The sequence below is a fragment of the Crinia signifera genome, chromosome 5, assembly GCF_055691185.1.
Source record: "Crinia signifera chromosome 5, ASM5569118v1, whole genome shotgun sequence".
Classification (NCBI taxonomy): Eukaryota; Metazoa; Chordata; class Amphibia; order Anura; family Myobatrachidae; genus Crinia; species Crinia signifera.
Window position 1 is genome coordinate 298,619,489 of NC_139221.1, and position 144,179 is coordinate 298,763,667.

Below are 144,179 nucleotides of genomic sequence, written 5' to 3' on the forward strand. Positions count from 1 at the left end.
GGCATTTCACCCATGAGGGTGGGTATACAATGAAAATTGGGGTCTGGGGGCATTTTACATTGGGGCCAATGTAAAATCGGGTCTCAGGGACCATTTTACATTGGTTCCAATGTAAAAAATTGCGTTGATCGCATCGCATGCGATTTGGTTGCATGCGATGCGATCGACACAATTTTTTGGGTCCCGATGGATGCAATTAAAATCGCTGGTGCCGTGCTAGGAAACAAGTACCGAAAAAAATATATATTCAAATGGAAATATTTAACCATATATATCAATTTATTTAAAATAGAAATTCATAAAACATCATTTGAAGTGCACTTCATATTTTTACATATATAAATTTATATATTGCAGCAAGTACAGCAGTTTGGCGGCACACACAACTCCAGTTACCTCTTCATCAGCTGTCAGGAGCTCAACTCTGGTATCAAGGGGAACTGCATACCTGGACACTTATTCCTGAAAGGAAAACAGGACTATAAATAGCCAATGAAGGGAATACCTTGTGCGGGACTGGTAACTATAAGAATCAGCCTTTAACAAATTCTTGCCTACAAATCCGAGCCATTTCTAGCCTCATACTATCAACCATTTATGCCGGAGTTATTATGCTTGATATATGTTATTTGTTGTCGGTCTTGTTTGTCTAAATTTATATATGTAAAAATATGAAGTGAAATTCAAATTATGTTTTATGAATTTCTATTTCAAATAAATTGATATATATATATGGTTAAGTATTGCCATTTGTATACACTGCTCAAAAAAATAAAGGGAACACTAACATAACACATCCTAGATAATTAAATATTCTTATTACTTTGTTTGTTACATAGTTGAATGTGCTGACAACAAAATCGCACACAAATTATCAATGGAAATAAAATTTATTACCCATGGAGGTCTGGATTTGGAGTCCCCCTCAAAATTAAAGTGGAAAAATACACTACAGGCTGATCCAACCTTGATGTAATGTCCTTTAAACAAGTCAAAATGAGGCTCAGTAGTGAGTGTGGCCTCCATGTGCCTGTATGACCTCCCTACAATGCCTGGGCATGCTCCTGATGAGGTGCCGGATGGTCTCCTGAGAGATCTCCTCCCAGACCTGGACTAAAGCATCCACCAACTACTGGACAGTCTGTGGTGCAACGTGGCGTTGGTGGATGGAGCAAGACATGATGTCCCAGATGTGCTCAATTGGATTCTCAAAGACCTTTGAGAAAGTTGCCAGAGCGCAACGAAACGCGTCAGGTTAACCCTTGTCTGCATTTGTGATCACAACTTTGGATACCTACCAACTACCCCTTGAACCAGCTACCATTTTTTGCCCTCCCACGGACTCAGCCACTTCCAACTTGGATGTACAAATTGGGACTCAACACCTGCTAACTTCTGGAGCCCTATCCGAGCAGTGAGGTATATACAATCTTGCCCACCAGTGGAAACCAACATCAAGGCCTCCAGCAGGACTAACAGATCCCCACCAGTACAAGCTGTTTCCGGACCCCCTCTCCACTTTGCCCTTCCCCGTCCCATCCCACCTGGGGACTACAAAATTCTATTAAGAAAGTAGCAGTGATTGGAACAAGCGGGACTCACTTAAGTATCCTATATTCATTATACTACTATTTTTTTTGACAAGTGGTTTACTGTATGCCTATCTCTCATAAGTGCAATAATTAAGTTTTTATTTATGTGTATTTATATTGAATATGTTTTTAATCGATGTGATAATTAAATGTATTTTTTTGTGATACCCAATTGATCAAACCTTTTTATTTAAATTTATTTAAATTTAATAACTTATCTTTTTGGCGCTCCACATCTTTTTGCTCTGTTGCCCTCCTACGGCCTCCTCCACGTCTCCTGATGTACTGGCCTATCTCCATGCTCTAGACACTATGCTGACAGACACAGCAAACCTTCTTGCCACAGCTCGCATTGATGTGCCATGCACTACCCTGAGTCACTTGTGTGGGTTGTAGACTCCGTCTCATGCTACCACTAGAGTGAAAGCACCGCCAGCTTTCAAAAGTAACCAAAACATCAGCCAGAAAGCATAGGAGCTGAGAAGTGGTCTGTGTTCACCACCTGCAGAACAACTCCTTTATTGGGGTGTCTTGCTAATTGCCTATAATTTCCACCTGTTGTCTATTCAATTTGCACAACAGCATGCAAAATTGATTGTCAATCAGTGTTGCTTCCTAAGTGGACAGTTTGATTTCACAGAAGAGTGATTGACTTGGAGTTACATTGTGTTATTTAAGTGTTCCCCTTATTTTTTTGAGCAGTGTATATTTTTTCACTGAGCACAGCTGCGCCTCTAATCAGTGAGTGTGAGCTGACGCCAGATACACTATCCATACCCTACTAAAGTCCTCTGTCTTCTTTCCTTTCTTGGATCAATATATACTTTGGCTTAGCACCATTGAGCTTAAATGGGCATCTCATGGGTCCTGTTGACAGTATCTGGTCTTTAGCACATTAGAAATGCCCCAGTTGCATCTCCAAACACTGTCCACTAGGGGGCAGATGTAGTTTTTACAAAGCTATTAACTACTACCTAAGGATATCATAGGATATAGTAATTAATGCTAAACCACATTGATTTCCAATTGTACTGTGAGATTCATTACACAGAGTCGCAGATCAATGGTGCTATTGTTAATCCACCCCTAAAGGTTGCCATACACACGCAGATTTATCTGCTGATCTGTCTGGTTGGAACAAAAACCTGGTTATGGATGAGAGCAAATGACAGTTGACCATTTGCTTGGAAATGCTGGAAAACTGACAAACTGTCACTCATCCATTACCGTCTTTTTGTTCCAACCAGCCAGATCTGAAGATAAATCTTACTAGTGTATGGGCACCTTAAGTGTGCACCAGACAAAGCTGAAGCATGGTACAAAACGACAATAACCAACTGGGTCTTGGTCTAGATTTACTACCATTGATCACAATTGCCGATCAACGGTGACCTTTAAGACCCCGACAGTTAATAAATGTACATCACATGGGCAGCCCTCCCGCCATTGCAGCTAAGCGTCCACAGATGTGCTATGTATTTGGATGCAGCGGTGGATCAGAGAACAGGGCAGGAGCCACCTATTTGCCCAAAATGCGGCCTCCTGCCACATTACCATATTGTGGCATAGCAGCTGCGTCAGAAGACACATCTGCCGTGTGTCCCGCGTCTATCTCTGGATAAGGCTCTTTGAGAGAATCTGTTGGAAGAGAACACAGCACTCAGTGTTTGGCATTAGCTGATGCTGGCCAGTCTGAGAGCCAGGATCTCCTTGTCGTCAGTAATTAGCACAGAGAGTACACGATGTAACCAGTGATTTCATTTAGTTTTTCTTTTCCCTAATGCATAACTTTACATGTTGCTTAAAAGAGGGCATCTGCCAGACAGCCGCTCAGACACCTAATTTGTGTAAATCCCTTTGCACAAATTAGACATTAAGCACTGAGTTAATGGACTTACATAACCACTGTCATCTGCAGACACCGGAACACCCGTATAAATCACACACACACACGGCCTTATTCTAGTTCACTCTTTCTGACAAAATCCTTCTTAGATGGACAAAACCATGTGCACTGCAGGTGGGGCAGATGTAACCTGTGCAGATAGAATTAGATTTGGGTGGGGTTTTACTTAAAAGTGAGATCTATATTGCAGTGTAAAAATATAGCAGTCCGTATTTTCCCTGCACAGAAACAAAATAACTCACCCAAATCTAATTCTATCTGCACATGTTACATCTGCCCCCCTGCAGTGCACATGGTTTTGTCCATCTAAGAAGGATTTTGTAAGATTTTGTCAGCGGCGTGGCTTAGCGCCGTCTGGCCGTTTCCGGCTGTGCGGCAGCATGGCGGAAGAATAAAATAGTGTTCTGAGCGCAGCGAGCCATGCGAGGGGACACACTACACTTTGACGCTGTCCATGTCGACCTTCGGGACAAAAATGCGTGAAAAACTCATGTTGAAATTTTGACTGTCGACCTTGCCATTGTTGACCTAATACTTGTTGACCTCCCAACCCTGTCGACCTATTGCAGGTGTCGAGCTAAGCCCTGTCGACCTTCAGTGGTTGACCCAATGCATGTCGACTTACATAGAGTCGACCCAATGACCCATGCCCTTAAATTAGTTTCACATGATCGGATCTGATAACCTCACGCTGAAATGTGACAGTTAGTAATGACTGCACCTGTGCACCAGCTGGGGAATTGGGAAATGTGGCAGTTAGTACTGACTGCACCTGTGTACCAGCTAGGTGATCTGGGGAATGTGACAGTTAGTAACGACTGCACCTGTGCACCAGCTAGGTGATCTGGGGAATGTGACAGTTAGTAATGACCGCACCTGTGTACCAGCTAGGTGATCTGGGGAATGTGACAGTTAGTAACGACTGCACCTGTGCACCAGCTAGGTGATCTGGGGAATGTGACAGTTAGTAATGACTGCACCTGTGCGCCAGCTAGGTGATCTGGGGAATGTGACAGTTAGTAATGACTGCACCTGTGTACCAGCTAGGTGATCTGGGGAATGTGACAGTTAGTAATGACTGCACCTGTGCACCAGCTAGGTGATCTGGGGAATGTGACAGTTAGTAATGACTGCACCTGTGCACCAGCTAGGTGATCTGGGGAATGTGACAGTTAGTAATGACTGCACCTGTGCACCAGCTAGGTGATCTGGGGAATGTGACAGTTAGTAATGACTGCACCTGTGCACCAGCTGGAGAATAGGGAAATGTGAGTTAGTAATGACTGCACCTGTGCACCAGCTAGGGGAATTGGGAAACGTGGACCGTGGGTAGATATCAAGGACCGGTTTGGCCACCCCTGTTCTAGGACCTAGGTCCTTGTGTCAGGTGCAATTGCTGCTAACCTTGTTGCCATTATTTTTCCTAAAACACAGCACTAAGGAAATGAGCACTCTTTCACTGTGACAGTTGTCTGCCGAACTCCGGAAACATCAGTGAATTCTCAAACTACTAATTAGTATTATGCAAATCAGTGCTAACAGAGACAGTCGAGATCCTCTCATTCACATACAGATTGACCCGATTCTTCTCAACAACTGCAATAGCATTTATTGGCACACATGCGACACGGATATCCATGTATCAAAGTGAAAAGTACACGCACATAATACACACAGTATATGTCCTCAATAACAATGTGTATGCTCTTGATCTAGGTTTTAAATAATTTTTCTTTTAAAAATGAAATATACAAATCTCGATAAAAAAATAAAAACCCATTATTACTAGAAAGCCGATGTACTGATGGATTACTGCAAATACAAAACACAGTACACGCTGCTACGGAAATCCCTGTAACACCACAGAAGAGGTCTCACACTGCACAAACACATGGAGAAGTGCCACAATCAGGCTTCCGAATGAAAGGAATGTTCGTTAGAAGGTTATTGCCAAACGAGGGTGCAGTCTCAGCCGATGAGCAGTCCCATCAGCCTGCGTTACTACATCGCTGATGTCCGAATTTCCCCAATGGCGATAGCTTTACAGAAGCAGACTGATATAGAAATACTGTATCCGTGCTGCCACAATGCAGCTGTTAGGCCATTACTCACTGACATCTCCTTCCCGGCTTCTAAGTCAACATAACATTTATCTATTCTGTCCTTTATAAAGTTCTTGATTTGTGCATATAATAAGTGTCCTCGTGGCTGCCGAATCTTCATCTAAACTTTGCTGTGATGTAAGATATAAGGTGCACCGTCTGCCTTACCGCAGCAGGGGCGGCCGTAGTGTGGGCTGACCCAGTATGTGCGAATATATATATATATATATATATATATAGTTTCATGTGGAGATCGCACTCGCACTAGAGTGGAGATATCGCGGGGTGCCAGATAAAGGAGATGCGCGTGAAACGAATATCCAATTATAATCCGGGGTGTGTCCACACCTGTATAGGTGTAGAATATCCGGCACTCTCCTAATTACAAGTCCCAAACAAATTTGGTTAAATCCAAAGATTTGGTTTTTATTTAGTTTTCACACGAAGTCAAGTTGGATAAATTCACAGGTGTATATAGAACATGCCCCGACGTTTCGATCCCACACAGAGGGATCTTTCTCAAGAGGCTATAATTCCTGTGGTACAACAAAATCAACGGAGGAGCAAAGGGAATGCCCTGGGTGACCGGAGCAGCTGCTGAGGACTTGTAATTAGGAGAGTGCCGGATATTCTACACCTATACAGGTGTGGACACACCCCGGATTATAAATATATATATATATATATATATATATATATATATATATATATATACGTACATGTATAAATATAATGTATACAGCCTCTCCATTAATTAGGGAATAGTGATGTCACTGAACAATCATTTTTTAAGACAAAACTGAGCAATTGTGTGCTCATATTTCATTTTAACTGTATTTCATGAAAGTACAGATATCATTTATGGATTATACCAGCACATGCTGCCCATGTACTTCACTTCTGGTTGTATATGTATGTACTACGCTACATGTATGTTCTTATTTGTGTGAATCAGACATCACTTTACCAGGAATTGGTGACATCATTGATCCCGCCCCTTTGATGTCACTAGCTACTAGTGAATCGATACGCTGCATTCTCATAAATATGGGTTCGGCAAAAAGAAGGGTTGTCTGTAGGTCATACCCACACTTTTAAAATGATTTATATGGAAAAAGGCTAAAAAACAACCCCCCAAAAATTGTTGATGTTTCCAGTTCATTTGCGGCCATGAGCTCTCGGCGCCTCCTTCTGGCAGGAGCGCTAAGTTACATACAGTACTGACAAGACTCCAGGAATGACAACGCTCTCTCTACATCACTGTGACTCTCTCGGGAGAGACGTGTGCCGCCGTGCTGCCTGTGTTCTCGTTGAAATGGCTTTTCTCCCAACCCCTTTTGATCCGTCGTAGTTTTTTGCTGACACACGGGCAGAGCAGCACAATCTTTCCCAGGATGACTGTGGTGGGCAGGACCAGCGCTAAGACAAAGTTTGGCGGAGTGTAAAACCGGTAATACTCTTCTTCGAAGGCTCTCTTCCAGCCGTATATGAGAACATGGAAGGTGCTGATCAGCAACGCGACGTAACCAAGAGTAGACTTGAGGGGAGAAAAACAAGATAATCGTTAAAAAAATAATAATATGACAGTCTACACATTAGCTTTTTACAGCTGGTTGCTTGTCAAATGTCTAAGGGGGGGTATTCAATCTGGGGTCACGGCTGTCGAGCTAGCCCAACAGCCGTGAACCTGTCCCGTTCTCGGTCTGCTCGACCGAGAACAAGCAGGCTGGATTCAATGTCCCGTTTGCAGTGGGAGGAGAAGGGGGTGTGGCCACGAGCTATGGCCGGGAAGAGACGAACTGCAACCGGGAGCTCGTCACCTCCCGGCCGTTCTCGGCAGAACAAGCCCGACTGCTTGTGATGTCTGGCTCGTTCTGCCGAGATACCTTGTTCAATGCTGTCGGGGAAGACAGAATTGAATAGGGCCCCGCAGCCATCTCCCCCGTTGAATACCCCCCTTAAGCTCAACACGTCCAAAACCCCTTTCCTCTTCCCAATATAGTCACCACCTACAAACCTCCCACACCACCAATAACCCCACAATTTCCTCATTCTCCTAGGACAAGCCAACAGAATGTGAGTTTCTTCTTCAATGGAATATGGGTGTGGTATAGCTCACAGACAATGGGCCCAATTCCGATGCATCAGACGCAGAAATCAGGTTAAAAAGTGGCAAATCGTTTGTGTTTCGTCTCCAATTTTGATGCGTGGTCCTGTGTGCATTGAATCGGATAAACCTGATATCGCAAGGGCTGCATTCAAGATTGATCATATCCGGCAGCCTTGGCTGGGATCGTATACGATACATCTTATGTATAAGCACTATATACAGTGTATTGTATGGGATCCTGCCTTCTGGGAAGCTGTCGGGCGTTTAAGTGTATGGGGGCCTTAAGACATGTTTCCAGCTAAGGGGGTATTCAATTGGTTCCAAATTTTTCACCCAAGTAAAAAACGTCACTTTTCAATGTTGTTAGGTTGGAATACAACTTATTCAGTTAAAGTTTCGACTTTTCTACTAGGTGAAAAATTTGTCCGAGTTGAAAAGCCCGTGTATCAGCAAAATTAGTCGGTGATCCACGTGTTTTCAGCAAAATTGTGGGTATTTTCAGCGGATGTTTAGTCAGTTTTCACAGAAGTTTTAACCCAATAAAAAAGTGAAACTGCATCAGCAAGAAAAGACTTAAAAATGGGTGAAAATCTCAGCAATTGAATACCCACAGTATTGATTTCCCTTTCTCTCATTGCTTGTACCCCTTTTACACCAAAATCCTGGATCCGACCTGGTATTTGGAACACGGTTCCAATCCAGGTCAGATCCAGGATTTTTCCAGTTTACTGCTGACTCGCAGTGTAAACGGGGGTGGTGCTTGGAGATGACATCATCCACAAGCACCGGGATCGCCAGGACCGCCGTGCTGGGGCAAGCCCAGCACCAAGGTAAGCTGTTGGGTTGCCCCTAGCCTCCGTGCTCCACTAGCCCCCCCGTCCGCGGGGTGACTGGATGCCTCACACAAGTATCCATTCACCTCCTCCCTGCCTCCATCCGCTGTCTGCACAGTACAGCAGCGAAGGCTGTGTGCGCTGCCTGCCCAACCTCCATACTGACCGAAGGAAGCTGCGGTCCGGGGGTTGGGCTCCCCCATTGCTGTAAATGGGAGCCGGGTCTGATTACCCGGCATACCCGTTTACACTGCCCCTCACCCGGCGCCCCCCTTGTTCCACCCTGGTCAGGACCAGGTTAGGATTCGCAGGGAAATGGACTCGTGTTTTTTTCCGCTACCCCTTTTACAACGATCCTGAGCTGGGTCCACGAGGCAAAAACCTCAGTTTTTGCCTCGGTGTAAAAGGGGTATTAGTCTCCCAATGGCCTCTATCCCTAGATCAGCTGTTTTAAAACTTAGGGGTGTATTCAGACCTTATCCAACAGCTCCAAATTAGGGGGATTATCAATAGACTGTGCATGTGTATGGCTCGTTGTACGATAAAATCCTGCATATTTTTTCATCACTGGCCGTACACAAGTTGATTGGCAGGAAACCGGCGTCTGTGGATGGTAACTGACCTTTTTCTGGGAGTGTCAGGGAAAACGCAGGCGTGGCCTAAGCATTTAAGGGGAAGGCGTGTGATGTCTGGGCCCAATCCGGCTGCTTCAAGTGCAGCTGCCGTGTATGTCCCATACACACGACTGCACACACACACTGGAAAAATCATTTGATGGTGATCGGGTTGTGAATAGATTTGCAGTGAATTGCTGATCCAGCTAATTTTCACAGTCCACGCTAAGCGATGCAGGCTTGTATGGCGCGGGATTTCACTCTGGCGGGATGGCGTACACCTGATTGCAGGGCTCTGCAATTTAGCAGATCAGCAATCAGGTATGATTAAACCCCTTGCTAAATGCACCCAAACAGTTCATGTTTTAAAGATATCCATGATTAAATTAGTACCTCAAACATTTAAAAATACCTATCTGTGCCCAAACATGAACTATTAAGGTACCCTATCTCCTTAATATAAACTGAAAATCTAAGACCAATCATCATTCATCAATCGTCGCAAACGCACTGAAAGATATTTTGACCAATTTCGTTCAGAATGCCCAAAATGAACGAAATTGGTCAAAAAAGTTGGTCAAAAAAATTGTACAGTATGTATGCACCTAGGTAGTTCTTTGTACAGAGTGCAGCTTTACAAAACAAAATGAATATTGAACAAATTTGACTGGTATACTGTAATATTGATAATCCTATTACAACATAATTGTCTTTTCAATTTTTTTTCAGGTTCCGATCCCTAATTCCATCACTGTCATTTCTTGCTTAACAATCTGGACGGGGAATATGATTGCGGACGGAACATTCCAGATTACACTTTTCTAGAAATAGGCCTTTCTGGGCATCTAATGTGCTGGCGCATGGAACAGATCCATCTCATGGGGTTATCACTGCCTGCTTCTATCCTGGTTTGGGGCGTGCTTACAGAGATGGGACACCTATTGCAGACAGATATCACACATGCAGCATGGAGTAAGGGTGGGGGGTGTCACGAGGTTACAAGCTCTTTGTTGTTATGGTTACTTGGTCATTTTCCAGCAATTCTTGCTGAGCAATGTCCCGGCAGACGTAGCAGGTCAGCAATAAAGCCGTCCTGTCCAGCACTGCCCTATGGCTAATCTCATTATGGCTTGTTGGAATCTCCTGCAATACTGCGTGCGTACCGCTGTGTAGTAGATATAACTAACATTCAGCAGAGAAGAACATGAGTGACAACATGTCAGTAGCTGCTGAGGCCGCTTTAGTGTCTGCATGGAACATTGAAGAAACACGTGGAAGGCTGAAAAGGCAGAATTGTAACTGCAATAAGGACGGAGACGTAACGTGCCAACGTAAAAAGAAAACCAAACACAAGCCAACATAAAGTGTTGACCCAGAATTCAGACAGCCAAATAACTTGGTTATTCTGGCCGTACTAACTAAATACATGGAATAAGAGAGTAATAAATGAAATCAGTCAGGGCCCGGTGAAATCATTTAGGTAAATTGGGGTAGATGTAAGCCGGTAGCATTATGTGTGCTAATACCGCTTCTTCCACATGTAAGACAGCAGTGTTGGGGCTGGTGCGCTGTAAACTCTGACAGGGATCGACGGAGGGGAGAGATTTTGCTCCCTCACACCGTTAGCCAAGAAGTTCTTACATCTCATTTCTGTGCTTACTGATTCACCTCAGTAAAGAGGGGAAGCAGGAAGAGTTAACCTGGCACCGGGCTAGATGTACTAAGCTTCAAAAGTGTTCAAATGGAGATTGATAAAAAGCCAGCCAATCAGCTCCTGCCTGACATTTTTTAAACAGTCTGTGACATGGCAAGTAGGAGCTGATTGGCTGGCTGTTTATCAATCTCCATTTTAACACTTTATAAGCTTAGTGCATCTGGCCCACAATCTGTGCGGGTCTAATACATCCACCCCATAGTCGTCTATTATTGTAATTGTTCTTAAAGCAAGTGATATCATCCTGTTTATACTGGAGTGGGAAATAAGTCTGACAGAGGTGCTGCATGATTCCAGCTATGTTGTAAAAGGCTACCCCAGGAGATAACGCAATTATCGCCATTAATGCCTGAGACCGCTAGGCGGGTAAAGGCCCCTTTCTTTTATAACAGTGTTTTTCAACCACTGTGCCGTGGCACACTAGTGTCCCTTGAGCTGTTCTCAAGTGTGCCCCCAGATCTAGAGATGCCCACACAAGTTTATAGGCACCACCAGTTCAACTGTTATTTACCAGCCTCTTCTTTTCATGTAAAGGGCCAAGGTATTCTATTTTTGTTACCTGTGTGGGGACCAGTGTGATTGTTTTTATATGGGGCCATTAGGTTTTTTTTTTCCGGTGGGCGCCAATGTGTTTTGCCCTGTGGGGATCTCTTGGGTGTGCCTTGGCAATTTTTAAATCTTGTTTAGTGTGCCACAAGGTAAAAAGGTTGAAAATCACTGTTTTATAACCAGGTGTCAGACAAGGCCAGGACACAAAAAGCAGTTTTGGGGACAGAATCTACTTTACAGCATGTATTAAGTGAATTTCATCTTTAAAAGAAAATCACAATAAAAATATTTCTTATTGCTCACATATAAATGACCTATCTGCGCTATGTTTAAAGTTACCGCTACCTTTGGGAGCTGCAACGTCGAGGATAATGTAACTCAACCTTTCGTGAATCATTCTCTGCCACTGCTGATCATATTACATCAATCATTGGCCTGATTTCATGCAATGTAATATATACGCGTAGTGGCGATGAGAAGGAGCAGCTTGTCCTGTTCTTTCAGTTATAGGATCCTAGAATTCCGCACTTGTATGTCAGTACCTGGATGAAGCTGAACTCCCTCCAGTTTAAGGCGTTATTGACAGACGGGATTGAAGTCACTGCCAGCAAGGAGAGCAGCCCGAGGCTCATAATACCAAAGGATATATACATCTCTACCCTCCATACTTCCTCCTCATTCCAGGAGTTATCAACGCTCCCATGAACCTAGAAAACAGGATAAGCAGATACAGGCTGAGTACACATGTTATTGTCACACACTGTAACTACATACACCAGCTAACTAAAGCAAAAGTAGGTAAACAGTAACTGGGCCAGATGCACTAAGCTTCAAAAGTGCTAAAATGGAGAGTGATAAACAACCAGCCAATCAGCTCTTGCCTGACATTTTTGAAACACACATACAGAAAGTGGTAGATGCTCAAATTAGTTCAGAAATATCACTCAGGTGCATGCAAGGGAGGGGTTAATACTGGTTAAGTAAACAAGACATTGGTTCCCCCAGCACACTGAGTGGTATTAGTAACCAATCTTGAACACTACATGATAATAGAATTCAGAGATATTGGTTACATATACCGGCGCAGGTGTATGCTATGCCCCCAAGCCGCGTCAAGCCTGTGACATGGCAGGTAGGAGCTGATTGGCTGGCTGTTTATGACTCTCCATTTTATCACTTTTGAAGCTTAGTACATCTGGCCCACAATCACTTTGAGAAACTGTCAGTGATGCGCTCTGATGCCAACATATGAAATAATAATAACAGCATCATATAACTGTCAGTAGCTACTTTGTACAAAATGATCACTAACGGCCGTCCTTCATAGACATATGTGCGTCAGCAAAAATAAATATTTAATCAGTTTGTTTGTTTTTTTTACATGAAAATACTATTTATCTGGAGCCGACTTAATGAAGTGTTTGTCACAAATTTTAAAATATATAAACATAGAAATGCCCATCGCTCTATAAAGTCATTTTCCCTGACACAAGAGTCTGCATGAGCGTGCTACATGGGCGTGCTTCCAAACACACAGAGAGTTCCAGTACTGCAAGAGGAAGTCTTGTTCTTGCCAAAATCAGGATTATGACAGTGGTTACCGTAGCTTCACTTGTTATTACTCTCGAACATATGACAATGATGCTGAAATCAGCAAACGTCTTCTGTCTGATGCTAGTCCAATGCTTACACGTGGTAGGGTTAATGTGTAAGGCCAATTAACCTATTAGTAAGTATGTTTTTGGGGATTATGGAAGGAGACCGGAGAAAACAGGAATTAGATGCTGAAATACAAACCTCTACTGAAAACCTGCAGCTAATACGCTGATCACCAGTAAGCAGCCCTCCGGATTTATCTCTCTGCTAACTGCATGTGAAATCCGCTCTCTTAGGCTATGGCCGGGGATAAAGGCTGGCTCCGATGTGCAAGCCAAATCTCAGCAGAACATGTGCTGCATCTAGATGCGAGATGTCACCTGTAACTTCTGCTGTCCCTCAAACCTCCTCTGAATGTCACTTATGTCTCTGATTCATGTCACTTGCTGCTACAGGGCCTGATTCGGAGCGAAGAAAAAACACAATTATCTTTACACCTAGGCAAGACCATGTTGCCCTGCAGGTGGGGCAGATGTAAGGGGACTGATTCTGAATCAGGTGCATCTACTGTAGCAAGTTTTATCAAGCAGAGCAATGAGTATAAGCTGATCTCCATCAGACGGATCTTTACCAGTTCTGCCTTTTAGTGAGTTGGGCTTGTCGGTGACAGGGTGGCAAGAATGCCATCACACAGAGCGGTTCTGGAAGCTTGAGGTTCATGCGGTTCTTAGTCGTGCGCACAGGTTAACAGAAGCCTGTTTCAAACAGATCTCTTATAGCTAGCATGGGACTTGTACAAGTGCAGGTGCTGTGCCTGAGGAGGGCGGCTTTCTGCTTGGGGCCACATGGATACTCACATCATCAGCAGCATAAGGCAGTAAGTCAGGCCTCCGCTGTATCACATTAACACGGTCACTTTGCGGCAGACTCCGATTCAGTCGCAAAATGTGCAAAGAGAGTAACATGTGATAGGGGCGTGTCCACATGCAATCTTCTGGGGGCTACATGCAGGAGCAGAATGTTTTTTCCCTGCATACAAAATTTGCAGCATGGTTTGCCCAGGTACAAAGTGCCTCCCAGTGTGGTTTCCTCCCACAATCCAAACATATACTGGTAGGCTTATTGGCTACCACCAAAATTAACCCTAGAATGTCTGTGTGTGCGTGTACATGTGGTTTGGAATATAGATTGTAACTCCACTGGGGCAGGGACTGATGTGATTCAGTAAGGCTCACTAAGCAGCCATTTGCTCCCGGCGTCTGCGTAGATCCCCGCCCCCCCACCATCGGAACGGTGTTAAATCAACCCCTCAGTGTAAAGCTAAAGCAAGAACAACAGCAATAGAAAAGGTTCTTTGAAGGCTACAGATTGATGAGTTGACAGCTACAGGAGATGTACTATCACAGCAAGCTAACTGACATGCTCTGCTTTACAGTTTGACGTTTTTGTTCCACAGGATATGGATTCAAGGACAGCAAGAATTACACATTTTTATTGTCGGATTTTCCTTTTAAAAAGAATGGTAAGAGATGGAGAGTTTACAAAAGAACACTGGGCAGTGATCAAATGATATGTGCATAAATGGCACTCACCTGTTGATAAGCAGAATTCAGAAATGAGTAGCGCTCTGACCGTCTCATGGGCAGGCACATGCTGTACACAACATGGACAGCTGCGAAGAAGAAGCTCAGCAGCCCCAGCTGTTTCCGAACCTGCAGCCAGTTCTCCAGCCACAGGGGAAAACGCTTGTACTTTGTGCCGTAATACAGCTGGTGAGCGGCTGCCAGCAGTCCGGCTAAGTAAACCAAAGACAAAAGAGTGATAGCGACAATAGGCAAAGTCTTATTGACGATCTCAATGGGAATCTTGTAGAAGTCACTCTGCTGGTTTTTGAAATATGGGTGAATAATGTCCCTTATAAAAGAGTATATGAAAAAGAATGTGGCGAGGCTGATGGCTATCACCACGGGGCCCTTCCATGGCGTGAAGAGACGCAGAGGCAAGTTCTCTATCTCTCTGGATGACGATAATGTCCCCATGTCAATCGGCATGAAGTTCATCTGGCGGGCGAGTTCAATCACTTGGTGACGAGCTTTAACGTTATTGCTGCAAATATATACCTGCAAGTACCGCAACACACAATCAATCCATGTATTATAAGACAATGCCATAGCGCAGCCTTCATTCATTGTTCTATAATCAGATAATGCCAGAGATGATCATTAACCACTGCTGTATGAAACATATGTGACCATTCCATGTAAAGCCCTGATGTGCTGACTAGTGGTTCCGTGGCACTGACACCGGGATGGACGGGTCCCGCAGTCCATGTCTGCCATATCCTTAACCCATCCTGCCTACTGCCTGTAGCATATATAGGGATTAGATGTATGAAGCAGGGAGAAGGGAGGAGAAGTGATACGTGCCTGGCACTTTATCACCGGCCAATCAGCTCTTGACTGTTAAGTTACAGGCTGGGTTTAAAAAGGGACAGTCAGGAGCTGATTGGCTGGTGATAAAGTACCAGGCACTTTATCACTTCTCCTGCCTTATCACTGCTTCATACATCTACCCCATAGTTTGGATCACTGCTGTACTTAATGGTAGAGTTCCAGGAGGAGGGGACTTTGTACTTCTGCCAGTTGCAGGTTAGAGCAAATTGTACATACTGTATGGTCCGTTTATAGATAAATATGGGCAGCACATAAGGTGGGATGTAACAAGCAGCGGCGGTACATATGTGCTGACATATGCGATGAACAATGCAAAGGGCAGCTCTCCCAATAAGAGCTCTCCTTTGCCATCTCTGCCGCTGCCTGGACTGCCGCTGCCCGTTTATTACGAGAATCCGGTGGCCATGGGCATGCATGCTGGGAGGGATCCTTGCCGGATCCCTCACACAGAAGCGCCGTGGAGAGAAGCCCATAGGACGGGTTACACCAGCTAGAGCTGGCATAACCCCGGCAGCGAAGCCCCCGGGAGGGGCTTTAGTGCATTTGAAAATGTGGTAAAAACCCAGAAAACCCAGAGTGCGATTCTGCTGGTCAGTTAGGCTGTTTCAGACCTCAGCACGTATGGATCCATGAACACAGAGGTGGTCATCCGGTGTCTTGAAGGACAGACGGTGGGGACTATTTACTAAAGGTGCCCATACATGCACCGATGCGATAAGATTCTGATTGGTTGCTACGGGCAACATCCCACTTTCAACAGAACTCCCATCTCAGTAAATAAACCCCAGAGAATTAAGATATTTGATGACCACATCTGACTCTGTATGTGGTTACTGTCTGGCCGCACTAATGGTCATCTGTCACCTTTAATAGAGGCTTATGGCTATACACTGACTGAGGTCACCTGGCGTCTGGGCTTGTTGCTAGCATCGGAGTGTTTTACAGTGAAGCTCCTTTAGCGACGAGGAGCAGCATCAAAGAGGAAGCCGGTTACGGAACCTCTATTACTGCTGCGTTCCTGCTGGGAGACAACATATGTGCACTAAGGACTGAAGAGGACAGGACTGAGCAGTGAGGCTTGGAACTTTCCATGCCTGATCCCTAATGGTGAATCCCGCTACCACCTTATAAGAAGAGGGAATGTTATGTGGGGTACACACTTGGCCGGCAAACCGGATGTCTGGCTGACAGATCTTACAGTTAGCAAGGTTTTGCACAAATTATCTTATGCATACATCTTATACAATCACCTGCCTTTGGCAAGCAGACACCACTTGAATATGTCTACCCACTTGTGACACTATGGCCCTTATTCAGATCTGATTTGTTCTCAAAATGGGCAAAACCATGTGCACTGCAGGTGGGACAGATGTAACAGGTGCAGAGAGATTTAGATTTGTTTGAGTTAGTTTGTTTCTGTGCAGGGTAAATACTGGCTGCATTATTTTTACACTGCAATTTAGATCTCCGTTTCAACACACCCCACCCAAATCTAAAGGCCCCCATACACTACGTGATTTGGCCCCGATGTCACCTGATTCTGGAGGATTGGGCCGAGAAATCGGGTGAAATTGCGTAGGGTATGACATCTGATCTGATCCGATGAGCGGTCCCGTGCGCATCGGATCAGATCCAGATGTCGGACGGTCTGCACATAAGATTAATCACGTGCAGCCGTCTGGGGGAGCATCAGGAGCAGGCTGGCAGTGGGTACCTGTCCGGGGAGCGGCAGGAGCAGGGACTGGTCCGGGGAGAGGCACAAGGTTTAGCGGCAGGCCGCGGATGGTTGTGGGTACCTGTCTCCCAGACTCCTGACTCCCAGAGTGGGTACCTGTCGGGGAGCGCCAGGAGCAGGGACTGGTCCGGGGAGAGGCACAAGGTGTAGCGGCAGGCAGGGAGCGGGGACCGCGGCGCAGATGCTGAGCAGAGACCGGGGGCGCGGCAGGAGAATAGAAGGAAATCCTATTCAAAAGACTGAGCGGCCGTTGATTGGCTGGGAACTCAGCCAATCAGCGGCCGCCCAGTCTTTTGAATAGGATGGTTTCTATTCTCCCGCTCGCCGTGGGGACCGCAGAGCGGTGGGAGAATAGAAACCATCCTATTCAAAAGACTGGGCGGCCGCTTAGTTCCCAGCCAATCAGCGGCCGCTCAGTCTTTTGAATAGGATTTCCTTCTATTCTCCGGATGGATTCTGCAGCTGATATTTCGTTAGGCTGGTCAGATGCCCATGCACACCAGCAGATGTAACGATATATCTGCAAGATATATCTGCCTCTGTCATGCTTCCCGGCGATACAATAAATATTTGAGAATGACGTGGTTAAATAGGATATTTAAAAGTCAGTTGGAAATAACATTTCCTCCCGATGTGAATTTAGGAACTTCTGACTTATAGCTTCTTAACTTTCTTGCCGTCTTAGTGCAATAACTCTTGTACAGTATTACATAGTGATGCATCAATGAGAAGTGCTTCATGTCCCCCAATCATTTATAATCAGCCGGCAAAAAGCTCCCATGTGGTAAATAAAGACATGCATGGCTCTAAAAAGAAAGACGGGTATTGGTCGACATGATCAAAAAGTCAACATAGTCAAAAAAGGTCAACATGTCTATGATCGACACGTGAAAAAGGTCGACATTGGTTTGTAGGGGATTTTTGGCGAGCCAAGCGTGACAATGCGGGAGGACCCCGTACACTCATTGTGGGTCCATGTGGTCAGGTGTTGACATTTACACCGAAGAAACGGGAAAAACTACTGTTGACCTTTTTAGGTGTCGACTTTTCAGTGTCGACATTTTGCATGTTGATCTAGACATTGTAAACCTTATATACCACACCTGAAAGGGAGGTGGCTACACACTTACTTGGCTGCTTGCATCTTTCGGACCTGACTGCAGGGCCCACGCCGAGATCACATTAAACCCCTTCACCACATAACAGTCTGGGAAGAGTGAAGACAAATACTCTGCATTGGATTCTGGGTACTGGTCTACTCTCATGTTATTGCTGACGTCCACCAGTATTTTTCCACTGAGCAAATGTTTCACGTCCCACAAGGAGGAATAGTGTTCTCTGTGTATTGCCACAAATATGATGTTTGACTTTATAATGGCATCCTCGTGGTGCGTGACATCCACCACATGGGGGAAAAAGTCGGCAACGCATTTGGGCTCCCGGCTTCCTATGACCACATGGTAACCGCATCTTATGAGCCGAATGGTCAAGGATTTGGCAAAGTCTCCGCTTCCAAGGATCCCTATGGTGGTTCTCTCCTCTTTGAAACCGTTGGCACCGTTTGGTAAGAAGGTTTCGTTCACGTTCTTCGGACTTCCCATCATAGTGATGGATTCCATTGCTCATAAGTCTCCACTGTTGTCTTCAGATCTGCAAATGCAAAAACCACATTATTATTATCACAGTAGTACAGTAGCTATATTAGTTCCACGGGGGGGGAACGCCCTTGAAAATGCAGAAAATAGGGGTCCCCTTTTTGGACCGGGCATGTCAGGTCCCGGTTTCGAGTGAGCAATAGTTGGAAGGTGTGATATTGTGTAAAGTCTCCATAATCATAATTGCATTTTGAACAAACATGATTTAGGCCTTAAGGGATATTGCCCATAACAACCAATCACCTTCTAGAGCAGTGGTGTCAAACTCAAATTCATCGGGGGCCGCATCAGCAGTTTGGTTACCCTCAAAGGGCCGGTTGTATCTGACTATGACTATGTGTCCACTCTTTATTATCATAAATTATTGTCACTGCATTCACTTATTGTATACTCAGCAGTAGCATTTCCCTCCTGCTATTGCTGTGAACTGCAGTGCATTAGGGCACACGCTGCCTGCACAGGGGGGCAGCACTCAGTCTTAGGGCATATGTCCTGCTTATTATCATGGGACACAGCAATTAATGATGGGCTGTAATGTGCCAGTGCACACACACACACATAGGCAGAGAGTTTGACACTTACCCGCTCTGATGCGTCCACTCCAGTCTGAGCTGCTCCACCACCAAGGACACAGCTGCGCTCTCACACAGGCGCATTTCCCCCTCCCTCCTGTGAGTAGCGCTCCTCGCACTATCTATCCAGGAGTGGGGGGCAGTGTGCTCCCGGTCACTGTGCAGTGCACACTCAGTAGTAAGTGACCTGGAGCGCACAGCAGCAGCAGCACCATTCACCACGACGGACCTGCTCTTTCCTCTCTCTGGCTCCTATACAGCAGGTGGGAGCGGAGGAGGGGTTGACGACCGGCGGCACTGCACTAGAGGGCAGATGTTCTCTGGCTTGTAGGCTGCCGCGCATGCGCTGAAGAGGCGGCTTTCTTGTTTAAAAAAAAAATTGAGAATAAAAGGTGAAGGCTGGCGGCGGCTACGCGGGCCACATGAAGAGGTCTGGCGGGCCGGATTTGGCCCGCGGGCCTTGTGTTTGACACCCCTGTTCTAGAGGATAAGAGCTAGAATCTGATTGGTTGCTATGGCAACACCTCTCACCTCTAAAAACTCACACTGTAGTAAATTTACACCTAAATCCTGCTGAAGTCATGTGCAACTGCAAGTTAGGAGACCTGCTAACATCAAAGAGTTAAAAGGATCCAATAGCTGCAGACAAAATAGCACCTTAAAATGTACAACACCCCGTAATACACTCCATATTGATGTATAAGCAATGCATACTAGGAAATACTTAATTTTAAGGAATATTATTGGTATTTTAAGTCTAGGTCAGACTAATAAATACCTAACTTGGGATGCATATACATTATCATCATTTAACACGATATTATCGTGTTTACACCGCTACATTATAACAGCGACAATATTTTTTTATCGCATTAACGTGCGGGGGGGGGGGGGGGGGGGGGAGTGGTGGTGATGAGTCCCTGTCAGCATTACAGAGACCATGCGCCCCTCTAAAAATGGGCACATCACAGAGTAGACAGACGCTAGAGGTCCTCCTACACCTCTAGCATCTATTGCCATGACAGAAGCTAGCAGTGCAGAAGGACCTCTAATGCCTGTCTTCTTTGTGCCGGCGGTCATTTTTGGAGAGGTGCAGGGTCTCTGTAAAGCTCCCACTCTGCATCTCTGTGGCGCCATATCTCCCCGCCTGCTTTTCCCGGCATTTGACCCGCCCGTGGGCAACAAGCATTTAACTCCCCCTGGGTAATGAGCATTTAACACCCCCTCCACCGACAACAAACATGTAATCTCCCTTGGCAACGAGCATGTAATCCCCCTTGGCAACAAGCATGTAACTCCTATGGCAACGAGCATGTAATCCCACATGACAATGAGAATATAATCCCACATGGCACTGAACATGTAATCCCACATGACAACAAGCATTTAGGTAAGTAGTATTTATGTGGACTAATGTGTAATTGGCATAATGTGTAATGGGCATTACGGTATGTGGCATAATGTGTAATGGACATTATAGTGTGTGGCTCGCGCTATGATTCAGGGGGACTGGGCAGACTCTTTCTCGGCCTGGGGACACCAAATCTGACACACAGCTGGGAACGTGAATTCAATATTGAATAACTGTACGGAGTTTGTATATTCTCCCCGTGCTTGCATGGGTTTCCTCCGGGTACTCCGGTTTCCTCCCACAATCCAAAAATATACTGGTAGGTTAATTGGCTCCCAACAAAATTAACCCTAGCACGAATATGTGTGAGTGTGCATGTGGTAGGCAATATAGAGGTTCTCAGCCTAATTTGTTCGCTCCCCCGCATGTTGGAGCAATGTTTGCGAGTGGGCGCGGCGAATTGATTATTGTGTCTAGTAATGCGATTATTCGCAAATAATCGCAGAAAATAATGCAATTAATCGCGATTAAATATGTTAATCTTTTGCTCAGCATTACTATAATTATAATTACAACGTAGGTGATTATAAGGGATTTGTAGGAATGGATTGTGGATTATATTACTAATAATTATTTATTTAGAAGATTAGCGCCTGCTTCCTGATAGCAAGGAAGTGGAGATTATAAGAATAACTGAGAGGCAGTCTACCTGCAGAGGAACTGTAGGTTAGAAGTGATTACGTTTTACAGGTCATATAACTCCAGTCCTCAAGTACACCCAACAGGCCATGTTTTCTGAATTTCTTTACTCATGCACAAGTGAGTTCATCTATTTTGCTTGGTCAGTGATTAGCATGCCTGTTTCAACAGACAGGAGATCTGAAAACATGACCTGTTGGGGGGTACTCGAAAATGTACCGATGTATCCTTATATATAGTGTTGCACACACTGCTTGCAGAATAGCAGAGTGGGTGTGTACACATCAAAGGTAGCTGGAGGGCCCATACAACTTAAATCGTACGGTAGCTGTCTGCGACGTGTACGCACGTATAATGCTGCAATGCGGATGCATCATGAGCCTGCTACAGCAAGCCGCTATACGCATCAAAGGTGTAACGGGGCACATATGTATTGTGTATGATTGTAATACCTCCCACCTCTTTTCACATGGCTATGCAGTTATCAATGATAACTATTCCGATGTAGAACATTTTTTGCACCTATGATAGCGCTGGTACAAGTGCACACTGATAATTCTATTGGGCTGGGACTTGGCTTCTCTTTGGCAGCAGAATCCCCATTCATTATCATTTCTTCTCTGATCTGTACACAAAGGTACACGGCTCCTCCGTCCAGAGCCGGCCCTAGCCTAAATGATGCCCTAGGCAAGATTTTGGCTGGTGCCCCCTAGCACCGCCACTAGTTCCGCCTCTGACACTGCTCCCCTTTCCCAGCACCATCAACCCTCATCATAGCAGTCATCATTTTGGTGCTCCTACCTGCAATATTTTAAATAGAAACAGTGCACACATTTGGTGCGCAGCCCAAATAGGGGTGCGTTCTTGCTGGGAAGGGGCATGGCCACACAATTTTACCCCAAATTCAAATTATGCCACACAGTAGTGCAACTTTATTCACATTATATCATGTGAGAGTGTCCCTTATTCATGTTACATCACATTGTAGTACCACTTTACCTTATATACATTACTCATCAAATTATACCCTTAGAAAAAAATCCTGAGAAAATATTGTATTTTAACCACCTCCATGGCCACACTGCAACCCAGCACAAAGCAGTGTGTGCTGGGCAGAGGAGAAGAGCTGCAGCTGCTGCTGTCACTTAAGGGGAGGGGGCCCAGGGCCCCCACTGGGCCCTCCCATCAGGCTTTGGCCTGGGTAATTTGTACCCCCTACCCCTTTCTCTCGGCACCCCTGATAATACCACACAGTAATGCCCCTTACACATGACACACATTATTTATGTCCTTATAACCGTAATGCCCCTTACACATTATGCCAACCTTTATTAATGCCCTTCATACACATGACACACATAATGCCCCTTACACATATGTTTCACATTATTAATGCCCTTATACACATGACACACAAAATGCCCATTACACATGTCGCACATTATTAATGCCCTTATACACATGACACACATAATGCTTGTTACACATATGTCGCACATTATTAATGCATTTATACATGACACACATAATGCCCCTTACACATATGCCGAACACTATTGCACAACCAACCCACCCGCAGACCGCACTCGCACAGCCGCTAATACTGTGGCCTCTGCTTGGATTCAGATGTTTCCTCATACATCTTGTCTCAATAGGCCATGCAGCTCCTGGCCCTTCTGCTAACGTTGGGTGCCTTTTTTGCTGAAAATTCGTCTTATTTGCACTGTTATGACCAGCACACACAAGGAGCTTCCGATGATTAAAATGATATGCGGCATGCCTATATTTTGTGTGCAACTATGGCTGTACCTGCATACGGAATGCTATGTTACAGTGATTTCCATGAATACACTATTTCATATGCAGATACAGCCTCACTCACACAGAATATAGGCATGCTGCATATCATTTTAATCAGCAGAAGCTGCTGATGCCCCTAGGAATTCCAAACGCCCTAGGCAATTGCCTAGTGTGCCTATGCCTAAGGCCGGCCCTGCCTCCGTCAATGCCGCCAGCTGCTCCGCAAACCTAAGCTTCCCAATTTGTGCTTACTTATTGGGGCTGATTCAGATTTTTTATGCAAACCTGATGGTTTACGTACAAAACCGATTGTTGGCAGTAGGTTCCATTTCTTAATCTGTCCTGGAAAAGCATTATGAGATAAATACCAGGTACTGACCTCTGTACTAATCATAGTCTTCTAATTACGATAACATAATAAGCATAATATTTACAAATTCTGAATTCCAAATAGCAAATCTTATTGGTAACGTGGGGGAAAAAAACAATCAGCAATTAGTTTTCATTAGTCTAGTTCAGTGGTAGCCAACCCTAGCCCTCGAGAGCTACCAACAGTGCACATTTTCCAGACAACCTAGCTGGTGCACAGGTGCAGTCATTACTCACTGGTGCATTTGAAAAGATCCACAGGTGGAGCTAATTACTTCACTTGCGATTCTGTGAGGAGATCTGCAAAACATGCACTGTTGGTAGCTCTCGAGGACTAGGGTCGGCTACCCCAGGTCTAGTGCAAGTTAAACTATGACAGTCAATGTCTCACTGGTTGCCACTGGTAACGGCACATGCACACCTGTAAATTATTCCCATTTAATCATGATCATCTGACAGAACCATTATTGCACATAATCATGTGAGTGATAAAGTACAAACCAATCAGCCCCTAACTGCCATTTCTAGCAGTGAGTTAGCCATCCTGTATCCATATCCCCATTATCATGTGTGCATATCCCCGTTATCCTGCATGCATATCCCCATTATCCTGTGTGCACACCCCATTATCCTGTGTGCATATCCCCATTATTCTGTGTGTGCATATACCCATTATCCTGCATGCATATACCCATTATCCTGTGTGCACACCCCATTATCCTGTGTGCATATCCCCATTATCCTGTGTGTGCATACCTTCATTATCCTGTGTGAATAGTCATACCCCCATTATCATGTGTGCATACCCCCATTATCCTGTGTGCACACCCCCATTATCCTGTGTGTGTGCATACCCCCATTATCCTGTGTGCATATACCCATTATCCTGTGTGTGCATACCCTCATTATGCTGTGTGCAGTCATACCCCCATTATCATGTGTGCATACCCCCATTATCCTGTGTGCATATATCCATTATCCTGTGTGTGCATACCCCCATTATCCTGTGTGCATATCCCCATTATCCTGTATGCATATCCCCATTATCATGTGTGCATATCCATTATTCTCTGTCCATATACCCATTATCCTGTGTGCATATATCCATTATCCTGTGTGTGCATACCCCCATTATCCTGTGTGCATATACCCATTATCCCGTGTGTGCATACCCCCATTATCCTGTGTGCATATACCCATTATCCTGTGTGTGTATATCCCCATTATCCTGTGTGCATATCCCCATTATCCTGTGTGCATATCTGCATTATCTTGTGTGCACACCCCCATTATCCTGTGTGTGCATACCCCCATTATCCTGTGTACATATACCCATTATCCTGTGTGCATATCCCCATTATCCTGTGTGCATATCCCCATTATCCTGTGTGCATATCTGCATTATCCTGTGTGCACACCCCCATTATCTTGTGTGCACACCCCCATTATCCTGTGTGTGCGTACCCCCATTATCCTGTGTACATATACCCATTATCCTGTGTGCATATACCCGTTATCATGTGTGCATACCCCCATTATCCTGTGTGTATATACCCATTATCCTGTGTGCATACCACCATTATCCTGTGTGCATATACCCATTATCATGTGTGCATACCCCCATTATCCTGTGTGCATATACCCATTATCATGTGTGCATACCCCCATTATCCTGTGTGCATATACCCATTATCCTGTGGGAATCAGTATGAAATCCCGATGCCGGAATCCCGATCGCCGCAATGCCGACAAGGAGGGGCAGTGGATCGCCCCCCCTTGCGGGCTCGCTGCACTCGCCACGCAGAGGGCCCGGTACCTCGCTATGCTTGGCACACTATTTTATTCTCTCTCTATGGGTGTTGTGGACACCCCTAGAGGGAGAACGGGCTGACATTGCGGCGGTCGAGATTCCTGCGTCGGTATTTCGACCATCGGGATTCCGACCGCCGGGATTTTGACCACATCCCATCCCATATACCGATTATCCTGTGTGCAAACCCCCATTATCTTGTGTGCATATCCCCATTATACTGTGTACATATCCATTATCCTGTGCGCATATCCATTATCATATGTGCATACCCCCATTATCCTGTGTGTGCATACCCCCATTATCCTGCGTGCATATACTCATTATCCTTTGTACACAACCCCATTATCCTATGTGCGCACACCCCCATTATCCTGTGTGTGCATACCCCCATTATCCTGTGTACATCTCCCCATTATCCGGTGTGCAACTCCCCATTATCCTGTGTGCACATCCCCATTATCCTGTGTGCATACCCCCATTATCCTGTGTGCACATCCCCATTATCCTGTGTGCATACCCCCATTATCCTGTGTGCACATCCCCATTCTCCTGTGTGCATACCCCCATTATACTGTGTGCATTCCCCCATTATCCTGTGTGCACATCCCCATTATCCTGTGTGCATACCCCCATTATCCTGTGTGCATTCCCCCATTATCCTGTGTGCACATCCCCATTATCCTGTGTGTATACCCCCATTATCTTGTGTGCATTCCCCCATTATCCTGTGTGCATCTCCCCACTATCCTGCGTGCATATCCCAATTATCCTGTGCGCATTCTGAGTCCATCACCTACTATCAGCTGCCTCATCCCTCTGTGTCAGCGGCATGGTAGAATGATGCACCGGGTATAATACTATATATAGATTCAGTGCACAGACAAACACACACGTAGGGAAATCTCAGTAATGCAACATAATCCATACAAATAAGCTAGGACAGGTAATGCATGTGCTGATCTTACCCACTTCCCTGGCCACTTACCGCTCCACCAGCCTATGCAGCGGGTCAGTCAGTGCACCGGAGATTCAGCCCTGCCTACAGCACCTCACCCGGCCACACAGCAAGAGGGCTCAGCCAATCCCTGCTCAGCTCAGAGCGGCATCCAGGGCTACAGTGCATGAGAGAAGTTCTGTGATTGGCTTCCTCTGCAAGCCTTGTTGCTTTGCTGGCTGTAAATACCAGGGACCAATATTGTCTGTTATCCTAATGCAATGCAAATTGTGCAATCAGTGGAGGAGGAATTGTCTGCAGTGTTGATGATGAAATACTCTCCCACATCGATGCAAATGTCTGCAGGGGGAAGCTGGCTAGCATATATAAGGGGGGAGGTGGCTGCTCTGCAAACCTGGGACTGTAAACAGCAGATGATAATAAAGTGCACATGTTCCCTGACTAATATTAGGCTAGTCAGAGTACAGGTGCTGGGACTTGTAGTTCCACAGCTACTTATATGGTGCTGTGGAAACTGTCACCTCACAAATAAAAGTTAATAATAAGAATATAATATCTACTACAGAGACACATTGTTGTTTTGTTATGTCCCAAATTGTGGTGATAAGTAGGATTTTGCTCCCTTTTTTTATGACAAATCGCTCACTATTAAAAAATTATCTTAGATACACCCAGTGGCGGATCCATGGAGGGGAGAGGTGGGAATCACGATCAGGTGATTGTCCTTTATAGCACTCACCCCCTTGAGTATTGCAACCCAGTGATGAAGCAGCTTTCAATGGGGATCGTGGCACCACTCCAATGGGAAAAATTATAAGGGTTGATCGACCTCTACTGCTCCCCAGGATACGACAATGAGGAAAAGCAGTAAAGGAACCACTACTACCTCACAGTGCTTATATTGTAAGTTAATTAATACCCCATTCAGACAGAAAAATCCCAAAAACCCAGCTATTTCCCGGATACAAAAACCCGGGTACAACTAGGCAGCAAGGGGCTGACCCCCTTTTACACAGGAGCAAAAACCCGGGTATTTCCCGTGTCGACCCCTTTCACACAGAAGCCGGATTTTTCCTGCAAAACTCTGTGTGTCATAAGAATAGGACAGTTTTAAAGGCACACAGAGATGAGGTCATCAAAAGTGGGTGGTGACTGCTCACTGCATTGCATTAACCATGGCATGACACAAGGATATGTTGTAAACAAGTTTTATTGTTTTTATATACTGGAAGGTACATGTTACCTCACATGGCTGTCAGTATATTTGCAATGTTTGAGTACACTGTGGCATCTTTGACTGTCCCAGTCATCTGTTTGCCGATATCCTCCTCCCCTCTCACTGCCAGCAGCTTTCACTTCTTGCTTCTACCAGTGGGCCATGCTATCCTTTTTTCAGCTCCCTAATGACCTCAGAGGCCAGCTCCATTGCCATGCCCTCCCAGCCAATCAGAGAAGCCTATCCTCACAACCAATCAGCCAGCACCCCACCAGGAGAGCCAATCAGTGCCTAACAATGTGTAATAATCCCAAAAACCCGGGTCGTTTCCTTTCAGACAGCCGGCGACCCGGGTTTTTGGAATACAGACCCGGGAAAAACCCAGGTAAATACCTGGGTCGAAGTCCCGGAACTTTATACCCGTGTTGACCCTTTCAGACAGAAGAAAAACCCGGGTCGACACGGCAAGAGCAGGGAAATTCCCGGGTCTTTTTTTCTGTCTGAAAGGGGTATAACTGATCATAACAGTGTGGAGTTTGTATGTTCTCTCCATATTTGCAGGTCCATAACTAGAGGTGTGCTAACGTGTGTGTTATTATGATGCTCTGGTCAGCATAACAGCAGCTGACGACTCTGAAATTCAATCTGGGGGCTGGCCAGCACAGGGTGCATTTCAACAAGGAAATACAGATTGAAGACTCCACTGTATCAGGGACTGATGTGAATCACTGAAATAATAAGTAATATAGATTGTCATTTCTTCTGTGACTATTGTGCATTAAAAGAGATAACCGAAATATCGGACCTTAACGGATGCGATACGTCGCGGGTGCCGCTGACAGCTGCACATACAAGTTATCTCCTGTCACAGGACCTCACATCGGATCATATGTCATACACATGCGATTGTGGCAAAATCGCATAGTGTATGGAGACCTTAAGAAAGGGTCAGATTCTGGTGACATTAATTCCGGGGCTGCTATCAGAAATTGAGGGGCCCTGGACTGGCAAAATAAGCAGGGCCCCCCTTCCCTTTCTCGAACTCAAAGCATGCCTGATGAGACTTCAAGTATCTGCAGCACTGACCGCTGTACTCTACATCTACATTGCTTCATCGAAAAATGTGATATTGGTTTATGACAAATTATACATTATGGACTCCAGTCCTGGGCCACCTTCCTGTCTTGGCCCGGGACTGGAGTCCTTGCAGTCCCCTCTGATGGCTGCCCTGGATGTCTCTGAAGATTGAGAGATGGCCTTAATGTGGGGAGTGAAGGAAAGTGCTTTTTTATTGGATCTGATCCGATAGATTCTACGTGCGCGAGTGTGGGCTGCAGCGGGTCAGGCCGGTGGGGCAGACGGCAGCTGCTGAGCGGGCTGAAACAGGTCCGGGCGGTAGTTGCTGAACACGCGGCAGCGGGTCCGGGTGTACGGCAGCGGGTCCAGGTAGGAGAATTTTTTTTAAAACTGTCAAAAGTGCTCTCTCAGCCAATCAGCGGCCAGCCAGTCTTTCAACAGTTTTTTTTTTAAATGATTCTTCTGGCCCCTACAGCTACTGTAGCTCCCTGGAAGTCTTTACATGCGATAAATCGCATACTATTTATCGCGTGTAGAAAAATGGCAAATTATATGTGAGCCAACCAGAGGAACTGCCGGGGGGAGTTCAAGGGAAATTCGGTCCAACTTCTAATGTATGGGGGCCTTTAATTATAACACTGCGGGCGATAACACTGCTGGGAGGTATATTATCAAACTGATAGGTGCCATAAGGTTTTTTCCTCTTATTTACTTGGCAGGGTACAAAGGTGAAGCAACATAAAAAAAAAAAAAAAAAACATACAAAATTGTAGCCTTTTCTATGGGAAAGATGGCATAAATATCAATGGGACAGACACATTGCCGATGTCCTCCCATACAATGCACACATATTCTGCAGACACAGGGCCAGATGTATCAAGCTTCAAAAAGTGATAAAGTGGAGAGTGATAAACAGCCAGCCAATCAGCTCCTACCTGTTATTTTTCAAACACAGCCTGTGACATGACAGGTAGGAGCTGATTGGCTGGCTGAATATCACTCTCCATTTTATCACTTTTGAAGCTTGATACATCTGGCCCACAATCCCCCATTCCCATCCCAGATAATAAGCAGAACTGATTCACTTCCTGAGAGAAATATGGCGTTAAGCACTTTTCTTTCTTCCTGCTATATCCAAATGGGAAGCGGTCATCTATTAGAATGAACTTAGGTCTACAGTCATTAGGTCGACCCCACTAGGTCGACTGGCAGGAAGGTCGACCTGACTTAAGGTCGACATGGGCCAAAGTCGACATGACTTAAGGTCGAATTTGCATAAAGTTCGACATGAGGAAGGTCGACTGGTCATAAGGTCGACATGGGTTTTACTGTTTTTTTGAGCCGACATGTGCCGACAGGCGGTATTTCATGCCCTACCATCCACTAGGGCGGGGTGGGAGAATAAAATAGTGTGCCGAGCGCAGCGAGGCACCGTGCCCGAAGCATTGCGAGGGTCCGATTCTCATTGCTAACTGTGTCCATGTCGACTGTGTCGACTTTCGGATAAAAAAACAGTGAAAAACCCATGTCGACCTTATGACCAGTCGACCTTCCTCATGTCGACCTTTATGCAAATTCGACCTTAAGTCATGTCGACCTTGGCCCATGTCGACCTTAAGTCAGGTCGACCTTCCTGCCAGTCGACCTAGTGGGGTCGACCTAATGACTGTAGACCTAAGTTCATTCTGACAGATGTCCCGATTCCATCCAAATGTGATGACTGTAATCCTGCCAAGCTTGGACAAACGTGTCACATATAGGAAGTATCACATTCAACTCAACTTCCATTCCAAGTTTCTAGTTTAAAACGGATTATTTTTAGAATTTGAGATGGAACAAGTAGCAAACAGGGTTACTTTTTCTGACCTCCTAGACCACTCTACTGTGACAACCTATGCCCTGTTCTCAGGATTGGTTTGAAATCCCGACGGTCAGAATCCTGGCTGTCAAAATCCCGACGCTGGAATCCCGACCGCCGAAACAGAGGGACAGAATCCTGGCTGTCAAAATCCCGACGCTGGAATCCCGACCGCCGAAACAGAGGGACAAAGTGTTGGGATTTCGGCGGTCAGGATTCCGGCGTCTGGATTTCGACCGCCGGGATTCCGACCACCGGGTTTTCAACTGCATCCCCTGTTCTCACCCCTTCAGTTATATTGTGACAAGCTCCATTTCATCCCATGTGTACAAAATAAAGATGGTTAAATTAAAATAATACCCCTTTCAGATCACAAATGCCGGGTTGCACACGGGTCCATCTCGGGGGCAGCCCGGTATCTGCGCTAGGTGTGGCTGTAATCCGGAGTGGGGGGATGGGGGGGGGGGGGGGGGGCAGGGCGTAACGGCGGCATGTCATGCGGGGGGCAGGGGAGAAGGCAGCATTGAAGTGACGCATCGCTGCTACGTCCTCTATAGCACTGAATGGGAATCGGGTTGCTCGACTCAGTTAACCGTTTAGACTGCCCAGCAACCCATCTCTGACCCGGGTAAATCCGTTCTTTTAACCTGGGTCGGAATGCCAGGTTGCTGGACTTGGGCTTTTGAAAATGGTGCTTTCACACCACACCGCACAGAGACCCGGGTCGACCCGGCAAAACCCCGGGTCGGACCCGTTTTTTTGGGGTGTGAAAGGGGTCTAACTGTTGTACTAATTGCTTATCCTTAAAGCCTGGACAACCAATCAGCACCTTCCTGCCATGTCACAGGCTGTGCTTGAAAAATGACAGGTAGGAGCTGATTGTTTGGTGTTGGTGTCCTGAGGAGTCAGGACACCACAGGCTTCTCTCAGAGAAGTTCTCTGGTAGAAGCCTGTGGTGTCCTGACTCCTCAGTAGTGTTCTCCCCCTGTACATATGCTACCTGAGGCTGTATGAAGCTGATTTTGCCGCTGCCGCCGCTGGATGGACGCGCACGAGCTGGAAGCAGGAAGTAGGGTGCCGTATGATCGGCACAAGCAGGCTGCGCTGCTTCCTGTCTTCTCCTCTGCCCCCTTGTTCTGCCCACAGGGCCACCCTCTGTACTATCTGTAGCGGCCTCCTGCACTGTTTAGACAGGTCCTCAGTGCAGGAGGCCACCGGCCATATTCTTATTCGCCGCTCAAGGGAGGAGATGGTTAATACTCCTGCAGCGGCCAACGGGACTCAAATTTGGCCCACCTGCCCATCGTCCCTTCTGGCATTTGCCAGAATTGCCAGATGGCCAGTCCGGCCTGGTGGTCAGTGAAGTGAAGTGACCGCTATTGTGACAGGGAGGCAGTGGGTAATAGAGGAGATGAAAAGGGTGCCAACAGGATGGAAGAGGGAAGCAGTGGGTGTTTACTTAATGAGTTATACCCTGTCCCCCCCTTCCACAGACACATTAGCCTGATGATCAGCAACATAGAGTCGTGACCCCATGCTGAGGTGGTCGGGACCCACTTTGGGGTCAGGACCCACAGTTTGAGAACCGCTGATCTAGACTTATGTATGTCCATCGGTAACTGAAAGTGGTAATAAATTACCCAAGAGAGAACAAACAAGCCTGAGAATCTGTGCAGCTCAGCGTTGGGAATGGCTGACTGGTTTTGCTATGTACATAAGTTACTTCCTTATAACACAGATTTAAATGAGGTAAATGCATACAGTGGCACATTGTTTCTTCCTGGAAAATATATCAAGGAAGTATGTCGTGTATACAGTATGTTGTCACTGAGCAAGGGGAAGAAGGATAGGATGCCTGGGATAATAAGCTGTGTCTTACAGCGGCGTAACTATAGCACCGCAGCCCCCGCCACCGCGGGGGGGGGCGCTGTGCATGTGGGGGCGCCGGGGGCTGCGGTGCTATAGTTACACCCCCCCCCCCCCAATCCCCCGCAGACTTACCTATCTCGCTGGTCCCGGCGGCTCCGTTCTTCTGCTGAGGACCACCACAAAATGGCCGCCCCCATATAGCACACAGTTCTCTGAAACTGTCTGCTGTATGGGGGTGGCCATTTTGTGGTGGTCCTCAGCAGAAGAAGAACGGAGCCGCCGGGACCAGCGCGATAGGTAAGGCTGCAGGGGATTGGGGGGGTTTGCATGGGCGGCGGGGGATTGGGGGTGCTTGGCGGGGAGGCGCCCCCCCCCCTAACGGCGGGGGGGCGCCCAAAACTTAGTTACGCCACTGGTGTCTTATACCACTTTTACACCATAATTTGAACACGGGAAATTGGCATGGCATGCCCTGCCTCAGACCTCATTTATACCCCTTTTACACCAGAGCCGGGACCCAGGTTATTTCAGCTTCGGTGCGGGCCAGGGCTTGGTGTAGAAGGGGTAAAAAAAACAATAACCCAGGTCCTGTTCCCCGGTGTCCGACCCGGCAAATGTTCAGGATATGACACAGGGCTTCCCCGTAGTCAGGGGCCATGTAAATGGGTAACCCGGGTCATCCGACCCAGGGAGCCATTTCCACCAATCAGGGAGCCCCAACCTCCGGACTGCAGCATCCTGCGGTCAGTCCAGAGGTTGTGCGGGGCTGCGTACAGCCTCTGCTGCTGTCTGCGGTACTATGCAGACAGCAGCAGAGGTGAATGGATGCCTGTGTGTGGCATCCATTCACCTCATGGACAGAGGCTGGGGGCAGCCCAGCAGCTTATCTGGGTGCTAGGCTTGCCCCAGCATGTCGGTCATCCTTGCGCAAGTTGCGTTGGTCAGCGGGTTTCCCGGCACTTGGAGATGATGTCATCTCCAAGCGCCAGCTCATGGCCCAGCTTCACCGGCGTCGCAAACCCGGCTTAGTGATGGGGGGGCACCGGTGTAAAGGGGAACAAATGCCGGGCCGCATCCAGGTCCAAAAACCTGGGTGCGACCCAGACCCTGCAATTCAATCCGGGTTATTCCCTGGTAATGCCCTTTTACACTGAAAACGGATCAGCCCTGCCTTTCCTTGCTGTCATTAAAAATTGCCTTTTTGGGCTGTTTGAGATGAGGTCACAAGAAAAGGAACAGGGAGGGGGTGGGGTCTGCTTGGCTTCTGCTCCCAGAAGCCGATGAGAACAGTGATGACAGCTGGTGGCCCGGGTAGTCTGTACATCATGGCTATTGTCCGTCTGGCTGCAATGCGGTGCAATCGAATAGGAGAGGGCTACTGGGTTGCAGAGTGCCGTGTTCCCAAACGCACTATAGCACAGGTCGTAGTGCACCCAATCCGGCCTAGCAGCAGGTCATGCACTTTGCTGAACTGCTTCCGTAGAGATTTCATTTTATTCACAACCTGTTGTTGCATGCGATGGATTCCAGTACACCACCGCGTCCCTAACGGTGCCGGTCATCTAAAGCAAAATCTACTCATCTGCCCTGATTTGTAGGAGCTCACGTACCTCCTTATCTGACCAGTTGCTGGAAGCACACATGATGGTGCAGGTCAGGTTTGGCGCCTGCCAAACAGTCAGGCTGAGGGTAATGCTGTGGGACACACTGCATGACAGCCAGCGGGTGTTGCTGCAGATGTGGAGAGTTCTTACTGCACAGACTGTTGCTGTAGTGTAGGGTACAGGCTACAAACAGCCTGGTAACACTGCTTCTGTTGCGATGCTCCATGTGCGGCCATGTGGTCTGTGCGGGTCTCCAGCAGATGACATCATCTACCAGAGACACAGAAGCACCAATCAGCTCTTTGAAATGTTCTCCGGGTCAAATAACCCTGATAAGCACCATTTACACAGGCCCTAACCACGGATAAGTCCCCGACAATGAACATTTCCCGAGTCATATTGTCGGGGAACAGGACCCGCGTTATTGTTTTCAGCCCATTTACACCAAGCCCTGGCCCGGACTGGGCGGCAATAACCCGGGTTGAGGCTATATATAACGTGTGGCGCTGTGCATGTGGGGGTGCCGGGGGCTGCGGTGCTATAGTTACACCAGGGTTGCCGACCCTCCCGGAATTTCCGGGAGTCTCCCGAAAATCGGGTACCCCCTCCCGGCCCCCGGAAGGGTGGGAAACCCACCCGGATTCAGGGGGGACCCCCGCTGACCCCCGGATCGCGGCATTAAAATGCCGCAATCCTCGGGTCTCAGAGGAGGGGGCGGAGCTAAAACGGCACAATCGCGTCATTTTAGCCCCGCCCCCTCCATGGAGATCCCTGACGTCGCTGCTTTTACCAGTATGGGCGGGGCTTAGTGATGTCACTTGTAAGCCCCGCCCCCTGAGCGGCTGCTGAAACTCTCCTCTCCGGGCTTCTCCCGGAGAGGAGAATGTTAAAGTCGGCAACCCTGAGTTACACCCCCCCCAATCCCCCGCAGACTTACCTATCTCGCTGGTCCCGGCGGCTCCGTTCTTCTGCTGAGGACCACCACAAAATGGCACCATAACCCTGATAAGCACCATTTACACAAGCCCATGCATTTTAAGGGAGGGTCTGTGATGTCAGAATAGGCCCCAATCAGCCTGTCTTAGTCACAGGGTTGTGGAAGGGTCAGACATGCATTCATTTGATGATTGTGATTTGCTAGTGGATTGCCAATAGTGATCCATTCACAAGTAACTTTAAAATTTACACAGGCCGGGTTTATTTTCTGTCTGGGTGGCGGCTATCCACTCGCAGTCATCTGCAACTGTGCAGAGCAGCGATGAGGTCTGAATCAGGCTCAGAATGTGAACATGCTTGGATAGTGACCTACTGTAACAAGGGCCCCTTTTGTGCATGATGTCATAATGTATACATAAGGGGTTTAGCTGCTGGCACCCAGAACTGTACCAGTGCCCAGAAATGATTGAAGCCACTCCGGCCAGCTGTAAACAGTGCCTGTCTGTAGCGTCCAAAATCACTACCGCAGTGAAACTGCCGGCATTCTTGCGATTTTTTGGTACCGGAATGTGAGATTATTAAGTACAGTAAAAGTGCCATTCTTAGTGATGGAAATGTGCGATTTTTTTGGTAAAATGTAAAAAACGGCGTGGGACCCACCTATAACCAGCCCCAGACTCTTTGAGTCAGTCCTGGTTTTACAAATATGGGGGAAGAAATGATGGGGTTCCCCTGCACCGGGCTCTAGGACCGGTCCTGGTTCCAAATAACATATTTTGTAACCGGCACCGGGCTTCAACGGCCAGCAGGGTAATGCCACAGCCGGGGGAACTTTTTTGCAGGGTCCTCCGGCTGCCACATCCCCCAATGCCTGGTCAGCCCTGGAAGGGGTCCCTGGGGGAGTGGGGACCCAGGCTTCAACCATCCAGGGCTGAAGCCTGGGGCACCCTGGGCTGTGGGTGCCAGTTTCTTAAATACGGGGGATCTCCACCATTTTTTAAAATTACTTTTAAGGGGTGTAGACACGGTGGGTTAGCCAAAATCTCCAAGTTTTCCTCCTGATTAGATACCTATGCTAGGTCAGTATCTCCCAGTATAGATAGACTGTGCAGCAAGGCAATTTTGACTAGATCATATAGACCAGGGGTGGCCAACCATGCGGCTCCTCTCTTCCCTGTGTGCGGCTCCCTCCCTCCCTTGCCTCCTGCGTCTGGTAGCACAGTGTGACGGGCTGCGGCCGTGATGATGTGGCAAAGGCTCGCTAGGCGGCAGCGTCCCTCCGGGTCTGCGTTCCATATGTGTTACGCCCCCAAGGCCGGACTAGTGGGTTCTGCCACAACTCCACTGTCCTGCACAGTCCTGCCTGACCAGGAGGTGACCGGCATAGGCGAATCTAGGGGGTGGTCCGGGGGTGCACAGGACCACCCATTAGCCCATTTTGTAGCTGAGGGATAGAGCTTTCCAACGAGCCCAGCCGGGTGTCTCTAGCCCCCTGGGAACCGGAGATACGGCCAGGCAAAGCTGGAACATTTTCCCTATAGGATAACATGGGACCCGCTAATTCCGACTCCCACCCAGTTCAACGGCTGCCAGTTCCCCCTTCGGCATCACTGAAGCTCGAAGTTGATATCAGTCGAACCCAAATCGCTGGGCCTTCAATCTGATACCAGGCAGGATCCATATGGGTTAATTGGTTCCAGGGATATTGAGGTTAAACCGTTTTTTTTCATTTCTTAAATGTAATTTCATGACTGTTTATGTTCTTTGAGGGCAGATTTCTCTGGAACAAAACAGCCCAGTTTCACGGGACCAAAATCATTCGAAGCCAACTCAAAAGTTCTTCAATATGATACTCATGTAAATGGGTCAGTTGGTTCTGAAGATATAGCTGGTTGGTTAAAGGGAGAGGGGAGTGGTTGTCTCTCCCCCTCACACCAGAAAATGCAGGGACTAGGCTGGTGTATAAGGGGTCAGCCTGGGAATGTCCCTGCATGATCCTGGGACCATATTCCCGGGTAAATCCCTGCATTTTCTGTTGTGAAAGGGGTATTATTTCAAACAGCCGTGACCTTCAGTGCTCTGAATACAGCCGGGCAGCCCCCTGCTCTCTGCCCAGCTGTCAATGACTGTCACCCCTGCAGCTTCCGCTCCAATTCTTCTCCCCGCTTTCACCTCAGCCCGCCCCCCCCCCCCCTTAATCATGTGGTGCTGGCGCCCCGGCGTGCTCCCCGACGTCACGCACAACAACAGCACGCACAATATTTAAAATGTCCACTCGGCTACAGGGGGACACCAGGAGGGGAGTGGTAGCGTGCTCTGTGCTGCGCTCTGCTCCTCTCCCCATAGAAGCAGCTGCACCGCTCTCCATCTCTCCCTGCAGCAGCAGCGAAGGCTCATATAAAAATTTACAGTAAGTGGCACTTTTGGGGGCATTGCTTAAGGGACGCTACAAGTGGCAGTATGTGGGGGAATTACGCATAATGTGTGGCTTAATGTGTAATGGACATTATGTGTGCAGCATCATGTGTAATGGTACTATGGTGCGCAGCATCATGTGTAATGGGTACTATGGTGTGCAGCATCATGTGTAATGGGTACTATGGTGCGCGGCATCATGTGTAATGGGTACTATTGTGGGCGGCATCATGTGTAATGGGTACTATGGTGTGCGGCATCATGTGTAATGGGTACTATGGTGTGCGGCATCATGTGTAATAGGTACTATGGTGCCATCAAGCAAGAACACCCTAGCAATGAGCACGTAGGTAAGCAGCACTTATGTGGCAAATATGTAATGGGCATTACAGTTTGTTATATAGTATGTAATGGGCATCATGATGTGTGGCACAATGTGTAATGGGCATTATGGTGTGTGGCCTTATGTGTAATTAGCATTACGGCGTGTGGCTTTATGTGTAATGGGTATTACGGAGTTTGCTAAAATGTGTAATGGGCATTACTGTGTATGGTCTAAAGTGTAATTCCACACCCCTTTTTGTGATGCCACGCCTCCTTCCCTGAGGCCACGCCCTTTTTTGCTGCGCGGCTACGCCGCGCAAAGGTTCCCCTGCTATTGTGTCTAGATCTGGGACCACCCATTACCATAATTCTAGATTCGCCTATGGTGACCGGCAAATGACGCATCAGAGTGGGCGCGTCCATTAGAGATCTGAGACGCTCGGCTGAGTATGGTGAGTGCGCACCTGACTATATTGCTTGACAGGCGGGATTGGGCTGGACAGTGGAGTTGTGGCAGAACCCACTAGTGCTCACCCCAAAAGAGATGTTGCACTGACCCCAGAGAGGTCACCTTCCAGCGACTCCAGCAGATGCCCTTTCCCCCACAGCAGAGTGTTGGAGGCAGGGGGAAGATTGCCTCCAGCAGGTGACCGTCCCCCCGCAGCAGAGTGTCAGAGGCAGGGGGAAGATGGAAGCGCCATACAACAAGTAAAGCCGCAGTGCGTTCTGGTTGCTGAGAGGACTGACGTCTTGCCGCACCGCCGCTCACTCCATATGCATTATACATATGGAATGAGCAGCTGCCAGGAGAGCTCAGGAGGGAAGCCGCGCAGGGACCTGTCTTGCCGCCCCGCCGCTCATTACATATGCATTATGCATATGTAATGAGCGGCTGCCATAAGAGTGGAGGGAAGCCGTGCAGCATGGGTCCTCAAACTGCGGCCCTCCAGATGTTGTGAAACTACAAATCCCAGCATGCCTTGCCACAGTTTTGCTATAAGAGAGTGTTAAAACTGTGGCAAAGCATGCTGGGATTTGTAGTTTCACAACATCTGGAGGGCCTCAGTTTGAGGACCCATGCCGTGCAGGGGCAGTCGCGCTGTGTCTCAGCGGCGCGACCATCCCTGTGTGGCTTCCCTCCTTACACTACACCCACAAATTTCAGTTTTACCCCATTTGGGGTAATTTACACCTGTTCTCCGACCAGTGCCTTATTAGCTTAGCTGCCCTATGTTGAAACGTCACCAGTTCAATAATTTCTTTTTTTTTTTTTTGTAGTGATGGGCCCAGAACTGTACTCCAAACTCAGGATGAGGACTAACGAGTGCATTAAAAAGTTGCACTATAACAGTGTCGCTACCTTGATTCTATACCCCTATTTCTATCTGTGTCCTATTGGCCTTATTTGCTGCTATTTATTTTTGGTGATTTTTTTTGTCACGTTTAGGGTGCGATTTTGAGGTTTTCAATGATGGATGCGATTTTTGAAGTACGATTTTTTTAGTTGCTGCAAATCTTGTGACCACATTACAGGTATGTTCAGATTATGCTGTGTTACAAGCCCCCCTTACTATTATAACTTCCACTACACGCATCACTCACTGAAGATGAAGAAAAAAGGAGTGTCAGCGCTGGCTATACCAATGATTGAATCAGACGGTTCTCAAAATATAACAAATTTAATAAACATATAAAATACAATATAAATGAAAATCAATGTATTGGATAAAAGGTGTGAATCAATTGGCTGAATATCCAATTATAAATCTTTAAAAGTATATCACCGAGATATTTGGGCTTGGTGGCATTTAAAAACTGACAATCAATGTTACCATCCTGGGTGGTCTGGTGTCTAGATGTGTCCAGACTGGTGACTGGAAGTGTCCTGAGTTGTTCTATGTTTCAAGGACTCACGGTTACCATGGTTTGTGCATCCGGCTTCCTCACTTGCTCCTGAGGAAGCCGGATGCACAAACCTTCCAGGGAAACGCGTTGAGCTAATACAATCTTGGCATACTGACACCATCCTTGCTGAACCGGTGACCTGTCTGACCTACCCACAGATGTCCCTCGCCACTCAACTGGATCAATCGCTTTTGGGATAACCGCCTGATCCCTAATTATTCCAGCAAAAATAAGAGGAATTCTGCACAAGTGGGAACCATGAGTCCTTGAAAACATAGGACAACTCAGGACACTTCCAGTCACCAGTCTGGACACATCTAGACACCAGACCACCCAGGATGTGATTGTCAGTTTTTAAATGCCACCAAGCCCAAATATCCCGGTGATATACTTTTTAAGATTTATAATTGGACATTCAGCCAATTGATTCACACCTTTTATCCAATACATTGATTTTCATTTATATTGTATTTTATATGTTTATTAAATTTGTTATATTTTGAGAACCGTCTGATTCAATCATTGGTATAGCCAGCGCTGACACTCCTTTTTTCTTAATTTTTTAACCCATTGGGGTCTGACAACCCCGTGTCAGCTGCTGTTTGGTTGCGCACCACGCACACACATTCTTTTTACTCACTGAAGATGGAATGTCACTTTTTTTAGGCCAAGTAGTGGGTCAGACCCAATTGCTTAGCCAGCAATTCTAGGAACTTGGTAGACCATTTGGGGCATGTTCAGGCTTACACCAATATGAAATCCAAAATTACAATAAAATGGGAAAGCACAGATGTAGCCATCCTCATCTGTCCCTTTAATAGGATTAAGGGCCAGATGCACTAAGCTTCAAAAGTGATAAAATGGAGAGTGATAAACAGCCATCCAATCAGCTCCTGCCTGACATTTTTCAAACACAGTCTGTGTCACAGCAGGCAGGAGCTGATTGGCTGGCTGTTTATCACTCTCCATTTTATCACTTATGAAGCTTAGTGCATCTGGCCCAATGTGAGCCAGGGCTGTTGGACTTAATCCTCTACTAATCCCCTGATGTATTGTTCTATGTATTGTATTGCAGCTGAGAACAATATATGATAATAAGCCATGGCTCACCACAGAAAGCTAGTTGAGGAAGGCTCCATCTGTAGGTAAGCATGAGTGCCAGATATTGTAGTTTGCAATGTACAACACCTACAATGGTACATTGTAAAACGCTTTGTTGGACACAAATAAAACAAGCAGACACCAGATTCCGAATGTTATATTTGAAGTATTACAAGTGTGTGAGCATGCATTTTCTGGCCACGTGTGTGTCCGGCTCCCAGCCGCACCTGATTCTCTGGATTCTCTTGCTGAAGCACGGCAGGAGTAGTGTCACTTTGCAGAGCAGCACGATGAGGGGCAGGACTGATACCAACATGAATGTGGGTGGCGTGTACCATACAAACTGGTTGATATCCACCCATTTATTCCACGCAAATATGAGAGTGTGTACTGTGCTCAGGAACAGAGCTACATAGCCCATCTTGCTCTGTGAAGATAAATAAGAAAGGTGAGTTGGCATTGAACACAGAATGCCTATTAACGCGTAACGGTCACCTAGATAGAGTGGAGGCGGCCATCTTGGAGGTGAACCAATGTTCTGCAGTTACTAGGATGGAATGACATTTATCCCTCATTCCTTAGTAGGTGCCTGCACTATAAATAGCAATCACGTAAACAGTCATAACATTTCTGTTGATGACATGTAGTAAAAAGTACTCGTGATTTTGATCTTGGAAATTGACCAAATAACACTGCACCCTGTATACTGGCCATTAGATTCATATCTGAAGGAAGTTACCATATATACTCGAGTATAAGCCTACTTTTTCAGAACATATTTTATGCTGAAAAAAAGCCCCCCTCGGCTTATACTCGAGTGAGGGTCCCGCTTGAGTCAATAAGTTTTCCCAGATTTTTTGTTGTAAAATTAGGTGCCTCGGCTTATATTCGGGTTGACTTATACTCGAGTATATATGGTATGTGGATTTAAATACATCAGTCATGATAGTCATGTCGGTACTTGTGTATTATCACGGCTCCCACGATTTCCATCTTATGGGATCTTATACAATTTAAAATTGTATACCATTGTATATGGCATACAATGGCATACGATGAGATGAGATTTTAAATTGTATAAGCACACTAATGGGTGCTTTCAAGGTCAATTGGCCCCCTATAATATTTTTAATTGTATAAGCACCCTAATGGGTGCTTACAATGTTAAATGCACCCCCACTATCAACGCCAACTCGAAGCGTGGCGAGCGCAGCGAGCCCGCGAGGGGCGGCGGTACGCGTCGTCCGACCTTTTCATACCCCCACTATCCATGTCGGCGTGGAGTTGACTTTATATAGTGTGGCGAGCGCAGCGAGCCACCGAGCCCGAAGCGTGGCGAGCGGACGCGTAATACTTTACATGTATTACGCGTCCCCTCGCCACGCTTCGGGCTCGGTGGCTCGCCACACTATATAAATTCAACTCCACGCCGACATGGATAGTTGGGGTACGAAAAGGTCGGAGGTCGCGTACCGCTGCGCTCGCCACGCTTTGGGTTGGCGTTGATAGTGGGGGTGGCGTGGGGGTGCATTTAACATTGTAAGCACCCATTAGGGTGCTTATACAATTAAAAATCTTATAGGGGGGCCAATTGACCTTGAAAGCACCCATTAGTGTGCTTATACAATTTAAAATCTCATCTCATCTCATCGTATGCCATATACAATGGTATACAATTTTAAATTGTATAAGATCGGGTCCCATCGCAGCACATCTCATCTCATTGCATACCATCTTAAGCCTTATGGTATGCAATGAGATGGGATGAGATGGGAGCCGTGATAGTACACAAGTACCGTCATGTCTAATACCTATAAAATCTCTTTAACTAATAGGATTGTTGTTCATGTTATTCTTAATGGGTAGCAACTCTGTTTCTCAGTACACCAATGGAAGAAATAGGGTGGTGAAACAAGCACCTAATAGTGTAGTAGTTTTAGCACATTACGGTACACTTAACACAATAAGAGCGTTTATTAAGGCCCTTATTCTGGTTTACTCACAAAGGCAAATTCCTTCTTAAATGGACAAAACCGTGTGCACTGCAGGTGGGGCAGATGTAACATGTGCAGAGAGAATTAGATGGTGGTGTAGATCTCGCATACAATAAAATCTTTAGGGTCTGGTCTGCGGTCAGCTCACAGATGTTTTGTGTGTCTGGTCTACCCATCAGATGTTAAATACCTTGCCCCAAATTTGCAGGATGACTTGGATATGGGGTACAGGGGGTTAGGGTTATGCACCAGCAGTGAGGGTTACCAGGGCTGCCGCTAGGAATTTTGGGGCCTGGGACGGATTTTCAGTCTGCCCCCCCCCCCCCCCCCCCCAAATTGCTCACCCAGTAGCAACGGTGCGGCACCTCCTCAGTCAAGACTCGTGAGCGCACATTGCACAGTGCAGCCTGCAGAGCGCCGAGCCTGGGACACAGAGGGGAGTGCCCTGATGATGCTGATTGGCACTCCCGCTCTATGTCCTGGGCTCTGCGGGCTTCCCTGTGTGGTGTGCTAGCATGTCTGCCTAGGGACCCACCGGGTGGGAGGCAGTTTGCAGGTGGGGGAGGGAGCTGTGGGCAAAATGAGCTGCCCGGGCCCTTCCAGAGGCCCTGTCTGGATTTTCCTTATCGGAACTTCATGGTCGGTCTTTTGACCACCGGATTATCATATGTATCCCATTTGAAAACCAATGGTTCCATACAATATACAGCTACACTATACTATACACTGTGTGATAGATATAAAACAGGTTATGATGTGGAGATGTTTCAACCATTCCTTCCCTGATGAAAGTACAGCAGTCAGGCGTTCCCCGCTTACACACTTAGTCCAAATGCTTTAATGGCTTTGTCTGGGAAAAATCATTTTAAATCTTATGTAAGCTTGCCCAGGTTTTATCCTGTAGCCTAACAGGAAGAAGAAAGAGGGTGATTGCTGGATTTGGTGGGTAATAAATGCTGAACAAAAGACGTGAGTAGTATTGCTTTCAATCAAAGGATTTGTTGTCGTCTTTCTTCTTATTACAGGTACTTTCCGGTGTGACACCACAAATCCCAATCCAGTGCGAGGACATGCTGGCACCTGTACATCTACACGTGCAGTTCTAAATTGTGAGCATATTGAAGCATCTTACGGGGCTCGCGCACTGGGCGACTGTTCTGAGCGATGCTAGATTGCGCAGCACACAGTGATATGTGCTGAGTGATCGGTCAATAGTCACGCACATCGCTATTGCTATGGCCCCTACACACGGAGCATTGTAGGGTCAGATCGCTTAGAAAACGGGCTGATATCGCCTGGGTGTAAGCCCATTACTTCTAGGGCTTGCTGGGATCAGTAGTGCTTCTTGGAAAAATGCTACTAATAGTGATTACCAAAACACTCTGTTCACAGCGGTATTTAGGCAGCGGTCCTCCCCTCCCTTAATGACTCTCTCACCTCTGTCATTTCTGCAGCACTGCTCCCCCCATGGTGCTCCCTGCCTCACTGGATCACACTCTTCCCTACTGTAGCCCTCAATACTCCACCTGATCTGTCTACTTGCTATGTCCATGTGTCTCACTGCTCCTGCCCTCTCCACCTACCATTTCCCTTTGGATTGTAAGCTCTCACGAGTAGGGCTCTCACTATGGAATATGTAAGTGTGACCGGCAGAAGTCAAAAGAAGGACACCCGGGTCCAGATAATGAAAATTCCGACAGGGGCTGGCGAATATACTTACCTTCTCCTCCAACCATCCCTGCCTAATGCCTATCCCTATCCCTCTGCCCACATGAGTGCCTAACCCTCCCTCCCTGCAGCCTAACCTGATCACTCCTCCCGTAGGGCCAGATGCACTAAGCTTCAAAAGTGATAAATGGAGGGATAAACAGCCAGCCAATCAGCTCCTGCCTGACATTTTTCAAACACAGTCTGTGACATGACAGGTAGGAGCTGATTGGCTGGCTGTTTATACTGTAACTCTCCATTTTTATCACGTTTGAAGCTTAGTGCATCCGGCCCATAGAGCCTAACCCTACCCCCCCCCCCCCCCCCCCCTTTAGTGCCCATGTGACTACTTGCAAACACCCTTAAGCTAATGCTGTACCTACAATAAGGCCCGATCTGATGCACAGTACCTGGATGAAGTGATACTCTCGCCAGGACAGAGCGTTTCCGACAGACGGTACTGATGCGACAGCCAATATGGCTAAGATGGCGAGGGATATAATTCCCAGACACACGTAAATCTCCATCCGCCACACATCATGCTCAATCCAGCTGTTCTCTTTTTGTTGTTTCACCTAGAACAACAACAGCAACAATAATGATAAATACATTTCTAAGCCGCTATCAAACCGACTCGAACTTAGGACACTTTCATTCGTGAGCAATTCATATTTGATAAGGCAAATCTTTTATATAAAAGGGCAAAGTTCTGTAATTCTGTAATCAGTGCTGGAACTGAAATGACCCCACGTGACACTGTCCCCACTGTTTTGCTGCTTGGTGTGTTTGCCTCAGGCTATCTCTACAGATACTATGCAGTCAGCTAATCAGACAAAACAGAGAGTTCTATTAGCTCAGTACAGGGAGAAAACATTCAGACAACGCACTGATTCAGGCTTGCTCGGAAGGGGCCAAATTCAGCCCCATTCTGATAGTGGCATTCGTTCGCGTGAAGGCATTCACACGGGTAGGAGAGGGAGGGGTGCTGGATCAGGGAAACGCCCAGCGTTTTATGGACGGGCCCATTGCCTGCTTAGGGCTGACGACAGTATCCCCGCCCCTTTTTTGGCCAATAGCAGCTTTGTCAGTTCAGACTGACTTTTATTACTGAAGGCAGGAGAAATCATCTCCCCCCCCCCTCCGACGTCGTCTCTACTGCATGCACAATGTAGACTATATCATTGGCGATGCATGCAAGCAGTGGGGGTGGACGACACCACTAAGCGATATCATTCAGCGCTCTATCGTTTGCCCACGAGCTCCGACAATATTGTTAATGAGATCGCAGTGGGGGTGGGTGACATCACTAAGCGATATCATTCAGTGTTATATCGTTTGCCCAGGAGCTGTGACGATATTGTTAATGAGAGCGTAGTGGGGGAGGGTGACATCACTAAGCGATATCATTCAGTGCTATATCGTTTGCCCCGGAGCTGTGACGATATTGTTAATGAGATTGCAGTGAGGGTGGGTGACATCACTAAGCGATATCATTCAGTGTTATATCGTTTGCCCAGGAGCTGTGACGATGTTGTTAATGAGATCACAGTGGGGGTGGGTGACATCACTAAGCGATATCATTCAGCGCTATATCGTTTGACCAGGAGCTGTGACGATATTGTTAATGAGATCGCAGTGGGGGTGGGTGACATCACTAAGCGATATCATTCAGCGCTATATCGTTTGCCCAGGAGCTGTGACGATATTGTTAATGAGATCGCAGTGGGGGTGGGTGACATCACTAAGCGATATCATTCAGCGCTATATCGTTTGCCCCGGAGCTCTGACGATGTTGTTAATGAGATCACAGTGGGGGTGGGTGACATCACTAAGCGATATCATTCAGCGCTATATTGTTTGCCCAGGAGCTGTGACGATATTGTCAATGAGATCGCAGTGGGGGTGGGTAACATCACTAAGCGATATCATTCAGCGCTATATTGTTCTACCAGGAGCTGTGACGATATTGTTAATGAGATCACAGTGGGGGTGGGTGACATCACTAAGCGATATCATTCAGCGCTATATTGTTCTACCAGGAGCTGTGACGATATTGTTAATGAGATCGCAGTGGGGGTGGGTAACATCACTACGCGATATCATTCAGCGCTATATTGTTTGCCCAGGAGCTGTGACGATGTTGTTAATGAGATCACAGTGGGGGTGGGTGACATCACTAAGCGATATCATTCAGCGCTATATCGTTTGCCCAGGAGCTGTGACGATATTATTAATGAGATCGTAGTGGGGGTGGGTGACATCACTAAGCGATATCATTCAGCGCTATATTGTTCTACCAGGAGCTGTGACGATGTTGTTAATGAGATCACAGTGGGGGTGGGTGACATCACTAAGCGATATCATTCAGCGCTATATTGTTCTACCAGGAGCTGTGACGATATTGTTAATGAGATCGCAGTGGGGGTGGGTAACATCACTACGCGATATCATTCAGCGCTATATTGTTTGCCCAGGAGCTGTGACGATGTTGTTAATGAGATCACAGTGGGGGTGGGTGACATCACTAAGCGATATCATTCAGCGCTATATCGTTTGCCCAGGAGCTGTGACGATATTATTAATGAGATCGTAGTGGGGGTGGGTGACATCACTAAGCGATATCATTCAGCGCTATATTGTTCTACCAGGAGCTGTGACGATGCTGTTAATGAGATCACAGTGGGGGTGGGTGACATCACTAAGCGATATCATTCAGCGCTATATTGTTCTACCAGGAGCTGTGACGATGTTATTAATGAGATCGTAGTGGGGGTGGGTGACATCACTAAGCGATATCATTCAGTGCTAGATCGTAATGTATAACAGCTAAGCACCCATGAGGCTTATGCAGAGCAGAGCGCAGACCTGTTAGCGGAGCATATCCGGAGTGTTTCTGTACTGCACATACAGACCCGCTATGCATCCGCTATGTATTCCCCATCCCACTATCTGCTGCTCTGGCCCCTCCTCCATCCCGCACAAACCTTCGAATATTAGAGGCATCCCGGATGGTGTGGGGGGGGGGGGGGGGGGGGATGGACCCTAGGAGACTGAGGGATAAATATTGCAGGTCTTGTATTTAGCTTTATACAATTATGATGCTATACCTATGGAAAAGTCCAAACCCCAGCACCCAGCGGGGATGTTCCCCAGGGATCAGACTATGGATCCCGACATTGGTAGGTGTAGGGGAGGGTGGTGGTATTTTGATGCTCCCTGCATTGCTCTGGCCTCCAAAATGTTTGCATGAAGACAGATTTCCTTTCTGCCCCGTACCTGTATGTGCTTATGGCAGTTCGGGTTAATTATCCAGAGCAATGCCGATTGTCATCTTGTCCTATTGAGGTTTCTGAAGTTCCTCAGTATGGGCCTTATTCTAATTCACTCTTTCTGACAAAATCCTTCTTAGATGGACAAAACTATGTGCACTGCAGGTGGGGCAGATGTTACTTGTGCAGAGAGAATTAGACTTGGGGTTTACTTCAAAGTGAGATCTATATTGCAGTGTAAAAATAAAGCAGCAAGTATTTACCCTGCACAGAAACAAAATAACTCCCCCAAATCTAATTCTCTCTGCACATGTTACATCTGCCCCCCTGCAGTGCACATGGTTTTGTCCATCTAAGAAGGATTTTGTCAGAAAGAGTGAACTAGAATAAGGCCCAATGTCACCATCCAGTTAATTCATTATTTATATTGTTCATTTAGGTTGCACCTAATTATCTTTCATAGGATATCGTCCATGAACTCCCTGTAATCACTAGGCAAATACTTACCTAACGATAACCTAAGCTCCGCACACACAGTCCTGTTATGTTTCTTTGACTTTATGGTCTCAGTATTTAACTAACCTAAGTGGGAGATTTATTAAAGCTTGGTGAGAGATTAACAAATCAACCAATCAGATCATGTCATTTTGACATACACACTTGGTTGATCCCCACCGCTGCCGATATCAGCTGCTGCTGGGACCGGCAGGGTTCCGGCATTAAAGGTGCCCATACACTAGTAAGATGTATCTTCAGATCTGGCTGGTTGGAACAAAAACATGGTTATGGATAAGTGACAGTTTGTCAGTTCCCCAGCATTTCCAAGCAGATGGTCAACTGTCATTTGCTCTCATCCATAACCAGGTTTTTATTCCAACCAGCCAGATCTGAAGATAAATCTGCATGTGTATGGCCACCTTTACACTTGCGGATGTCAGCGGTGGACAAGCAACATCAAGTCTAACGAGATCAGAGGTGTTGCAATATGGATGAACCGTTAGTGAACACAACAAGATCGTAAGCGATATCGTTCATTGCAGCCATCGGGACCTCCGCCGAGCATGCAGTCCCTGATGATATTGTCAGATTGTCAGCATCTTGGGCGGCATTCCGCGATGCAGTGCAGCTGAAGCAGGCAGAGCTGTTCCTCTTCATGGGCTGGTTCATCTTTAGAACGTCAGCCACAATCTGAGCCACCATTTTTTAAAGTTAAAATATTTATTTTTCAGGTCTGTTTCCTCTAGTAGTAGAATTTAAGGCAAGCATGTCCAAACTATGGCCCTCCAGCTGTTGTGAAACTACAAGTCCCATCATGCCTTGCCACAGTTTTGCTATTAGGGAATGTTAAATTGTTGCAAGGCATGCTGGGGTGTGTAGTTTCATAACTGCTGGAGGGCCATAGTTTGGGCATGCCTGGTTTAAGGCGTGTACACATGGTAAGATTTGGCATCTGCTGGCACGGGGGATGATCTAGCATCGTTCAGAACATCTCCCCGTATGTATGCCCCTGTAGTGTTCGGTGCTGGCAAGTTTTAAAAAGCAACTGTGGGATTTTTTTCTGAAATAGGCTTCATCAGGAAGCGCTGATCTGAAAGAATAGCCCTCTAATTACATTATCCCCAGCAAATTCTAAATGATTCAATTAGGAATTGAAATAGCTGTAGCATTTCAGATAAATTAATTATTTCGATCTTGTTGCATGCGTCCCTGCCGCCTGTGAAGGTCCCGCGCGGCTCACGAGGTATCGGTTGGCCATACACTGCTGCAATACATTGCAGCAGTGTACGGCTACCTTTAGAAATAAACAAACACTTTCCTGGTGAAGCAGCAATAAAATGTCAGTATCTGTTATCATTGCCCTTCATAAAAACAGGAGAGTCCAAGTATAAAGAGTATTGTGTTGTTATTTATAGCAGTGCAGTACTTCTAGTTCTAGAAACTTTTATATTTGTACCAATATTGTTGGAAAGAGAGAGGAGAGAGGAGGGGACTGATTCAGAGGCACATGCAGTCCTGGTTGGTGATGTGCTTTCTGTAGCAGCGTCTCTCAGGGTATTTACACATACACCCACCGGCAGCTTCTACAATCTTCTCCCTACTACACTAGGCGCTGCATATTCCAGGTGATCTGCACAGTGGAGTCTACTCAGGGAATGCACCAGTGGTGTCCAGATGCCTGACAATGTCTATGTCGACAGTCAGTAGGATGACGTTGACTAAAGGTCAACACAAGCAACAGATCGACACAAGCAAAAAGTCTATTTTCCTCCGAGTACTCCGATTTCTTCCTACATTCCAAACATATACTGGCAGAGTAATTGGCACCCAACAAAATTACCCCTAGAATATGTAAAATTGTAAGATTACCCTTAGAATATAGATTGTAAGCTCCACTGGTGCAGGGACTGATGTGAATGTTCAAATATTCTCTATACAGCGCTGCCGAATATGTGTGCGCTTTATAAATAATTGTAGGAAAAAAAAAAAGGTGTCAGATCTGACTTTAAAAAAGTGAGATCTATTTTGTCGGAAACGGCCGTGGATTGTCGAAACTCACGGACGCTTTTTTGACAATCCGCGGCCATTTTCACCGATCCGCCGACAGTCGGAACATTGCATTCCGGCAGTCGAGTTACAGTGGGAAGAACCGAAAACGGCCCGGTATCCCAACTGTCAGGACATTCCGACAGTCGGAATCCCAGATTGAATATCCCCCATTGTCTGTAAGCAATACCACTCTCTGCACCAGCGGAAGAGGAAGCGGCAAAGTGGAAACAGTGCAGGGGCCCCCTTTTCTATTATCTGCACCTGTATATGGGATTTGTTCCAAAATCAGCTTAAACGCAGAGTGCTTGCCATATTAATATGTAATAAAGATAACGGTTATGTGAATATGAAGCACAGTATATACATCCACCTTGGCGGATCCGGGCATTAAGGCATAGCACACGGATTTATAGCACAGGGTGCCCATTAGCACATACAATACCTGCTCGTACGCCCAGTTCAGGAGCTTGTATCTGTAAGACCTCCTCATGGGGTAGGACAAACTGTAGAACGCATGCATCACCCCCAAGAAGAAACTGAGGAGCCCAAACTGCTTCCGCCTCAGCATCCACGTGTCCAGCCACTGGGGGAACCTGCTGTACTTTGTGCTCCGATAAAGCTGGATGACGGTGGCCAATATTCCAGGCAAATACACCATAGTCAGCAGGGTGATGGCCACTCCTGGCAATACTTTGTTAACCACCAGAATTGGGATTCTGTAGAATTCATTCTTCTTATGCATCAGAAACGGGTGCAAGACTTCTCGGCTAAACGTATAGAAGAAAATGGCCAGTGATAGAGAGAATGCCACTTTTACCGGCAGGTGCCACTTGGGAAATAGTTCCATTTTCTGGCGGGAAGCCCTGGCAGAGTCCCATCCAATCACATCGTAGTACGCCGCTCTCTCGTAGTTACCAGGATCCGGGCTGCCGCTGGCCAGCTGGAAATCCATATTCTAATAAAAGGCATAGAAACGCGCAATGACAATTCGGACAATCTCATTGAGATAAAGTGGATAGAGATAAAGGGGTTGGGATCGTTTGGTCTACAGCAAATTGGTCGACAACCATTAGGTCGACATGGGGAAAGGTCGACATGGGACAAGATTGACATGGGTTTAGGTTGACAGGTCGACACAGACATTAGGTCAACATGGCCTAGGTTGACAGTCAAAATGTTGACATGGGGTTTTTCACTGTTTTTTGACCCGAATGTTAATACAGTCAACAAGGACACAGTATCCAGTGCACCGCATCCCCTCGCTGGGCACACTATTTTATTCTCCCACCACGCCCTAGTGGATGGTAGGGCATGAAATACTGCCTGTCGGCACATGTCGGCTCAAAAAACTGCGAAAACCCCCATGTCGACCTTTTGAATGTCGACCTAGACACTGACGACCTAATGCTTGTGTCGACATGATGACCTAGACCCATATCGACCTAACGGTGTCGACACAATGCAATGACTTTTCTCAAATAAAGTATGAACCAATCAGCACCTGTCCAATTCACTGAGCAACAATTGAATGGCAAAATACAATAAGTTAAAAATCCTAGACTCACTGACCCGGATCATTTTTTGGTCATAATCAGAGAATCTAGATTGTCCAATATGTTTAATTTTGCGATCATCCAACCCAGTCATCAGCAGAATGGCTGATTGGCCCAATAATTGCTGATTTACCCTTAAAGTACAACCCCCAATGACACCACAAATTCGCCTATCATTAAGCCACACCCCTAGTGGTCTGGTACCACAAGGCTATGTAGCCAGTAACATCACACATTCTCTTAACACTAGGCCATGCTCCCAAGCTTTTATATTGAGAATCTATACACAATTACGAGCACCATTAAACAAAATGAGTAAAGCTATCTAACATTACATTTAATGGTCCCATACACTTGTGCGAGGTATCACAGGCTACCATCACATGCGATACCCCGGCAAGTGAACTTGCAGCTACTTGGCTGCTGGATTGCAGCAAGTGCTGCGGTTCTGACAAATCTGTAGTGCAGTACTTTCAATCCGACCCACGGAACGCGCATCAAATCGGATGTAAAACACACATGCAATTAGCCCGATTTCATCCGATTTATCGTTCCCGATGCGTCGATAGCAGGTGAAATTGTGCAAAATCGCACTAGTGTATGGGCATCTTCACATATTCATCCATTAACATTTACAATAGTCAAATGAAACTAAATAAATCAATTTAGGTGGCTTGGGGCATTGAGGCAGGTAGGTAATGCGGTGACAGTTGATCCTCACTTTGCTTGTGACGGCCAGAAGGTTATGGTGTGTACACACGGTGAGATGTGCCGTGCAATGCGATCCCCAATGCGATCGCATCGCACGGCATGCATGCGATGGCAATACATTTTGACTGTATAGTGCAAGGCAGCCAAGACTTTCTGCAGCGGGAAACGCGCATCCGGATCGCAAGGGTTAAAACCCTTGTGATCTACATGCGATCTGTGTGCGATACCGATGCGATTCTGACTATATAGTCAGAATTGCAGGGTGATTGTACCCGTGTGTACACACCATTAATGTCAGCCGTGGCTATTGGACACCAAAGGGTAGGTCTTGTATGATGTGTCCGTTGAAAGCAATGAATTGTTCTGTTTAAAATCAATATTTTCTATTTTGTGTAAAGATGCAGCAAGTCTCCTACTCGGTTGGGAGATGAGATCCCTCCGTAAAAGAGACATGATCCCATAGCATTCGTGTAGCTGTTTGAAATGGACACAAATAAGGCAATTTCGACTGAACGTTCTTCAGTATTTACTGTATTACCCAATCCTTACATACACAACTGAAAGTATTTTGCGTTTATGAAAACAAACAAATATTGTGCTACACGTCATTTGCTTCCTGAAAAACAGCCCGAAGCTGTACGCCAGTTTCCTCAGACTCACCAACGACAACCCGTAGTTGATAAGGCAAGCTGCCAAAGCATACGCGGGGAGCTCGCTTTCCTCCTCCGTCAAGAAAACATTGGAGACCATTCTGGATCGTCACGTAGAAGAATCTCAACAAACCTGTCTTGTATACACCTGAAACATGCAAATCTATTCCAGAATGTTCTAGAAATCAAGATCGGTTGAAGTGAAAATCTATATCTATATCGAGTTTCAATTTACAGTCCTTGTGATTCGTAGCCCGGCATGTTACCACTTGGCGATCCGGCCTTCGTGTTCACAGTTCACGCCAAACAGCGTGTGTGATCAAATCTCCCACAAGTGTACATTAATGCACTTCCGAAAGCAAATCCCTTATTCAATGTAGAAAACACAACTTACACGTACGAACACACTTCCAAAGAAACACAAATACACTAACACCAGTCACATCTATTTTACGTGAACATCTGTCGTCTCCAGATAACAAATTATAATGCCCGACAAAAAAGTTGGTAGGACAGCAAATCGACTATTGTACAAAATGTGTGTACAACTGACACTAGTCCGTCCAAATGGTGTTGAGATGCTTTTCTCTGTTCTTTCCCTTTCGTCATATCACAACATTCAATAATCACTTCCTCTAACACGAGATTGTGAGGAGGGATCGCGTCTCCCAGGGATCAATTGTCACCAATCTATGTCAGAGCTATAGGAGAATGAACATCTACATGTGGAAATCATGCTATAATGGACTGTTGTGAATTATTGCACTGCAAAATAACATCCTATGAAGAAAGTATTAGTTAGACGCGGGCACACTATTTCTTTGTCAAGTAGGAGTTATGTACTAAGTAACTGTTCAGTGCAATTAAGACGTGGTGGTTATTGGAGAGGCAGACAAATGAGGAGGCGTAGAACAGAAGCTGTGTCTTCTGCTTTTATACATCTATTCTTAGGAACACACGCAAAGCACAACAAAGGCAGGAACGTTTTCCTCTGAACCAGACAGGAGTGGGGACAGATGTATGCATTAGTAATGTTCCCATCTGAGCTGGTAGACCGTATTGCTTCATGTACTGTACAGGAGTTGCATTTTAAGAGGAAGTGGTTAAATAGGAGCAGATAAATCACTGTGAAACACAATGCAAACCTAATGTTATAATGTAACAATTGATGTAGGTAGAACTGATGCATGGCTGGATTACTGGTCACATGAGCCTGGGGCTGAAAAGATTAAAGGGCTTATACTGAGAAGGGGAGGAGCTGTGACCATAGCTGTGTGGGTGTGGCCAGAGCCACGTGGGCGTTTACACCTTTATTAAAATCTGCGAAGTCTCAATAAATATATAAATATTATACAACAATAAAAAGGGCAATATCCTATTTATGCTTAATGGGCATGACAGTATTATTAATCACTATAATGCATGGTTGCCGACTTTCTGGCTGCTCTCTCCGGAAGAGAGCAGCCAGCTCAGTATGGCAGGGGGGGGCGGGGCCAAAGCCGGGAGGAAAAAGGGGCTGAGCCACGGCTGTGATGAACAGTTTAGGGGCGTGGCTAGATCGAGGGCGTCATTTTAGCCACGCCCCCCATGCAATGCCGGTATTTTATGCATTGCACTGCGGGGAGCGGGGTTTAAGTGACGCGATCGCGTCATTTGACCCGCGGAACCCCCCACGGACCTCCGCTGGAGATTCAGGACAATGCGGGAGGGTTGCCGTCCTTTCCGGGGGGGGGGGGGGGGCTGGGAGGGAGACCCGATTTCTGGTTGACCCTGCTATAATGGGTCAACCAGAAAGTGCCTATTGTTATTGTTTTACGTAAAAAAAAAAAAACGGAAAGAAGGCTTTGTCAGTTCACTAAGTGCTAATATCTGTATTATTAAAATTTTCAGAGAAGTAGCGACTGCAGCTATATGATCACTAAATACAAAAAGGACACAAGGAAGACGAGTGACTAACACAATATCTTCATTGTTCTCTAAGCTAAAGGAAATGTAAATCAATAATGAGGCAAAGGCAAATCGAGGGCACTGGTGTAACCCAATTATGGAAGCCATCCCAATCTCCCATTAATGAGGCCAGAAAACAATGGCGTGGAGCCAGCACTGTACGTAGTCTCATCAGCATAGTCTGAATTCAGTCCAGTAACCAATTTTGAGGTTCTGCACATACGTATAGCTAGGTCGTTAGAGTTATCACCCAGTTGGCCCCGCAACAAGGCTGACAGGACGACAGCGCTAGCGAAAGGAATACCCACATACTGGGCATTCACTCTGAGCAATGTCATTCTGATTCAGTCGGCAACTACAGTACATATCAGTCTTGTGTTTTCTCTTCTCTTGGGAATGTTCTGTAGGAATATCCTTCTGTAGGGATCAGTCTTCCTCCCAGGAACCTCCTATAAGATCTAGGAGATCCGTATCCTTCTGTGCAGGTGCTCCAGTGGTGGGTAATGGTCCCCTTCCATTGGACTCTACAAACATCATAAACTGCTGCTTCGCTACCCAATTAAAATGTCCACACAGCCCATTAGTCTCTGGATGATCAAGCCTAGTGACTGTGGGCGAGATGTACTAAGCCATGAGAAGTGATCAAATCTAAAGTGATAAACGGTACTTGTTTCCTAGCACGGCCACAACGATCATGATCGTGGGCATCGTGAGGAAAAATGCCCACGATTTCCCCATAGGGAACAATGTTAAATGCCTCAATTTAGCCGCGATGCCCCCGATTTCCCATAGGAAACAATGTTAAATGGGTCAATTTACCCAAATCATCATAGGGAACAATGTTAAATGGGCCATAAACCCCCCAAAACACCCCTGAATAGTGAAATGTCCCCCCAAAAGTAGTTTACGCCACCCCACGATCAACGCGAACCCGAAGCGTGGCGAGCGCGAGGCCGCGAGGGGCGGCGGTACGCGTCCTCCGACCTTTTCATACCCCCACTATCCACGTCGGCGTGGAGTTGAGAATAGAATAGTGTGGCGAGCGCAGCGAGCCACCGAGCCCGAAGCGTGGCGAGCGCAGCGTGCCCCGCGAGGGGCCGCGGATACCTGTGAAGGGACGCGTTTACCTGTGAAGGTATCCGCGTCCCCTCGCCACGCTTCGGGCTCGGTGACTCGCTGCGCTCGCCACACTATTCAATTCTCAACTCCACGCCGACGTGGATAGTGGGGGTATGAAAAGGTCGGAGGACGCGGGCTCGCCACGCTTCGGGTTCGCGTTGATCGTGGGGTGGCGTAAACTACTTTTGGGGGGACATTTCACTGTTCTGGGGTGTTTTGGGGGCTTTCTGGCCCATTTACCATTGTTCCCTATGATGATTTGGTGAAATTGAGGCATTTAACATTGTTCCCTATGGGAAATCGGGGGCATCGCGGGTACATTGAGCCATTTAACATTGTTTCCTCTGGGGAAATCGGGGGCATCGCGTCTGGACCATTTAAGCCTTTTTTAGCCGCATACGACGCGACCGACGCGATTTTGACTTTTTTCAATGCATTTCAATGGGAAAATTGGGTGCATCGCGTCGGTCGCGTCGTATACCACTAAAAATGACACCCGATGCCCGCGATTGTGGCCGTGCTAGGAAACAAGTACCTGATAAACCACCAATCACCTCATAACTGTCAGTTTGCAAGCACTGCCTGTAGCATGGCAGTTAGGAGCTGATTGGCTGGTGGTTTATCACCCTGCATTTTATGACAGATACAAGTTGGACGTGAACTGGGTCCCTTGATCTATACAGAAATCTCAAATTCACAAGGAGATAGGCTGGGGGACAATCTGACACTGGGGGAGAGCAGTGGTATAGGGTTCACAGTCGGGATCCCGACAGTCATTAGTCCGGCCAGTCGGGGTCCCGATGTAGGGCTAATGACTGTCGACAGACAGCATGGTGAGCGAAGCAAAGCCCCTTGCAGGCTCGCTGCGCTCGCCATTCTATTCTCCCTCTATGGGGGGGTCACGGACCCCCACAAGGGAGAATAGCCGTGGCCGTCGGGAACCCGTCTGTCAGTGTTTTAACAGTCGGGACCCCGACTTCAGGTAAATGACGGTCAGGATCCCAACTGTCGGGACCCCGTCCGGTAACGTTTATACATTAGAGAGTTCTCTTTAAATTACAAATATTCTAAAATAATGACTAACTGATGATTACCTGCCTCTATGGATGTTTCCCTGTTGAATTAAACATATTGATTCTGATAGGACATTCCTTCATGTCCTTGTTATCAGCATTGGCAGTCTGACACACCCGGGCAGCATGGGTACAGAGCTGGAACAGAGGCTCCCCGTCTCTTACAGTACTTGGCAGAACACACAGTAGTTGCTTTGGCTGACAGCAGCGGCAGCTGGTGCTGGTAATCTCACATTCTCCTATCCGAACCTAACTGCCAGCACACTGGGGATTACGCTGCAAACGCGGCTGTAGCACTAGTCTGATAAAATGAGCTAATTTTCACATCCAGATAATTGATGCTAATATATGCTTACGTTATACACACGGCAGGCATCTGTAGCATTTACTGTGATCATATATTACCAGTCTATGATTGGAGTCTGGTTCCCTCCATTGTCTGGGTGCCCAGACATCCTCTGCTACATGGAAGTTGTGCCCCTCCACATCTTTTATGGGTGACGGCTGCAGCTAAAAAAAAAAAAAAAAAAAAAAGGTAAATGCCATTAAGCAAACAAAAATTAATTAGGTACCATTGTTGTCCTAATGATTGTGTCGACATTAGCCATGGTGATCTACTTCATCTGTCGCCATAATCTCCTTTAGGGATCGACCTAGTGTATGTCCTATGACCTTCGACCCTTACCCCTCTGTAGACTCCGATTATTAATTAACATTTTGTATGGACAAAATTGGAAATGGTCAAGTAACAGAGACATTTGTGTCTTGTAGTGTGATTCGTTGTCCCTGATGGTGTCTAGGTCTATGTGGGGGCTATATAGTAACTTATATTTATCATTACTGCTAGCCATCATTTATAAAGCAGCAGCAACATACACAGCGCTAAGGATACCCGTTTCACACCAGAAAATGCAGGGACTTACCCAGGGACACGGTTCCCGGATCATGCAGGGACATTCCTGGGTTAGCCCCTTTCACACCAGCCTAGTCCCTGCATTTTCTGGTGTGAGGGTTGAGAATGCTCTGGATTCATCGTTGTTTTGGGGGCGAATCGGGCTGTTTTCACTCTCTGTGGTGAATCTTTTTCATTAAAAATCTGATTCACCCTATTCAATGCTCACTGTTCGCCAAAAGCGAGCAGTGAATGCCAGCCAGTTCTCGCTGCAAGTCGCTGGAGTATTTCAATGGGGTTTTCACATGGATTCGCCGAGAGTGTATTCAATGCTAAAATGGACAACTGCTTTCTCCATGATCTTCATCGTGATTCACGGTTTTGCATTTGACATCTTTTTAAGGTGAACTAGAATGTGATTTTTTTTTAAATAAAAGTTGTTGTTTTTTGTGTCAAAAAATCATCAATTTAAATATTTGAAGGGTCATGCTATTTGCATGAATATATACTGAATAAAAAAAAATTTCCACATGACGTCAGCAGGGGGGCGGAGAGCCGCTCATTAATATTCACTGCGCTGGGTCCCGCTCATTACATATGTGCGAGCAGGACCAGCGCAGTGCTCCCCGCACCTCCCTGCCTGGCCAGTCTCCTCGGGGAGGCAGCTTCTGCTGCCTGTGTCCCCGCCAGCCCTCCTTCTCCCCCCTGCTGCTGTGTGCAGCGTGCGGCACAGGCAGGGAGGCTTCCATCTCCCGGTCTTCCGCCACCCTCTGGCTCCCTGTGTCATTTGCCGGGGGAATACAAATTTGCCATCAGGGGCAGAGCGCCCCTGACGGGTTGAATAGGGGGAGAGGGAGAATGTGCAGTGAATACTAAACAGGCGGAGGGGCACCCGGCAGCTCTATGTCCAGAGTGACGGGCAGCGGCACGGTAGCGGCCGGGATACCAGGTAAGTACCTTTCACACCGGCCTGTATCCAGGGCTGGTCCCAGGAGCAACCCTGCTAGCTAGAAGGGTTGATATCCCGGGACATTGGTCCCAGGATTTTGACTCGGGAACCTTTTACACCAGCACTAGTAGCGTGTTGTTCCTGGGCCCAACCCAGGATTAGTCTGGTGTGAAAGTGGTATCAGAGATACATGCAAAAAACACGTCTAGATACAAAAGGATGACAGGCACAACTTTGTGTAGTCATGTGTACACATTACAATACTTTGTACCAAGGTCTACGCGAATGAACGTGAACTGAAAATAAAATATATGGTGACCATTTAGGGGTTATAAGAACAGTAGGTGGCCTGGTGGTGCAGTATTTGGATGCAGCTAGTCCAGGCTTGCCTACCCTCCCGGAATGACCGGGAGTCTCCTAAAAAATCGGGTCCCCCTCCCACCCCCCCGGGATGGCTGGGCAAATCTCCCGCAATTTTCTTGGAGCCCAGACACCCCCTTCTCCGCAACTACAACTGCTGGGCTAAAATTACTTAAATTGACGCATTTCGCGTCATTTAAGCCCCGTTTTCACGGACCCGCGAATTACGGCTTTTTGTGTGGAATGGGGGCGGGGCTTCATCACATTAGCCTCTCCCCTGCATCCCCCACCATGTCTGTTAAGGCTTCTCCCAGAGAGGAAATCTAAAAGGTAGGCAACTATGAGCTAGTCTGCATGCAAAAAGCCTCAAAGCAACAAAGCCTGTGCACAGCCTCCTCCTCTCTACACAGCACCAGCACAGCGCTGCAGAGTCTGCGCATTAGAGGGCTCACACCCTACTGCACATGTGAAGTTCTTCGGAAAAATGGCACTGTGGACATTTTTTCCCGGGAATTTCCATAGCCCAGCTGCTGGCATTGCCGGAGGGTAAAGGCCCCCATACACGGACAAGTCAAACTTCTTTTCCTTGAACTGATCTGGCAACTTCCCGGGAGTGCTCATCTGACTTTTTTCTAAATACACCACCACACCTATTTTTTTAGTTTTAAATTAATCAAATATATAGAACTTGTTATGCAGCAGATATATAGATAGGGGGAAGCAGATACCTCCCTTTCCAGTCAATCTATTTCTCTTCAGTGTTCCAGATCTATTGGAATAATTCAGGCCTGATCGCACGGCTGCGAATTTGCACAGCGGACGATTATAGACTGCACATGCGTACAGGACGCAGTACGCATGCGCTACTTTTTCTAAATTGCTGGAGTGTAGTGGGAGTGCTAAGAACAACTCAGGCCTGATTAGGGAGTTGTCTGGAAAACTGCTAGGCGTGCCTGAGAGTCTAGGGGAGGGTGCGTGACATCAGCTCTAGATCAGGTATGTCTTTTTCCATCGCACCGCAGAGTAAAGGTCCATACTGGGCGACTATGCCCCACGTGTATGGACAGGGAGGGGAAAGCCCGGTGCTGACGGCGGGGGGAGGGCGGCTTTGCATAGTGCAGAGCTATGCAAAGCCGTCCTCAAAGCCGCTCATCTGCCAGTAATACCAGTAGATGAGCCGCTTTCCTGGGCGGCTTTGAGCTGAAAGCAGCTCAAACTGGGTGTTTTGAGCGACTTTAAGCTCAAAGTCGTCCAGTGTGTATGGGCCTTAAGTCTCTGGCTAGTCTGAGCCTGCAATTACTTGTGGCCAGTGTAACAATCATTAGATGCAGAGCCTGTTACGGTGGGTTTTGGACATATCGCACGGCTTCCAATAGATTTGTAGCTGACATTAATGTGCGGGATTTCAGGGCAGCAGCTTAACTGAACGCTCCCTGCTGAGAATTCATGGCCGTGCGAACAGGGCTGATTTACCCCCAATATTCCATCAATACGATACTGCATATTATCCATTTGAAAACAGAGGGATACAAGAAAGCCCCAATAGTGCACTTATGTTACAGTTACCGGAAAGTCCGGGTCTATGACAGTGGATTTCCAGGCGCTAGGTGCGACACCATGAGCTGAGCCGGAGATTCCGGAGCCTAGGTCTCCATACAACCTACCTACATGCTCTCAGATCACGTTTTACCAGTGTTCCTGATGTGACATATATTTTAAAACAATTTATTGATCAACATAATATTTATCAGTAAAAAAAACACATACGTGCATTCTCCCAAACATGCAAACACCACTTTATTAAATATAAAGTAAAACATTTCCGTTCTTCGTATAGTCCAAATGGTAAACAAAACAGTGATTTCTTGTTTCCTTAACTTCTCTCTGTCATAGGGCCTAATTCAGAACTGATCGCTGGGCTGCTATTTTTTGGAGCCCTGCAATCAGGTAATCCTCGCCCGCTGCGGTGAAATCCCGCCCCGTGCAAGCCTGCAAATTGCTTAGCATGGTTCTTGAAAATTAGCTGGATCAGTGATTAGCTGCAAATCTATTAGTAAGACACTCACCATCCAATTATATTTTCAGTGTGCGCAGACTGTGCTTAGCCCAGGACTTACACGGTGGCTGCGATAGAAGCGGTCGGATCAGAGCGCTGATGTAACACAACTTCCCCCGAAAAGCCAGACACTCACATAAAAGGGGTGGTTACCACCCACAAATCCCTTCTTCCTGACAGCGTCTATTCTCGTATGAAAATGAGGCCGCGGCTAATTAGCATAAGCCGCACCCTCATTTGCATACACCCCACCCCCTTTTCGAGTGTCCCTATTTATGAAGCAAAGAAGTTGGGAGGTATGTTGCCTCGCACATGTACTACGGGCTTCCAGCACTGTGGGGTTGCTGCCTGAAACTGGCTGCTGAAAGCTCAGAAACAAGCGGATGCTGCCACATAATAGGCAATGACACTCCAAGGTAGGGTCAGACTAACAATGGGGCAGATGGAGCTCCAGCTCCAGGCCTCCAGATTAAAATAGGCCCATTATTGTGGCAGCATGATAATCACCCGCTGGAGCAGGCATCATTCGTAGCGAAGGGCCAAAATGAGAGATATTAAAAATATTGCACCTTGTGTACGAACCTTTAAATCTCACCCATGGTGCAATGTACACTGCAATAAACTGTGCTCCACCTGTACAGATTTGTTCTACAGTCATCACTGATTAGTTTGGCCATAGACTTATTTGTGTTCGCATGGAGGAGAATAGATTTCTCAATTTACAAATAATGATATTATCTGTAGGTGCTGATTAAGAACAGAGATAATAAAATAGAGATAGATGAAGAACATAGGCTTCTGGGTTTATAAGCTTCTGGCAGAGTATATTATTATTGTAGAACCTGTTGCGCTAGAATGGTGAATATGAAATAAATATACTACTTTATTACTGATCTAGCGGATGTATCGGAGAATTCCGAGCGCTTACAAAGAACAATGGGATTTATATCTCCGGACGCATCATTTGACTGCACAACACAAAGCCTGTTCTCTCCCACCCCTAGCTGGTTCCCTTCCTCTCTCCACGTAGAACAAAAGCAACATATAGACGAAGACACAAGATTCAGGTTACAAATGTAGGCTGCAACATACGAATGATTGAGAAAAACTGCAAAAGTATAAAAACACAGCAGCAATATAGGAATCCCTTATATATTTGGCTACATCTGTCAATCATCCTCAGAGTGTGTCTATAACGCTGGGCGGGGGTCACACATGAAACTCCACCCCCCACCCAGCCTTATAGACGCACATCAAATAGTAGCCAAATATATGAGAGTAGCCAAATATATGAGAGATTGCCCCTGCACTACACACCGCAATAACGCCCACCTATAATATACACCGCACACCTACATTCCCCACTTAAAACACATACACGCTCCCTCTGCCCCGGCACCTGCGCTCAGGGCAGTCTCGCGGGATCTCGCGATGCGCCCACACACTTTTACGGCAGCACAATCCAAGTCTCGCGGGAACTCCGCGTGCCACCCCAGCATATGCTCCGCACAGACAGTGCAGACCCGTGCGGCCCGCTACCTCCTACTGCCATATCACAGTGCTCATCCCTGAACAGGCGCCTTTACCCTGCTCCCGCTGCCTGGCACCCCCTCCTGCCACTATAGTACTGTGGCCGATGCCTGCCACCACCGGCCGCCGCGGAGACTAAACGCCCACTCCCCTCTAACCTGCCTGTCCGCCGACACCAGGCCAGCACCAAAGAACAGAACACTGCCCACTCTACCACCAACGGATAACAGGTACCTTTTTGCCTATATTGTAACTACAGCACAACTACTAACACCCCTTCATGGTCCCACAATCCACCCTCCATACAAAATTAATACCACCCACCCTCTTTCCACCACTATACCACCAACCCATGCACTTTACACCTACCTAAACATACACCACAGCAACAACATCCATAACCCAACATACCCCTACCCCACAACACAATTCACCCACACACACTATCTTTCAATCACTATAGCAACAACGCTTACACTCTACACACAGCCAAAGGCCCACATTTTATTGGGGCGTAGCCCCCTACGACGGTGTGAAGAGCGCCTGTAGGGCGCGATGAATCACCATATATATACACCCTTGAAGAGAACTGGATAGGATCCAGTTCGAAACAGCTGTCGGGTCAGCTGTGATGTTGTAATACCCTCACTGTCACTACTGCTGTAACCATGCTGCGAATATACGGTTTTTTCAAATTCAACTGAGTGCTGGTCTATCTCCTTTCCCTCTGCAAGGCAGGGTAAGTGCTATATATATATATATATATATATATATATATATATATATATATATATATATATATATATATATATATATATATATATATAATATATATATATATATATTTTTTTTTTAAGCAAACATATTTCCATCTACAGAAAACATCAAAATCGAATTTTCCAGCTTCTGGAGTAGATTTATTAAGCTCAGTGAAGTGATAAAGTGTCTGGTTTTTATCACCGGCCAATCATTTCGGATTTAAAAAAAAAAAAAAAAGCTGGGTGGCGCGGCGCATGTGCACTATGATCCTTACGCATGTGCAGATCCATAAACGGACTGCCTGCAAATTCACAGTCCAGTGATTAGGTCTGAATAACCCCCCCATGTGTGGGTGTGGATTGTATGGTTGACCTAAAGTTGGATTGACAGTCATTAGGTCGACATACTTAAAGGTCAACATGGGCCTAGGTCGACATGGGACAAGGTCAACAGGTCATTAGGTCAACACTGGGTTTTTCACAGGTTTTTTTTACCCGTATGTCGACACAGTCGACATGGACACAGGATAAAGTGCACTGCGTGTGCTCTCCATGCTTTGGGCTCGGTGCCTCACTACGCTCGGCACACTATTTTATTCTCCCACTATGCCCTAGTGGATGGTAGGGCATGAAATACCGCCCGTTGGCACATGGCTAAAAAAAAACAGTGAAAACCCCCATGTCAACATAATGCTTGTGTCGACCTAATGACCTGTCGACCTAGACCCATGTCAACCTTTCAGTATGTCAACCTAGTGGTGTCGGACTAGTGACTGCCGTCCAACTTTAGCTCGACCATATGACCGTATTCCCAATGTGCATGCTTATTTCCATCTGTAGGATTGCCCATTTCCCCCCCCAAAAGTAATAAAGCACAATTATTAAAATAGTGTCCCCCATTGAGCCTAAACCGGAATTTAGTGGGCACATGTGTGTAACTCACCTGTAACTGAGTCTCCTCCTCCATGTTGCCTTCCTCACCTAGGGCCCCATCTCTCTAGCAGTGCAGTGGCGGAGGGATACTGTAGAGACGGACAGATCACAAAGTTACAGACAACAAAATAAACTCTCTGACTGCTAAATGACCATAGACACGAAGCAGTAGCCCAAATCGTGTGTCCTGCGGCCGGTGCAAACAGTAACACTGTCTGAGCTGCACAACCCTCCTTCTCTTCCCTTATGAATGGCTGCCATTATGCAATGTTAATAAACGTATTTTCCTTAGTAAATAAACTCACAGAGGCGTATTTTTGTCCTCTGGTTTTTTAGTGTCCAAGTATATGTCCTAACATGTTATGTGCACGGGGGGGGGGGGGGGGGGGGGGGGGGGGGGGTGTCTGTCTAGAGAGAGCGTTAAAAACAGAAAGACCAGATGAAAATAAATAGGAAAAATAAAATGAGGAAATGACTTCGACCTTACTGGATCTCACTTGATATTCCTTTGCTGGGAAGGCTTTTTAAAACATGATTAATGTCTCTGCCCTAAAGGCGTTCAAAGCCCAAGTGTTTCAAGATTCAAATACAACAAAAACATAATCCTTTACTGCATCAATAATGACCCCCGACATTACAGTAATACCGCCATACAGTAAACACAGCTGCCAGTTACCGCCGTACAGAGAGCATTTTTTTATATTATTTTCACCAAAACATGTTTTTTTTTTTTTTTATATGCTCATAACTATTTAAAGGAGGTAGTCAATATTGCTGATCCGAGGAAATACGGCAAAATTGTGGCCGTTTTTGCACAGAATAGATGGAATTCGCAGTCCATCTATTCAACGATTTTTCCAATTAATTTTTTTTTTTTTTTATCTTTGGAAACAATCCGAAAATTGGAAAAAAGAGGTGGATCTGCAAAGACAAGTTTTTTTTTCTGTGGAAATCCATTTCACCAAATGCAGATTCGGCTTTTTCAGCCGCGAATCCCGGCTGTTTCGTGGGTAAAAACATCTGGGATTGAAAGTCCTGTTATTTCCACAGACTGGAAATAACAGGAAACATTGAATACCCTCCCTAAATTGTTGCAACCAAGTTCAATGGGTTCAGATATTCCAATGGATAGGCCTTGTGCTCCTTTATATGCCACAGAGCTCCCTTGTGCCTCTTTACATGCCTCAGAGCCCCTCATACGGCTGTCGTTTGTGTGAATGGCAGGAACCAAGACTTCCCAAGTAGCAAATGCGTATCTGGATTTGATAATAAATCAAGACAGTCAATCAGCAAGACACCATTACCTTATACAGACAAGGTGAAAAAAAAAAAAAAAACAGCCTAAATAGAGGAAACAACCCATCCAGGACACAGGGAGAGGCCAAAAGCACACAGAGGAAATAAATGGAAAAGGGGAAAAGAGTGGAAGCGACAGGACAAAAAGAATGCAAAGAGATGTGAGAGAAAGACACAGGGCAAGGTGAGACACAGACAGATAGGAGGCAGAGAGACAGGCCGGAGAGATAAAGTGGGGAAGAGGGAGAGAACTAGCATATGAATGGGGCAAAAATAAATCAAAGATTACATAGCCCCGCCCACAGCAGAACTGATGGAATGCCCCACCCCCTCAGATCCTCATACAGTACCTGCTCCACCCAGCCATGCTATCCCTCTCTCAGTGCTATTGTATATATTACTTAATACGGGTCTGATTCAGTAAAGCAGGCATGTTCAAATTGGGGCCCTCCAGCTGTTGTGAAACTACACATCCCAGCATGCCTTGCCATAGTTTTAGCATTCCCTAATAGCAAAACTGTGGCAAGACATGCTGGGATGTGTAGTTTCACAACAGCTGGAGGGCCATAGTTTGGACATGCCTGCAGTAAGGATTGAATATGCTAAGCATAGCAATGCAAATACAGGAGATCCATACCCCCCCCCCCCCCCCACACCTGCATTGCATTTGCATTAAGCACACCTACTGACATTTCAGTTGGGGTTAGTGGGACTCCTGCATGTGCCTGTAAAAGGGTAATTTTTTTTTCTTAGCAAAATCTATTTTTTTTTTTTACATTACTTTTTTGCGTTTCTCTCTCTCTCTCGTATACATACATATATATTTATTTGTTTTTTATTGAACCGGCACCCGGTTGCCCACGACTGAGTCTCTCGTGCACACGGTTTGTCAGATGTGGTGATAAAAGATTTCTACTACTGCAATAAGCCGCTATGGAAAATATTTTTAAAGTTGCATTACTGCACATGACAATATCGCCCGAATGTTGCCCCTTGCGCTCGATGGGAGCACCAAGGGCTGTACTACGCTGGTCATTAGTACCAGCAAAAAAAAATTTTTTAACCAATGTGGGGAAGGTGAGGGCTGGACCAATCACAAGCCACAAACGCAGCTAGTGATTGGAGTATTCACCTAGAAGAGAAAGCTTACAGTTTTTTTTTTTTTTTTTTAATAGGTCAATGATTCGTTATTCTTCCCCCAACCGGTCACATTGGCCTTTGGGGGTATGAGGCCTGGAGATGAGAACTATTGTCTTTGGTGATAACATATCTTTAGCAAGTACCTTTAGCTAGAGATTTAAGGGGCGATTCACACCTGATCTCTCAGCTCTGAATTAGCTTCCCAAGCTGATGGTGTGGGTTTGCGCAAGCGAATATGCCCACGTGCACACCCTGGTAGCAACTGCCTTTGGCGAGGTTCAGACTCACTGGGGCATTCGTAACAGGATGGGCAGGACAGGTGCGGGCATGGGGCAGATGCAGGGGGAATGCGCAGCATTTTAGGGGCATGCCCATGGAAACGCTGCGAATGCAGGTGTGCCCATGCATCCTTGGGACAGGCAGCGGACATCACATGGCGGCGGGGTTACCGTATATTAGATCTACAATGTCTAGGTCTACAGTCAAAAGGACGACATTTCGTAAAAAAAAATAAAAAACTCACATCAACCTTTTTCATGTTGACCTTTTGACCCTGTCGACTAATGCCCCTTTCAGACCGCACTTTGGAAACGGTATATTGCCGTTTTTAAACGGTAATCTGTGCGGTCTGAAGGTGCAGATCCAATTAACCAGTTTGAAAATACCGTTTTTTCAAACCGGTTAAAGTGAAGGGTTCTACCCGTTTCAGACCCGGTATTTTGGGATCAAAATCGGGTCTGAAACGGTATTTAGGACCCAGCCAATGAGCTGGGTCCTAAATTCAGCGCAGTGAATATTTAATGAGCGCTCATTAAATATTCATAGCACTGGAGCCGCCCGCCGCCGACCCCCCCGCGCGCGTTAACATTACCCGATCTCCCGGGGTAACATCCCCCGATCTCCCAGTGCAGTCTTCAGCCCCCCCTCCCCTCCGTGCAGCTGGTACCTGAGTTCGGTTGCAGATCCCGGCAGTAGTAAGGACCGATGCGCTTATAAAAAAAAGTGACTTTCGGAAAATGTCTGCCCCATAGGAAAATCCATTTTAAAAAACTGTCTTTCGTGTGGGGGCAGCCATTTTCCGAAAGTCACTTTTCTTATAAGCAGCAGGAGGCTGCTTTTTTTTATAAGCGCATCGGTCCTTACTACTGCCGGGATCTGCAACCGAACTCAGGTACCGGCTGCACGGAGGGGAGGGGGGAGCTGCATGGAGGGGAGGGGGGGGGGAGGGAAGCGGCGCTGAAGGCAGCACTGGCTTTGACCCTGTATTTGGAAAGTTTCCAAAAACGGGTCTGCCAGTGTCAAAAAATCGGCACTTAAATGGTAATGTACCGTTTAAGAGGTGCGGTGTGAAAGGGGCTTTACCTGGCAGACCCGTTTTTGGAAACGTTTTCAAATACAGGGTCAAAGCCAGTTATGCGGTCTGAAAGCAGCATTAGAGTCCATAGTAAGGTATAAATAAAGTTTTTTTTGCTGATTTGAAACTTTGTTTTCCCAAATGTATCTGTAAATCTCCTACCTCAAGTATGAGTTTGGACAGTACGGACGGTGTAATGGTTAGCATTGCTGCCTCACAGCACTGAGGTCATGGGTTCCATTCCCACCATGGCCCTAACTGTGTGGAGTTTGTATATTCTCCCCATGTTTGCGTGGGTTTCCGCAGGCTATCAGGATCTTGCTGATTTGTTCCCGTTAATTAAGGGTGGTCGCTAATAAGTCTGTCACAGAGTATCGCTGGTGGTAGCAATAGCAGTGGCATCCTTTGTGCTGGCAATTCGTGAGGGGGTCAGATCTTCTTGTTGCTGGCCTTACTGCTTACCTGCTCACTTGAACAGAAAGGGGACTGGTATAAACTTTTGTTCCTTCTCAGCTGTGTTAGGGATGGCCATCGTCCTTGGATAGTTGCCAAAGATCAGTGGCCAACTAACAACGGTTGATGCTTGGTGCTTTCTTTTTCTCCCATTGATGGTCATCCCTACATTGTGTACTATCTAATAATAGCTGGAGCGAGTGGGCGGAGCCATGTGTCTTGCCGGGGCAGCTCCTAATTAGCTTTCAGTCGATGGGCAATTAGCTCCTCCGTCAGCACTGAAATACGATGCCCGAGTCTGGTGTATTTTCAGAAAGTCTACTGTAATCCCAGACGGGTGCTGTCCCCTCTGGAGCTAGACCGCCCTAGGTGAGTGCTTATGCCCAGGGCAAGTTCTGAATCGACCCATAGGTTAGTCACAGAGAGAGCATACACTTTTAGGGCTTAATGTTAACATTTGCATAAATTAGGATCTTGACGCTAAATAGCAAATCCACCAAATGAAAACTGTATGCCTACAATATGTAAATAATATCCCTTTCAGATCGCACCTAATTACCAGGTTCAGTTTGACCTGGTAATAGGTGTGATCTGAAAGGGCTTACCGGGTCCAGCAACCCAGCTTTACGAACCGGTAAAGAAGAAGGGTTCTTACCGGTTTGTTGCTGTCCAGTGTGAACACTGATGGAGGAGGCAGTGCTTGGAGTAGCCAAGGCGCTACCTCCTCCTTCTCCTTCCCCCGATGATACTCTACCGATCCACCCCACTCCCACGTGACATCAGTGAACCGCCAACATTGCCAGATCGCTGAAGGGGCAGAATGAGCAAAACGCAGGGTCACACCGGAACTAAACCATTTCAAAGTCCCGATGCCACCCTGCATTGTGCTATCTGAAAGCAGTACAACAAGAGCACCTGTAGCTATCTAGATGGTGGCTGGCAGGGTATCTGGACTTTAGGTTGACAGTAATAAGGTCGACCACTATTCCGTAACATGCATTAGATCGACATGGTCAAAAGGCCGACATAATAATGGTCGACACGTCATATGGTCAACAGGTGTTTTCCACAATTTTTAAAATTTGGAACTTTTCATACTTAACGCATAGAGGCACCACGTCTGAAGCATGGCGAGGGAACGTGGTAAATTTTTTGGGGATCCATGTACTACAAGATAAAAGTTGACACCCTAAAAACCTTTTGAATACAAAAAAAACAAACAAGGCCATGTCAAGCTTTTGTGTGTCGACCATTTTGATGCTGACCTTTTTCTTTATTTTTTATTGTCGACCTGGGCACTGTCGACCTAATGGAACAATCCCTCCTGGCAGATTATGCATATATTATTAGTTCCACAGCAGCTGGCCGATTGCCAGACGACTCAGGTCTGATGTCACTGTCCCTGGAAATCCCTTGTCTGCTTCATTCATAACTCTGAAAGTAGGATGACCGGGCTGGAACCTGCACTGACTGGTTACTCTTCACAGCAGGAAGGACAGGCACATGTCAGGCACATACCATTCACTCAGTGACTCTATTTCTATATACAACCTGCTCTTACCTAACCTATGGCACAAAGCAATAGCACAACTATGGTCTTAAGTCAATATCAGATTACAAATAGAAAAACAAAAACAAAAAAAAAAAAGAAATAAACAATAACAGCACAGAAATAAAACAATCACAGCAACAGCAAAAGTGTCACCTACTTTTAAAGGGATAACACAGAGTAGTACATAACTTAAAGTGCTAAATAAATGCAACAGCATTACTTCAACACAATAAACATTTCTATAACTGTGTAATACACTTTACAGTAATGATGACATCATTACTAGGTGTAATACAAGAGGAGAAAGCTGATGTCACCCTATACTATGCTGCACATAAGTAGTAACAAGTTCCCTACTCACCGACCTTGTGCTGCAGCCACAACAGCGCTTACAGCACTGACTCGACTGCACTACTGATCACACGGATCCCGGGACTCACCGCCTCCTACAGGACACACCCTCCAATTACACCCACCCGGCACTCCCACAGCTCAGCTGCAACGTGGGGATGACGCAAACTTCTCGGCAAGACGGGCTTACGTCACATGACGTCACTCTCAATATTGATTCACCGTGGAAGTAGCGACTGCAGCTCACAAACAAGTTATATAGTAGTTTTGTTACACACCAGATACAAGATCTGGCGTGGGGAGCTTACAGCTTTCCAAACGTTGTGGAGATGCAAAACCTTTTTATTAGTGTGAGTGAGTGGGATGTACCAAGAATGCAGTGCCTAACGTTGTATGACAGACAGTGTCACCTTTTTTTTTGTTTTCTGGATAAATAATATTGTTGCATTGAGACAAATAGCATTTTGAGTTCTTTTCATGGTAAGCAGTTGATAGATCTACTGTGCCTAGATAGATAGGCAATAATAGGCTGACACCAAAAGCATACCTCCAAAGTGTCCCGCTTTCTGCGGAAAAGGCCTGTTTTTTGGGGAAGTTCCCGCATCCCGCCCAGGGCTAGTAGTATCCCGTGGTGGGGGGTGGGGGTCTTGGGCAGTTGGGAGTAGGGATGGCCATCGGTGCAGACGCTATAGATAGTTGCCATCGATGGTGATTCTGCACCCAACCGTCGATAGTAGTAAACTATTTGATGGGTAACCATTGATAGTTTTAGCTATCGATGGTCATCCATTATATCTGACTGAATGGCCCGTGGGCATTCAGAACTCGGGAACTGGACTGATGGGGGCCATAGACACAGCAGACTTTCAGTCGACACCCCCTCCATCATGCTGTCATCAGCTGAGACAGGACTCAAAAAGTGTCAATGAGAAAGCTTCTTTTGCCTGTGTCGGGGATGGTGGTGGAAAGTGATGTCACCATGGCACAAGGACATAGCCGTCATCAAGAGGTGACCATGTATTGTTTAACCATTGTGGCTGTATTGTGCGCACTTCTGGGTGCCCGCAGCTGAATTTCGGTTATACAGCTATTGGATGGGAATCTCCATTGTGTTGGGAATATTGGAGGATGCTAATCGGGGCCACATCTGGAGGGAACTGCTGACACTGGGGTCCCACAAATTCTTGCTAATCATCAGCCTCTGATCTCCATCCCTAGCATGAAATAGGTTGAGAATACTGGGGCTGCTATAGCAGGCCTTACATCAGAAGATTTCAGGCCCAAAGGCACTACTGCATTGAGTCGTAGGATGCATTGTGTGTGTGTTTGCGAGCACATTGGGGGTTATTCTAGTCCATTCTTTCTGACAAAATCCTTCTTAGATGGACAAAACCATGTGCACTGCGGGTGGGGCAGATGTAACTTGTGCAGAGAGAATTAGATTTGGGTGGTTTTTTTTTTCAAAGTGAGATCTATATTGAAGTGTAAAATCATGCAGTCAGTATTTTCCCTGCACAGAAACAAAATAACTCACCCAAATCTAATTCTCTCTGCACATGTTACATCTGCCCCCCTGCAGTGCACATGGTTTTGTCCATCTAAGAAGGATTTTGTCAGAAAGAATGAACTAGAATAAACCCCATTGTGAGGTGTTTCAGTGGGATGCGCGGTCCCGCGTGTTGTGAGGTCAATCCTCAGATCTTATGTGCTGCAATCTGAAGATGCACAGTGTTCTTAGAAAGAATGAAGCTCATAAAGCATAAAGGTATCTTTATAGGGATGTGACCCCATGTGACGCGTACCCCAAACTCACTCGGTCAATGTGTGTGGAACTCCCATAAAGGTATCTTTATAATGGAGGAGTCAAATTTTCTTAAAAACACAGACTTTATTGGAACACACTTCCAAAAACATAAAATGCAAAAAAGAAAGGAAGAGATGGCAGGTGACCCTAAGGGTATATAGTATACAGGAAAAAAAAACAGGCAGTGTCACTAGAAGATGGAAGATAACAACCTGGAGATGGAATTCCGGATTTTCCTAAGTCTATGGCCTCTGAGTGACAAGTTGGTGTTCCTCCTGAAGATGGATATTTGTAGATCATAGGGCACCTCCTCTGTATAAACCAATGCGATTCAAACCTAAATGGTTCTTTTGCAGTGACAATGGCTGACAATGAGAACAGTAGTATTACCACTTGGTACTGTAGGCCAGTTACATGCTCTCTGCTAGATGACCAGGGCAAAATAGCCATTGTGTACCGATCAGTATAGGTAATGCCAGTGTTCCCCCTTGTGTCACACGTACACATAACACAATACCAGGAAGCATTTATTAATACAATTTACATTAGACTGCTGATTTCAGAGTTACATAAAGATTAAATAGTAATACAGTACAAGGAAGCTTGCATAAATGACAATAATACATTGTGTACAGCCAGGATGCTTCTGCATTCCCCTACCACCTACAGTCCTTCCTCTTCTTCTTCCTTATGTACGATCTCTTCCGTGAACTCATTCGGGCAGGGAGCAATGAGTATTGCTGTCTAATTCCGAAACTCTAACCTTCCACAGACTAACACCCCCCCCCCCTCTCCATCACATAAACCTAGCTTTCCTGGTGGTGCTTATCCCGAACCGCTGACATTCTGAAAATGTAGACATGTCAGATATCGACACTTCAGATATCGAAATCAGATATCGAATTCTGAGTATGGTGACATGGTGCCTGTCGGTATGTTGAACCATATCAACACTTTCAGTATAGACAGTGCAGTGCTGACATAAATAATGTTGACCTGTTTATTGTAACATAGGGCCTTATTCTAGTTCACTTTTAGAGGCAAATTCCTTCTTAGCTGGACAAAACCATGTGCACTACAGATGGGGCAGATGTAACTTGTGCACAGGGCCGGCAACAGAAATCTTGGGGCCCGGTACGTGGATATCTGAGTATTGCTTTACCGAATGGGAGTGCTACCTTGTGGTTTTTCTGTTTATACTGGTTCTGTAGGAAACCTTCAGATTGCAGAACGACTTTCAATTTGGCTACCTGTTGAACAGCTAATAATGCATACCCTCCTCATCGATATTTTAACACATCTAACTTATTCTTGCCATAGGCACACATTCCAAAAAGCGAGTGTAGCCTTGCAAGAAAAGACTACGTTGTACCCCAGTTTTGCAACCTAGACACCCATACATTGGCTACCACAGAGGGAAAAAAATCCTGATTTATGCCTCTTACATTATCACACATTATGCCACAAAGGTAAGGTCCATTACACATTATGCCACACACTGTAAGGCCCATTACACATTATGCCACACACCATAAATCCTATTACCATAGGCGTGCGTACAGGGGGGGCCAGGGGTGCACAGGCACCTCCTAATGACTGGCACACCCCCAGACACACACGATTGCAGCACCTTCTAGCAGTCCACGAGGTCAGAAAGAAAACCCGATGAGAGCAGCTTCCGCCAGCAGCCTGCTGCCCGTCCAGCCAGCCAATTTGCAATTGACGTTGACACTCCCCCTGCACTGTCGGTGATTCACACATACCACCGCGGCGCGAGCTGGGAGGAGGAGGAGGGACAGTGTTTCATGATGTGACCCTCCCCTCCTGCTCCAGCGGCGCTGCGTGATGTGATGCCGCAGGCGCGCCACGGAGTGTGATTGGTCAATGGTGGTGCAGGGAGATGTGCGCACACCTATAGACACACTTCATCAGTTCTTCTTCTGCTGCCCGCACTGCACCTAGGTGGCGTCCAGGCCCCAGCCGACTCGCCCAGACCCAGGCTGCAGGGAGCAAGGCAGCCAGCAGCAGTTTAGGGAAGATTTAAAAAGGGACAAACTAGACTGTAATTTATTATTTGTGTTCGACTGGGTCTGATGTCAATTCGCCCGGCTGGGGGCCAGCTCCAGAAGGCCTGGCAGGCCTGCCCAGCTCAGGCCATTCTCGCCTGGCCTGTCGATCACGGAGAAGCCACTGCCACCCGCACAGATCACCGCGCACAACTACCACAGACTGAGAAAGTGCATGCAACTCCTGGCATCGAGCATGAAACCCACAGCAATGAGCAGGTAGGTAAGCAGCACTTATGTAGCATAATATGTAATGGGCATTATAGTGTGTGGCATAATGTGCAATGGGCATTACAGTGTTTGGTAGAAAATGTAATGGGCATTACGGTGTGTGGCATAACGTGAAATGGGCATTATGACATATGGTTTACTATGTGATGGTTGTGTGACTTGTAATAGGCATTGTGGTGTGAATTTTCAGTGCATATTGTCTCTGCTTTCCCTATTTTACAAAAATATTTCAAGCCCTGGCATGATGTGGAATGGGCATTATGTGGAACGGGCATTACTGTGTGTGGCATTATGTGTGATGGGCATGCATACATTTTTGCAGCGCGCCTTTGGCGCGCACTGTCCCTGTTTTTACTATGTGGGTAATGATTAATTCTTATGTGCATATACATTAAATAAATTACCTTCTATTTAGTTTGCATTAATGCCCAATGGGCATTGATAGACACGCCCAGTAGGCGGTGATGGACATGCCCCTCCAATGGTGCACCCCCTAAGAAAATGGGCTGCGCACGCCTATGCCTATTACACATTATGCCACATACCTAGGGCCCATTACACACAGTATGGCCCATAACACATTATGCCACACATCAAAATGCCCCTACCACACTTATTTATGCCACTGGCAACATTTTATGACACACACACAAAAATACCCCTTACAATTACATAAAACCCATAGACCACCAAGCTATACAGCAAATATTTTGGCTGTGAAATACTGTACATCAAGGGTGGATCCCAGGATTAACCCTCATAAGCAGGCAATAATATAACCAATAATGTAAACATATATTGAACTGAAAATAAATAACATAATAAAGTAAACCAAATAAAACAAGTAGAAAATAGCATGAACAGGTTAAGCAGAAGAACATGGAGACTTGTGGGAACAAAGGTTACTGGTTTCAAATCAATATCCTAACTTACCCAGCGTATGTAGTAAAAGTCATAGGAGGTATGAGAGGAGGGTGGGACACAGAAGGGAGGAGGATAGAAGACTGGAGAGGAGGGACAGCCTGGAAAGGAACTCAACTCATTGAAGGCTTGTACCAAGGGCTGGGCCAACCATTGCATTGATTAAGCAAAGCTGTCAGTAATAATTTCTAAGGACAGCAATTTCAATGTGTGGTGTTCAATAGTATATTGCCGCCGCGGTACGGACACGTGTCCCTGTACCTGCAAGTCAGGATCTGCTGCCGGCTCCTGACAGTCGTCGCTCTCCACTTGGGGTGCGCAGTTACTGTGGCTCCCTTTGTAGATGCTCCCCACTAGTTGCTGCCGGGGCGTGTCACCGGCGGCTGGCTTTGGGGAAAAGCTACTTCCCTGCGCACCGCTGTGAAGAGCAGTTGTCATTTCCTCTTTCCGCCTGGCTGGTCCTCCGTCACCACTGCAAGGGGGGGGGGGGGGGGTGCATGGAAGGGAAGATCGCTGTGCATAGGCTTATTGTCTGTTCCGAGCCGACAGCGGAGCAGACAGTATAATAACCAAACGGAGTACTTTTTTTTCCTCACTCTCCATGGCAGCCATTACTCTGGGTTATTCCCTCTCTCTCCAGGTTTAGACAGGTAGACTTGTAACTCCTCCCACCTAGGGTATATCTCCGCCTCCTCCCCTTCCTCTCCAGTCTTTTTTCCTGTCTCTAAGTTAGATTAGGTAGGATAGGTTTGTTTGTTTGTTCTATATAGGGCTTACCTCAGGCTATGCAGCAATTCAGTCCTGCGTGTCTGAGCTGATACGGAAGGCATTTGGGGATAATGGGGTTCTCATCAGGCAGCGTCCTGCACTGAGTTCTCCTTGGAAGCCGACGGAGCGTGCACAGTGATGTCGCCGTGACCGGCGGATAAACATGGAGCCTGAGATGCGGGCAGACTGCCGGGCTTAGAGACGCGAGTCTCAGACGCGGCGGAAGTGACGCGTACGGAAGTGACGCGTACGGCAGTGACGCGTACGGCAGTCGGCTGAGGGGGATACTAACAGCCGGAGGAGACTGTCTGCTAGAAGCACTTCTCCGCATGGACGGAAGTGGACGCACGGCGTCCGGAAGCGCATACTGCGCATGCGCAGGCGCTCGGCGCTGAATACAAAAGGAGTGTCAGATGGCTAAGTGATTACTCGTTTTCTGAGTACAACACTGCTGTCGTTCAGGATGGATCCAGAGACCAATGTTGCTCCCCCCATGCCAGAATCTGCCGTGGAGAGGTAAGCCCTCATAGAGGTGCTGTGTTTTACTTGGATTGGAGTAAGGTCTAGTTAGTGACAGGCTTTTTCTGTTTATCATAGTGTGTCTAAAGGTCCCCTTAAGAAGAAAGCTAAAACCAAGCATGCCTCTAATAATTGCATGTCATGTGACAAAGTTTTCCCTGTGGAAAAGGGCATTAACCTATGCAAGGAGTGTAGACAACCTGCAGAGGCTCAGCCTGTGGATCTAGCACAGTTGATGCAATGGATGAAGGAGTCCTTGGTTACCAAGGAGGAATTAAGGGAGGTGCAAGGAGCCAAAAGAACCAGGGCTCAAACTAGCCTGGACTGTGATGCAGAATCTGATTCACCTGTAGTTAACGCAGATGACACAGATACTTCAGAACCTGAGTCGGGTGAAGTGATTGAGAAAGAAAGAGCATTTAATTTGGATTTGGTTGAGAGTTTACTCAAGTATATATATAAAGCTATGGATTATAAGGAAAAGGAGGATGAGACACCTGATTCCTTGTTTGAAGATAGAGTGGCTAAAGGGAGAAATTTTCCTGTGCACAAGGTGCTAAAGGATTTGATGATTGATCAGTGGAAGAATGTGGATAAGAAATTCAGTAATTTCAAGAGAATTGAAAGGATGTTTCCTTTTAAAGATGAGCTGTTCGAGAAATATTGTAAGGTGCCGAAGGTTGATGCTGCTGTCTCTGAGGTTGTCTCAAAAACTACCATATTGTTGGAGGACGGCGCAAACCTTAAAGATAGTATGGATAAGAAGGTTGAGATGGCACTTAAGAAAGTACACAACACCTCCACAGTAGCATTAAAGGCAGGAGTAGCCATGGCTTCAACCTCGAGAGCCCTGAGGGTTTGGGGTACCAATATGACAACCGACATAGAAGAAAAGATTTCTAGACAGTATCTCCTGAAAAATTTGAACGTCATGATGAAAGCAATAGAATTTCTATGTGAAGCGTCATTGGACGTAGTTGAATATTCTGCTAAAACTATGGCAGCTGGTGTGGCAGCGAGACGTGCTGTCTGGTTGCGGAGCTGGTCAGCAGATTCCAATTCTAAGAATCGTCTTATTACTTTGCCTTATGAAGGGGAGCTGTTATTCGGCAGCAAACTAGACTCCATAATACACAGAATGTCTGGTGGGAAGTCAGCTAAACTTCCGCAAGACAAGAAACAAAGATTCAGTGGTCTGTCACCTAGGCAACACTTTAAGGAAGCCAAAAGTTATAGGCCAGGGAGACAGTATGGAAGATTCAATTCAGGAACCACAAGGCAGTCATTTCGCCAGTCGGCGAGACGAGGATACAGAAGATTCTGACAATTACGGCACGGAGGTAGAGATCCCAGTAGGAGGAAGGTTGACCAATTTTGTACACAAGTGGAGAGAATCTATCCAAGACAGATGGGTTCTGTCAATCCTCACTCAGGGATACAGCCTCGAATTTCAAAGAAGACCAACCAGAGGAAGGTTTGTAAGATCCAGAGTACCCACAACAGCGGAGGAGTCAGGAGCATTAAGCCTAATAATTCAGGAAATGTTGGAATCAGGAGCCGTGGAACCAGTACCCGTCAGGGAAAGGGAAAGAGGTTTCTACTCCAAATGGTTTCTGGTAAAAAAGGCTTCCGGAGCTTATCGGGCAATTCTGGATCTAAGGGAACTAAATCTGAACATCCAAGTAAAAAAGTTCCACATGGACACTCTGCAAGTCATTCTTCTAGGCATAAATCAGATGGACTTTATGTGTTCAGTAGATCTGAAGGATGCTTATTTCCACGTGCCAATTGCCATGAGAGATCGAAAATTCCTCAGACTAGAGGTTATGAATCAGCATCTGCAGTTCAAATGCCTTCCCTTCGGGCTTTCAACCTCCCCGAGAATCTTTACAAAGATACTAACAAGTTTGATCGCGTTCATAAGATTACAAAAAATAGCAATATGGTCCTATCTGGACGATTTATTGATATGCGGAGGAACAGCAGAAGAAGCAAGACAAGCTTTACAAGTCACGATGAAAATATTAAAGGACCACGGCTGGTTAATAAACAAAGCAAAGAGCCAACTGGAGCCGGTGCAGAGAATTCAGTTTCTAGGTGTGATGATAGATACGATAGACCACGCAGTGTATTTGTCAGAAGACCGATGCGGAAGAATTCAAAATCTTGCCCTAATACTACAGTCACAAAGGACAACTTCTCTGAGACAAACGCTCCGAATATTGGGGATGATGTCATCAACCATAGGGGTCATCCCATGGGCAAGGTGGCATATGAGAACCCTTCAAAGGGAGATGTTGCCTCTCACAAAAGGAACAACAGAGCTGGAGTCAAAAGTAAGGTTAACTTTAAGGTCCAGAAGATCTCTAGACTGGTGGTTGGATCCTCAGTTAAAGCAAAGACACACATCCCTGAGCCAGTTGCACTACCAAGTAATAACCACGGATGCAAGCGCGTCTGGATGGGGAGCGCACCTACAAGACGAAAATCGTCAGGGCCTGTGGTCACAGCAAGAGCGAGTGATGTCATCGAATCAGAGAGAAATGAGAGCAGTGGCGAGAGCACTAGAGTGCTTTCAAGATTCCATCAAAGATACCCACGTGAGAATAAGATCGGACAACATGACAGTGGTGGCTTATGTCAACCATCAGGGAGGGACAAGAAGCGTAAGATTATGGGAAGAGATCTCCAATATCATACCATGGGCGGAATCAAACCTAAGCTCAATATCTGCGTTACACGTCCCAGGGAAGGACAACAAGTTGGCGGATCTTCTAAGCAGAAAGAGAGTCGTTCCGGGCGAATGGGAACTGAACCAGGAGGTTTTCCTGGAAGTCACGGAAAGGTTCGGATATCCGCAGATAGATTTAATGGCGACGGGCCACAACAAGAAAGTGAATCGCTTCATGTCCAGAAAACAAGTACTGGGGACAGAAGGTGTGGATACGTTTGTCCAGAAGTGGAGATTCAGTCTCGGGTATGTGTTCCCACCGTTCCCGATGATTGCACGAATACTGAAGAAAATAAGGGAGGAAAGAGTCACTGTGATTGTTGTAATTCCGTTTTGGCCGAGACGAAGTTGGTTCCCAACAGTACTAAGAATGTCAGACGGACATCATTGGAGACTGCCTCTCCTTCCCAATCTCCTTCAGCAGGGCCCACTGTTACATCCAGACATCCAGACTCTAAATTTGACGGCGTGGTTGTTGAACGGGCGATGCTAGTTAAAAAGGGTTTATCCCAGCAGGTGGCGCAATTCCTTTTGAAGGCAAGGAAGGATGTGTCCTCAAGAATTTACTACAGAACATGGAACAAATTTACTGAATGGGCCAAGTCATATCCAGAAGTTATACGCTTCAGTGTCCCGTGTGTACTACAGTTCCTGTATGAAGGCTTTTCAAAGGGTCTGGCGGCATCAACGTTAAGAGTGCAAATCTCAGCCTTATCCGTCTTATTGGACATAAGATTGTCCGAAGATCCGCTTGTCAGAAAATTTGGCCAAGCACTAAAGAGACAGCGTCCTAGAATCAAGGAACCCATAGCACCATGGGACCTGAATCTTATTCTGAACGCCATGATGACAGCACCGTTTGAACCGTTGGAAGAGGCACATATGAAATTAGTGACATGGAAGGTTGTCTTCCTCACAGCGGTCACATCGGCTCGTAGGGTCAGTGAATTACAGGCTCTTTGGGCAGAACAACCCTACCTCAATATTCTTCATGACAGAGTATTGTTGAGAACAAATCCCAGTTTTCTTCCTAAAGTCGTTTCCAATGTTAATATAAATCAGGAAATTATTCTTCCAGCCTTTTTTCCAGACCCAAAGACAGAGGAAGAAAGAAGAATGCACATGCTCGATATGCCCAGGGCAATTTCCTTATACTTGAAAAGATCAGAAGAGATACGTAAGACCAAACAGTTATTTGTTCTGCATTCAGGGTCAAGAAAGGGCGAAGCAGCCTCCAAAATCACTATAGCCCGCTGGATTACGGAAGCAATAACTTTCGTCTATAAAGAAGGAGGCCTGGAAATTCCGAAGGAGCTGAGGGCACACTCTACCAGGGCCATATCTACTTCTTGGGCGAATAGAGCAAATCTCTCAGCTAAGGACATCTGTGCCGCTGCCACATGGAACTCCATTCATACCTTTGCTAAGCACTACAATGTAAATGTATCTCCTACCCACTTGGGGAAGGTGGTGCTACAACATGCTGTTTTGTGAGCTATTCAAAATATATATATTAAGCATCACCCTGACTATGTCGTTATTGAGTCCCCCCCTGTTTTTATGCTTTGGTACATCCCAGAGTAATGGCTGCCATGGAGAGTGAGGAAGAAAGGATTCAATTATACTTACGATAATTCCGTTTCTTCTGAACTTCTCCATGGCAGCCTACAGTTTCCCTCCCTGTCTATGGTATTAAGAATAGAGACACTCAAAAGACTGGAGAGGAAGGGGAGGAGGCGGAGATATACCCTAGGTGGGAGGAGTTACAAGTCTACCTGTCTAAACCTGGAGAGAGAGGGAATAACCCAGAGTAATGGCTGCCATGGAGAAGTTCAGAAGAAACGGAATTATCGTAAGTATAATTGAATCCTTTTGTGCCCCATGATCATGGGGCCCCTCTGATCTTTGGGGCCCAGGTCAGATGTCCCCCTTGCCCCCCCCTGTCGCCGGGCCTGCTTGTGCAGAGAGAAATTAGATTTGGGTGGGGTTTTTCTTCAAAGTGAGATCTATATTGCAGTGTAAAAATAAGTACAACAGAAACAAAATAACTCACCCAAATCTAATTCTATCTGCACATGTTACATCTGCCCCCTGCAGTGCACATGGTTTTGTCCAGCTAAGAAGGAATTTGCCTCTAAGAGTTAACTAGAATAAGGCCCATATTAGGATAATGCACAGGACAGACCCTGACATGGTTCCCATCCTTTACTGTATAGCACAAATATCCTCACTTATTTTCTCTCTCACCTTTCCATCCTCCTGACACAACACCAACATTACTGAGTCACTGTATCATCCAGCCCACCAAGAACCTTTGCAATCTGGTAACCATTATGCAATGGATAACACCTATCCTTGTTTATCAATGCCTATTTCCTTATAGACTGTAAGCTTGCGAGCAGGGCCCTCCTACCATTTTGACTGTCAATAACCTCCCAGTTTGTTTTATCCCTATTTCCAATTGTAAAAATGCAATGGCTGCGCTGTATATGAAATTGTTAATAAATATATAAATACATGTAGTGTTAACCTGATCACAGCTTTCCTGTAGAGGGTTAAAGAAAAGCCATCCAGCCTCAGAGATAGTGCTTTGAAGCCAGGTTAAAGAGCCTGGCTTAGTGCAAAGCCAGGATTGGGACTCTGAGGTGTAGTTGAGGGAGAGAAGGGTGGGATCTCAACCACACGGCTCTGGTCCAGGTTTTGTGACCTTTACAGCTGGGAATTGGTCTAGTTGCACTGGCAGGGAATTAAACCCTGCTCAGTCTACTGCGCTGATGCCAAAAAGTGGTCAGTTTGTAGGCCCAGTATTGTAGCGCCAGGGACTTGGACTGTCAGCATACGGAGTTTGTTTGCTGCCTGTATGTCATTAAGTACATGCACAAAGGACCTTATTCTGATTGACTTGAAATTCGAACCCCCCGCACTGCTGCAAATGGATGATTTACATAATCAAATGACGCTGCTAAAATGACGTAAATCATGTCATTTTGCATTAGTTTAGCCCCTCCCTTCCATCCACGGACCAGCAAATTAATGCGACTGCCAGTCGTGGGGGACTATTGTCCTGGAATATAAATATAAACTGGTACGTGTTTCCTAGCACGGCGCCCATCGTATGCCATCGCATACCACTAATTAAGGTATGCAATGGGATGCGATAGGACCCGATTTTCGGGTCCTAAGACCCGCACTGTACAATTTTAATATCGCGTCGCATCGCATGCCCAGGGCCGGCGCCACCACTAGGCAGCCTTAGGCATTTGCCTAGGGCGCCGGCCACTGGAGGGCGGAAGTTGGAGCAGCTGTCCCCCCCTCCACCCCTGTCGCCGCTGCATCACCCATCGCCGCCCCCAGTGGAGTGCACCGCCAGGCTGGGGTGAGTCCGCAAGAGCATTCCCAACCCCCCCCCCCGTGTACCAGCTGCCCGACACCCCCTTCCCCCGGCTACTAGCCGGGTCCGGCGCATGCCCGGCACCCCCCCTCCGTGTAGCGGTCGCCTGACACCCCCCCCTCTCCCGGCTACTGTGTAGCACAGTAGCTGGGCCACCGCACACTCGCAACCCCCTCCTCCATGGACCGGGTGAGCGCAGGGGCGCCCTCCCCACCCCAGCCTGGGGCGCTCCGGTGCCTTGCACCGGCCCTGCGCATGTCATTACAATGGCATGCAATGCGATTTTTAATTGTACAGGCACCCTGATGGGTGATTACTATGTTAAATGCACCCCCATTGTTAACGCCACCCCCACTATAAATGCCAACCGGAAGCGTGGCGAGCGCAGTGAGCACGCCAGGGGCGGCGATATGCGTCCTCCGACCTTTTCATACCCCCACTATCCACGTCGGCGTGGAGTTGACTTTATATAGTGTGGCGAGCGCAGCGAGCCACTTAGTCCGAAGTGTGGCGAGGGGCTGCGGAATACATGTGAAGTAATCCGCGGCGCTGTGCTCGCCACACTTCGGGCTCGGTGGCTCGCTGCGCTCTCCACACTATATAAAATCAACTCCACGCCGATGTGGATAGTGGGGGTATGAAAAGGTCGGAAGGACGCTTACCGACGCCCCTCGAGGGCTCGCTGCACTCGCCACGCTTCCGGTTAGCATTCATAGTGGGGGTGGTGTTAACAATGGGGGTGCATTTAACATAGTAATCACCCATCTGGGTGCCTGTACAATTAAAAAAATCGGGTCTGATCGCATCGCATGCGATCGGATCGCATGCGATGCGATCGAAATGATGACATAAGATGAAAATCGTGGGCGCCGTGCTAGGAAACAAGTGCCTATAAGCATTTAGGGAGGCCTTAAAAGTTTACAGTGGAGCAAGGTTATGATGAATTTAATATAACACAGTGGCATCTAGTGGTAAGAAGGCAAAACACAGATGTATTCAGTAAAGGTTAGCCGTAATAAGTGGCCAACAGTTTGCAAAAAAATAAAATGTAATTTGTAATTCACAAATGTTACAAACACCTTGCCCAAACGGCTATTTAACAAGAGTTAAATAAATGTAACTCTGCTTGATGCATCATCATCTTTATTATTTGTGGACACGGGATGTTACATGTAGGTGTGCAAGACACAGGGGGTATTACACATAGGCAGGCTTACCTCCCAACAGTCCCGATTACCGCGGGAATGTCCCTGTTTTCGGGGACATTCCCACGTCTCTCCCGCTGCCAGCAGTGTCCCACCGGGGGGGCTGTTGGGAGCCCCTCTGTCGGCTGCTGAGCCAGGGGGCTGGGGGCTAGAGGCTCACAGAGAGCCGCAAGTATAGGCCACTCCCCTTTAATTAGGTCACACCCCTCTAAATTTTCTCTGCACATCCATCTGTACCTCCTCTATCTCTTTCAAAGTTGGGAGGTATACATAGGCCCTTATTCAGATTTGATCGCAATTCAAATTTGTTCTCAAAATGGCCAAAAAAACATGTGCACTGCAGGTGGGGCAGATGTAACATGTGCAGAGAGAGTTACATTTGGGTGGGGAGTGTTGAAACTGAAATCTAAATTGCATTGTAAAAATAATGCAACCAGTACTTACCCTGCACAGAAACAAAATAACTCACACAAATCTAACTCTCTCTATACATGTTACATCTGCCCCACCTGCAGTGCACATAGTTTTTCCCATTTTGAGAACAAATTGGTACTACGATCAGATCTGAATAAGGCCCTTGTGCAGAGTGGAGAGGTCGGGATATATTTTGAAATAAGCGAAGAGATATAAGTCGGTATTGTCAGAGTAACAGCTTTGTATGTAAGTAGAAATATTTTATATTTAATGGGAGAGAAGGACAATTATCGCAGTGGGGAGTTCTATACACCACTGGGACAGGGGTAGGAATTGGACAGGAACCTTTTGCTGGATATTACTAAAATGGCTTTAAAGGTAGAGGTCATAATCATGGGAGACTTCAATCTACTAATGAAATGTAAATTGGGAGGGGCCTTTTGAAAATTCAACCACAAGGGCAAATATCTAAATTCCTTACAGGGAGCATCCCTTAAGTAATTGGTGAGGGAGCTGACTCGCAAAAATTTAATATTAGATTTAAACTCACAAATAGCAAAAGGAAATCATACATATATATGGTGGCAGCACCATTAACATAATTATTCAACTAGTCACTAGCTAAAGGTGCAATTCCAGAAGACTGAAAAAGAGTGAATATTTTACCACTGCACAAAAGTGGAAGCAAGGAAGAAGCCAGATCTTTTCTCGAGTTACACCCTATTTTGCCCACTCTGATGTTCTTCAGACCTATACCCCTCCTTGCCCCAATTACTACCTCACTTTCCTGCATCTGAAACATCCTCCGGGACCTGTGAAGCTCCCTTCCCGAATGGACCAATCATCTCTCCTTCACATAGTTCCCAAATCCCCATCTCTTCTGTGCCCTCTTCCCCTCTACCTGATACATCTCATACCATCCCTCTTTCCCTGTTCTACCAACTGCTGTCTCCCTCTAGAGCCTAGACCAGGCATGTCCAAACTATGGCCCTCCAGCTGTTGTGAGACTACACATCCCAGCATGCCTTGCCATAGTTTTAGCATTCCCTAATAGCAAAACTGTAGCTTCACAACAGCTGGAGGGCCACAGTTTGGACATACCTGGCCTAGACCGTAAATGTAAACTGTTGTAAAAAATGGGTGTGGCTCAAAAGATGGAAAGTGACTAGGTTGACAATAAATGGGTCAACACCAAAAGGTCGACATGTACAGGGTCAACAAAAAGGTAGATAAGCACAAGATTTATCAAATAAAAAGGTCAACAGGGAAAAAGTCATCACACGAAAAAGGTTGACATGAGTTTTTCATGTGTTTTTGTGTCAACACCTGTCGACTCCCAATTAGTGTAGTGGGTACTCTGTTTTGCACGCCAAGTTCAGGGCCACTCTACCATTCTCGGTACTCTTTACCTAGAACGGCGCCCACGATTGAAATCGCGGGCATCGCGGGTAAAATCGCGGTAATCGCGGGCATCGCGGGTAAATCGCGGGTAAATCGCGGGTACATCAAAATCGGGTACCCGCGATTACCGCGATTTTCCCATAGAGAACAATGTTAAAAAGCCTGATTGACCGCGATTTTAGCGTTAAATGCCTCAATGCCCGCGATTTTCCCATAGGAATCAATGTTAAATGGGCTACAGAGCCCAAATAGCCCCAATTAACCCTTAAATGTCCCCCCAATTTTTGTACGCCACCCCACGATCCACGCCAACCCGAAGCGTGGCGAGCGCAGCGAGCCCGCGAGGGGCGGCGGTACGCGTCCTACGACCTTTTCATGCCCTACTATCCACGTCGGCGTGGAGTTGAGAATAGAATAGTGTGGCGAGCGCAGCGAGCCACCGAGCCCGAAGCGTGGCGAGCGCAGCGAGCCCCGCGAGGGGACGCGGATACCTTCACAGTTATACGCGTCCCCTCGCGGGCTTCACAGGTGTCCGCGTGGCCACGGACACCTGTGAAGCCCGCGAGGGGACGCGCTTACCTGTGAAGGTATCCGCGTCCCCTCGCGGGGCTCGCTGCGCTCGCCACGCTTCGGGCTCGGTGGCTCGCTGCGCTCGCCACACTATTCTATTCTCACACCACGCCGACGTGGATAGTAGGGCATGAAAAGGTCGGAGGACGCGTACCGCCGCCCCTCGCGGGCTCGCTGCGCTCGCCACGCTTCGGGTTGGCGTTGATCGTGGGGTGGCGTTAAAAATTTGGGGGGACATTTAAGGGTTAATGGGCTCTGTAGCCCATTTAACATTGATTCCTATGGCCAAATCGGGTGGATTGAGGCATTTAACACTAAAATCGGGTCCATCGCGGCTTTTAACATTGTTCTCTATGGGAAATCGGGAGCATCGCGTCGCGGGCATCGCGGGTACGTTTATGGCCGGCCGCGACGCGACCGACGCGATTTTTCAAGTTTAACATGGTTTTCAATGGGAAAATCGCGGGCATCGCGTCGGTCGCGTCGCGGGCAGGCATAAATGTACCCGCGATGCCCGCGACGGGCGCCGTTCTAGGTAAAGAGTACCCCATTCTCATATGGATGATAAATTATGAAAGTCCCAAAACAGTCAAAATAAAATCACGTCGAACCCTTCCATGTGTCGACCATGGCCACGTCAACCTTTTGCTTGAGTCGACCATTTGTCAAAGTCCACTTTGTGCATGTCAACCTTTTCTGTTTCTATGATGTTGATCTAATGACTGGTCATCCGGATCCCATAAGGAATAACAAGAAATTGTGATGGGGGCCATGAAAACAATGAGTGCATTGTCTGAATGCTGACATGGCTGTGGAACGCTAAGTGACCGCACCATGCCAGAGGCGAGGACAAGAAGCACATGACAGCTTTGGACTCATCCAGTCCATTCAGTTGCAATGATCCTTGTGACATCCGCAGTTACTCTGAGATCGAATCCTTTCCAGCTCTCGCTGTCACTGGGATCACTGGGAATGTGCAGCTGGATATGAAGATGCCTTGGAACACTGAGATCTCACTTTTAGGCTTCTTGCTTTTATCATTTCCATCGTCTGTAATTGCGGGTCCGTTCCATGCCCAGTGCAGGCTTGAATGGTAAGTCTATGTCTTTTATTCTCTGCTATACACTGTATATGACATAGGAAGTGTTCCGTAGTTCAGTAATGATGCTACATAGACGCAGTGCTACAGTTGTGGCATAGCAGGTCGGCAAAGTCTAGGTCGACAATGCCTAGATTGACCCCAAAATGTTGACACGCACAAGGTCTACAGTGACAAACATCATCACAAAAAATGTCAACTGCACCCCCTCGCATGGTTCACTTACCTCATCATGCCTCAGGCCAGGTAGATGACAAAAAAAAAAATAGGACAACAATCCCCAAAACCCTCATGTCGAACTTTTCAGGTGTCGACCATAGCATGTCAACCTCTTGCTTGTGTTGATGTTTTGACCATGTCAGCCATACTGTATGTTGCCGGGTCGGGATCATTTGGTCTACAGCAGGATGGTCGATAGTCATTATTTCGACACCATTAGGTCAACATGGGTCTAGGTCGACATTTGTCTAGGTCGACATGGTTCTAGGTCGAAAGGTTATTAGGTCGACAGGTCGTTAGTTCGACAGGTCATTAGTTCGACAATGTCTAGGTCGACAGTGAAAAGGTCGACATGGGGTTTTTCACTGTTTTTTTTTTTACCTGAATGTCAACACAGTCGACATGGACACAATTTAAAGTGCACCGCATCCCCTCGCATTGCTCGCTGCGCTTGGCACACTATTTTATTCTCCCACCACACCTAGTGGATGGTAGGGCATGAAATACCGCCTGTCGGCACATGTCAGCTAAAAAACAGTGAAAAACCCCATGTCGACCTAGACACTGTCGAACCAATGACCTGTTGAACTAATGACCTGTCGACCTAGAACCATGTCGACATTTTCCTATGTCAACCTAGACCCATGTCGACCTAATGGTGTCGACCTAATGGCCGCATCCCATGTTGCCAACCTATTAACTGCCAACCTGGAACTGGATGGTTCTGGAAGGTTGATGTTGTGATTTGTAATCTGGAATGGAATGGGGGGGGGGACGACAATGACGCAAGCACACATTCATGTCCCGCTTGCTTCTGCCTGCAGTGAGACCACACCTTATGCGATGTCATGAATCTGCATTCCTACCCAGCCCAACCCATGCATTGTGAGGCCACACCCCCTATTTCACTGCCCCAGCTGCCCCATGAGGTAAGTATGCACTAAGGGATTGTTGTTGACTGATCTCCTGGGCCTGGATAAAGTGCCCTCTTAGGAAAAAAATGAAGGGTATTTGTACAGGAGTGCAGGAGGGCTGTGTCTTGAGCTCCTCAACCAGGGGCAGAACGGTGACTCCCCCACTGCTCACACAGGCAGAGTCTGGTCTCTCTGCATCCCCGTACACAGCAGTGAGTGCTGGACTGAGGAGCTGCTTCTGCCCAATAAGGAAGGGGGTGGGGGAGTAGTGGCAGACCTAGGCCCACACCTGAAGCCTCCATCGGGTCTGGGCCTGGGTAATTAGTGTTCACAATCCCCTCCAGCCCCCTGCCGGTGGCCCTGTAATTAGGGACTGACATTTTCTAATAGTGTCCCAGATTCTCAGTTGGTTTTCGAGATCTTGACTTTAACTTGGTCAATGTAGAGTATCTACCCTAATTCCAGCCCTGATATCACATAATATTCTCAGTGAGTTGATGCACTTTTATAAATATGTTTTGTGAAACAGCAAGAAGAATGCATGCACGCACCCGAAATTCGGGGGTGTGGCCTCACAGACAAGGGCGTGGCCTAATATTGCGGGTCTCTGGTGAGATTACGCCCTATTTTTGCCAATGTGGGGGTACGGCCAGCACTCTCTGAGATGCTGGCCATTCCACAGCCCCTCTGTTGCACTGAATAGACACTGTAAACGCAGCTTCTATTTACTGCTGCTCTGCTGTCCTCCCCCTTGCAATTGCCCACTTACAGCCACGGGTGGGATGCGCCCCCAAAAAACAGGACTGTCCCGGGAAAATTGGGACAGTTGGGAGGTATGTACTCGCAACCTATTACATTTAGCCCCATATCTACATTGCACAGCATAACTATAAGTATGACTGCATCAGGGTAAATAATTTTATTTTTATTCAATTTTTACAGGACTTTTGGAATTTCTTGTGTAAATGTGTACACATCATTAGTGACACAAATCAAATTGTGGACCTCAGTGGAGAACTGTAAAAAAGAAGGTGGAGAGAGATGCCTGTATGAGGTAAGATGGCCGCCTCTTACTAACATGGCTGACTAACAGCACTCATCACTTCAGCTGCTTTAATAGCTGACATACACCATACGCATCTCTCTACTAACGGGGCTGACTAGCAGAACACACACTCTTTTTATTAATGGCCATTGCTAATAATATGGATAATTAGCAGTTGTCACAGGATAAGACTTGGGGCCTGTTCGCTAGACTGCATATGTTGGTATGCGTAGGTTTGACAGCACATAAATGACACCTTTTTAGACATAAGAAAATATTGCTGATCGGCGGCCAGCTGCAAATCCATCCGCATTTCACTCACCATCAAATGATTTTCCCAGTCTGTGCAAGTGTGCCTAACCCTGACCTTTGCACAACTGAGTGACAGAGACAGGCTGATCCAGGCCGGAGTGACAGAGACAGGCTGATCCAGGCCGGAGTGACAGAGACAGGCTGATCCAGGCCAGAGTGACAGAGACAAGCTGATCCAGGCCGGAGTGACAGAGACAGGCTGATCCAAGCCGGAGTGATAGAGACAGGCCGATCCAGGCCAGAGTGACAGAGACAGGCTGATCCCATACCCTCCAACTGTACCGATTTAGCCGGTACAGTACCGTTTTTTAGTAGTCTGTACCGGCTAAATCTCCCTGTACCGATTGTACCGAATTTTCTCTCTATTCCCGTCCATACACTACAACAAAATGGCCGCCGCCCATACAGTATATATATCTGACCTCTTAGCAGCCACACGCCTGCGGCTGCGGCTCCCCTACATCTTTTTTTGTTGCTAGCCCTAACTGGCTAAGCCGCCGTCAATCACTTGTGCAAGGTCACTGATTGGCTGTGCTGCCGCCGGGTCCTTGGTTCAAGCAGCGCTTGAGCGCTTGCAGTCCCTCCCCGCAGGGTTGAGTCTATTTTATAGTGGGCTAAAGGACCTTGTCCCTCCAGGCACTATGATTTAGCCCACTCAATACAAATAGGCTATATCCTAGTGGGCTAAAGGACAGGTCCTTCTATCCACACTGATTTAGCCTACTCAATAAAACTAGGCTATTTCTTAGTGGGTTAAAGGACCTGGTCCCTCTATCCAGTTTGATTTAGCCCATTCATTAAAGTTAGGCTATTTCCTAGTGGGATATAGGACCGGTCCCTCTATCCACTTAGATTTAGCCAATTCAATAAAATTAGGCTATTTCCTAGTGGTCTAAAAGACTCACTTAAAGAACCAGGTCCTTTAGGCCACTTTATTATAGCCCATTTTATATAAGTAGGCTAAATCCAAGTGGGCAAAGGGACCTGATATTTTATGAGCATCTGGTGTAAAGGACCAGGTCCTTCAGCCCACTTGATTATATCCCATTTTATATAAGTAGGCTAAATCCAAGTGGGCAAAGGGACCTGATATTTTACGATCATCTGGTGTAAAGGACCAGGTCCTTTAGGCCACATGATTATATCCCATTTTATATAAGTAGGCTAAATCCAAGTGGGCAAAGGGACCCGATATTTTACGAGCATCTGGTGAAAGGACCAGGTCCTTTAGGCCACTTGATTATAGCCCATTTTATATAAGTAGGCTAAATCCAAGTGGGCAAAGGGACCCGATATTTTATGAGCATCTGGTGTAAAGGACCAATTCCTTTAGGCCACTTGATTCCAGACCATTTTATATAAGTAGGCTAAATCTAAGTGGGCAAAGGGACCCGATATTTTATGAGCATCTGGTGTAAAGGACCAGGTCCTGTAGGCCACTTGATTATAGCCCATTTTATATAAGTAGGCTAAATCCAAGTGGGCAAAGGGACCCGATATTTTATAAGCATCTGGTGTAAAGGACCAGGTCCTTTAGGCCACTTGATTATAGCCCATTTTATATAAGTAGGCTAAATCCAAGTGGGCAAAGGGACCCGATATTTTATGAGCATCTGGTGTAAAGGACCAGGTCCTGTAGGCCACTTGATTATAGCCCATTTTATATAAGTAGGCTAAATCCAAGTGGGCAAAGGGACCTGATATTTTATAAGCATCTGGTGTAAAGGACCAGGTCCTTTAGGCCACTTGATTATAGCCCATTTTATATAAGTAGGCTACATCCAAGTGGGCAAAGGGACCTGATATTTTACGATCATCTGGTGTAAAGGACCAGGTCCTTTAGGCCACTTGATTATAGCCCATTTTATATAAGTAGGCTAAATCCAAGTGGGCAAAGGGACCTGATATTTTATGAGCATCTGGTGTAAAGGACCAGGTCCTTTAGGCCACTTGATTATAGCCCATTTTATATAAGTAGGCTAAATCCAAGTGGGCAGAGGGACCTGATATTTTATGAGCATCTGGTGTAAAGGATCAGGTCCTTTAGGCCACTTAATTATAGCCCATTTTATATAAGTAGGCTAAATCCAAGTGGGCAAAGGGACCTGATATTTTATGAGCATCTGGTGTAAAGGACCAGGTCCTTTAGGCCACTTGATTCCAGCCCATTTTATATAAGTAGGCTAAATCCAAAAGTACATCACATTTTACAAGACACTTGCGTAAAGAACCAGGTCCTTTAGACCACAAGTTTGTAGCCCATTTAGACATAGCTAGGCTAAATCCTAGTGGGCAATCCTAGTGTGTTGTGTGCCCAGGAACGCCATAAATGTCCGACACCCCCACACACAAATCGTGTTTTCTTTGCTAATGTGAATACATCAGACTTGCAGAAGAGAATTGCGGGGTGAAGCTATCAGCCACACTCCTCTAGGTGGAGAGCTTGTGGGCGTAGTTGGATTTCTCGGGCCAGTGGTGTCAGGGGGTGGGAGTAAGGTTAGTTACCACCGGGTGCCACTGCCAGCAAGTGTGGATCCATGGCAGGAACCGGTTATGTGACTAGCTTGGTTCTCACAGATGAGGAGAAGCGAATCAGCTGTACTCATGGGTAACCAGTGGGACACTGAATAGCGGGCAATTGGGATGCACTGACTGAAGCACCACAGATCAGAGAATGGAACAAGCTGTGGGTGCTACTGAAACAGGTGAGGTTGCATACAACAAGTGGTGGGGGCAATGGATGGAACATGGAGGCGAGAAGAGAGGGAGCCAAATAAAGACAGGATAGTACAAAAAAACAGGAGGAGAGGATACGGAAAGGAAAACTGGCTGAAAGGACACGTATATTGGCACATTTAGGTAGAAGGGGCACAGACAAAGGCTCTGAGAGCCAGAAGAGGAACATATAGTCAAAACAGGGCACAGTCAAGGCCCCCATACCCTATGTGATTTGGGCCCGATTTCACTCGAATCTTGCCCAAATTGCATGTGATCACATCTGATCCGATGCGCGGTCCCGTGCGTTCAGATCAGAGCTGGAGAGCATACATACAGCAGATAAACCTTATGTGCAGTCGTCAGCGGCACATCGAGGGTGCTTCTCAGCACCCACTATGTATCACATCCGATGTAGGGGGAGGGGGGGCACTAAGAGCCAGGCGGATGAATGAAATTAAGAAACCTCCGCCTGCAGCTTCCAGGGATTTATTACATCCAGTGCCATATAGTATGTGAGCTCTCCCGGGGAGCTGCCAGGGTTATCAGGTCAGACTTGGATTTTAGAGGCACAAGGAGGCAGAATGGGGGATGGATTCCATAGGAACTATGGGACACAAATTGTGTAACTGATTGGTTTAGGTGGCACAATAAATTACTTAAAAGTTGTAAATGGGTCACTTCACAGATATATATATTTCTAAATAAGAATGGTATAAATCCAAGTGTGCCTATACACAGAGGTTTGAATCAGACATCTGTCAGTTGTGGGATGGCACCTTCAGGGAAGGTGCAAGGCACCGGAGCGGCCCAGGCGTGGGTGATGCATCTGCCGCCGCCGCCACGTCGCTCCACAGGGGGGTGTTATATGACCGCGCGGGGGGGGGGGGGAGGGTTGTGATGCAGCTGCCGCATTGCTCCATGGGAGGGAAGGGGCTGGCGGCTGATGCATCGCTCCACGGGGGGAAGGGGCTGGCAGTTGATGCGGCAAGGGCAGCTGTGTTAATCACGGGGGTGTGGGGAGAGTTGCACTGCTTACCTTGATCCAGGGGGGGGTCCAGCGCCCAAGTGCCGCTCTCCTGTGGGCGGTACCCCAGGCAAATGCCTAAAGTTGCCTAGTGGTGGCGCCTGGCCTGGGCAACTTGTGGGGTTACGTGATCTCCTAATTGGTCTTTTCAAGCCTCCTTTAACTGTTATTTCAAATGATGTATACAAACGAAGTCCATACAATCATTTTTATTAGTCTTTTTTTTTTCAAGAAGTAGAATTCAATGAAGATTTTCAGTGCACAATTGATGGTTAAAGATGGAGTAAGTGTTTTTTAGGGGGTTATTCTAGTTCATTCTTTCTGACAAAATCCTTCTTAGATGGACAAACCATGTGCACTGCGGGTGGGGCAGATGTAACTTGTGCAGAGAGAATTAGATTTGGGTGGGGTTTTTCTTCAAAGTGAGATCTATATTGCAGTGTAAAATAAAGCAGTCAGTATTTTCCCTGCACAGAAACAAAATAACTCACCCAAATCTAATTCTATCTGCACATGTTACATCTGCCCCCCTGCAGTGCACATGGTTTTGTCCATCTAAGAAGGATTTTGTCAGAAAGAATAAACTAGAATAAACCCCTTAGGGAGAGAGGCTGCACCAGGTAGAGAGGGGGAAGAGAGAGCCTGTCAGAGGGAGAGAGAGGCGAGCAGGGGGAGAGAAAAAGAGGATGGACAGAAGGGGCAAGAGGGTGACGGAGGGTTGGAGAGAGAGAGAGCATAGGCTAGAGAAAAGAGAACTGGTAGAGAGCGAGAAAGAGCAAAAAGATGGGGGTAGAGGGGTGGTGATGGGGGTGAGTTGAAGAGGGCGATGGGAAGTGGTAATATAACAAGGGGTAAGGTGAAATGGATTGAGGTGACAGTGGGCTAGAGGGCTGGGCAGTGAGATGATGTGAAAGGGCGATGTGGGAATAGAAGGCAGATCTCCTTTTACCAGCATCAATAGGTCTCCCATACATTAGCGCTGTGCTCTCATGCAAGTAACCATCTCCCTAACCGCTCCTGCATGTCTCCCTCGCCCTGCCCGCCATTGCCAGCTCATGTAAGGGTCAGAAGAGCTCGTCCCCGGGGACCCTAATTTTCTTTTTAAAATGAGTTCCAGGCCACAATTTAGGGTCAAATACTACATGCTATAGCAGGTAGGATGTGCAGGTTTTGAGGGACATGCCTATGATTGTGAGAGCAGGAAGGGGTGGTGGGAAGGATGCAGAGCCGGATTTAGGCTCAATGGGGCCCTAGTCAAGAAACCGGTTTGGGGGGTTATCCAAACAATCCATAGCTCTATATTTCCATTCAAGCTCCCCTCGTTATTTTATTATTATTAATGACCCTTAAACAATATGCCACACACAAAGTAATGCCCCTTACACATTATGCCCAACACCGTAACGCCTCTTACACAACCAGTGATCATGCTAGGTGCAAAAATGTGTGGGGCCCAGGTACCCCTCACTTTATAAAGTTGGGACCCCACTCCACTGTTTATGGGTTCCATTACATAGTCTGCCCCTCTTAGGTGGGGCAGAAGAGAGAGTAACTGGTTTGATAGACAAAAAGGGTGTCTGGGAAAGAGCAAAAAAATTGAGAGGAGCTACAAAGAGGGAGAGGGGGCTTCAAGAAAAAGAAGGGAGGAGTGCGAGCAGAGAGAATGTCAATGAGGGAGAGACAGAAAGGAAAGACAGAGGGCCAAATGTAATAGGTTGAGTGCAGAGTTCGCAAAATTTTAGCCCTAACTGCGGACCCCTAAACTGAGTGGGTCCCCAGGGACGCCTCGCGCACTGCTGCAGCTGGTGTATAAGGAAAACTGATAAATCCCCCCCCCAAGGTGCCACATGTGGGAAGAGTGCTGCAGCCGCCGTCCTGTGCCCTGATCTGCAGCATGGCAGAGCCGGACACCCACGCTGCTCCCTAAGGCCTGCTGGAGCTCTCCTCCCTGGGCCACCCACTGCTGCCAGAGCTCTGCTCCCTAGGTCTCGCTGCCAGAGCACTCCTGCTCCCTGGACCACCCGCCACTGCTGTCTGAACTCTCCTCCCTGGGTCATCCGCTGCTGCTCCCGATGCTACCTGCCACCAGTGCTCTACTGCTCCCCAGTGCTGGCAGCTGGTGCTATTACAGGTGAGCACGGGCTGCCAGCGCTGGGAAGCATGAGAGCATGCCTTTGCAGAACTGTAAAAGCCAGTGCATAGAAGCATAGGTGTGCGCACATTGAGTGTTAGAGGTGCACAGGCACCCCCTAATGTTGTGCCCCACCCTTATGAAAACCTCTGCCGCTAACTATACCCTTAACCAAAGACATTTGGTTAGAACTGTATTCCATTTAAAGAAGCGCCCATCAATCAATTATATGTGTGTTTGCATTGTTAATTGAACTAGACCATTGTCATATCACTAAATACCTGCAGCATCCATATATGTTTATGACTGTATTTGTACTGTTACACAGAGTAATTAGAACTAAAACAGGCAGGAGATTATGGTGTGGCTGAGAGACCTTTTATATTGTAGCGAGTGCCAATAGATGATGAAAGACACGCCTGATTGGCGGTGTTAGACACGCCCAATAGGTGGAGCTATGCACACTTCCTTGACGGTGCACCCCCTAATAAAATGTGCTGCGCACGCCTATGCATGGAAGGCTGATGCTGGAGCAAGACCTGCCTTCGCCTCACCCCATCTCTTTACACCTTTCCTTTTTCTATCTCTAATGTCCGGCAGTGACCACATTTGAAATGTCTGCTAAGAGGGGAGCAGGAGCGTTGTTATAGGGCAGAAGTATCAACTAATTTTAAGTGCATATCTGCACTTAATGCTGGTTAACTGGGGGGGTTACAGTTTTTTATATGTGTTAACAGCACACCTAACGTGCTCTATGGACAGTCTGAGGAGTAACGCTCGGCGCGGCTGTCCTCTGTAATCCCCCCCAGCAATTAGCGGCCGGGGCGATGTAGTAACAGCTGCTTCTCCAGCTTAGGGCTAGCGTTGTCCTATCCCCACTGTGGGGACAGCACTAGCCCTGCTGCTGGCTCTGGGCTGCGCTGGAGATCTTGCGATAACAAAATCTTGCGCATGCCCAGAGAGCTGACCAGGGGAGGTTTTTTTTTTTTTTACAATGCGCTCGCGCAGTGCTGCCTGGCCGCCAATAAAGAGAGCTGAGGAGACAGGAAATAACATCTCTCCTTATCGACAGCCACCTGCATCATACATCAAGGTTATAAGCGTGCCCACTTCTCTTTGTTATGCAGGAGAAGCAGGACCTGTTATTTTAAACGTATATAGCCCCATTAATAAATCTGCCCCTATGTGGTGGAACATTTGTGGGCATTATCTGTAATGGCGTTACTTTAGGAATTGTGTGGGGGGGACACTACTGTAGGCATCATACAGTATGTATAAGCAGGAGAACTGGGGCACTACGGTGTGTGGCATAAATTCTGGGTATTACGGTGTGTGGCATGTTGTGTTATGGGCATAATGGTGTGGTATGTTGTATAATGGGCATGACTGTGCGTGGCATAATGCCTAACAGGCATTATGGTGTGCGTAACCCTGGCTCAGCATGTCCAAGTGATTCTAGCTGGTGTAGTGTGTTTAAGAGGCACTATTGTGTGGTGTAATGTGAATTTGTACTACTATGTGGCCATGCCCGGAGTCCAAAAAAAAATGTTGTGGGGTTCTTCTCCTCCTGCCCCCCCCCCCCCCCCTCATGACCAGCCCAGAGTGGTCCTGATTCCCAAGATATGGAGGACACGCACCAGGCTCTTGAGCCGGCCCTGGTTTCCAAAATACAGGGGACAAAATGAATAGGGGTCCCCCGTATTTTGGGGACCAGCACCAGGCTCCACTAGAAGGTGGTATAATGCTGTAGCCAGACAATACTCTCGATGGGGTCCCATGGCCAAAACATTACCCACCCTAACACTAATCAACCCAGGCCTGGACTGAAGCCCCAGGCTATCCCCTGCACCCCTGAGCGGTGGGTACAGGGTTGATAGCTTGTTTAAACCGTAAAAATAGGAATTTAATACCTACCGGTAATTCCTTTTCACAAAGTCCTTATGGGATACTGGGCATCGTCTTAAGACCTTGGATATTAGAGGGTACCCGCAAGGTCTGAAGACTTTTCCCAGTATCCCAAAAGCCTGCCTCACATGCTGGTACTTGGGAAAACCACAGGTACCAGCATGTGGGGCATTAATGGCCCGCCGGTACCCATTGGCGTAACTAGATACATGTGGGCCCCATAGCAAAAGTTTTTAAGGGTCCCTATTTATCATCTAATGCTGAAAAATGTATACAGCACATGATACTTTGACAGGCAAAGTGGGCCCCATAGCAGCTGCACCCCCTGCACCTATGGTAGTTACGCCCTTGCTGGTACCTATAGCCCCCCTGTAAAGGAAATATAAAAAAAACACAGGTTTTTAAATATTTTATTAAACTTCATCTTGTCTTCACCCTGGGGGGCTCCTGCCCCCCCAGGGCTTCTGCGGAGTCTTCACCTGGGGCAGCTGCCTTTTTAAGCTCTTTTGCATGGCCTCCACCACCTCCCAGGGATTGTTCTTCTGGAGCTCTTCTCTGCTCCCCCTCCGCCATCGGACTGGCTGCCCCGTCTTGAACTGGATAATATAGCCAGCTCCAGGGGGTGGGGCAATGACAAGCCATGATTGTCTGGCCGTGGCCATTTTGAATTTTTATTTCCTCCACGCCGCTGGATGAGGGGGACCAAGACCACCGCTGAGACAAGGCCACCACAAGGGTCAGTTTATTTAGGGTGAGGAGGGGTTCGGAAGTGCCACGAGTGGGGGAGGGCCCGGGTGCTGCAAGTGGGGGCGGAATTGCCGTGAGTGGGGGAGGGGTCCGGGTGCTGCATCTGGGCATCTCAGGGTGAGGAGGGAGCTGGGCATCTTGGAAGAGGTGCACAGGGCATCTTAGAGGTAGAGGGGTGCTTCTAGCGGTTAGCGCTAGCGGGCAGGGGATCCCTGTTGCGTCTGAGAAGTCACCACGGAGTCCCTGCGGCAGATGGGAACTAGTAGTTCCCATCCGCCGCAGGGACCCCGCCGCTGATCTCACATAAGCTGCAGGGACCCCCTGCCTGCTGGTGGGTGGCATGCAGTGGGGTCTGGCAGCACAGGGTCGGGTAGCGCTGGCAGGCAGGGGGTCCCTGCAGCGTATGTGAAGTCAGCGGCAGGGTCTCTGCGGCAGATGGGAACTAGTAGTTCCCATCCACTGCAGGAACACCGCCGATAATCTCACGTATGCTGCAGGGACCCCCTGTCCACCAGTGCTACCCTGCCTAACTCTGCGCTGCCAGAGACCGCTGCATGCCACCCACCAGCCTCCTGGGACATGCTGCAGAGTCCAGACAGGAAGTTACCGCTGGTCAGAGCTTCCTGCTGCAGGCAGACAGTGAGAGTTGGGCAGCCAGGTACCTGAGACATTATAGGAACGAGGTGGCTGTGTGACCGGCCGGGTTGACCCCTTCAGTGATCACTCAGAAGCCACCACACAGCAGAGATGTACAAGGCGTTCTGAGTGATCACTTTAAATTTACAGGCAGGGCTGTTATTCATCGGGGTCCCGCGGGGCTGCGCATCCATATCGCTTTGTGGGTTACACACACAGCGATATTCAGCCACTTTCTGAGCTGTTTAGTAAAATTATGTAAAATCGCTCAGAAAGTGGCTGAATATCGGTCCGTGTGTAGGGCCCATTAGTTCAGTTGCCAGAGGCAGCAGTGCCCCACTCACAGCCAGCAGTGGGAGAGGAATAAGAGGGAGAGGCAGCAGTGTTTTATGAGTGTAATTTAGGGCCAGATGTATCAAGCTTCAAAAGTGATAAAATGGACAGTGATAAACAGACAGCCAATAAGCTCCTACCTGTCATGTTACAGGCTGGGTTTGAAAAATAACAGGGAGGAACTGATTGGCTAGCTGTTTATCACTCTCAATTTTATCACTTTTGAAGCTTGATACATCTGTCCTTAAGAGAGGGAGGAAAGGGAAAAAGCGGGAAGGAGAAAAAGGAGAAAAAGGAGAAAGGCTAGGGGCAGAGAGAGAAATAAAGAGGAGATGAGAGATATTGCTGACAGAAAGAGGAGAGAGAGGCGCAGGGGAGAGAGGAGAGGCAGTAGGGGAGCGACAAGCGAGAGCACGGAAGAGAAGGGGGCGGGGGGAGAGAGAAAAGGGGTTGAGTCAGCAAAAAAAAAAAAGAGGGGAGAGTTGACACAGAGGCGGGTGAGAGAGAGGGGATAGAGGCAGTGTTGGGGAGGAGAAGGAGGGGAGGCAAGAAGGGTGGTGAGGGAGAGTAGGTGTTTGTGTTTCGAGGGGAGCCCCCCCCAGTACAAACAGTAGTGTAGTAGGTCTCCTCTGCCCAGGCACCGGTGGCGCAGGTCTCATGTGCCATCATCCTCACTGGTAGTGCAGGGTCTCTTGTGCAGCCACTGAAGGGAGGGGGCAGTTAATTAAGGGGGGGTTGGGCAGTCGGTTGGCAGAGCAGCCATGCCCGATCGGCAATATTAATATAAAAAAACACCTGGAGAATAAAAAGGGTGCAGGGGATTGCCTTCCAGGGCCATGGGGCCCCCCAAGCGGCCGTGACCCATAGCGGTGCCATCCCCCTGTACCCTCTGTAGTTACGCCACTGCTCAAAAGCGTTATGTGATGGGACCCAAAAACTGTGGAGTAGGACCCCAACTTAACAAAGAGGGGTTCCGGGGGACACACACTTTATTTTTCACTGAGTGCGATTACTGTGACTAGGAGAGAGGGGGGCGACACTGCTGCCGAGTAGGAGATCGGAGGTGGGGCACAGTTAGGAGAAGGGGGGGACAATGCAACTGGGTGTGAAGCCAGTGGGAAGGGGAATGAAACACTGTGGTCGGTTGTGATAGGGTGCAGTCTCTTGGGTGGGGGGGTCAGAAGAAAGAGGGAGTGGAGTGATGTCAAAGAGGGTGTTGGGGAAATACTGCAAAAAAGAGGAGCAAGAAAGGGCAAGGGGTGCGAGAAAGAGGGAGAGGGCTTCTTGGAAAAAGTGGTGCAAGGGGTAGGGTGTCAGAGAAAGGAAGAAGAGCAAAAGAGGGACAGAGTTACAAGCAGGAGTAAGAATGTCAGTGAGGGAGAGAGAGAGAGAGAGAGAGAAAGAAAGATGGGAGCAAGAGTGAGCGTGTCAGGGAGAGAATGGGGGAGAGAAGGTGCCTGGGAAAGAAAACGAGAGTGTCAAAGATGAAGTAAGAGATGGTATCAGGAAGAGAACGAAAGAGACAGCGCCAGGGAGAGAGAGGAAGCGTGGTGAAAGATGGGGAGGAGAGAGACAGACTGTGGCAGAGTGAGGGTTGATACAGAGGGGGCAGGGGGGAAGAGAGCAGAGGAGAGAGAGAAAAAAAAGTCAGCAGCAGGGAAGAGAGAGAGGGTGAGAGACAGGGGAAAGAGGGAAAAACGGAGGGGTAAAGAAGGCAAGAGGGGGCAACACAAAAGGGGGAGAGGAGGCAGGTCTCATTCTCACCAGCATTGGTGGGGTTCCCTTTTACCAGCGCTGTCCCCTGGGCTCTCCTGCTTTGCAGCTGGGCAGAACACAGTGCATCCCTGAGGACCCACGCACAGCTGGCCCCTGGCTCTCCTGCTGTGCTATAGAAAAGCGCATCCCGGGGACCCACCAATTTTGTAAAAGTGACTCCCAGCACTCTTTGGGGGTGTGAAGGCTGCTGGCACCGGGTGTGAAATGGAAGGAGGAAGGCTGCTGGTGCTGGGTGTGAAATATGGGGAGGACGTTTTGTGTGCAGGCTGCTAGCACCAGGTAGGAGATGAATGGAGGGGCAGGGTGCAGGCGCCGGGTGTTGGATGGAGGAGGAGGGAAGGGTGCAGCTGTTGGGTGACCAGCGAGTGAGAAGCGGATGGGGGTGTGCCGCCGGGTGAGAACGGGGAGTGCCACACAGGTTAAGAACCAGGCGAGTTTGGGAGAAGCTTGCCACCGGGTGAGGACCATGGGGTGAGAAACAGGAAGTAAGTGGTGGGGGGTGCCCACCGGTTGAGAAGCTGGGGGGTGCCCGCCAGACAGGTGAGAAGTGGGGGTTGTTGGGAAGCAGGGAGTGCAAGGGGGGTATGCCGCCGAGTAGGTGAGAAGCAAGGGGTGGTGCCCGGGTAAACAGGCAGGGGGTTTGAGATGCCCGCCGGGAGGGTGTGGGAAGGGTAGGGGGGGGGGGAGTTGAGAGGCGGGGGAATGACCGGGTAAGTGTGGGGGGGAGGGGGGTGTGAAGCACGGGAGGGTGGTGGGGTATCCGCCAGACAGGTGAGAAGCGGGGGGGGGGGGGGTGTGGTGAGAAGCAGGAGGTGCCACAGGGTAAGAACAGGGGACAGGGGTGTCACCGTGCAGGTGAGAGGCAAGGGGGTTGCCTGGGTAAGTACGGTAGAAGCAGAGGGAGGATGACGCTGGAGGGGAGATAAGCAGGGGGTTTGGGGCGTCAGATGGGTGAGAATTGCGGGGGGTGGCCGGGTCAGGAGATGCTGTCTGGTGAGAAGCGGGGAGGGGGTATGCCAGGTAAGAAGCGGGGAGGGGGTGCCTGTTGGGCCGGAAGAAAGGGGTGCCATAGGATAAGAATGGAGGGGCGTGGTGGCTGCTGCCTGGTGAGAAGCTGGTGGGGTGCCAACCGTACAGGAGAGAGGAAAGAGGGGGGGAGCCCCTGGGCGATGCCCGCTGGGCGGGTGAGAAGCAGGGAGGATAACGGGGTAAGGGAGGTGTCACAGGGGGTGAGAAGCGCGTGGAGGGGGGTTAAAGCGCAGAGGTAGTCCCGCCAGGGGTGTTTGGATAAGGGCAGGGTGAGAAGGGCGGGGTGCCAGCCGGGAGCGTTGAGAAGCGCAGAGGGTGCCGTTGGGCGAGAGGCAGGAAGGGGCCATGCCAGGTAAGAAGGGGGGGGGGGGTACCTGTCGAGCGGGAAGAAGGGGGTTCCACAGGGTAAGAAGGGAGTATGCTGCCGGGTTCGAAGCTGGTGGGGTGCCAGCCGGACAGGATGGAGGCAACGGGGGATCCCCCTGGGCGATGCCCACCAAGCGGGTGAGAAGCAGGGAGGATGACCGGGGGGGGGGGGGGGGGGGGGGGGAGCGGGTAGTGGCGAAGGGTAAGAACAGGGGGGGGGGAGGGTGCCAACGGCCTAGAAGGTGCCCATCGAGCGGGGGGGAATTGTGCCACCGGGATAAGGTACGGGGGTGGGTGGTAAGAACAGAGGTCAGGGGGGAGTGCCCACCGGGCGGGTGAGAAGCATGGAGGAGGGGGCACCTGGGTAAGTAAGGTAGAAGCAGTGAGGGGCTGCCCCCGGATGGGCGAGAAGCAGGGAGTTTGGGGTGCCTGGGTAAGTAGGGGGAGTGTGCCGCCAGGCAAGTGCGGGGGGTGCCGCCGGGCAGGAGGTGCCATCAGGCAGGGAGGGGGCACGCCAGGTAAAGTGGGGGGTGGTCCGTCGAGCGGGAAGAAGGGGTCGCCACAGGGTAAGAAGGGGTGTGTGTGTGTGCTGCCGCGTGAGATGCTGGTGGGGATGCCGTCAGGAAGCAGAGGATTTTGGGTGCCTGGGTAAGTAAAGGGGGGAAGGGGTGCCGCAAGATGGGCGAGAAGCTGGTGGTGTGCCAGCCAGACAGGACAGAGGTAAGGGGGGGGGCATGCCCCGGTCGAGTAAGAAGCAGGGAGGATGACCAGGTAAGTGGGGGGCAGGGCTCAGGGGGTGAGAAGCCCGTGGGACTAGCCCCGCCGGGGGTGTTTTGAGAAGTGTGGGGGCATTTTGAGCAGTAGGTGTAGTATGCGCAAGGGGGGCAGTATGGGGGTATTTTGTGCAGTAGAGGGCAGTATGTGCAAGGGGGACAGTGCGTGCAAGGGGGACAGTATGCGCAAGGGGGACAGTGTGGGGACAGTATGCGCAGGGGCAGACAGTGTGGGGACAGTATGCGCAGGGGCAGACAGTGTGGGGACAGTGTGCGCAGGGGCAGACAGTGTGGGGGCAGTGTGCGCAGGGGCAGACAGTGTGGGGGCAGTGTGCGCAGGGGCAGACAGTGTGGGGGCAGTGTGCGCAGGGGCAGACAGTGTGGGGGCAGTGTGCGCAGGGTCAGACAGTGTGGGGGCAGTGTGCGCAGGGTCAGACAGTGTGGGGGCAGTGTGCGCAGGGTCAGACAGTGTGGGGGCAGTGTGCGCAGGGTCAGACAGTGTGGGGGCAGTGTGCGCAGGGTCAGACAGTGTGGGGGCAGTGTGCGCAGGGTCAGACAGTGTGGGGGCAGTGTGCGCAGGGCAGACAGTGTGGGGGCAGTATGCGCAGGGGCAGACAGTGTGGGGGCAGTATGCGCAGGGGCAGACAGTGTGGGGGCAGTATGCGCAGGGGCAGACAGTGTGGGGGCAGTATGCGCAGGGGCAGACAGTGTGGGGGCAGTATGCGCAGGGGCAGACAGTGTGGGGGCAGTATGCGCAGGGGCAGACAGTGTGGGGGCAGTATGCGCAGGGGCAGACAGTGTGGGGGCAGTATGCGCAGGGGCAGACAGTGTGGGGGCAGTATGCGCAGGGGCAGACAGTGTGGGGGCAGTATGCGCAGGGGCAGACAGTGTGGGGGCAGTATGCGCAGGGGCAGACAGTGTGGGGGCAGTATGCGCAGGGGCAGACAGTGTGGGGGCAGTATGCGCAGGGGCAGACAGTGTGGGGGCAGTATGCGCAGGGGCAGACAGTGTGGGGGCAGTATGCGCAGGGGCAGACAGTGTGGGGGCAGTATGCGCAGGGGCAGACAGTGTGGGGGCAGTATGCGCAGGGGCAGACAGTGTGGGGGCAGTATGCGCAGGGGCAGACAGTGTGGGGGCAGTATGCGCAGGGGCAGACAGTGTGGGGGCAGTGTGCGCAGGGGCAGACAGTGTGGGGGCAGTGTGCGCAGGGGCAGACAGTGTGGGGGCAGTGTGCGCAGGGGCAGACAGTGTGGGGGCAGTGTGCGCAGGGGCAGACAGTGTGGGGGCAGTGTGCGCAGGGGCAGACAGTGTGGGGGCAGTGTGCGCAGGGGCAGACAGTGTGGGGGCAGTGTGCGCAGGGGCAGACAGTGTGGGGGCAGTGTGCGCAGGGTCAGACAGTGTGGGGGCAGTGTGCGCAGGGTCAGACAGTGTGGGGGCAGTGTGCGCAGGGCAGACAGTGTGGGGGCAGTATGCGCAGGGGCAGACAGTGTGGGGGCAGTATGCGCAGGGGCAGACAGTGTGGGGGCAGTATGCGCAGGGGCAGACAGTGTGGGGGCAGTATGCGCAGGGGCAGACAGTGTGGGGGCAGTATGCGCAGGGGCAGACAGTGTGGGGGCAGTATGCGCAGGGGCAGACAGTGTGGGGGCAGTATGCGCAGGGGCAGACAGTGTGGGGGCAGTATGCGCAGGGGCAGACAGTGTGGGGGCAGTATGCGCAGGGGCAGACAGTGTGGGGGCAGTATGCGCAGGGGCAGACAGTGTGGGGGCAGTATGCGCAGGGGCAGACAGTGTGGGGGCAGTATGCGCAGGGGCAGACAGTGTGGGGGCAGTATGCGCAGGGGCAGACAGTGTGGGGGCAGTATGCGCAGGGGCAGACAGTGTGGGGGCAGTATGCGCAGGGGCAGACAGTGTGGGGGCAGTATGCGCAGGGGCAGACAGTGTGGGGGCAGTATGCGCAGGGGCAGACAGTGTGGGGGCAGTGTGCGCAGGGGCAGACAGTGTGGGGGCAGTGTGCGCAGGGGCAGACAGTGTGGGGGCAGTGTGCGCAGGGGCAGACAGTGTGGGGGCAGTGTGCGCAGGGGCAGACAGTGTGGGGGCAGTGTGCGCAGGGGCAGACAGTGTGGGGGCAGAATGTGCGGGTGGTGGTGCAGGGTAAGAACGGGAGCGGAGGGTGCTGCCGGGCGAGAAGGTGCCCGTCGAAGGAGGGGTGGGGGGTGTTTTGTTCCGCCGGGTAAGGTGGGTGGTAAGAGCAGGTGACGTAGGGGGTGCCCACCGGGCAGGTGAGAGGGGAGGGGGTGCCGCTGGGTGTACCTGATACCTGGGATGTCTCACACCCAGTCCGCAGCACATGCTGCTCCTGCCTGCAGTAGGAAAGGAAGGAGGAAATGGAACTCAGTGTATTGACTCCTCCCACTGATCACTGCGGGTCACGTGGGTGTGATGTCATCACAGGTCCTTTAGCCCACTATAATTTAGCATCTACCCTCCCCGCAGGCGGCTGCGTGTGAGAGCAGCAGCCGGAGAGTCTGCAGCACGGAGAAGCACTAGAGAGGGGAGCAGCATCAGGTATATGCTGATAGCTTATGCTGCTGGATTATGTGCTGGTAATCAGAGAGGATAATTCTAAATCTTTCTGAAGAAAAACTGTCCATCAAAAGTATACGAAAGGGGATGTGGCCACGCCCCTTCACCCGTGGCCACGCCTCTTTTCTGAAGTTGTACCGATTTCTGGATTTGAAATGTTGGAGGGTATGTGATCCAGGCCTGAGTGACAAGAACAGGCTGATACAGGCCGGAGTGACAGAGACAGGCTGATCCAGGCCGGAGTGACAGAGACAGGACGATCCCGGCCGGAGTGACAGAGACTGGCCGATCCAGGCCGGAGTGACAGAGACTTGCAGATCCAGGCCGGAGTGACAGAGACAGGCCGATCCAGGCCGGAGTGACAGAGACAGGCCGATCCAGGTCGGAGTGACAGAGACAGGACGATCCCGGCTGTAGTGACAGAGACAGGCCGATCCAGGCCGGAGTGACAGAGACAGGCCGATCCAGGCCGGAGTGACAGAGACAGGATGATCCAGGCCGGAGTGACAGAGACTGGCTGCTCCAGGCCGGAGTGACAGAGACTGGCTGCTCCAGGCCGGAGTGACAGAGACTGGCTGCTCCAGGCCGGAGTGACAGAGACTGGCTGCTCCAGGCCGGAGTGACAGAGACTGGCTGCTCCAGGCCGGAGTGACAGAGACTGGCTGCTCCAGGCCGGAGTGACAGAGACTGGCTGCTCCAGGCCGGAGTGACAGAGACAAGCTGATCCAGGCCGGAGTGACAGAGACAGGCTAATCCAGGCCGGAACTTATGTCACAGCCCCTCCTTTAAAATGCTTTAGCACGCCACATTTTTACAGACACTCCCAGAAAACTGGGAGTAAACGTTGGTCTGGTTACCAACCACAAATGACAGGTTCCTGACAGTCACGTTTCCGAGAGACTTGTGAATACAGAAATTGCTGATATTTGTTGCTGTTTGGCCTCGAGCATGCACGCTACAATCTGTATGCATACACAGTTGTTCGATAATTGATCGTCTCGCGAATTCGCACAGTAGCAATCAGGACTGAATCGGGCCCTATGTAACAAATGGTCTGCCTGGGGTGACAGTCCAGAGTCATGTTAAGGCCCCCATACACTATGTGATTTGGGCACGATTTCACATACCTCCCAACTGTCCCGATTTTAGAGGGACAGTCCCGATTTTCGGGTCCTGTCCCTCTGTCCCACCCGCGGCAGGCATTGTCCCGCTGCGGGGGGTGGCAGTTGGGAGACCCCCCAATCTAGTAGAATAGACGCTGTGCGCATGCGCACAGCGTCTATTCTCGTATGAAAATGAGGTCGCGGCTAATTAGCATAAGCCGCGCCCTCATTTGCATACGCCCGCCCCCTTTTCGGGCGCTCGCGCGGCTTCGCCGCGCGAGTGTCCCTATTTCCTCAAGCCAAAAGTTGGGAGGTATGATTTCACCCGATTCGGATGAATCACACCTGTAGTCATCCCGTCCAACCCAATGCGCGGTCCCGTGCACATCGGATCGAAGTTGGGAGGTCAGACTTGCTAAATCTTATGTGCAGCCCGGAGCCGGCAGGGGATGTTGGTGACCCGAGAGCCAGGCAGAGGGAGCAGGAAGGGTTGCAGAGCCCAGAGAGCAGCGAGGGGACCATGGAGCCAGGCAGGGGATGCCAGGCAGCGTGCGCACTTAAAAAAAAAAAAGGCCATACAAATGAATAGGAAGCCACTGATTGGCTGAGACCTCTCTCGTTCGTTTGTATGGCCTTTTTTTGTGTGTGATTTATCACATGCAAAACTTGGCACATGAAGTGCCTAATTGCTTGTGACGCCACCCGGCGACCTGCCGGAACAATCAGGTCCAACTTGTCCTTAGGACAAGTCGGACTAATGTATTGGAGTCTTTACCCTTCAACCGACCAGGGTTATTCCCGGGACTAACAACCCAGGTTAGTGTCCTATCTCCTGTCTCTTTAGGCCAGATAGGGGTATTAAAAAGATTGAGATGTTTTATCTTTTATTTTATTAGCTCCAGTCGGCCAACAAGCATTACATTGTGGCAAAGCACAGGAACCTAATACACAACTATGTGGATGATCTGACATTTAAGCTGATGCCAGATGAGGCAAAGAAATCCTGTCAGGTGTCTGTAAGTATCACAATGTAATGTATTCAGTTGTCTGTATGAACTCTATATCATATAAGTCACACGCAAAGCCATCTTAACATATGGGCTCAATGGGCAGCTGCCCAAGGCCCACCCAATTCTAGGGGCCTGCGAGCTGTGGCAGATTGGGTTGTGGGCATCTGCCTTCTGAGTTTCTTGGTCATGAATGCTGTAAATAACAGATTGTGTCATGCAGCATCCATGGAATACCTAACCAGCCTCCCAGCCTGCAGCCAAACAGTACATTGCTGTCCACATGCTGATTGGTGGATGGCTGCAGCTATCCACCAATCAGAGTTCTGACAGCGATTCACTGAATGGAAGCATGTGGAGAAATTGCGCAGGACCACAGGTGTGGTGTTTTTTTTTTGTTGGTTTACAATGCATTTGTGGCTGTGATGGGGCCACAAATGCATTGTTTTGCCCAGGGCCTACAATGCTGTTAAGAGGGCCCTGGTCACACATACTGTACCTGAGGACCAAGTGCCACACCACTGGTCTATAACATGATATATAGTCCTCAGTATAGTACTTTGACTGACAGGTGTCAGACAGTTAATATACTGTACATAATGCTGAGACACAGATTAATACAAAGTGAAAGCTTCAAAAGTGATAAAATGGAGAGTGATAAACAACCAACCAATCAGCTCCTACCTGCTAAGTCACAGACTGTTTTTGAAAACTGTCAGGCAGGAGCTGATTGGTTGGTTGTTTATTCACTCTCCATTTTATGGGCCAGATTCTCTAAGCTTCAAAAGTGATAAAATATGGAGTGATAAACAACCAGACAATCAGCTCCTACCTGCCATGTCACAGACTGTGTTTGAAAAATGTCAGGCAGGAGCTGATTGGCTGGCTTTTTATCACTATCAGAATCTGTCCCTATCACTTTTGAAGCTTAGTGCATCTCGCCCTACAGTATGTGTGATAGAAAGTTCATCGCAAGGTTGATACTCAGAATTCTGTAGTCAGCTAGGTCAAGGTGGCCAGGCCACCAGCCAATGAGAAGACCACCACCAAAGGTTGTTCTGGCCAGCACTGCAGAAGCAATGCTGGCTGTAGGTTGACAATTCAGCCACCCTGCTAGCCAGATTCAGGAACCGTGGATGCAGAGACGGTGTCGCCCCCAAAGTTTTGTGCTCTGTGTCACTGGACTGCTCACACACCCATAGGCTGTTTGCCTGAATGTTTGTAAACACACCCCATAGGCAGCCTGAACCATGCCAATCGTAGAGACCAGACATTACAAGGCACTTCAGGGCATACTTGCCTACTTTGAAAACTAGTTTCAGGGAGATTATAGTTGGTAGTAGAATTTTGCAACGTGCCCCATTGAGTGTGTCATGCTCCACCCAAAGGGTGGAGAGATTGGGAAAAGAGATTGTGAACATGTCACACAGAAGCGTGGGTGTGTACTGCTACATCTGAGAGGAATCTTGTAAAATGACTTATATCCAAATGTAGATGAGCCCCAAAACAGTTAGTAAGAGATACTATACTTAGTAACGTGCTGGGAAATGGTGCTGATGATTCAATGTAAATGTATCTGTCTCTCGTTCCTTTTTTCCCCAAAAAATGTAACAGTGTAATGTGGGGTAGGTGAAATGAGGGAGATTGCTAGACTAATGAGGGAGAGAGGGAGATTGCTGCTATTTCAGGCAGTCTCCTGCAGAATGCAGGAGGGGAGGTAACTATGCTTCAGGGGGTGGAATCAAATGGTCTAGTCCTGAGGCCCCACCCGCAACATGGAAACACCCTCAATTCGCAAGTCTGTAGTGAGGGGTGCAGAGCTAAATGATGTGATGCAGTCATATAACCCTGCCCCACGATACCGGTGAGTAACATACAATCATGCTCCTTCACTAGGAAGTGGGCAGGATGTGTGAGATACAGCTACTCTCAGAGGGTTGGGAGGGGCTACCCCAAAACTATCATGGATCTATCGGGAATATCCAAAATGACGCAATTTATGTAATTGTCATATATTGGCTCCGCCCCATCGACCCGCAAATCATGGCAGCTTGACATGAGGGAATCGAGGCTTGGTAATATCGTGCCAGGTCTCGCTTTACTGTCAGGTTTCTGGGTACTCAGAGACCCCCCCTGCGTGTGCTACTGTGTGTCTGCAATAACTATGTGTCTAATTACAAGCTACAGAGCTACTATTTGTACAAGAGATAAATGTTTTATATTTATAAACTAAACAATCATATTACAGGCATTCTCAGTATCCGAACCATGGTATATCGTGTTAGATAATGGGATCAACTACTGCAATCTCCGCAATCTTATTGAGGGTAAGATGGCAGTATTAATAATTCACAGCTTTCGTACATAATTTAAGCCCCATACATACTAAAAGGTTTAGCAAAATATATTTGAGCGATATATTTTACTATATCTTCTAGTGTTTACACTCAATATCATTAATAATGCGCGTTCTTGCACATCGGTAACGACCCCTCCTAGTGATGTCACTGTGTGATATCGTGTACAGATTACTTTCAGTGTGTCCATCCGCGGACTATATTATTAACTATACAGGGTTGTGTATGGGCTTTATAGTACTAGTATAAATGTATCTCACCTTTTTCCATGTTTTTTTTTTGTTTTGTTAGGTTGCGGTTTGGACTCTGTTCCAGGATTCACAGAAACATCAAATGATTTCAAGTGCACTCAGTATTCTTCCGCCAATTGTACCATATACTGATGCTCAAGGATCATTTTTAAAATGTATTTAAATAAGCAAATTAGCAGCCTAACGGAAAAACACACTTAGGGGCATTTAAGCATTGAAAAGTGAAAAAGTGGATAGTGGTAAAGCATCAGCCAATCAGCTCCTAACTGTCACATTACAGGCTGGGTTTGAAAAATAATAGGATCTGGTTGGTCGGTAGTTTATCACTCTCCACTTTATCACTTCTCAATGATTAGTACATATCAAATATGGTTGCTAGCTTCCAATTGCTCAAGGTGTCATTGAGCTGTTTTTAATGATGCTGAATCCTTCATATTTAGCCCCATGCTTGTGGCAGTATTGTTCCTTCAATATCAGTTCTAATGAGTGATTCATTATTAAGTCTCCCAAAGAATGGAAGACTGGAGCCACGATTCCATCAGCGAAACGCGTCACTTTTACTACAGAACCTTATCTGATAGAATTTTAATTAGAAACGGTGATTCTAGTCTTTCATGCTCTATAATAACCAATACATCAATTACTGTGGACAATAATAAAGTAATCTAGATGTTCTAGAGCAGGAAGCCACCGAACAGGTTGGTGATGTCTGAAGTTGGTCGATCTTAAAGCAACAGTCACATTTTAAAAACTAGATGTATGCAGCAGTGATAAGAGGAGAAGTGGCCCATGGCAACCAATCAGCACTGAAGTAACATCTGTAATTTGCATAATATAAAAGGATACAGAGCAGCCGATTGGTTGCTATGGGCCACTTCTCCTCTGGCTCACTTCTCCTCCCTTATCACTTCTTCATACAGCTACCCCTGAGAGCGGAAAATGGTGAACAGTTACAATGCTGAATTGTGTAGAGCGCCCGTCAATCGCATCACATCGCATCTGATGCCATTACTGGCATGCCATGCGATGGGATGCAATTTTTTATTGCATCCTATCTTTGTAATGGTGACATGGAATTCGGTTTAACGCATCCCCCCCCCCCACTATCCACGACACCCCGAAGCGTGGCAAGCGGAACGAGCCCCACTAGGGGTGGCGGAACGCGTCCTCCGACTTTTCCATTACCCCACTATCCACGTCGGCGTGGAGTAGTTGATTTTATATAGTGTGGCGAGCGCAGCGAGCCCCGCACGGGGATGCGGAATCCATGTAAAGTAATCCGCATCCCCTCTCGGGGCTCGCTGCGCTCGCCACACTTCGGGCTTGGTGGCTCGCTATGCTCGCCACACTACATAACATCGACTCCACGCCGACGTGGATATTGGGGTAATGAAAACGTCGGAGGACACGTTCCACTGCGCTCGCCATGCTTCAGGGTGGCGTTGATAGTGGGGGGGGGTGCGTTAAACCTATTTTTTGGAACATACAATCATATTATTGTATTTAAAATATATATATATATATATCGCATCGCATACGATCAAATCGCATGCGATGCGATTTCGTTATGGTGCCGTATATAGAAATTCTGGGCAACGTGCTAGGAAACAAGTACCGTATGCTCTAACATCCGCGCCCCCTTACCGCCGCACATCGCCCCCCATCGCCTACATAATTATCGCATATGCTGTAACATATGCGATAATTATGGCCTTTGCGGTGAGAGACAGCGGGTCCCATCGGGACCCGGCGGCTCTCCCCTCCCTCCCTTACCCGGTGCTGCTGCACCGGGCTCTCCTACTCCCTGCACCTGGAAGAGGATCATAGTGCAGGGAGGAAGAGGTCACAGGTCCGGGCAGCACAGCACTGTGCTGCCCGGACACAGGTGAGGGGGGTCGATGCGGGGAGGCGGTAGGTCGGTGCGGGGTAGCGGTGGGTCGCGGTAGAAGCCCATAGGCTTCTATGCGGCTCCCCAGATTTTTCTGGCGATGCCCCCCCCCCCCCCGTCGTGATAACCCGGCGGGGGATGCTTAGAGCATCCCGAAATGCGGTAAAAACCCAGATAACGGGGTTTTTACTGCATTTTTAGTTTAGAGAATCTCCCCCATGAGCAGCGCAGCCTTATTAACACTCTGGAAGGTTAATTAATATATAGCAGGTTATATTTTTTTCTCTTCCTCTCCTTTCCATCGGATGCTTGTAGTATTCAGATATGTATCTAACAGACATTGCGATGGGAGGATACAGAGGACGTGGGAGCAGAAGGAAGTCTGTCAATCACTGCCAGCTGAATCAAGCTGCCTCTCACCCGAAGCTATTTGCTGCTACAGTATATAACATATGTTGTGCAACATACTGTACATATGGTACACATAGGAACCATGCTGAGTGCCTTTGACAATGAAATGGATATAGAGGGGGAGATAATGTATTCTATTTACACAGCTATTGCTTTAGCAGAGCGGGTGCTATTTATTCCACATGCATTTTATAATGAAATAAAGAACCATTATTTTGAACTCATCCTTCTGCCTCCAATATTACCCTTCTAATCTTTCTCTCCCAGGGGCAGATATATCCAGGGCTGGCGCCGCGCCACCACTATGCAGCTTTAGGCATTTGCCTATGGGCACTGGCCACTGGAGGGTGGTACCGGGTTGCAAAGCAGCCGCCTGCCCATTAATCATCGCGGCTGGCCTGGGGCACTATCTTGAGGGAAAAGTAAGGTCTCCATCACACTACCAGCACCCCGCCCCCAGCCACAAATAGCACACTTCCACCCGGTAGAGCAGTACAGCGGTGGCTGTGGTTAGCACCCGCACCCCCCCCGCCCCCCCGCAGCCCCCCCCCCCCCCCGGTAGAGCAGTACAGCGCCCTCCCAGACACACTTCCCCCTGCTGATCATGGAGCGTACGCAAGTAGTAGCAACCCCCCCCCCCCCGTGGAGCATGGAGCGGGGGTGGATAGCAATCCCCCTGTAGCTGGATAGCACCCCCAAAAACTGTATCTCTGCCTGGGGTGCAGAGATGCCTTGCACCGGCCCTGGATGTATGAAGCATAAAATGCTCACATTATTTTTTATGCCCTTTTCACATTAATTTATTCCCAAAGGGCTTTTGTGAAAAACTACTCCAAACTCTATACACTCCAAAGAATACACATTGGCCCTTATTCTGGTTGACTTGCAAGGCTGTGAATTCACAGCCTTGCAAGTCCAACAAACCCCGCACGGCGAATGCCTGGACCCCAGCGCCTCCCCCTCACAGCGTGTGTCCCCACGCACAGGCTGCGAATGGATGATTAACATAAACATCCATTCGTATGCTGCGGGGAACACCCACGTCTTTCAATGGTCGCCGACCATGAAAGATGTGGAAGGTGCACGCATATAAAAGTGACTTTCAAGTCACTTACATATACATGCACGCTGGGATGGAAATGGGCGGACAGCTGACATCAGGTGATGTCAGCTGCCTGCCCCCCCGCACCCGCGTCACAACCTCATTACCATGAGAACGCCCAGCGTTCTCATGAGAACGCCCATGAAACGCTGGGCGTGCCCATATGGTGATGGGGCCCAGAGCCCCCTGCCCTTCTCCGCCCCCGCTCGCCGTGGATGCACGCGCCTTGCGTCTGCACATGCGCAGAAATGCACCTGCACAGACGCACAACATCGGTCCTCCGTGCGAATGCACGAGGGACCAAATGAACCAGAATAACCCCCATTGTTTCTTAGTAACCAGATCACATTTTCATACTTCTAAAGGGAAACATGATCTGGCAAAATGTACCAAAAAGAAAATGTTAAAAAAAGAAATTGCATTGAGCCCTGTGATAATAACGCCAGAATTGGGGGCTTTGGCACAGCTTTCGGCAGCTCAATTTACAGCACCGGCAAAGTACAGGAGAAAGATGCTCAGGGGGAGGGGCTGCCGGTGGTGGAGGCGATGTAAACAGCGGCGGAGCATGTGCAGTAAAGCATCAAAGTATTTTTTGTGATAAGAACCCTGATAGTGCTTTATCACAAGCTCTGTCCCCGTATGTGATCATTTCTAATTGATACTTCTGTGTGATGTATGCAACTATCGCATTGCAAGTTGGGCCGATGTTATCACAGCACATCCGTATCCTCAGATGCGATAAATCGTCCACTCGTAGAGAGATCAAGTGGAAAGTTGTACAAAGATGTTTCAAACCTTCAAAAGAGAATCAGTAGTGTTGCCCATTTTGTCATTTTAAAGACTGCGATAGATAAATAAATAACACCTCCAATAGATATAAGTCATTATAAACCATCAAACCTACAAGCGTTCCCTGAAAACTCACCTCTTCAGGCAAGCGTATCATATTCCAGAACCAGACACTTAACCTTCATACACCGTTCCTTTGCTTTTATGCACGCATTTGATATGTACATTACATATTCATATACCTGTTAGTTAGGAGCCAAGCTCCAAATGCTGATACGTTTGGCAATAAAAAACCCTCCATAGAATTGTATGAGATCAAAAGTGGGAGATTGTATGTATGTGCAATTGGGGAGATACTTAATATTTGCAAGTACTCCCTTAAACAGGGCATTCATAGGGTGATATCCCACAAATATTGATAAATAGACACACAATTTATGACATATTAATTTAGCAATCAGGTTGTTACAAGATCAATGTAAATTAATCACTACTCTGCACTTTAGTTCAATATTTCAAAAAGCAATGAGCTCTTCAGACAGCAGGTGGCGCTCTTTTGCTGTGTATGCTAAATCCTATGCAGCGCCCACCTTCGGTAACTGATCCTTTTCTGTTATGTAAGTATTCATGTTACTGTGTTATAATTGGTTATTGAGTGAATATTAGATAAAAACCCAGGAGGTATTAACCAAGCTTCATGAAACTTGTGGCTGCCTTATCTCTGAGCCAGGGCAGCAAACTATGATTCAGTTGTAAGTAAAGAGGCAGGCACTGAGCAGAAGGACTGCAAAAGTCTGAGGTGCAGATTTATTAAGCTCGGTGAAGTGATGAAGTTTTTATCACTGGCCAATCAGCTCTTAACTGTGAAGTTAAAGGCTTGGTTTGAAAAATGACAGGTAGGAGCTGATTGGCCGGTGATAAAAAACAGACACTTTATCACTTCACCGCGTATAATAAATCTACTACCCCTGAGTGAGCAGATAATTCAGTTATTGGGTATTTCTGACTTATAATGGAGAATAGTTGCTTTTTGTTAAAAATATTATAAGATTCATGGTGTGTGCATTTTTTTCCTTAAGCAATTAATCCACCTTTTCCTATTAAAAAAAATCCAGCAATTTAAAACAATACAGTGAAAATGCCCCGGAGAGGGAAGCCACAAAGTAGGCGACGCTGACTTAAACAGGAATCGCCTCTGCAGTCATTATTCAGCATGACTGCATATAGTAAAAACACACTTCTGCAGCTCTACAGAATCTTGTTTTGATTTGTGCACAGACCATGTAAAAACCATGTGACAGGTGATTGCCCAGTAGCAGAGTGTGTTACTTTTTGGGGGTAGATGAACAGAACATTATCAAATGTGTGCTGGCGCAGCAACAAACTGTTTTCTTGTGGTCTTGATAGATCTCCTAAAAGTCTGTACAGGTTTCTTACCAAAGTCCTTTGGTTATAGCATGCTGAGGAGCCAAAGTAAAATATTTAATTCTTTTTACTTTTAGGATTCACTGTAAACTACAGGGCAACGCTGATGATTAGCATTGCCTGTATGCTGCGGTGACCACACCCATTATGTCTGGACCCTTATGGCTGCAGTTCAAGCCCAGCATGATACTTGTGCAGGATATACAGTGGTGCATTATACCTTTCATTATACCAGGGGTTGGCAATAAGCAAACTTCCAGCTGTTGATGAACTACACATAACAGCATGCCTTGCATCAGTTTCAGCATGGCTAAATAACAAAACTAAGGCAAGGCATGCTGGGATGTGTAGTTCATCAACAGCTGGAAGGCCGCTTTTTGCCCACACCTGCATTATACTTACCTTGTGAAAAATAAATCTCCGGGAAAATGGCAGACATGGAGACATGACCATGCGCATTACAGAAAACACCAGAAAATGTTGCCATCTCTATTTTCCCAGGAGATATGCTCAGAACCTCATAGGGCCCTGGGAAAGATGCCAGTTTGGGGCACATGTCACTCAAACAATCCATATCACTTTTTTTGCTGGTGATTGCAGCTGGCATTGATAACGTACCTTAGTCCCAAATGACTACACATAGCACAGCTTCCATGTTCTCTATTTATCCAACCCCCCCCCCTCCACACACTTAACATGCCTGTACAGAAGAGAGTAGCATGCCCCCAATTGGCACGCCCTCGTTAGTGTCCAAACACCCTGTAATGAGCATGTGCCGCACAAATGCCAGCCGCAGCCCATTGTTGGAGGGTCCCAATACGTTTAAAGTTTATAAAGATCTTATAACTCTAATATTTAATGTCATTGTCATAAAGCCAGGTGATAGTAAATATACAACTTTTTGAAGATCAATGTTCTGTAATATTCTTTACTTTTTAAATTGTCCAACAGAAAGTATGCTGTCAAATATTCTATAGATTAATCTTCAGTAACCTCAGAATCATCAGTATTTATAGTCCCAAACAGACACTAATAGAAATTCCAAGATCCACAAACAGCTTTCATTAGCGAATGGTGGCTCACAGTGTCATCTTGTAGTCACTTTAAAGTATTACACTTTTTTTCAGGTCAGTTTGCTTGATAACCATTTTAGAAGTCTTGTGTTGCTGTCCTTGCTAATACAGATGCAGCATAGTTGGAGCTTTCTTAATTTGGAATATAAATTATTGCGATTATTATTATAATTTACTTTATCTAAGTGGGGCTACAAGCACCCAATTACAGAGTGCATAAACCAATAAGCAAAACAGGAAACAGCTACTCTTATTTGAAGACAATAGAGTACAAGTACAGGGTACATGACAATAGCTGAATCAGCAGAGGACACTGACATAAGTATCAGGATGGCAGAAAACTGACGGATTTGGTGCTATCAAAGATTGTTTAAGTAAGAGAAGGAAAAGCACATGAGGTAAGAGGGCCCTGCTCGTGAGACCTTACATTGTAATTGCATCTATATTTCACAATAACGCATTTCAAGTGAATGCAGATGGATCAGAAATCTGGGAGAATTTTAGAGCAGCCAAATGAAAATTACCTGTGGCTCAACAGTAAGGACCTCATTTGGAAAAGGGTTTTCCTTGTGAGCTTTACAATGTCCAGAATGTACTTTACTCCGGAGAAGCAGAACACAATTTGGCCCTAACAGTTGAAGTTCTGTTAACGCAACTGTTGCCAAGTTGGTTTCATTCTGTGTGTGTTTTGGAAGTATCCTTGGGTTTTGTCACTTCTGGAGAGAGATAATCTCGAATGTTATTGTTCCGGTAATATGAATATACTGATGGACCAGGGTAAGGTCATTCCCCTCTTTAACTCTGATCAGGAACCTTCATCATGAGAGTATGGGGGTAATGCCACCAATTCCAAGGTAAAATATTGCATAAATAGCATGAAGGCCGCCTGGGAGCTGTTAAAATGTAGAACTTGGTCATTCTCTTTGTGTGGTGGCTGGGAATTGATAGTCAAATTGATAATTTAACAATGCTGCATGAAGGTGTAAAATGTTCCTCATGTGGCACCTTTACACCTGTGGGAACGGTCATTATTCCAGTGGCAGGGGGTGCAAAATCCTCCCAACATCATGTAAGTTTGGCTCCTGAAAAGGAGACGTGAGTCGTGACCTTTGCAAAAGCGGCTTCATGGGAATGTTGACTTTGCAAGTCAATGCTTCAGTTTTCCTGTCACTGTAGGGCAGAGGTGGCCAAATGGTCAATCTTGATCTACCGGTCGATTGCGGACATTCCGCCGGTAGATCGCGATTGTTTTCTAAAATGTAAAGCCCCCGTTACTTCTGATTTCCCAGTAGTGCATTGCGCGGGTGAACGGGTGATGTCACCACACACCCGCGCAGTGCAGGAACGTGATAGCTCTGCAGCGCAGGAGCGAGGTCAGAGTGGCAGGGACTGGAAGTCAGAGCGGCAGCAACGGATGAAGGCAGAGCGGCAGCAGGTAGAACCTAAGTTTTTTTAAAGTTGTTTTTTTTTCTGCTTAGCATGAAGGAGGGAGGGGGGAGGAACAAGGTCTCTTTATCCCAGCTGAATGGGATGCTGTTTTATGGCCCCCATATTTTTTATAAAAAGTCAAAGAAGGTAACACTACTGTTTTTTTATTTATTTATTGTGGGGTGGTGCACTGCCCCAGGGAATGGGTACATAGCAGTTTTATTTTTGTCAGCAGAAGGGCCCTTATTCAGAATCGTGCGGTACGGCCCGCGTGCGGCCGTACCGCCGATGTTTTTTGTCTGCACATGCGCAGAGGTCATTCTGCGCATGTGCAGCCCCCTTCGCCGCAGACGGATTTCGTCCGCCGCAAAGGGGGCGTATAGGGGCGTGAGGGGCTTCAGCCCCTCATTTCCCTATGTGTACGCCCCGCGTTTCATGGGCGTTCCCATGAAAACGCGGGGCGTATGCATGGTAATGAGGGCATGACGCCCTCATTACCATGACATGGGGGCGGAAAGCTGACGTCGCCGGATGTCAGCTTTCAGCCCCCTTACAAGCTCCCACACGGACGATTGTCCGTGTGGTCTGAGCTTGCGGGAGCTGCCGCGGCGTGCGGGCCTGCCTTCGATGGTCGTCGACCATCGAAGGCAGGGGGCAGCTCCCACCATGGTGGAGGCGTAGCCTCCACCATTTTTGTGCGGATCGCCAGCCGTCCGTGTACGGACGGCCGTGGCGATCCGTCCGGTGGGCGGCCCTTGGTTTGTGCGGTCGGAGCCCCGTGTGCGGCTCTGACCGCACCAACCAGAATAAGGGCCAAGGTTAGGTAGCAGCAGGCACGTGCAGTCAGGGGAGGCAGGGGAGGCAGAGCCTCCCCTGTCATAATGATGAAAATAATAAAAAGGAGATATTTATATATCTTCTTTTATTATTTTCATCATTTCTACCTCTCCCCCTGCCTCCCACCTTCTTGCACTGCTGCATGTGAGGGTGGGAGGCAGCGGGAGAGGTGCCTCCCGCTGTTAACATTAAAACTCCGGGCAGCGGGGGGCGGGTAGGGGAGGGCAGGGTGCAGCAATGGGCTGTAAAAGCCCATTGAAAATGAATGGGGAAGCGGCACTTATACTGATGCCGCAATGACAGCGGCACCAGTATAAACGCACGCCCCCAGATGTGATTGGGCCAGCAGATCCAGTGCTGGATCCGCTGTCCAATCACATACATGCAGGGCCCTGGAGGGATGCAGCAGCGCGGGCAGCGGGGAGTTCGGCACCTGCAGGGAGAAAGCAGATGTCACTCACCCGTCTCACCGCCGAAAGGACTGGCCGCCGCCACCGCCGAGGACAGGTGAGTCCGCCAGGTGGTGGGAGGGGAGGGAGCGCATGTACCGGCGGCAATCCACGCAGCCACCCGCTGATCCCCACTCTGTGATGTCGCAGAGAGGTAACCTGCGGGGAGCGTCCGCACCCCTCTCTGCCGGCATCAGTGTTAAACCTGCTGTCCCCCGCGCTCGCACCCACACCCCCTGGAGCCCCGTGCTGGACAGTCAGAGCGGCAATCTCCGCTGCAGGCGCCCGCTGCCCCCATCCCCCATGTGCTGGACAGACAATCCACGGCAACCTGCGGGGAGCGCCCGCACCCTCCCTCCCCCCTCCGAGTGGGTGAGCGGAGGGGAGAGGGAGGCGCACGAGCGGGGGGGTGCCTGGGGCGCTGACAGGGCTGACACTGGCCCTGACTGTATACACACAGGTGATGTATATCACACTGGTGCTGTATACCACACAGGCACTGCAGTGACGTGCGGTGAGGTTATTGCCTCCCCAGGCAATGACCTCACCGCACGTCACTTAGTAGCGGATAGGTTGGGCACAGCATATGTGACCCTCAGTGAAAGGTTGGTGGGCACAGTTTGCTTCTATGGTAGTTTGTCTGATATGCTCAGCCCCTATCGCTTTTTACATTATGTATAATACATACATACGGGAACATTTCGACACATTATACGTGTCAGATTGTGAATTTTGGCTCAGTCCCTGTGTCAGGATGTGAATTTTGGCTCATTCCCTGTGTCAGGATGTGAATTTTGGCTCAGTCCCTGTGTCCTAATGTGAATTTTGTCCAATATCGTGTATCCTAATGTGAATTTTGGCCTATTCTGTGTTGCAATAATGTGTAAGGGGCGTATTGCACTAGGAAGGGAATATTTTTTGCACATGGGGAAATGTCGGGTTACAAAAGTCCGGCCATCCCTGCTGTAGGGGAATGGACAGCATTCCGGGAGCTGCTTGTTATACCCGGGGTCTCTCTCCCGTGAACACAAGTGCCCTTCCAACTTTCCCTTTTGACTTGAGCTCTGTACAGACCTATAAGAGAGCTATCACTTCCAGTGATGCCTCAATGCAATAAAAATAAGTAAAATAAAAAATAAAAAAAAAATAAAGCTATCAATTTCACGAGTAAAGATTGGCGCTGCTGAAACACAGTATCTACCACACTGTTTCCACAGGGGAACACATACCTCCCAACAGTCCCGATTTTATCGGGATAGTCCCGATTGTCAGGGCCTGTCCCGATGTCCCACCCGCGGGCGGCAGTGTCCCGCGGTGTGGGGCGGCAGTGGGAGTCCCCCCTGTCAGCTGCTAAACAGCGGGGAATAAACGCTGTGCGCATGCGCACAGTGTCTATTCCCGCAGCCAGGGGGCTGGGGGCATGGCTAGAGGCTCACAGAGCCTCTGGGTCATGCCCCCATAGCGGCAAAATGGGGGCGTGGCCTCGCGGAAGAGCCGCGAGCATAGGCCACGCCCCCAATTAGGCCACGCACCCCCCGAAAATTTCGCCGCGCCTCCGGCGAGCAGCAGCATCGTCCCGCCTTCTAAACTTCCAAAGTTGGGAGGTATGGATCTCAGTGTGGGACTTAGCGAAGCTGATATAATGGAAGAGTTGCAGGATAAACAGTTGTGTCAGTTCTGTCAGTGACCAACATTAGATTTCGCTGTTGGCAAAAATATGTTTATGACTTCACAGTAGGCAAATGGCAAGGAAGGCAAGGTGATCCCCAAAACTGGATGCCATGCTGCCATGCAGTCACAGACCCTGACACTTACTATCCAGGTGCTGTCAGATCCTCTTCCTGGTGTGCTGGGGATCCGTGGCCCCACTGATGCTGGCACTCTGTCTCCCCACCAGCTTCTGCGTTCTGTGTACGTGGCGGTGCTGGTGGATTTCCCACCAGCTCCAGTCAGAGGGCGTAGCCATCTTCTTTTAAACTAACATGGTCCCCACCTTCACAGCATGATGGACATTACCCTGCCAGTGCCTTCTTTAAACAAACACCCTGAGCTGCATGATCCTGCCTAGTTGGAGTATACAGTATGTTAAAGCTTCCTACTATATGGGAGATGTTCTGTACCAAACCTTCTAAAGAGGCCAGTTTAGAGGTTGCCCTTAGCAACTATTCATCTACCATTCTTTAGCATGATATCTGAAAGCTAATTAGGGGCTCTGAGTATTTTCCTCATTGTTACGGATCACCGCCTCAGCGTGTGGTGATTCAGTTGTTTACCCGGGATACGGTCGTTTTATCGAATGATATTAGGTCGAATGTCATTTGGTCGACCCCACTAGGTCGAATGTGTAAAAAGGTCGACATGGGTTTATGTCGAACTTCCGACTATGTCGACTGCCATTAGGTCGACTGGGGTTAGGTCGAATTGCTCTTTTTGGTTTTTTTTTGGTGCCGACATGTGCCGACAGGCGGTGGTTCATGCCCTACCATCCACTAGGGCGTGGAGGAGTTTATTAAAGCTGTGGCGAGCGAAGCGAGCCACCGTGCCCGAAGCATCGCGAGCGAAGCGAGCGATGCGAGGGTCCGATTCACTATGTCAACAGTGTCCATGTCGACACTGTTGACATTTCGCCCAAAAAAACCCCAAAAAGAGCAATTCGACCTAACCCCATTCGACCTAATGGCAGTCGACATAGTCGGAAGTTCGACATAAACCCATGTCGACCTTTTTACACATTCGACCTAGTGGGGTCGACCAAATGACACTCGACCTAATGTCATTCGATAAAACGAACCACATCCGTTTACCCGTCTGTGCACTGCAGTGACCTCCCGAGCCGCTGCAAACATCCCCGCAAACATCCCCAAGCCTGCCACCTACGTGACTGATGACTATGACTGGCGGCCGGGGCAGCGAGCGGCGGCAGGGAAGCTCCGGCGTACAAATGCCAGAGCGGAGGTGAGGGTGGCGGGGGGGGGGGGGGGGGGGGGGGGAACTTTCTGCATCCTGTGGTGGGTTTTGCTGGGACAGGACAAACCTGCCCTGGTAGTTTTGTCCTGTCCCAGCAAAACCTACCAATCAAGGGTTTAATAAAATGCAAAGTGAATGAACAGAAGAGAAATGTAAATGAAATCAATGTTGGGTGTGACCACCTTTTACCTTCAAAACATCAATTCGTCTAGATACACTTGCGGTAGGACACGCAGGATTTCTAGGGGGGGTTTCCAAATATTTTCTACAATCTCCTACTGGGGAAGTGGTAGACGAAACTAGTAACAACCCTTGTCATTGCTCATGTAAAAACTGGATAGTGTATGGAATACAGTATTAATATTTAACACTTATAGATGGTCTACTCTATAGTAAAGGCTGTATCAAACATTTAAATAATATAAATAGGTCAATAAATAGGTCATAAAAATACAAATCTGATAAAAAATAAAATAAACAAGCACACAAATATAACAGGATGCACACTGCACCAGTGCTACACTTTCTAAGCACACATTTTCCCACCTAATAAGGCTCCAGTCTCTTCTTCCTGGTAGCTACTCTCTGGTCCAGAGCATTGATTGAGGGCTCAGATCCACACACAGCAAACCTTGTAGAAGAAGCTGCTACCATTCGTCATGTGCAGTAGCTTTGCTCTATTCCTTAAATCGCATGATATGGTGACAGCTCTAGTAATTGTATTGTATACCAGTGCTATTGTTATAATTGAAGCCACTTGCCAAGTGGAGGTGGGTTTCTGGGCTTTGTGTTTGCACATAGGTTTTTGAAGTAACTTGTCCGGGAGGTTGTTCCAAACAACCTGGAGAACTAACCACAGATCTTTTGTGGATAAAGGCTCTTCATGTAATTCCAGACAGACTCGACGATGTACCTGCCTGTATTTCTCAGCATTAAGGACACCAATATCCCTGACCAGATCCCCAACTCCATTTGCTTAAATGCATCTCCAAACTTACAAGAACCCTCCACCATGCTTCACAGCTACCTGCAGACACTCATTACTGTAACTAGAACTTCAACAATCAATCTGCTTTCTGTTACAGCCAAATATTTCCACATTTTAAAATCATCAGCCCAGAACACCTGCTGCCATTTTTCTGCAGCCCAGTTCTTATGTTTTTGACTTTTTGGCCACAATCCTTCAATGAAGACCACTTCATTGGACAGACTTCTCCAAACAGTAGATGGGTATACCTGGGTCCCACTGGTTTCTGCCAGTTCTATGCTGGACATTTTCTGATTTCGAAGGGAAATAAGAATGATGTGTGTTTCATTTGATGCTCTAAGTTGCCTGTTTCCTTGTGCTTCTTCAAAAGAACTTGAAACCCCAGTCTGCTTTGAAATCTTTGCTGGGAGAGACCTTGCTGATGCAGTATAACTACCTTGTGTCTTGTTATTGTGTACATACAGATAGTGGTAGATGCTCAAATTAGTTCAGTAATACTATTCAGGTGCATGTAAGGGAGGGGTTAATACTGAGTAAGTAACAAGACATTGGTTCCCCCAGCACAGCGAATGGTATTAGTAACCAATCTTGAACACTACATGATAATAGAATTCAGAGATATTGGTTACATATACCTGTGCAGGTGTATGCTATGCCCCCAAGCCGCGTCAAGGCTTCTCTGTATATTGGGGGTCCCTAGCGCTATATCTAGGTGCAGGGTGTGGCACCCCAAAAACTATCCTAAGCTAGGAAGCCCAGTGCGGCACGCCAGTGAGATACTATAGTGTTAATAATTAGTGATAGGAAGCCGAAGCTATATATATAAAGAGAGAGCGAGATAAAATAAAAAATGGAATGCAATTAAAATAAGAGAAAGATAGTGTTAGTGAGGGAAAAGTGTTTATAGAATGTTAGGGCATGCCGCACTAAAGCCACCCAGCCCAAACAGTCCAGGGGCACTGCACCCCATACCACCGTTACCCTAAATTGGGTCTACAATTAACCAGCAGAGAGCCACATAATAATGGCTCCTTACTTGGTATATCTGAACTAAGAGCTACCTACCTTGGAGCAACCCCAGACTACTTCATGTGGCATATCAGGTCCTGCATCTCCGCCTAATACAAGCTCCCTTCTGCCTCTAACAATATACATACAGATAGTGGTAGATGCTCTTGTTATTGTGGTCAGTCTTGCCATTGTATATGACTGGTGACATGAAACTGTCTTCCACAACCTCACATTTGTAGCAGAGTTTGGCTGCTCCTCATCCAGTGTTAATCCCCCTACACAGCTGTTTCTGCTTCAGTTAATGACTGTATTCCAATCTACATATGAAAAATGTGGCTAACTATCACCTGATTGGTTAATCATACACCTGACTATAATCCTGCAGAATCCCTGATTTAGTGCAAGTGTAAACATACAGACTGGCATGATTGCACTGTAGGTGCCCAACAGCTATTGCAATGGAGCCTTGTCATATTTCATCAGGGCAAGTAAAAAATCCCCTGTGGTTTGAGGGCATCACAGATATTATCAATAGTGGTAAAGAAATATGTGACAATGTACAGAAATATGTGATTGATGGCTACTGACTAGAGTATTTCTGCTATTTGCTTCATGTTATTACATTAGCCTGTTACATTAATAACTAATACTCTGATGCTGCAAGACAAATAGACGGAACGCATCTATATAGTAGATGTCATAACTAATTCATAACCATAAGAGCTCTGGAACAATTGCTGCCACGAGAAAATCCATATGTCTCTGAGCTTATACCGGAGTACTCTAGGCTTTTACTGCCAATTAGGATGGAGGATCATAAATCATCAAGAGCTGCAATTGTTGTTATAGAACAATCACAGACAGGAAGTTGGCTTAATTAACAGGGCTATTAATGACAAGATTTTCTGAGTGATATAATTCTGGGATCGAACCTGTGCTAATACGGGAACAGTGGTGGGACTATTGCCCCTGCAGAGGGCACAAGTGCTACGGAACACAGATGTAAGAGGCCTAGCAATGGGAATAGTGACGGGACTATCAATCACCCCTACAGAGGGCACAGCTGGTACAGAACACAAAGGTTAGGGGCCCAGCAAGACAACTCACTCTACTGAGATTAACACAGGGTTGCCTACTTTCTGGCTGCCCATAAAGGGAGGGGGGGGGCATCTTCCTGAGGTTAAGGGATAGGAACAGTGGCAAGCTGCTACGGAAGACAGAGGTAAGGGGCACAGCAATTGCAGCCTACTCTACTATGGGTATAGGATGGTGGTTCCCATCCTGGGGGTACACTGCAGACCAGTTGACCGTACCTGAAATTAAAATTGGTAATGGCGGAAGAAGTCTCCCAAAGGCGGAAGATGTCTCCTATTGCCATGGAGAGGAACCACATTGTGTCACTTCCGGTTCAGTCTGCAGCTTCATCAGCGTCTCCTCGTGCTTTTGCCTGACCAGCAATCCACTGGGAGCTACCTGCGCTGCCCTCAGACATCAGCGTTTGACTGGTTTGCGCTGGCATGGGTGGAGGAAGCAGCAGCATTAACCCCACAGGCGTTAGTGGGAACCCCGAAGACAGTACACAGCCAGCGGGCAGACACAGAGGGACCCGATTCCTGACAGCACACAAGTACTGTGGATATTTCCAATTGAGAGAAGGGGGTACACATAAATGAAAAGTCTAATGAAGGGGTACGGGAGAGAAAAAAGGTTGGGAGCCGCTGGTATAGGGGGAACATGGAGTCCGAGGCGGATTGTGGTGTATGCGCCTGTGCACCAGCAGAGGGGACAATCGTTAAAGCATCACAGCGACCGGCAGTCAGGAGATTAGCAACAATACATCGATACTGATGCAATGTTGCCTGCAGGTGCATGATCTGGGCCCCTATATAAAGTAGATACCAGTGCTGAGGCACAGAACCTGGCTCCCTCCCCTGCTCATCCACAAGGGGGAGCTGTACACCCTTACCCACTCAGCAGCTCCACTTCACAGGGAGCTGCCTGTCTCCATCCGTGAGCGATTAAACTCTGCACTCCCGCCCGCATGTCCTACACCAGCCACATAAGGTCTTCCCCACCAGCAGCTACAGTCAGGACCTGACTAAAGGTTCCAGGTGCCCTAGGCTAATACACATGTAGCTCCCCTTGTACTGCTGCTAAACACACGTGTATGGGTGCTCAGGGACTCGCCAGTCATACTGCCCATGTGCATGTAACAAGGGTATACAACTGGCATGTAGGATCTAATGCTTGTGGCATAGGAAGGAGACTTTGGCTTTAGGCTGCCCAGCTAGCACTGTAGCACAATGTACATAAGGTAATGGTTCCATTAGTAAGTTACATTGGCACAGCCATCTGGCAGTCACCTTAAGAACTTTACCCCCCACAGTACATGGGGACAGGTGATGGGCAGAGGCGGGCTGGGCCGGGGGGCAGGGTGCCATCTGCCCCCCAGGCCAGTTCATTTAAGTGTCTGAGCCGGGCCGTCTGACTGCAGTATGCAGACAGAAGCTGCGATTGCTACCTATGTCACTGCTCACACGGACACATTCAGAAGCAGGTGCAAACAGAAAATGGATGCCCCCATAGCAGGCTACAAAAAGATGGCCACCATTCACCAAAGGGGAGAAAGGATTCCTTTCCCTTTAACCCAGGGTTGCCGACTTTGTTATTCTCCTCTCCGGGAGAAGCCCGGAGAGGAGAGTTTCTGTAGCCACTCAGGGGGCGGGGCTTAAGGGTGACATCACTAAGCCCCGCCCCTATGCTGGTAAAACAGGGGATTAAGGTATCTCCGTGGAGGGGGCGGGGCTAAATCGCGTCATTTAGCCCCGCCCCCTCCTCGAAAACCCGAGGATTGCGGCATTTTAATGCCGCGATCCGGGGGTTAGCGGGGGTCCCCCCTGAATCCGGGAGGGTTGCCCACCCTTCCGGGGTGCCGGGAGGGGGTCCCGATTTTCGGGAGACTCCCGGAAATTCCGGGAGGGTCGGCAACCCTGCTTTAACCCCGGGGCCAAAAGGGGGCGGAGCTGATCGGTAACTGTGTCATCGTGCAAACAGGAGCATCCTGAAATAACTTTCTGTTCTGGAGCCCATGGACTCAAGGAGAGGGCTCAGGGCTGTGGTGAGGAGTCACAGCTAGATGTAAGTGGGATTTGGGGCTGGGCTAACAAACAACATTGGGGAGATATGTGTTTGTGTGTATATGTATGTATGTATGTATGTATGTATGTATGTGTTTGTGTGTATATGTATGTATGTGTTTGTGTGTGTGTGTGTGTGTGTGTGTATGAAAATATATATATATATATATATATATATATATTACACACACACATATACATTTTATTGTGCATTCTTTGTTTAGAATTTGTGTGGACTAGGGGGATTATTCAATTGGCTGAAAGGTGTTGCCTGCTATGCAGACATCCCATTTTACCAAGGGTATGTGCACTACCCTTCCAATATCTGTGGTATTCAATTAAGTGAAAATTAGATTTTTTTTTTTTTTAAGGTAAATACTAGCTTGTGTGCAGGGAGTAGGTGCAGCCCTAGTGGCAGTGTAGTTTGTGCAGGTAGCATGTGCAAGACTAGCAGTAATGTATTGTTTGATTGTGTGTAGAGTTAGGGGTAGTGTAATGTGTGCATGGACCTTGCGCAGGGCTAGGGGAAGTGTAGTGTGCGCATGTGCAGGGCTAGGGGTAGTGTAATGTGTGCAGGGCTAGGGGTAGTGTAGTGTGTGCAGGGCTAGGGGTAGTGTAGTGTGTGCAGGGCTAGGGGTAGTGTAGTGTGTGCAGGGGTAGTGGAGTGTGTGTGCAGGGCTAGGGGTAGTGTAGTGTGTGCAGGGCTAGGGGTAGTGTAGTGTGTGCAGGGCTAGGGGTAGTGTAGTGTGTGCAGGGCTAGGGGTAGTGTAGTGTGTGCAGGGGTAGTGGAGTGTGTGTGCAGGGCTAGGGGTAGTGTAGTGTGCGCATGTACAGGGCTAGGGGTAGTGTCGTGTGTGCAGGGGTAGTGTGGTGTGCGCATGGACCATGTGCAGGGCTAGGGGTAGTGTAGTGTGTGAATGGACCATGAGCAGGGATAGTGGTAGTGTAGTGTGTCCCCGCACAGCAGGGTTAGGGATATTGTGTGCATGGATAAGGGTGGGGTAGTGATTGTGGGGACCATGTGTATGGCTAGCAGTAGTGTGTGGGGAGCATACTGTATGTAGGGCTAGTGGTAATGTTGAGTGTGCAGGTGCAAGGTTTGCGGTAGTTTAGTGTGTGTAGAGAGCAAGTGCAGAGTTAGGGGTGTATTGGATCCAGGGCCAGCAGTAGTGTGTGCAGGGAGCACTTGTAAGGCTAGCGGTAGTGTGTGGGGACCATGTGCAGGGCTAGCGGTAGTGTAGTGTGTGCATGGTGCAGGGGTGGGGCAGTGTGTACAGGGACAATGCGCAGGGCTAGCGGTGGAGGAAGCAGGGTTAGGGGTAGTGGTGTGTGTGTGTGTGGAGCATACTGTATGTAGGGCTACTGGTGATGTAGTGTTTGCAGGGAGCAGGTGCAAGATTTGCGGTAGTTTAGTGTGTATAGAGAGCAGGTGCAGAGTTAGGGGTATTGTATTGGATCCAGGGCTAGCGGTAGTGTAGTGTGTGCATATTGCAGGGGTGGGGCAGTGTGTACAGGGACAATGCGCAGGGCTAGCGGTGGAGGAAGCAGGGTTAGGGGTAGTGGTGTGTGTGTGTGTGGAGCATACTGTATGTAGGGCTACTGGTGATGTAGTGTTTGCAGGGAGCAGGTGCAAGATTTGCGGTAGTTTAGTGTGTATAGAGAGCAGGTGCAGAGTTAGGGGTATTGTATTGGATCCAGGGCTAGCGGTAGTGTAGTGTGTGCAGGGAGCACATGTAAGGCTAGCAGTAGTGTGTGGGGACCATGTGCAGGGCTAGCGGTAGTGTAGTGCGGCAGTGTGTGCAGCGACCATGCGCAAGGCTAGTGGTGGTGTAGTGTGTGGAGGAAGCAGGGTTAGGGGTAGCGTGTGTGTGGGGAACATATGTAGGGCTAGCAGTACTGTGTACATGGAGCAGGTGCAAGGCTTTCAATAGTGTAATGTGTATAGGGAGCAGATGCAGAGTTAAGGGTAGTGTATTGTGTGCGGGGACCATGTGCAGAGCTGTCAGTAGTGTAGTGTGTGAGGGAAGCAGGGTTAGTGTGTACAGGGAGAGAAGGGTTAGGAAAAACCTGCCCCCAACTGATTATCATAAAAAATGTAAACTTGCACCTACTTGCTGTTTAAATCACGCCCACATAACACAAAGCCATGCCCCCAAAATTGTCTCCCCAATTTTTGCATTGCATTTCCTGTGAAAAGCTGGGCCACTTTGAAATGTCTGCCCCCCAGGCTGAAAGTTGCCAGCCAGCCCCTGGTGATGGGTAACAAGTATGGAATAAATTAGGCCTTCATTTTATACCTCGGCTGCCACCTACAATGCGCCCCCCTCAGTCCTGGTGCCCTAGGCGGCAGCCTAATCAGCCTTATGGTTAATCAGACTACAATGGAATTCCTCTACCATATGTCCTGGTGCTACCAAGAGCGTGAGCTTATTTGGGCAGGGCAATCTTTATCTTCTGTAAGGTAATGTCATTTATTTGTGTCATGATCTCATACAGCGATGCGTAATACTGTATGTCTATGATTTCTACATAATAATAATAATAATAATAATAATAATAAGTTATATCAGCAGCCATCTATTGCAATGATGCAGGCTGGAACATTGATCATCAGCTCCCTGCAGCTAAATGTCACCTCATATTAACGAGACAAGCTCCTTTTCAAGTAAAAACTAATTCTGGACATTTTAATGAACATTGTATGGTTTGGGTGTTTATTAAACCGTACTATTGCATTGTCTTTCTGTTTTCTTTTCCTGCAATCATCGCTCATAATAAAGATTTACATATGTAGCTTGTAGTGCCCACATTAGACGGGAGTGTTACATCCGTGCTGCGGTTTATCAGCCATCAGCACATTGCGCCTCCGTGGGGGACTGTAAAGCGATTACCGTCAGATTTGTGAATACAGATTTACATGCTCACAAATGATGTTCATAAACCTTCAGAAATAAACACGATGCATATGGCGGCTTATGTGTGCCGGCATAACGGACTTATGTCACGGAGGACGGGAAACTACTGCTTTCTCCCACACATCGCATAAACTACGGATGGACATTGGATGACCAAATGGTTTCCGGGCTACTGACATAAAGGCCCTTATTCTGGTTAATTCTCTCCTGTACTTGTTAGCGCAGGGGAGCGATGTTGAGCGACTGCACACGCGCATAAATGGTTATGCGCATGTCATGACTGAGTTTTGTGAACCCGGCGTGTGTGTGAGGTCTGTGCGAGAGGGGGGAGACAGGTGAGAGACAGAGATCAATCCCTGACCGGGAATCGAACCCGGGCTTCAGCAGAGAGCTGTATCCTGACCACTGGATCACCAGGGAGTTGGTATTGGAAGCAGAATGATGGCTGTATTGTTGTATGAATGAATTATACAGGTTATTAGCATTCTATGGGTGAGACAAGATATAGATAGAACTGTACTGGATCGGATACTGGAAACCACTGGCTGGATACAGGGTAAGACTGGAGGCCGGAACGATTGACCAGGAATACTGGACCGGACAACAGGAGGTGCACTAGTGCTAGAATCAGGTGGTGCACAGGTACCGGATGCAGGTAACTGGCAGTGGAAACTGGCACAGGATACTGGTAGTGGATGCAGGTAACTGCCACTGGGGATGCTGGTAACTGGCAATTGATGCAGGTAACTGCCACTGGGTGCTGGTAACTGGCAATGGATGCAGGTAACTGCCACTGGGTGCTGGTAACTGGCAATTATGAATCAGGGAGGTCAGTAATTCCACACTGGAGGCTCAGATACCAAGCTCACACTGAGCTGCGTGACTTGAAGAACTGACAACCTTGGAGTCCATTATACACTTTTCATTTTTATATTTTTTTACGCTTGCCATGAACCCTAGTGGTCCCTTCATTGTAGGGTTCTATGGGGGGTTCTCTCCAGTCAGATTTGCAAAGCTATGGGCAACTACTTTATACATGTTACCAGGTAGGGTTCCAAAGGATCCATCGTCCTCACCCCCCCAATAATGCGCAGCAGTCGCAGAGGACCCGAGCCAGGTAGGAGAAGAATGATGGCTTAAGCTTTCATTCTGCTGCAACCTGATTTGCTAGGATGGGCTCATCGGGGCTCCTGTCCTATCATTGATTCTGACTAAATTCACATTCACAATTCATGTATATGTTGGGAATTTATTACATCTGCATTAAAAATGTGGAATGTGACAAAGTGGGCCCTAAAAGCCCATACACACTAGAAGATATCGTTCAGAAAGGCCCTTCTGAGCGATATCTTTTACAATATCCTTTAGTGTGTACACTCAATATCGTTAACGAAGCACGCTCCCGTGCATCGTTGGTGACTTCTGCCGTCTGCAAGAAGAATTTTTTTTAATCGTACATAAACTATGGATGTGAGGTTCTGTTCTCCGGAAACCTGAATCCAATTTTGTGGCTCTGAATTGAACCAAAATCCAGTTTGGAACTCCCGGGAGTTGGTTCGGATCTTCCCGCAGTTCGCAATTTAAATTTCAGGTTTTGACAAAACCGAAGCCAAAAAACATTGATGAATTAGCACCAAAACCAAAACACCGGGATCCGCACATATCTCTAACATAAACTAGGGTATAATACAAAGGGTTCTGTGCTTACTAGGTACTGACATACCTAAAGACTGTGAGATCAAATTCAATACTTGGTCCCTGAATGAACTTTTAATGGGACAAGACCACCAAGTGAGAAGGAATGTACTCAGCTCCCTACAATACAGGGAACACCTACTGCACTTTAATGGAAGAAAGTGAACGCGGTACACTAATCGGGTGTCCACATGATCAGGTTTGTCGACATTGACACAAAAAAAAACCTTTCCATGGGTCAACGTTTTCCATGTTGACCTTTTTCTTTTTCCCAGTGGCAACCTGGGGTGGGATGCACTAAAGTGAAAATGTGGTAAAAACTCAGTTTTGGGGGGGTTTTACCACATTTTCGAATGCACAAAAGCCCCTCCCCCAAGGCACTGCTGCTAAAGCTGCCGACACCCCATAGAAGCCTATGGGCTTCTCTCTCCAGTGCTGTGTGAGGGATCTGTCACAGATTCCTCCCAGCATACCCTGCGGCCGGTGTCATCACTCTGCACATGCTACGCCGATGGGAGAAGGAGGCCGCTACTACTCCCTCTCAACGGCTGGGGAATGCCTACGTTTTCCAAAACACTCCTGGAAAACACAGGTGTTATGCCCCAAAACGCCCGGCACCTGTCAATCACCTGGCGAGTGGCCAGCTAAGGCTAGTTTTCGCATAGTCTGTTTGCAAGGGGACCCACGTGCATGCACACTTGCGTGGTCTTTCGATAATCGTCAGCTCAGAGTCAGAATCAGGCCCATAACGAATATCACCGCTGCAATAAGGGCTGGTACAGCACGTATGGGCTTTTCATTTTAAGTTGTAGGCAAAACCTTATACTTTCATTAAAACAGCATTAGAAGCACATTCCTGAACACGTCTCCAAACTTAGGGTGACATTTAATAGAATGAGAGTTTTTCGCACTTTTTAAAATCGCATCATATCACCGCAAATCGCACTTTTTTCCCCCGCAGTTTTCATGTGTGAATCGCATATTTAATGGGATGCGCATAAGCGGATAAAAAGTGCGATATAGTGCGATTTTTGGCGATTTTGTCATTGAAATGTGCGCATTTTCAGTCATTTCAAAACAATTTCTGGTAAAAAAAAACGTGTGGGGTCCCCCCTCCTGAGCATAACCAGCCCCAGCTCAAAGAGCCGGTCCTGGTTTCATAAAATCATGGGGCAAAACAAATAGGGTACCCCTGGATTTTATAAAACCAGCACCAGGCTCAAGGGCCGGTCCTGGTTCCCAAAATACGGGGGACAAAATGACTAGGGGTCTCCCGTATTTCAAGAACCAGCACCGGGCCCAACCAGCCAGCAGGGTAATGCCACAGTCGGGGGGAGACTTTATATACAAGTCCCCCCGGCCAAAGCATTCAGCCCCCTGACCGGTCAGCATGGGCAGGGGTCCTGGGGGAGTGGGGACCCCCCCAAAGAAGGGTTCCCCCCTCCAGAACTTACCTGCCCATGCTGAAGCCTGGGGCTGTCCTTGATGCCCCTGGGGGGTAGGCATCGAGCTGATATTTGGTGTAAAAAAGAGATGATATACTATTGTCTTATACCGTGGAACTATGAGTCCCAGCAAACCTCCCCCGCATGCTGGGACTTGGAGAGCTACAAGTCCCAGCATGCGGGGCATTAAAGGGCCCGCTGCCACTTGTAGTTCCACAGTAAAAGAAATAGTTAAATAAACACACTGACACCCATTAAAAATAAAATTTTAATACATCCAAAGCCCACACATACTGATACTTACCTATCTTGAGCCCGTCGGTAGGTCCCAGGGCCCGGTTCCGTTGCCTTGGTTCCGGGGCTGGTCCGGGGCTCCAGGGCTGAAGAGTCCGGGGTCCTGGTTCCGACGAAATCCATGGGGGACCTGTGGAAGGAAATCCTACTCACCCAGGTCCTCTGATGAAGATCCCCTCATCTTTTCCGTCTACTCCGTCTCCGCCGTCTCCACCGTAGTCAGCCGCCGGTACACATTGGACTTTGAGAGGCGTAGAGATGTTTCATCTTCCGCGCCTCTCATCCGAATGATTCTATTGGCCGAGAAAGTCGGCTACACCAGAAACATGCACAGATCGCAATGATCTGTGCATGTCTCTGACCGATTCGCACATCAGACCCTGGTCTGAAAAAAGTGCGATTTAAATCGACCAAAAAAGTGCGATTTCCGTTTGCGCATGCTATTAAATAAGCGATTTGTATACTTTTCTGTGCGAAAACATCTGGATGCGAATTAAGTGCGATTTTTTTACACACTTTTAGAAAGTGCGATTTTTCACCCAAAAAATGCGAAAAACGGGCCCTATTAAATGTGCGATTTGGCCCAAAAATGCAAAAAAATGCGAAATCTCTGTTTTTATGTGAAAATATTGCAAAAAAACACAAATCGACTCCTATTAAATGTCACCCATAGTATATTCATAGTCACCAAATGTTTCTATTTTCGAGTCTTAACGATTCATCCTTGCAAGATAATTATATTTTTTTCTGCTTCAACGTTATCCTCAGAGAAAAGAGATAAAGTAACGGTGCAGTTATTTACCCTGATGGGGAGATGGGGGGGGACACACAGCTAGGCTGAGCGACGCTGAGTAGGTGACACCTACCTACATGTGACCTCGGGGCATTACCAGTGAGCCAGCAATATATGCTAGTGGCTAGGATGCATCCTGTCAGCTCCGTCAGTGGATCAGGAGAGATCAGCTACTTATCCTTACTCGGCTCTCAGTGTATCATGAGATTAGAGCATCACACAGCGGTATCAGCAGCACAGAACACTGCCCTGACTGATCACTGAATGACTGGAAGCCCCAGTAAATTCTATCTAACGGACACATGCAGAAAACACGCCGGGGTCCTTATCTTCTATTTATTTCCATTTAAATAATGACAAATCTTGAAAACATATTCTATATATAATAAACAGCTTGATCTATGTTATAAAAAGAACATTATCAATAGTTACTACATGTTATAGTTTACAGCAGAGGTAGTCAACTCCAGTCCTTGAGACATAGTTACCTACCCTCCTGCATTCTGCAGGAGACTCCCTGAAATAGCAGCAATCTCCCTCTCTCCCTCATTAGTCTAGCAATCTCCCTCATGTCACCTAGCCCACATTACACTGTTACATCATAGTTACCTCCCATCCTGCATTCTGCAGGAGACTCCCTGAAATAACAGCAATCGTCATCTCTCCCTCATTAGTCTAGCAATCTCCCTCATGTCACCTAGCCCACATTACACTGTTGCATAATAGTTACCTACCCTCCTGCATTCTGCAGGAGACTCCCTGAAATAGCAGTAATCTCCCTCTCTCCCTCATTAGTCTAGCAATCTCCCTCATGTCACCTAGCCAACATTACACTGTTACATCATAGTTACTTCCCATCCTGCATTCTGCAGTGAGACTCCCTGAAATAACAGCAATCGTCATCTCTCCCTCATTAGTCTAGCAATCTCCCTCATGTCACCTAGCCCACATTACACTGTTGCATAATAGTTACCTACCCTCCTGCATTCTGCAGGAGACTCCCTGAAATAGCAGCAATCTCCCTCATTAGTCTAGCAATCTCCCTCATGTCACCTAGCCCACATTACACTGTTGCATAATAGTTACCTACCCTCCTGCATTCTGCAGGAGATTCCCTGAAATAGCAGCAATCTCCCTCTCTCCCTCATTAGTGTAGCAATCTCCCTCATGTCACCTAGCCCACATTACACTGTTACATTTTTTTGGAAAAAAGGGAATGAGAGACAGACACATTAACACTGAATCATCAGCGCCATTTCCCAGCACTTTAGCAAGTATAGTAGCTCTTACTAACTGCTTTGGGGCTCATCTAAATTTGTATATAAGTCATTTTAAAAGATTCCTTTCAGATTTAGCAGTACACACCCACGCTTCTAGGTGCCACGTTCACAATCTCTTTTCACAATCTCTCCATATACAGAACAAGACACACCCTTTGGGAAGAGCATGACACACCCCATCGATGGTGCACTGTACAAAATTCTAGTAACGACTATGATCTCCCTGAAACTAGTTTTCAAAAGTAGGCAAGTATGCCTTGAGAGCTACTGTACCAACAGTTTTCCTGGTCTCCTCACAGAATCACAAGTGAAAACGTTAAGCTCTATGGGGGTTATTCTGATTCACTCCTTCTGGCAAATTCCTTCTCAAATGGACAAAACCATGTGCACTGCAGGTGAGGTAGACGTAACTTGTGCAGAGAGAATTAGATTTGGGTGGGGTTTTACTTCGAAGTGAGATCTATATTGCAGTGTAAAAATAAAGCAGTCAGAATTTTCCCTGCACAGAAACAAAATAACTCACCCAAATCTAATTCTCTCTGCACATTTTACATCTGCCCCCCCTGCAGTGCACATGGGTTTGTCCATTCAAGAATGAATTTGCCAGAAGGAGTGAACCAGAATAACCCCCTATGTGAGGATCTTTTAAAATGTGTCATTGAGTAATGGATACATCTGTGCTCCTGCTGGGTGACCTGGAAAACATGGACTGGTAGTAGCTCTAGTCTCAAGGACTGGAGTTGACTACCTGTGGTTTATAGTACAGTCTGCTTCCAGTGTCTGCTTAAACATGTCCAGGATCTTCATGGGGGAGATGTATCAATCCTTGGAGTATTTTACCCTTGAAAGGGGGGCGGGAAGAGGCTTCGTTTTTGGGGTGAGGCAAGGCTGAGGTCACCAAGCCCCGCCCCCATGACAGACAGCCGCATCAATTTTCTGGTCCTTGGATGGGGGGCTAAAATGACGAGTATCGCATCATTTTAGCCCCGCCCCTCCCTGCGGACCCGCAAAGTTCGTAGTTTTATACCGCAGGGAAGGGGGAGCAGGGGGTGTGGGGAAAATGCGGGAGACTTGCCCCCCTTCCCAGGGGGCCGGGAGGGGGACCCGATTTGCGGGACCCCCCCCCGGCCATTCCCGGGAGGGTAGGCAAGTATGTTCTTATGTTATTATTACCACACAATGTAATATGTTGCACACCTTTGCTTAGATCAGTGGTTCTCAACCTTCAGTCCTCAGGACCCCCCAACAGTGCACATTTTCCAGGTCACCCGGCAGGTTCACAGGTGCACTCATTATTCACTGACACATTTTAAAAGATCACAGGTGGAGCCAATTATTTCACCTGTGATTCTGTGTGGAGGCCTGGAAAACATGCACTGTTGGGGGGGGGGGGGGGGTCCTGAGGACCGAGGTTGAGATCCAGTGGCTTAGATCCACGCTCTGAAATAAGCCTAGCAATGGAGGAGGCCAACCAATATTCCTCATTCAGCTTCATAATAAACTATTGGTAACAGATCCCTTTTCTCTTATTTCTATATTTCTAGCTTTAATATTGGCTCAATGCAATTATGGTTTTATTTAGGGAACCTTCACACTCGTCTAAGTATCCCAGTGGGTAGAGCTTTGCTGTTGTGTACAAGTGGACTGACTGACATGTAAGGTGCGTACACACTGGTCAATACACTGTAATGAACGGTATCGCTCATATTGGCCCTTCAGAGTGATATAGGGCCTTATTCTGATCGGTGCGTACTTTCCCGATTTCCTACGGTGCGGTCCGCACGCCACGCTGTGCGGTGGCGTGCGGACATCGGCCGTAGAAACGCCCACAGGTCCTCCGCATTCGGACGGACACACTCTTTAAGAACAGGGCGTGTGTACGGACGACATACAAACCTTGCGTGTGCGGTGGACACGCACAGATTCTGCACGGTCTTGCAGCGTAAGCACGGTCTTACCGCGTTAGAACGGACGGGAAGCTGGCCGTACGCACCGATGCGGAGTATTTTCGCAAAATACAACACTTTTTTACTGAGTACATACAGCGATCACATGACCCAATTAGGCAACCTCATTAAAAAGGGATTGTTATCTATTTCAATCAATTAAATCCTAATCTAGACTGAAACACATTCCTATTAACATTCATTACACACATTAACCCTTACAGCATGTGAACCTAACATACATCTATCTACAGTATGTACATTTTGCTTATTTAAAAGATTTTAAACAAGTTACACATATACTTTCACATTTTAAATAAACACACAGACAACTTCGAACTGTAATAAACAATTTATTTACACTGCAACTATTGTTGTTAAGGGAAACAACCCCAAAAATTAAAGATCCCCCTCCACGAGCTGATCTAATTCCACCAGCACCTGCCCCAAGTGACCTCTTATACGTAAGAGGGCCCCACGGAGACCTTCTTGTGCTTGGGCTGGCTCATCTGTGGAGAAAATAAAAATGGAAAAAATAATAAATATTCATGCATACATTTAACATAGTCATACCTAAATTTTAAACATGCACCGTGACAGGTGTGTGTATATATATATATATGACACATACATCTATACATACATGCATACATACTACATGAAAAGGCTGTTTTTTCCCCCTCTACCCTTTACTCTGTAGAACACCTCACAGTCATAGTGCTCCTTCTGAATCCAAACCCACCCATGACTAAGCTCTGAGAAGCATGTCACGCGCTGCACCAATCACAATTCTGAAAACAAAGTGCAGTGTCTGTTATATGATGGAGCGTGGCAGGGCACTTAGTCAACTCTCAGGAATGCTCAGTACATTTGTGCAATCAAGCATGGCTTGCCTGATGATGGTCTGCTCCATAAATCATTGTCATAATGCCAGTTAGGTGAAGCTGCAGCACTAACCCACTCCCATGCACAAAATCATTACTAAGACAAAATCAACACACAATTATGGTGCCAAACATACATGCACACCGCAGGGGGTGGTTAGCTAGAGAAGGGCCCAGGGGCACTGACCACTTGTTACTCCAGTCTAAGCCACGCCTGTCCATACTCCATTTATGCCATACTGAATCTAGTTTTGTCAAATTAATCACCTGTAAACTCTACTCACCTATATGAGGCTACAGATTGTACGCTTGCAGCAGGGACATGTAACCCTTACATGAGCACGTCATCCCTTTCTTCCAGGATACAGATTAACTACACAGGTTCAGTGGCTCTTACAATCGGCCTGAAAGCCATCCGCACAACCTGTGTCATTAATATGTGTCCAGGATTAAAGGGATGGTTTGGACACCCTATATAAGTGTGTCTGTTGGTACCCTGTTTGTTATATGAATTTATAGTTTGTAAAAACACAATTGAATCACCAGTGCTACATAGCAAATAGTAGATGACAAAAGGAATAATTAATCATTATGTATACATACCAATTTCGGCGGCCTGGACGACCTCATAGGCCTCAACCTCCTCCTCTTCCTCTTCCTCAGGGGCCTCCTCTTGTGGCACCTTCTCCTCTGTTGGCAGCGCCTCCACAGCCCACCCCTCCTCCTCAACTTCCTCTGCCACCTCCTCTGCCATCCCTTCCTCTGGAAGCTCCTCCTCGGCCCTTTGCTCGGAAAGCTCCTCCTGGGCCACCTCTGCCTCCTCCCGGGCCTGTCTTGCTCGATCCCGGGCTGTGTTTTGGAAAAAACAAAAAAGTGCCAATTAGGGGTCATTTGTATTAAGCCTTATCAAGCTATAAATGCAAAGGTTATAAGTACAGATAATTGTACAGGCAAACAGCTCCTTATTGCCCTTTACAAAACACAGCCTGTAACATGGCAGGTATGCTGTGACATTTGGCCCATTGCAAGCATCACAAACATTAATCCTCCACAATAACATATTTTATGACCATTACAGGGTGTCAAACAGGAAGTAGCACACATATACTGTATGCCATGTTTAACTCATGATCAGGCTGGTGACCTTATTGGCTTAAATAATGTCATGTAAGCAATCAGGTACAAATGGACATTTAATGTATAAACACTCACATCTAGCAATACTGCCCCTGATTTGCTGGAGCAACTCCGGCTGCCGACGCCTCAGGTCTGACCACCGCCGCTCCAGCTAAGCGATGGTCCGCCGCACCTGTGTGCGGGCGTATATGCGCCTTGGCCAACACATAGGCATTCCTCTTCTGGCAGTTTGTGATAAATGGGCCCGCCCGCCCCAGCCTGGTCTCCATAACGGAGACCAGTGTCCTCAGCTCCGCTGGCGAGAATGGGGCTGCTCTCCCATAGGCCGCCATCTTAGCAATGGCACTATTAAAGCAATCATGTCCTGTCATTGGTCGATCAGAGTGATATTTGGTATTAACTTTATTGTTCATTTTGACAGTAACAGCGTGTATGCGCCCGAACAGACCCACACTTGCTGTACCTTGCCATTACTTACTATCTTCTAAACAGACAGTGTAAAATAAGATGGAAACCATTATATATAATCTATGACATTCACCAAACATGGGTATAAGCAACAGGTGAAATAGTCTGCATGACTAGCCAGGTACACCTAACTCAACAAGGTACTAAACAGCTATTTTATAGTGAAAGCTATGCAGCAGAAACATAGCAAATAGTGGCAGACCTTTTCCCAATATTAGGCCATGCTGCCATGTGTACACTTACCTTCTACTGGGCCATACTAGAGAGGTGCAATGAAAAGAAGCTAGCACCAAGGCTGAATTTGGAGAGCTTTCACATGTGATTTTGATGCTAGCACTGATTACTTGTGCCTAAGTGGTGGACTGGATTTACATATGGAATGAGTATTGTCATTTGTACTACATACCAAACAAGTGCACAGTACAGATGTACATTCACATATACATTTCATGTCTGACCTCAGTTTTATTTGGTCATTGGTGTACAAATCAGCATTTACCTACTAAATCAGACTTACTCAGTTTGCCAGGTTTTTTTCAAAAAATTATACGCACCTAGGGGCGTGGCCTATGCGCCGCACGGTTGACGCTGCCGTACGGAACGCGGCCGTACGGAACGCAGGGTGTCGCTGATGTACGCCAATTACAGAATTAGTATATATAAAGGTGTGTGGGACAAATGCAATGTTGTTGCACACATGTCTGCATCTCTATCTGAGGAAGAGCAGGAGTGGCAGGACCTATTTGCACGCATGGACTCCAGCACCACCTATGTCCCCATCAACCCAGACCAGCCATTGGGGGAAGAGCAGCCAGATGGGCCATCGACATCAGGCCAATCTGCAGCTGGCCCATCTTCAGCCTCAGCAGAATCATTGGGAACACAGCAGGTGGCTTCCCAACAGAGTAGCCTGGCCAGCACTTCAAGTACAGCGCCAGGTGGCCGTGGGCGTGGCCGTGGGCGTGGCCGTGCCAGTGGCAGTGGCGGTGCCAGTGATCGTGGCCGTGGCCGAAATAGGGCAACAGAGGAACCAACAACCAGAAACATGGCATTCGAAGCACAGGAGCTTGCCATCCTGGTGCCCCGGGCACGGGATTGGATCGAGTGTCCAAGTTGACACACACAAGGAGATGGAAGATCTGGGAGGACATAACGGCGGAGATTAATGCGGTGGCTCCACAAGTTCGTGAGACGGAGCATGTTAAGAAGAGGCAAGTTCATGTGTGTTACATTTGAGCAGTGCAAGAGCAGTAATGTTTACATTAGATATTAGATGGAGTTGGTCAATGGGCGGTCACGTTGCTTGGAGGCACAGACATGTTTGCCATGTCATTGAATTGATAGTTATTGTAGGGTGAGTGTGAGTGTATCTTCTAAGGCAGGGGTTCCCAAACTGTGTGCCGTGGCATCCTGGGGTGCCTTGGAGGACTTGCAGGGGTGCCCTGGGTTGGTGGTCCAGGATCAATTCAATTTATTTATGTCTAACATTATAGTCAAATTGTGCACAAACAGAAGTGAATACTGTCTATTACCACATTACTGATACTAAGGATGAGATATAAATACAATATATTTAACTTAATATTTGTTTTTAACTTTCTCAATGAGAAACCTGTAGCCTAGGGGTGCCGCAAAATAATTCTGATGCTTCGGGGTGCCATGATTCCAAAAAGTTTGGGAACCCCTGTTCTAAGGGTTGGTGTTAACATTTAATATAATGTAAGCTTGGTGTCATGAGGCACATGTTGTATTATGTTGCAGATTGCAATGGGTGCTACAGCAAACAGGAGGAGTGACATGTATTAATATGTAAACTTTGATTGCAGGTGGCACGACTTCAAAACAAACCTCAAGAAGAAATTGACCCAGCGGTGGGAACACAGCCACACCTCTGGGGCTGGCCCCATGCCTGGAAAGCTGAAGCTCACCCCCCTGGAAGAGATGGCCGAGTGCTGCATTGCAGTGGAGGAGGTCCTGGGGGTGAGCACCATGGACAGCGAGTCCCCAGCGGAAGTCATGGCTTCTTTGCTTGAAGGTAATTATTTGCCATGCCATAAGTAGCTGGTTCTAATTTTGCATGGAATGTGTTGTAATTGTAATGTTCTCTTTCACCAGCATCCCCACCGCTTGGTCAAGAATCTCTTGAGGAGGTTGAGGAGTCTGTGCCACCTGGCCCCAGTACCAGGCCCGTGCAGCAGCAGCAGCCAATGTCCGCGGCTGAATTGTCCACGTGGGGGCATGTGCTTGGCAATATTGTACAGCAGGGAGAGTCAGCATCAGAGCGGGTGCGTAGGACCGAGGAGGTGTTGCAGGGTTTGGTCAGCAGCCAGCAGGCTATCGCTGGGAGCCTGCAGGCTATTGCTGAGGCCCAGCAGGCCATGGCTGGCACCCAGCAGTCAATTGCTGCTAGCCTGCAGGTGCTGTCTGATCAAGCCCTGCGGCAAAATGACCTCCTCCTCCACCATAATGAGCTTATGGTGGAGCTAGTTGCCAGCAATAGGGTCCTAATGTCATCCGTTTCTGGTGCATTCCCACCATCAGCACTCCCTGCT

At 47.7% G+C, this 144,179-nt stretch overlaps 3 protein-coding genes across 7 annotated transcripts; 1 reads left to right on the forward strand and 2 right to left on the reverse strand.

Moving 5' to 3' along the window:
- Window positions 1–5,081: 5,081 nt before the first annotated feature.
- STEAP2 (STEAP2 metalloreductase) lies at window positions 5,082–26,786 on the reverse strand. The gene is made up of 5 exons (XM_083189357.1): window positions 26,449–26,786; window positions 18,335–18,854; window positions 14,609–15,136; window positions 11,963–12,127; window positions 5,082–7,137 (listed from the first exon to the last, which is right to left on the reverse strand). The coding sequence occupies exons 2-5, from the start codon at window positions 18,821–18,823 to the stop codon at window positions 6,853–6,855; spliced, it is 1,467 nt and encodes a 488-aa protein (XP_083045483.1). The 5' UTR covers window positions 18,824–18,854; window positions 26,449–26,786; the 3' UTR covers window positions 5,082–6,852.
- Window positions 26,787–40,864: 14,078 nt separating this feature from the next.
- Window positions 40,865–71,059, reverse strand: STEAP1 (STEAP family member 1). Of its 5 annotated transcripts, none has more exons than XM_083189358.1 (6): window positions 70,928–71,057; window positions 64,782–64,860; window positions 57,699–57,803; window positions 50,683–51,195; window positions 44,835–44,999; window positions 40,865–41,150 (listed from the first exon to the last, which is right to left on the reverse strand). In XM_083189358.1, the coding sequence occupies exons 2-6, from the start codon at window positions 64,803–64,805 to the stop codon at window positions 40,893–40,895; spliced, it is 1,065 nt and encodes a 354-aa protein (XP_083045484.1). In that variant the 5' UTR covers window positions 64,806–64,860; window positions 70,928–71,057; the 3' UTR covers window positions 40,865–40,892. The 5 variants fall into 5 exon arrangements, with proteins under 5 accessions (XP_083045484.1, XP_083045485.1, XP_083045487.1 ...); XM_083189359.1 differs by having other exon boundaries at window positions 70,932–71,039; XM_083189361.1 differs by lacking the exon at window positions 57,699–57,803 and having other exon boundaries at window positions 70,928–71,059.
- Window positions 71,060–87,798: 16,739 nt separating this feature from the next.
- On the forward strand, window positions 87,799–112,446 carry LOC146005819 (uncharacterized). Its single transcript, XM_083145244.1, has 5 exons — window positions 87,799–88,031; window positions 90,113–90,224; window positions 108,547–108,666; window positions 110,906–110,984; window positions 111,306–112,446. Exons 1-5 carry the CDS (start codon window positions 87,799–87,801, stop codon window positions 111,395–111,397), a joined length of 636 nt encoding a protein of 211 aa, XP_083001370.1. The 3' UTR covers window positions 111,398–112,446.
- Window positions 112,447–144,179: the final 31,733 nt, after the last annotated feature.

Bases quoted from the DNA above. Each gene is read 5' to 3' on its own strand.
- STEAP1 (XM_083189358.1), bottom strand. From the start codon at position 64,805: ATGGAGGAGGAGACTCAGTTACAG. The intron at 51,196-57,698 runs GTAATATATGAT...GCCTTTTATTAG, and splicing joins CAGACTCCAATCATAGACTG to AATATGGATTTCCAGCTGGC. The intron at 41,151-44,834 runs GTACTGTGCATC...TTATCTTCACAG, and splicing joins GAGAGTATCACTTCATCCAG to AGCAAGATGGGCTATGTAGC.
- STEAP2 (XM_083189357.1), bottom strand. From the start codon at position 18,823: ATGGAATCCATCACTATGATGGGAAGTCCGAAGAACGTGAACGAAACC. The intron at 15,137-18,334 runs GTAAGTGTGTAG...CGGTACTTGCAG, and splicing joins CGAAAGATGCAAGCAGCCAA to GTATATATTTGCAGCAATAA. The intron at 7,138-11,962 runs GTACTGACATAC...TCTCCCCTCAAG, and splicing joins GGGAGTTCAGCTTCATCCAG to TCTACTCTTGGTTACGTCGC.
- LOC146005819 (XM_083145244.1), top strand. From the start codon at position 87,799: ATGACAGCTTTGGACTCATCCAGTCCATTCAGTTGCAATGATCCTTGT. The intron at 90,225-108,546 runs GTAAGATGGCCG...TTATTTTATTAG, and splicing joins GAGAGAGATGCCTGTATGAG to CTCCAGTCGGCCAACAAGCA. The intron at 108,667-110,905 runs GTAAGTATCACA...ATCATATTACAG, and splicing joins AGAAATCCTGTCAGGTGTCT to GCATTCTCAGTATCCGAACC.